General features: G+C 52.8%; 9 protein-coding genes and 1 long non-coding RNA gene across 30 annotated transcripts; 6 read left to right on the plus strand and 4 right to left on the minus strand.

The window, feature by feature from the left end:
- The first annotated feature begins 1,365 nt into the window (after window positions 1–1,365).
- Dennd6b (DENN domain containing 6B) lies at window positions 1,366–10,545 on the plus strand. 5 transcript variants are annotated; one of them, XR_005976180.1, is made up of 20 exons: window positions 1,366–1,752; window positions 4,473–4,511; window positions 4,585–4,627; window positions 5,051–5,163; window positions 6,050–6,130; window positions 6,667–6,772; window positions 6,855–6,934; window positions 7,015–7,077; window positions 7,325–7,380; window positions 7,981–8,103; window positions 8,184–8,279; window positions 8,362–8,456; window positions 8,588–8,653; window positions 8,970–9,034; window positions 9,138–9,227; window positions 9,345–9,398; window positions 9,723–9,832; window positions 9,914–10,008; window positions 10,103–10,177; window positions 10,258–10,321. XR_005976180.1 is itself a non-coding variant. In XM_041672508.1 (20 exons), exons 1-20 carry the CDS (start codon window positions 1,576–1,578, stop codon window positions 10,378–10,380), a joined length of 1,761 nt encoding a protein of 586 aa, XP_041528442.1. In that variant the 5' UTR covers window positions 1,370–1,575; the 3' UTR covers window positions 10,381–10,545. The 5 variants fall into 5 exon arrangements, 4 of the variants coding, with proteins under 4 accessions (XP_041528444.1, XP_041528445.1, XP_041528442.1 ...); XM_041672508.1 differs by having other exon boundaries at window positions 1,370–1,752; window positions 9,914–10,016; window positions 10,100–10,177; window positions 10,258–10,545; XM_041672509.1 differs by having other exon boundaries at window positions 1,374–1,752; window positions 9,914–10,016; window positions 10,258–10,545.
- A 3,673-nt stretch (window positions 10,546–14,218) lies between these two features.
- Plxnb2 (plexin B2) lies at window positions 14,219–39,815 on the plus strand. Of its 5 annotated transcripts, XM_041671911.1 has the most exons (39): window positions 14,219–14,302; window positions 24,065–24,114; window positions 24,614–24,660; window positions 27,499–28,576; window positions 28,729–28,911; window positions 28,997–29,125; window positions 29,663–29,763; window positions 29,840–29,966; window positions 30,138–30,291; window positions 31,018–31,132; window positions 31,224–31,332; window positions 31,416–31,517; window positions 31,771–31,863; window positions 32,134–32,215; window positions 32,351–32,511; window positions 32,598–32,746; window positions 32,838–32,946; window positions 33,070–33,206; window positions 33,317–33,487; window positions 33,810–33,942; window positions 34,057–34,284; window positions 34,370–34,546; window positions 34,644–34,783; window positions 34,884–34,984; window positions 35,147–35,376; window positions 35,478–35,659; window positions 35,896–35,962; window positions 36,105–36,251; window positions 36,424–36,580; window positions 36,681–36,781; window positions 36,865–36,949; window positions 37,105–37,259; window positions 37,350–37,510; window positions 37,582–37,729; window positions 38,102–38,166; window positions 38,289–38,364; window positions 38,794–38,868; window positions 38,985–39,115; window positions 39,194–39,815. In XM_041671911.1, exons 4-38 carry the CDS (start codon window positions 27,512–27,514, stop codon window positions 39,087–39,089), a joined length of 5,520 nt encoding a protein of 1,839 aa, XP_041527845.1. In that variant the 5' UTR covers window positions 14,219–14,302; window positions 24,065–24,114; window positions 24,614–24,660; window positions 27,499–27,511; the 3' UTR covers window positions 39,090–39,115; window positions 39,194–39,815. The 5 variants fall into 5 exon arrangements, with proteins under 5 accessions (XP_041527845.1, XP_041527841.1, XP_041527842.1 ...); XM_041671907.1 differs by having other exon boundaries at window positions 38,985–39,815; XM_041671908.1 differs by lacking the exon at window positions 14,219–14,302 and adding an exon at window positions 21,006–21,148 and having other exon boundaries at window positions 38,985–39,815.
- A 5,534-nt stretch (window positions 39,816–45,349) lies between these two features.
- Window positions 45,350–52,621, plus strand: Mapk11 (mitogen-activated protein kinase 11). Of its 5 annotated transcripts, none has more exons than XM_041672412.1 (12): window positions 45,350–45,574; window positions 48,229–48,358; window positions 48,529–48,587; window positions 48,680–48,791; window positions 48,865–48,915; window positions 48,999–49,046; window positions 49,127–49,241; window positions 49,581–49,652; window positions 49,842–49,921; window positions 50,576–50,654; window positions 50,729–50,902; window positions 51,344–52,621. In XM_041672412.1, the coding sequence occupies exons 1-12, from the start codon at window positions 45,459–45,461 to the stop codon at window positions 51,421–51,423; spliced, it is 1,116 nt and encodes a 371-aa protein (XP_041528346.1). In that variant the 5' UTR covers window positions 45,350–45,458; the 3' UTR covers window positions 51,424–52,621. The 5 variants fall into 5 exon arrangements, with proteins under 5 accessions (XP_041528346.1, XP_041528350.1, XP_041528349.1 ...); XM_041672416.1 differs by having other exon boundaries at window positions 50,814–50,902; XM_041672415.1 differs by having other exon boundaries at window positions 48,886–48,915.
- Window positions 52,622–54,136: 1,515 nt separating this feature from the next.
- Mapk12 (mitogen-activated protein kinase 12) lies at window positions 54,137–64,381 on the plus strand. Of its 3 annotated transcripts, XM_041672150.1 has the most exons (13): window positions 54,137–54,239; window positions 54,506–54,741; window positions 54,832–54,961; window positions 57,656–57,714; window positions 59,483–59,594; window positions 59,703–59,732; window positions 60,009–60,056; window positions 60,483–60,597; window positions 61,371–61,442; window positions 61,543–61,622; window positions 61,698–61,776; window positions 61,856–62,029; window positions 63,766–64,381. In XM_041672150.1, the coding sequence occupies exons 2-13, from the start codon at window positions 54,617–54,619 to the stop codon at window positions 63,843–63,845; spliced, it is 1,104 nt and encodes a 367-aa protein (XP_041528084.1). In that variant the 5' UTR covers window positions 54,137–54,239; window positions 54,506–54,616; the 3' UTR covers window positions 63,846–64,381. The 3 variants fall into 3 exon arrangements, with proteins under 3 accessions (XP_041528084.1, XP_041528083.1, XP_041528085.1); XM_041672149.1 differs by lacking the exon at window positions 54,137–54,239 and having other exon boundaries at window positions 54,427–54,741; XM_041672151.1 differs by lacking the exons at window positions 54,137–54,239; window positions 59,703–59,732 and having other exon boundaries at window positions 54,427–54,741.
- LOC121461214 lies at window positions 59,027–70,958 on the minus strand. Of its 2 annotated transcripts, none has more exons than XR_005976170.1 (3): window positions 70,828–70,958; window positions 65,822–65,938; window positions 59,027–59,778 (listed from the first exon to the last, which is right to left on the minus strand). It is a non-coding gene; the product is annotated as an uncharacterized LOC121461214 (long non-coding RNA). The 2 variants fall into 2 exon arrangements; XR_005976171.1 differs by lacking the exon at window positions 59,027–59,778 and adding an exon at window positions 63,788–63,917.
- Window positions 67,729–72,870, plus strand: Hdac10 (histone deacetylase 10). Of its 4 annotated transcripts, none has more exons than XM_041672145.1 (20): window positions 67,729–68,032; window positions 68,103–68,237; window positions 68,397–68,493; window positions 68,712–68,809; window positions 68,909–69,013; window positions 69,152–69,220; window positions 69,359–69,485; window positions 69,667–69,732; window positions 69,958–70,017; window positions 70,097–70,186; window positions 70,313–70,419; window positions 70,494–70,558; window positions 70,636–70,888; window positions 70,987–71,071; window positions 71,398–71,489; window positions 71,609–71,665; window positions 71,942–72,020; window positions 72,180–72,362; window positions 72,463–72,622; window positions 72,705–72,870. In XM_041672145.1, the coding sequence occupies exons 1-20, from the start codon at window positions 67,974–67,976 to the stop codon at window positions 72,737–72,739; spliced, it is 2,022 nt and encodes a 673-aa protein (XP_041528079.1). In that variant the 5' UTR covers window positions 67,729–67,973; the 3' UTR covers window positions 72,740–72,870. The 4 variants fall into 4 exon arrangements, with proteins under 4 accessions (XP_041528079.1, XP_041528080.1, XP_041528082.1 ...); XM_041672146.1 differs by having other exon boundaries at window positions 71,945–72,020; XM_041672148.1 differs by lacking the exon at window positions 72,180–72,362.
- Window positions 72,871–73,007: 137 nt separating this feature from the next.
- On the plus strand, window positions 73,008–95,747 carry Tubgcp6 (tubulin gamma complex associated protein 6). Of its 3 annotated transcripts, none has more exons than XM_041671882.1 (25): window positions 73,008–74,060; window positions 75,479–75,642; window positions 80,982–81,192; window positions 83,458–83,631; window positions 84,648–84,769; window positions 85,400–85,475; window positions 85,629–85,738; window positions 86,043–86,134; window positions 86,227–86,366; window positions 86,743–86,892; window positions 87,670–87,751; window positions 87,841–87,929; window positions 88,007–88,122; window positions 89,719–89,857; window positions 90,103–90,174; window positions 90,339–91,989; window positions 92,189–92,244; window positions 92,375–92,528; window positions 92,623–92,791; window positions 92,871–93,012; window positions 93,205–93,399; window positions 93,478–93,610; window positions 93,681–93,894; window positions 93,967–94,166; window positions 94,246–95,747. In XM_041671882.1, exons 1-25 carry the CDS (start codon window positions 73,320–73,322, stop codon window positions 94,335–94,337), a joined length of 5,484 nt encoding a protein of 1,827 aa, XP_041527816.1. In that variant the 5' UTR covers window positions 73,008–73,319; the 3' UTR covers window positions 94,338–95,747. The 3 variants fall into 3 exon arrangements, with proteins under 3 accessions (XP_041527816.1, XP_041527817.1, XP_041527818.1); XM_041671883.1 differs by having other exon boundaries at window positions 94,015–94,166; XM_041671884.1 differs by lacking the exon at window positions 94,246–95,747 and having other exon boundaries at window positions 93,981–94,157.
- On the minus strand, window positions 94,408–106,023 carry Selenoo (selenoprotein O). Its single transcript, XM_041671885.1, has 9 exons — window positions 105,428–106,023; window positions 101,924–102,127; window positions 100,607–100,793; window positions 99,121–99,251; window positions 98,251–98,531; window positions 96,062–96,206; window positions 95,304–95,489; window positions 95,011–95,167; window positions 94,408–94,924 (listed from the first exon to the last, which is right to left on the minus strand). The coding sequence occupies exons 1-9, from the start codon at window positions 105,982–105,984 to the stop codon at window positions 94,760–94,762; spliced, it is 2,013 nt and encodes a 670-aa protein (XP_041527819.1). The 5' UTR covers window positions 105,985–106,023; the 3' UTR covers window positions 94,408–94,759.
- A 1,824-nt stretch (window positions 106,024–107,847) lies between these two features.
- Trabd (TraB domain containing) lies at window positions 107,848–118,388 on the minus strand. The gene is made up of 10 exons (XM_041672695.1): window positions 118,305–118,388; window positions 113,625–113,689; window positions 113,263–113,341; window positions 112,583–112,749; window positions 112,110–112,250; window positions 109,988–110,098; window positions 109,750–109,889; window positions 109,451–109,623; window positions 109,261–109,372; window positions 107,848–109,160 (listed from the first exon to the last, which is right to left on the minus strand). Exons 2-10 carry the CDS (start codon window positions 113,652–113,654, stop codon window positions 108,983–108,985), a joined length of 1,131 nt encoding a protein of 376 aa, XP_041528629.1. The 5' UTR covers window positions 113,655–113,689; window positions 118,305–118,388; the 3' UTR covers window positions 107,848–108,982.
- Window positions 118,389–123,252: 4,864 nt separating this feature from the next.
- Window positions 123,253–134,027, minus strand: Panx2 (pannexin 2). The gene is made up of 3 exons (XM_041672403.1): window positions 133,439–134,027; window positions 125,070–126,533; window positions 123,253–124,613 (listed from the first exon to the last, which is right to left on the minus strand). The coding sequence occupies exons 1-3, from the start codon at window positions 133,662–133,664 to the stop codon at window positions 124,270–124,272; spliced, it is 2,034 nt and encodes a 677-aa protein (XP_041528337.1). The 5' UTR covers window positions 133,665–134,027; the 3' UTR covers window positions 123,253–124,269.
- Window positions 134,028–134,069: the final 42 nt, after the last annotated feature.

The raw sequence follows: 134,069 nt of genomic DNA on the forward strand, positions 1-134,069 counted from the left end.
TCTCAAAAGATTACTAATGTGCCCTCCCCATAAGTAGGATGGATGAGGGAGCTCTGGGAATGCCTTGGATGGCAATCTGGCAAAGGAAAACCAGAAATTACTAAGGTTACACAAGAGATTTAGTTTATTGTCCTTTCCCTGTAAACCAGGTTTCTCATGAGATTTCTGGAAAATTGCAGGTTATAGCTGGGAAGAGGAAGACCTTAAGCAGTTGTTAATTGTGCTAGATTTCTTGCTTCTCTACTGGCAAAAGGCTAGGAGTGGGGAGGAGGAAGGCTCTCCATTTCTCTTCTCATGCCCCCTCCCCAATTTCCCTGCCTTTCTCGCCTGCTTCATTGTCTCTTCGTTCTAAATTCACCCTTCTATATACCTGGCCTCCGAGTTAGCGATTACAAACTTCTTTACTCCTAGAGGCAGCAGCATTAGGTCGCCAGGCTGCCTCTTTGCTAGCGGAAGTGGGCACACCAGCCTGGAGTGGGAGTGAGTCTAGGGCAGACATGCCAATTTGGCTAGAGTTGTAAAGAGTGGGTGGGTGGAGACGTGGTCTATCAATGGTGCCAACCTTGGACAGGGAACCCCAAGGAAGTACAAAAGGGCTACACATTCAGACACAAAATTGTGAACTTAAAACATTGAGGTGCTTTTTAAAATATTTGTTTTTAGAGTGTTTGTCTGTGCACCACGTGCGTTCATGGAGCCCATGGTGGTCAGAAGAGGGCATCGGATCCGCAGGTGTGAGCTGCCATGTGGGTGCTGAGACTCAAGTCCAACTTTTCAGGAAAAGCAGCCTGCATTCTTATTCGCTGAGCCATCTCTTCAGGCCCAAACATTTTTTTTTTCACACTTGTTTTATTTCATTTTGCAGAGACAGTGTTTCTCTGTGCAGCCCTGGCTGTCCTGGAACTTATTCTGCAGACCATGCAGGTAGAAACTCAGAGATCCTCCTGCCTCTACCTTCTGAGTGCAGGGATTAACGGCCTGTGCCACCACTGCCCAGAAGTGGTTTTCACACTTTTAAAGGATTGAGCTCATTTTGAGGTTTGTCTATAACTAGCTTGGTCAATTGTCCGGTGTGAATGCTATAGATGACGAAGTCCTGTAGCGATGACACGCAAAATGAACATTAAGCTCACAACCCTTGGCCGGGGTGGATACCCCTAGGTGGTCCAATACAAAACGTCTGACGCCCCCTGGTAGACATCACTACAAGACCAAAGTCCCATAGAATCAGATGCGGGCCAGGGATATCAGAACCAGCATTGCTCGCCGGCCAGACTGACAACAGCACTATCCCCCGCCCCCCCCCCCCCCCCACACCCTCCACGGGCGGACCCGGGTCACGCATCCTCCACTGTCGGGAAGTGCCACCAGCTCTAGACCCCTCTAACTGGCTGGGGCCTTTCTCGCTGGTACATTAGCCGACGCCCCAGGGCGGGCGCTCCTCTGGCGCCAGGGGGCGCGCGGCTGCTCAGGGGACCTTCTGGCCTGCGGCGGCGGCAGCTCGACTGCTCCGAGGCGGGCCAGGTGAACCCCTGCGTTTCCTCGCAACGTGCGGGTGTCGCTTGAGCTACTATCATGGAGGTGCCGGTGGATACCGGGCCTCGGCAAGCTGGCGGAGGACTAGGCGTGGCCAGGTCCACATCCTCCGGCCGTGCAGCGCGGGCCTCGGCGATACCCTGGGCGCGCTTCTCTGCCTGGCTGGAGTGCGTGTGCGTGGTCACCTTCGATCTGGAGCTGGGCCAGGCGCTGGAGGTAAGCTATGGGCTGGTCAACCCTCCAGAACTGTCCCCGTGCCTCTTCTTCGGAGACCTGAACCTCTCCCGTCGCCCCTCCTCTCCGTTCGTCCCTCCTCTCCCGATGCCCCTCCCCCCATGCTCCTCCCTTCCCTCGCCTGCACCCCAGCTGCTTTTTCCTCCCAGTCATTTCTCAATGCCTCGCGTCCACCCTCCAGGAAGCACATCCTATGGCCTCCTGGCCTGTAGTCTTCCTGCTTGGTCTAGGGTCCTCTTAGGCGCCTCTCTGAATACTTTGTATCCTCAGGCTGACCTTTCCCCCACTTCTTTGGTCTAGTGACTAGCTTAGCGACCTCCTCTTTCTTAACCCTCTTTCTCATTGACTGCCACCTCTCCAAGAGGAGCCTCTTTAGAGTTCTAAGAGCGCTCCCCTGACCAAGAAAGAGACGGTCTCCAAGCCCTGACTGCTTACCCATCAATATATCTTCCGCAACATTTTTCATGACCCTTTCCCCAAAGAGGCAAAAATATCTCCTGCCCTCAGTTGCTCAAGCCAGAGTCTTAGGGTACATCTCCCCCCAGATTTCACATCGTGTTTGCCACAGTCTCCAATGTCCTCCATAGTTTATGTCTGAATTTCCGGCTAAGAAGTCCTGTGGCATTCATCTTTCACTTAGAATCAGATCCAGACCCTGTGAGGTCCTGCTTGGCCCCTCTGTTTTGAGCTCTTCACAACCTTTGGCATCTGGTCACCAGCTGTGTGCAGCTGGGCAGGGCCTTGGGCTTTTGATGTAGTCTTCCGGCATGAGGGCCTCCATCCCACCTACACATAAAGGCAGTCTCTCTTCTAGATAAAATGAAAATATCAGCCAGACATAGTGGTGTATGCAAACCCAGGGTTCAGGAGGCTGAGGCAGGATCGTGAGTTTGAAGCCAGTATGGATTATATAGTGAGCTACAGAATCGGACTTGTATCTGAAGAAAGAGAAAAAGATAGCACAGTGGCACATGTCTTGAATCCCACCCAGTACTCTGGAGGCAGAGGCAGGCTGATCTCTATGAGTTCAAGATCAGCCTAGTCAACTTAATGAGTTATAGCCAGGGCTGCACAGTGAGACCTTGTCTCAACAAAAAAAAAAAAACAAAAAAAAAAAAAAAAAAACAAACCACCAGAAAGATAGGAGAAGAGGAGGAAGAAGAAAATGTTTCCGGCTCAGTGACTCAGGCTCAGTCAGTGAGCCCTTTGCAGGGCAGGTCCGGCCAAGATAATGTCTGTGTTCTAAAGGCAACTGACCGTCACAGCAGGTCTGCTGTAGGTGGAGGTGTCTCAGAGGCAGATCCTGATGTCAAAGGGACCTGTGAGAGCCTGAGAGGTGGTGAAGGTGGTTGAGGTAGGGCTGAAAAGTGACCCTTGAGACAGCTGCTGCAAGGGACCTTTGTGGTTGGGAAATGCTATGGCCCAGATGATCTGAGAGGCTCGAGGTCTAAAATCTTCTAAACAGAAAAGTATAATTCGTTTCTGTTGCGGGAGAGTGTGTGTTTTAAGACAGGGGTTCTTCTGTGTAGCTTTGGCTGTCCTGGAACTCACTCTGTAGACCAGGCTGGCTGCAAACTGAGAGATCCACCTACCTCTGCCTCCTGAGTGGGTGCTGGGATTAAAGGTGTACACCACCCCAAACTGGCCACACATATCTTTTTTTTTTTTTCGAGACAGGGTTTCTCTGTAGCTTTTGGAGCCTGTCCTGCAACTAGCTCTTGTAGACCAGGCTGGCCTTGAATTCACAAAGATCCACCTGCCTCTGCTTCCTGAGTGCTGGGATTAAAGGCATGCGCCACCACCGCCTGGCTTCACACATACTTTTTTGTTTTTTTGAGAGTCTTTGTAGCCAGGGCTGTCCTAAAACTCACTATATAGACCAGGCTGGCTTTGCATTCACTTATATTGGCTTTTTGAGGGATGAGTCCCCTGAAACAGACCTTCTTCAGGCTCACTGTCTCGGCCTCTGAATACTGGGATCAAAGGCATGCACCATCATGCTTGGCTGTCAGTTAGGTTTCTTGTATCACCCAGGACCACCAGTCAAGGGGTGGCAGCACCACTACAGGCTGGGCTTTCCTACATCATTCGCCAATTAAGAAAATGTACTTCAGAGCCGGGCGATGGTGGCGCACGCCTTTAATCCCAGCACTCGGGAGGCAGAGGCAGGCGGATCTCTGTGAGTTCGAGACCAGCCTGGTCTACAGAGCTAGTTCCAGGACAGGCTCCAAAGCCACAGAGAAACCCTGTCTCGAAAAACCAAAAAAAAAAAAAAAAAAAAAAGAAAGAAAAAAAAGAAAATGTACTTCAGCCAGGCGGATCTCTGTAAGTTCCAGACCAGCCTGGTCTACAGAGCGAGTTCCAGAACAGGCTCCAAAGCTACCCAGAAGAAACCCCACAGGCCAGTCTTACAGAGGAATTTTCTCAATTGACTCTAGCTAGTGTCAAGTTGACAGAAAACTAGCCAGCACACACCCGGTATACACTAGGGCTGAAGGTTATAGAGAGGGGGATCGTACTCAAGGAGAAGGCTCTGATGTGAGACAGCGTGTATGGAAGGAGGTCACAGAAGGCCAGAAAGTGGGCCAGATAGACAGCCTGCCCTTGCAAACACATGCTTATGGCATCTGCTGAGCTGTTCTAGTGGACGGTGTTACCGCAGGGAGATACAGATTCACCAAGTGCTCTGTCTTCCCCTACAGCTTGTCTATCCGAGTGACTTCCGGCTCACAGATAAGGAGGTAGGTTCTGGACTTCTTGGGAATGGGTGTCCCCAGGAGTGAGCCAACCCTCACTGGGCTCTGTTTGTTTCAGAAAAGCAGCATCTGCTACCTGTCCTTTCCAGACTCCCACTCAGGTAGATAATCCCACACTCTCGGAACACTGGCTCTGGGGCTGGAGGGTCATGGATGAAAGGTGGAGTGATGGGACCAGTGGTATGTAGGCTGCTAACAGTAGATGAGGCACTGTAAGGATGGACCCTCACCAGACCTCAGCTGCAGCAAGATAGCCAGGTTCTCTAAAACCCATAGACAGCCATAGATCTGGGTAATTGTGTAGCTGACTGAGCCAGGCTCCTGCAGGGAAACTGAAGATGGTTCTCTGTGTGGATTCATCCCAAGACCCTATGTGGTGTATAAGATCAGGATAGGAGTCTGTTGGGAAACAGATTGTCAGTTTTCCCTTGAGTGGGCATTTACCCTTGTGCAACAGCCCTCACCCCGACAATGGGAGGAGAGTCTCCCATTCACGAATGTGTGGTGGGGCTGCCTCTTTTCAGGATGCCTTGGAGACACTCAGTTCAGTTTCCGCATGCGTCAGTGTGGAGGTCAGAAGAGCCTCTGGCATGGTGACGACAGGCCTTATAACAGCAAGGCCCCCTTGGCACTGCAGGTGAGTAATGGGATGTCTCATCTGTCTTCTTTCCTTTTACTAGGGGCTCCTGGCTCCTGGCTCTGAATATCTTCTTTAAAGCCCCTGGGCTTGTGGAGTAGAAGTGCTCCGGCCCCACCCTGGGAGCCCTGCTCTGATCATATGCTGGGGTCTCCACCTGGGCCAGCTCTTGTGCGGTTCACTAGGATCAGCAAAGTTGGTCTGGTTGATGATGTCGCCCTTGCTGGGCACCTGTGTGATTAAATAAGCCGTGGCTCCGTGAGCAGAGGCCTGCAGAGCCTCCTGAGACCTTGAGGCACTCTTGTGTTGGCTAAGTCCTTTCTGTGTCAGCAGATGTCCCCTAGACCTTCTGAACCAGAGAACACTAGGTCCCGCTGTGGTAGGGAAAGTGCTGGAGCTAGTCTCGGACAGCTGCCTCCTAAATTTCCTGGATTCTTAGGTTTGCTTTCTTTTTTTTTTTTTTTTTTTGCAGGAGGGGGCATTCAAGACAGGGTTTCTTTGTATAGCCCTAGCTGTCTTGGAACTAGTTCTGTAGACCAGGCTGGCCTTGAACTCATAGAGATCCACCTGCCTCTACCTCCCAAGTGTTAAGCCCAAGTGTTAAGGAATAAAGGCATTGAGCCACCACCGGCATTTTTTTTTTAAAAGACAGGGTCTCTCCACGTATCCCTGCCTGTCCTGTAATTCACTACTTAAACCAGGCTGGCCTTGAACTCATAGAGATCTACCTGCCTCTGCCTCCCGACCCTAACCCTGAGTGCCTGGACTAAAGGCATGTACCACCATGCCCAGCCTTCGGTTTCCTCCTTAACAGCCCCTGTGTATGTCACCCTGGATCTTGTTAATGGCCTGTGTAGGGCATGGCTTAACATTGCATTCCTTACAGAGAGAGCCCGCACACTACCTGGGCTATGTGTACTTCAGACAGGTGAAGGACAGCTCTATGAAGAGGGGCTATTTCCAGAAGGTGAGCTGCCTGCCGCTGGAAGGTAGCAAATGGTGGACAGTTGGGGGACAGCTAGTGAGGAGCTCTGAGCCTCCGGGGTGCCTACCCATCTGCAGCCCGCCTGGGTAGCAAAACCAAGGAGGAGCCACCACGGGGCCCAGTTCTTTCCTGAAGCCTTTCTTGGCCTAGTATGGCACTTGAGGCCTTTCTGTCCTTGGGCCCCGAATATTCCAGCTCCTCAAGTCCAGCTGATGTCTTCATACTGCCAGGGTGAGGATAATTTAGCCAGCTCACATTTGCCTCTATAGGCCCCAGGCCCAGTCCTAACCCTGCTTGTCACCAGGGGTTATCTACCCTATGGCTACCTATACTAACTTAGGGTGTAGACATCAGGCTTTCTCTTGTCCAATCCTGATACATGAGTTAGGCTATTCTGTGGGGATGTGCTGCCCTGACCAGCTCTGGGTAAGCATGGCTTCAGGGCTGCCATGAGCTACTGAATTAGAGGAGCGATGCCTGTAGCTGAATGCCCTCTGATTGGCCCTGCATCATCACAGTCTTTAGTGCTGGTGTCCCGCCTGCCATTTGTCCGGCTGTTTCAGTCACTCCTAAGCCTGATCGCCCCTGAATACTTTGAGAAGCTGGCACCCTGCCTGGAAGCAGGTAAGTGGCATCAGACATGGCCGACATTGTCTCATCTCAGTCCCTTGGAAGGGCTTCTGACATCGGCCACCTGTGTCCACAGTTTGTAATGAGATTGACCAATGGCCAGCCCCCGTGCCTGGGCAGACCCTGAACCTACCTGTCATGGGAGTCGTCATTCAGGTGAGGACCAGGTGAAGAGTAAGCCATGCTGGTGGTGGTGACACTCCTCCCTTTCTAGAAGCTGCTTCCTTCCTCCCTAGGTGCGCATCCCATCCAGGGTGGACAAGCTGGAACCCAATCTGCCAAAGCAGTGTGACCAAGAGGTGGGGGATGGGGTAGAAGGAGCTGGGCCTTAGCTTGAGCCTTGTCCCTGGGCTTGGGTGATTATTGCCTCTGCCTCACCAGCCTACTTTGTGGGTGGCCAAACCTAGGCAAAGCCATGGTGGTGACCAGCATTTTCTGTATGGAGCCTGTGCTGGGGGGAGGGGAATGGCATGGGGCAGGGGCTGTGGGATTGTCATCAGATAGAACATTCACCTTGGCCTGACCTACACTCCCTTCACTTCTCAGAACCTGCTGCCAGCCCCAGTCGTCCTCACTAGTGTTCATGAACTGGATCTGTTTAGGTGAGCCCTGTAGGGTACCGTAGGCTACTCTGAGGGAGCCTTCCCACAGTCATACACATACAAGTGTGTAAGTCATGCAGGGCACAACTTGCCAGGAAAGGCTGCTCATCCAAGTGATTCTTGAGGAGCCCTCTTACCCAAGTGTCTGACTTAGGGAAAATGAACACAGTGGACAGGAAGGTTCTGTGCCCGGAGAGCTTGTTAGGGAGACGTTTGCTCCCTAAGGCTGCCCTTTGTGCCTTTCTAGGGATCTTCAAGGGATCCTGGACTTTGAGATTATCTTGTTCCATTCTGGGCCCAATAGGAACCAGGACTTTAGTCTAGAGGCATAAGAGGAAATAGGAATAACAGAGCCCTTGATTGGTAGACTCCCTGAGGCTCTGAATCTGCAGCCCCTCACAGGCAGGGTCCAGGTCAAGCCCCCTAAGCCAGCACTAGCTCAGGTGGTTTGTCAGAGCATGGGATAACTTTGATGACTTGAGACATCCCTTGCTCTTGGACCATCCTTACTACTGTCTTTGGGAGAGGTAGTGCCCTGTACACACCACAGCTCCTTTGTAACAGAGCTACCTGACTGACCCAATTGCTCTCCTGAACCAGGTGCTTCCGGCCAGTGCTAACTCATGTGCAAACCCTGTGGGAGCTCATGCTCCTTGGGGAGCCCCTCGTGGTCCTGGCACCCTCGCCTGATGTGTCTTCAGAACTGGTGCTAGCCCTGACCAGGTACAAACTTTACCTACTAGATTGTCGTGGCTGTGCTTGGTTACCCAGCCGTATACATTCTTTGTTGCTGTACCCCACAGCTGCCTACAGCCCCTGAAGTTCTGCTGTGACTTCCGCCCCTACTTCACCATTCACGACAGTGAGTTCAAGGAGCTCACAACACGAACACAGGCTCCGTAAGTACATGTCCTCCCTTCCCAGCCTCACACACTACCTCCCCTAGGCCTCTCTCTGCCTCTTCTCTCTTTCTCTCTCTAGACCAAACGTGGTCCTAGGAGTCACAAACCCTTTCTTTATCAAAACACTCCAGCACTGGCCTCATGTCCTCCGAATTGGGGAGCCCAAGATGTCAGGTGAGAAGACCAGGGGCTATAAGCCTCACTGGCTTGGGACCTAAGGTGAGGTTCTATATCCAGTACCGCTGAGGCCATAGGCATCGGCAGAGTTGTAGGTCCAAACCTTGGCTACTCTGTGTATTTCACAGAGGACCTTCCTAAGCAAGTCAAGCTTAAAAAACCCTCGCGGCTGAAGACCCTTGACACCAAGCCAGGTCTGTGCTTCCCCCTTGGGCTGCAGCCCCATCTACTGTGGTAAAGCCTGTCCTGGACGTGGTAGATTCCTCCAGTGGGGATGGCCAGGCCTTCTGACTCTTTTTCTTTCTACTCAGGCCCCGTGGTGGCAGGTGGGGGGACATTGTCTTCTTTAGCAGGTCTCTTGAGTCTCAGGACGGATGGGTGAGAGATGTGCAGGTTCTGTCGAGGGAATGGGGCTGTAGGCAGATCAGACAACCATCTTCATCATCAGTAGAGCTGTGGGAATGTGGAAGGGAGGCTGAATGGACAGCCACAGCTCTGACCTCCTGTCAGGCCTCTACACCTCATATACTGCCCATCTCCACCGGGACAAAGCACTGCTTAAACGGCTGCTCAAGGTATAGGCTATTGGGTAGGGCCTGGACATGGGTCCTCGGTGTGGTGTGAAGGATGCCGGATACCAGCCAACACTGAGGCTCAGTTCCCTGCTTCGTGTTGCAGGGAGTACAGAAGAAGAGGCCATGGGACGCACAGAGTGCCCTGCTGAGGCGGCACCTCCTAGAACTCACACAGAGTTTCATCATTCCCCTGGTGAGATGGGCAGGGTGTGCCAGCTGTAGGCGTGAGGGGAAATAGGAGGGGTGGTGAGAGCAGAGGCTGTGACAGCAGGGCTCGTGGCTCACATTTTCCTTGTCCCTTACCCTCCAGGAGCACTACATGGCGAGCCTCATGCCACTGCAGAAGAGCATCACACCCTGGAAGGTAGAGTCATTTCAGTCCCCATACCAAGAAGGGAAGGCCCAAGACGAATGTCCGCATGGAACAGAGAAGGTGGCTGTGATGCAGAAAGCCACCAGGGCATGAAGTTGACCTTGTGCCTGCCAGGCATCCCGCACAGGGCAGAGAAATGAGGACTGCAAGGAGGGATACTGACAGAACTCCTGAAGGGTGGTCCAGGGATCTGCCCCAAGCAGGATAGGGTGAAGATCTTCAGATACATCCTGGAGGGAGGGTTCCATCCCGCTGAAAGGTAGGACCTGTCTGCCTGTGCTCTTTAACACCCAGCTCATGTTAACTTTGTCTCAGAGCCCCCCCCAGATCTGCCCCTTCCGCCAGGATGATTTCCTGCGTAGCCTGGAACACGCGGGACCCCAGCTCACCTGCATCCTCAAGGGCGACTGGCTGGGCCTCTACAGGTGGGAAAACATCGGGCACAGGCTGCTGTGGGTGTCCCAAACATACAGGCCAGCTCCTCAACTGCCCCTTGCCCATCACAGGCGTTTTTTCAAGTCCCCCCATTTTGATGGCTGGTATCGGCAGCGGCATAAAGAGATGGCCCAGAAGCTGGAGGCTCTACACCTGGAAGCTATTTGTGAGGCGGTGAGGGAAGGCAAAGGGAGGGAGATAGGGACAGGCCCAGGGGAGGTGGGAAGCCTGGTGAGAAGAACCTGAAATGTCCCTAGCAGAACATTGAGGCCTGGATGAAGGACAAGTCAGAGGTGGAAGTGGTGGACCTAGTCCTGAAACTTCGAGAAAAGCTGGTGAGAAACCTCCTTTCCTACCCAGCCTCCACCTTCCAGGCCAGAAGTATGCCCACCTCTTACTACCACTGTCCCTCCAGGTGCGGGCACAGGGCCACCAGCTCCCTGTGAAGGAGGTGACACTGCAGCGGGCTCAGCTGTACATCGATACAGTTATTGGCTCCCTGCCCAAGGACCTACAAGCAGTCCTGTGCCCTCCCTAGGACAGAGCCAACTTGTGTGGTCCTGGAGGCCTAAGTCTGCCAAGTTCCCTCTCCTGTGAAGGCAGGCCTCCACCAAGCTGGGGGCTCCCAGCCTTGGGCTCCTACCTCAGCTTCAGCCCCCTCCCGGAACCACCTCTGTTCCAGCAGTAAAAATGACATTTGGAATGACAGTCTGGTCCCTGACTATGGGGGGGATTCTGTGCTGGCACTGCCTTGTTCTTTCCTGGACCCCACCTGTCCTCTGCAGCTGGAGGTGGGAGTGGGCTAGTAACCCTCACTGATGTAGGTGCCTTCACCACCTGCCCCCTCTTGGCACCCATCTGCCCACACTTCAGGATGCCTTGTATTGTGGGTCCTTTAGCCCAGCAGGCTTCCCAGCTCAGAGCAGAGGGAGGCAGCTGCCAGGGTCAGCCCCTCTTCTTTACACTCCACTCATTCTGTCTTCTGGGGAGTGATGGGTACTTTGCCTAGGCTATTCCTCTTTGTCCTGTGAGGACCTAAATCTCCTTCCTGCTGTGACTGGTCAGCATGAGGGAGTGAGGAATGGCTATAGGACTGGGCGCCCACTCAGAAAGCAAGCTCAGGCTGGTTTTTTTAGGTCCTCACCACAGTCCTTGTTCCCTTTCTTGGAACATCCCCCTGGACACCTGCTCCATGCATTTCACCCAGGCTGCCAAGGGAGACTCCAGCTTTCCCCTCATGTCTGCCCCTCCCCTTGAAGCTTGAAAGCTTTGGGCTATAGCCTAATGTTGCATTCTCTGCTGTCTTGTCCTTAGGGTACAGTTGGTCTCGTAGGCTGCGATGTTTCTTGGAGGTACTGTTCTGTGGTCTTCGTAGGAAAGGGCTAACCTGTGTGATCCCAGGGACCTAAGGCTGCCAAGGGCCTCCCTCCCCCTTCTAGAGCTACTGCTAGAGCACCCCTTCTAGAACTACTTTGGTCCCAGCAGTAAAAATGGCATTTGGAACCACAGCCTGGTCCCTTAATGTTGGAGGAGTGTTTGCTGGCCCTGTCTCGCCCCTTCCTGGATTGGATACTGTTGTGCAATGACCCCTCAAGCCCGAGCTTGGTACAGTGAGCTACAATGTTGCAACCCAGCACAAAATTAGGGCTCTTGGGATGGTGCAGACTAAAATGAGGAACCAGAGTTGCAGCCAAACCCTGTGGAGTATCAGAAACCTGTAGGAGGGTCTCCTGACCACTCAGACTAAATCTGCGAGATGAGGCCACGTCCCTGGGCAGTGTTAGGCAGTAGCAGGGAAAGAGGGGCATTAAAAAGAGCAGACTGTATACCCTGTAATGCTTTAAGGGGTGTTGGCAAAGTAAGCTGATGCGGAGCTGTACGATGAGCTTTTGCTTTTTTCCAGAGCTCCCATGTAGCATGACTACAACCCGTTCTGGGTTCTTTGGACTACTTTGATCAAACCCTCAAGTATGTATTGCCTTGCCCTTCTGCACTGATCCTGGCTAAGTCCAGGCCTAACAAAGGCAGTCAGTCCATTGTAAACAGTGCCAACCCTGTTTCTAGATCTTTGTACCGGTTCTCTCATTTACCCCCCTCACCTCAGCCTATAGCCTGTCACATTGTATCCATTTTACAGATGAGGAAACAGTCAAGATAGATATGATGGTGTACAGTGGGCTAGATCAATCTAACTTGGTGTCCTGTTAGAAAACTGAGCAGAGGCAGGTGGAGGTGGAGACCTTAGCATTAGGAAGAGTGACCCTGAGTACCCGCTGGAACAGGGGTGCCAGCCTCACCACCAAAAACCTGGTCTCTAAGGGATCTTCAGAAATGTGGCATCTTCCACTGTGACAGATGGAGCTCCCAGGCTATGGGGACAGCAGAGTGCTAGCCATTTGGAGTCTGCGAAACTGTGCCTTTAGTATACCCAGCCTCCTACCCAAGTATACAGTGGCCAGTTCTGAGGCCCTCAGGTCTTAGTGGTCCCACCCTAAAGAGCATATCTCAAATGCCACTGCAATGTGTATTTCTCATGTTTTCCTTTCACTTTCTGAGGGCTGTTATACAGTAAGCTTCAGAATGGCTCCCATGGACCTCAGTCACCATCCACCTAGGACTGTAACTAGCTTCTGCCCTGGCAGTCGGTGATGCCCAGAACTCAGGAAACAGATTAGGGGAGGTGGGAGGGTGTGGACACAACAGCACTGCCTAGGGCATAGACCCAAGGCTGACACGTGTAGGACAAGGAAAGTTCCAGTCCTTTTCAGGGGCTTGTCCTGGCTACTGGGTAGTTTACAGCCTGGGGCCTCCTACCAGCTATGTCCTCTTCTACTCTTGCTCCCCCAGGATGGGATCAGCTCTGAGTTAGAGGGGCTTCTGTCCAGAGTAGGCTTAGTCCCTGCCAAGGACAGGGCCTGGAGGGAAGAAGACAGATGGCTACAAGGAGGCGCTCCCCTCCCCCCAAGCCCAAGGTCCCTCATGGTTAAGATGCCTGGATGCCTAGATAGTGAAAAACTAATCCAAGAGGCTGTGGTCCCCAGGGCTCCCTTTTGTGGCAAATAGGAGAGATCTGTGAGTGAGCATTCAGGGGATCTAGGAGGACTGGGTGGAGGTCATGAGGCATCCAGCCCCAGGGACAGACCGGAAGGACAGGAGGGTTCTTTTACCCTCCTGCTTCCTGCCTTCTATTTTAAGCCCTACTCAGTTTGGAATACTGACTGGCCTTCCCACAACTTTGGTATTAAAATATCTTTTTGTCATACAATACTTGTCTTAATTTTTGATACAGAGTTTGCAGCCCTGTGAATCACTGGGTGTTTCGGAGTCCCTTAGTATGCATGGGGGGGGGGGTTGGTGTAGAAAAGATAACGTGAATAAAGCCTGGCTGCTTGGCAATGGAGCCAACCCATCTTGCTCAGAGAGAACCCGTGAAGACCTCAGATTTGTAAAGTCTTTTGGTTGCGGAAGGCTTAAGAATTAGGGCAGATCCCCCAAGTTTGGGGAGGAGATGTCTGAGAAAATAGGAGGAAGTAGGCAGTCTTCAGGGAAGGCTAGTTTTGGTGGAGGGGATAGATATCCCAGAGTAGACACGAGCTGAGATTTGGGGACTAGTCCCAAACCCTGTTGTGAGAGAGTGGGATCATTGCCATGTTACAAATCCATAGGACCTCAGCATGGGTGACTTGGAGACCAGAAGTAGGAACCCTACGGAGTGGTCCGGTCCCACCTTATAGATGAAGGCTTGGGGGTCGGTAAGGCCCAGATATGCCAGGCCGGGGGACTAGGAAGGGGAGCAGTAAGGGCAGAGATCCAGCTATTCTGTAGGAGACTTGAGCGGCTAGGATTCTGAAGAAAGAATCAAGGTCCAGCAGCCCTCACCATCGGGAACGGCACGAACGTGGTCCGCCTGTTGCCAATCTGGTGGTGAAGTTCCTTGCGCCCCGCCCATCTCAAAAGAGGAACACTTGAGGCCTCGGTCTGGCCCAGCCGAAGCCACCCACTAATGCCGGGCCGCGAGCGCCAGTCAGTTCGGCCTGAGGCACTCCCGGGGTGGTGCCCAGCCTCAGCAAACTCCTCTGATGACGGGGCGGTGGGGGTGGGGAGGGGGACGCAAACAACTGCAGCAGGCGAAGTGCGCGGATTACTACAGGGCGCGAATCACCAAGCAAAGCATTGCGCTTTAGTGGCTCTGAGCCGGGGAAAACGCGGGGTACACTAGAGACGCCAGCCGCCCCTCCTAACCTTCGGCTATCCTCTATTCCTTAGTCTCGTCCCTCCCTCCCGCCCGCCCCCGTCCTCCCCGCCCTCCTTCTCCCCTGGCGGGGGCGGGGCCGGCAGCTCCCGCGCGCTCCGGCCCCTCCTCGGCCACACAAAGGCCCGTCTCCATGGCAGCCGCGCGGGCCGGAGCGCAACGCAGAGCGCGGCCCCGGCGCCATCGAGCGACGGCTGCGGAGGAGCAGGTACCGCACTTGGGGACGGGAACTGCGGGGGGCGTCGCACAGGCCCAGGCTTCGCCGTCCACGCCGCTCGGCCTCGGTTTGCGCACCCGGACGCGGGGGTGCTAGGGCAGTGCCGCTGCGCGGAGGGCGACGGGGGCCTGCGTCTTTGCCCTGTGTCTGTCTGTCCAACCGGCTGGGCCTGGCTGCTCCTGCCCCACCGGTTGGCGACGAGGCCCTCCGTGCCAGGATGTTGGGAGACTGACCTGGCAGGCCAGGTCCCATCGACCCAGTGGGACTGCGCTCTATCCGGTGTAGTTTCAAACCCTCCCTCGCGGCCGGCGTCCCTACCTCTTCGCCGCCGAATCGATGGAACAGAGCGAGTCATCCCTGTTGTGCCGGACCTCCAGGCCCCAGTTCTCAAGCTAAGCCTGCGCGGACGCCGGTCTCTGTTGGGACTTTTTTCCAGAGGCGCACAACCACAGCAGTCCTCACACCTTCTGGGACAGGGAACAAGGGACGGAGAGAACCAACACCCAGTAGTACCTGGTGAGGCCCCACGCCTCCCGGCAAGATCTTCGCAGCTTCTAAGTGTAGTTCCTTGGTGTGGTGTTTGGAGGGACACCTAGGGCAGAGAGAGGTCTTAGAACTTGGAAGGTGCTTTCACAGTTCCATGTACCTTCTGCAGGGAGCTCTCATGCATGTGCTTTTACTGTATTCCTCTGGTCAGGCTGTGTGACAGCTTTGTGTGTGTGGGGGGGGTCCTTTCTCCCTATGTGGGGGTTTCTGAGCCTAAGAATCCTACTAGAGTTTCTGGCCACGTCACTTGACTCCTTTTTCTAACTCTTTGGAGATAGGCAGGAAGGGAGGTCTGCCAGTGGCCACCATGGTGGTGGTGGTCAGAACTGGAGCTGAAGTCAGGCCCCAAAGCCAGTGTAATGTTCTGAGGAACGGAGGCTCTCAGGGCCCTCATTTGCCCTGGGGAGTGCCCCATCTAATGTCTATTCTTCCGTCTGTATTAATGGCTTTAAAGCTGAACTCCTCAAACTGCCCACATACACCTTGAGGGTGGGAACTGTCAGCCTGATTCCACACCCAGATACTTCCCTGGTTTATAGAGAATGCCATCAGAAAGTTGGACTGCCAGTGGGAAGAGTTCTTGCTCTTTGGTCAGGAGGTGACGTTCCTACGAAAGTAGGACGAGCATGTGAGGTGTTTTGTGGAATGTGCCAAGCCTTATTGTGTTGTATCGAAATTTCCAGAGAAGACCGAAATAAGCAGGTAGACTCCGGAGCCCTGGGCACCTAGTCTCACAGCCTGCCTTGGAGTTGGGGAAGGACCGAGGACTGGCCAGAGGTTCCTAGCCCCAAGAACTCAGGGAAGTTACTTAGAAAAACAAGAGTTTGGAATGTGCGTTCCCCCCTCCCCCACGGGCTGCCTGCCAAGGAGGAATTATTTTGGATTATCCAGCGATTCCAGCTACCCTAAGAGGAGGCTGAAGCTGAGGGGAGGCTGAAGGGACCCACTTCCGGGCCGTGAGTTGAGAACCCCAGGAGGGCGGGGTTGAGAACCCCGGGAGGGCGGGACTGGCAAGTCCGGGCAGCTCCTTCACCTCCCTCCCAGGGCTGCTCCCACCAGTCAGGCGCGGGCATGTGTCACCTTGGGTTGGAAAAGGTACTCAAGGTCGGCTCCTTTGTAGGCCCTGCCTAGCCTGGAATACGCAGAGGCTCCTCTGAGAGAGCCCATGGGGCAGGAAGTACTTCAGATCCATGTGGAAGACCAGGTTCACTCCTCAAAACCATGCACACTGATTAAGGACACTTTGGACGGGTCCCACTCCTGACAATGGCTTAGATCAGGAAACAAATCCCTGGGGTCTTCCTGGAGCTAAACCTCAAGGCTACCTTCCTGTCTTCTCACTGGCCAGCTGCTTGCTCCCTGAAAGGCTGCCCCCCCCCCCCCCCACACACACACACATTGGGATGTGATACTGGTCAGGACATCCCACAGGTGAGCAGATAAAGATCCCTACAAGAAGTCGTTGGGACATTCCTGAGTTGGCTCCTAGGACTCATGACTGCCCAGGAGCCTACATGGAGACCAACCACTTTGGGAGGTAGAGCCAGCAGCTGATGCCCAAGGGCAGGAAGCCCAGGGACTTGGCCCTAGCCCCTGCTAGTCGAGCAGAAGGAATTGGATTGGAAGGGATTGGGCTGGGCTGGGCTGACAGCCTACAGAGGCGCCCATATGGCTCATGTCCCCCCTACCTGATCTCTAGCTATTGTAGAACATCTCCATGTCCTGTCCTCTGCCTGGTACTTCTCCTGACGGTTAGTGCTAATAGTTCCTCAGGGATGTTGGATGGACACATAGGCAAGAGTCACTGGTGGAAGGACCTCCTAGCACTATCCCTTGATTGTCACCTAGGCAAGACTATTTGCATACCTGCCTGCCACAGAGGACTGTCACCCTGCAATCCGCCACTCCTTGCTTAGGTCCTCTTCTGTCCCTCTTGCTGTCTCCTGCTCCCTGCTTTGCTCTTGATCTTCAGGGAGTAAGCTTTTTGTCCCTGTTGTGTGCCTCTTGTTAAAGGACTGGCTTGGTGAGGGAAAGGAGGTAAGTTGGTTAAAACTCTAACCAAGGCCTGCGGTAGTCCAGGCTCTGGAGAGCCCGTGGAGGAAGCTGAGGCTGCCCCTACAAGCCTCACCACCCTTCTGTGCCAAGCCATTGGGTGATTAGATAGGGGTAGGGGCTGGGTAGAGCCCCTCCCCTAGGGCTAATGGCTGTTTGTGTTTAGGGTGGGGTTGTGGGTGGGGTGGGGCTGGGTTCTGACTAATTATAGTCTGGGAAGGGCTGTAGTGTGTGTGTGTGTGTGTGTGTTGTGGAGGGGTAGGGTTTGAAATAGGGTATTAGGGGCAGCTGCCCCAGCTCATCTCATCCCAGACCGCATGTGGCTCCTTTCTTCCTTTGCACAGTTTCACATCCCCAGACAGCTCCTGCTCCCCACAGTTAACATAGCAAGGACTCTGCCCTGTCCTGCGCTCTCTGACTGCGGGTGCTGCCTCTGGAACACCCTACTGACCCTTCCACCCCATTAGAGCATCTAAAAGGATAGGAAAGTCCCCTGCTGTCTTTCCTGTGTCCCCACCCTAGAGGGCCCTTCCTTACTCTGAAGCTCATAACCTGTGTCAGTGACTGGACTCAGCTCCCCAGTGGTCGAGGATGGTGAACTCCTCTTGGAGGGGATCTGAAGCACTTCACAGTGACAATCTTGTCACTGGGAAGACCTCAAGCTGTTCCAGACTTGGAGGTGGTAGCACTATTTCCTGTCTTTTGTCACTCTCTGGTCCCACCTCTGCAGCTCAGTGTCCCCTCCCCCAGTCTGGCTCCTTGCCTCCCTTATGCCTGGCAGCCTTCCCTGGGGTGTCCCCACGGACTGCTGAGTTCACACCTGAGCTGCCTAGGGTCCCAGTGGACTACACACAGAAGGGGATCAACCCGGATTGGGACACTGCCTGGGGCCAGGGCTGGGCTTGGTGCCCACACCCTCTTTCTTCCTCAGATCCCTGAGGTCTCCAGACTTGAGAAACCCAGCAGTTCCCCATTCTGGTGTCAGCTGGGTCCTGGCTCCAGGCCTTAAGGAGAGGAAGGGGGGAGGGGGAGGTCCTACAGGTGTAGCCTTAGTTCTAACTCCAGCTCTGTCAGCAGCCCAGCAGCCTGGCCTGGGGGCGTGTCCCCCTGGCATAGCTGTTCAGTAGTTCCCATGGGGTCCCTGGGTGAAAAAGGAAGGAAAACGCATTAATGTTGGTCTTTCAGATGGTTACCTGTGTCAAGACAGCTCTTGGGAGCCCATCAGAGGCAGTGTAAGAGGGTCAGCTATGTACAGGGCTAGAGCTTTTTCCACCAGCTGCTCTGATCTGTGGCCTCTGAACCAGCATACTCTGTGTCTTGCATTGGTCCACCTGTAGAACTGTTGATGGGCTTGTTCCAAATGTCAGGATATACTTGGGGATGCACTAGGAACCCATTGTCTCTGCGGAGGAATAACACTTCCTATTTGTGTGCGGAAGGCACGGCCGGCTTGATCTTGGAGTTCCTCAATCAACAGTCGGACATGTAGTAGGCAGCATTGGTGACTGTGGTTAAGAGAGTGTTCTGTGATTGACACATAGCCTCTGAATGCCACTCCATTCTCTTTTCTTTTTTTCTTTTCTTTCTTTATTTATTTAAAAATACTTTTATGGTTTATTTAACTTTATTTTATGTGCATTGATGTGAATGTGTCAGATCCCCTGCAACTGGATCTTCAGACAGCTGTGAGCTGCCATGTGGGTGCTGGGAATTGAACCCGGGTCCTCTGGAAGAGCAGTCAGTGCTCTTAACCACTGAGCCATCTCTCCAGCCCCCTGCCACTCCATTCTCAAGAGCCCTCACCCTTTTGTAAGCTAGGCAATTGCTGGGTCTTAGGATAGCTCCACAAGAGTGTGGGTCTGTCTTGGGAGGAACCAGGTGGCTTTTGTGTGGTTCAGAGGCTGAGGGCTTTCTGCCCTCTTTGTGGAAGATAGCAGATACCCTGGGACACAGAAGAACCCTGCTGTGGGTCATACTGCCCCATCATCATGTGTTTGATACTTGGGGCACCTCTTCCCTGCCCAGCAAGAATGAAAAGCTATTTTTAATTGATCTGGGTAAGACGCCAGGGATGAGGGGTGCATGACAGAGGGAAAGGAAGGGCTCTAGAATGACCCACTCACTACTCCAGCCTCAGAAGTATTTCCCTATACTCACCTTAGGAGCAGAAGGTTCAGCCTCCCCACCTCCTTACCATCAGGCCTGATTTGGAATCACCCTGGGATGCCTCTGCCACAAAACCTCTGTCTGTCAGGAGGAGGAGGGATCTAGGCAGCCCCTCCCTCGTCCAGGAGTACTCCCTGGAACACATCTCTTACCTCTTTCAGGCGTGCCATGTAGACTTAAACAGAGGGGCCTGGTGTGTCATGCTTCTCACCAGAGGAAAGAACTGGAACTAGGGGCTTCACGTTCCCAACCCCATGTACACACCAGTATCACCTCCCATTCCAAGCTGGGCATTTCCTCATTGGAAAATCCCAGGCCCTCTTCCCCTAAGCCTGGAGTGCTTGCCCCATTGTGTCACTGGTACATGGAGCCCTGCTCACCGTCTGACCCTCAGACTCTTTCAGCACTCCTTAAAGTATCATGTGCCTACCAGCCCCACCCCCCCTCTTAGTGCAGGTGAGAGAATCCAATGAGCAGCTCCCTCCCTTAAGGCCAGCCCCTGGGGCCTCCCAGCTCCAGCAAATCTCTAGGGCATCCTGGGATGGACCCAGTATGGGGACCTAAGGATATCTCACATTTGCAAAGCCCCTTCAGGTCATGCCTGGGAATTGATTCTAGGTGTTGGGGCAAGACCTTCCTGCTGGCAAGACTCTGGCAACATCATGGACATGTGTGTGCCTGCACATGTGTGGTCATGAGTGGTGGCTGGCACCCAGGCTTGGCGAGGTGCCCTAAGCTAATTGTAGGGTTCAACAGTGATGGGGGAGGAGGGGCTAGGGTGACCGATGAGACACTGACAGGCTGACAAGGAGATTACAGGCCTGGTTGGCTCCTCGCTCACTCAGGCCCTCACCCATCCGCCCCCATGCCACTGAATTGTACCCCCCAACCCCCACCCCTGCTGAATCCCAGGAGGTACTGTGGAACTGGTTCTGAGCAAACTGCAGCCTCTGTGGGCTTCAGGCTGCCCTGATGAGCAGCATCTAGCCAGTACTTGGCCAAGCTGGGAAAGGAGGTGGGGAGAAGAGGCGTAGGTAGGGCAGGAGTGGAGGGAAGTGGAATAGGAAGGTAAACATTTTAACCAGCAGTGCAGGGTCCTCAAGTCCCCATCCCCGCCTTCCTGTGACTGGCATCTGTCTGGACTTTCCCAGTCCCGATGACTTGACTGAAGGTGGTGGTGGCAACAGGAACCATTTGTGACCTCCCTCAGTTTGCCGAGTTTGGGGGGTGGGTTCTCTAGGAGCACAGTATGTCCACAGAGGGTGACTCGCTGCAGCGTGATGAGTCTGGAGGCTGGTGTGTAGATAGGTAAAGAGGGGAATGCTGGAGCCGGGAGATCCTAGGGTGGATCTCCTGTGCCCAGGCAAGACACTGTGGTGGCTGGGGTTTTAAACCGAGAGATGGGGGGAAAGATGGTCATGGGGGCCAGCCAGTTCAATGGTTGGCAGTGTGGGGAACCCAATCTAAGTTCCCCATAATATACAGAGACTGCAACTGGCTCTAAGGGAGGGAAGGGGAGGCCTGAGGAAGCCGTTGGGTTTTGACAGGTTAGCCAGGCCCAGTAATGGAGATCCTGGGAGATGAAGCCTCAGACAGAAGGATGCCTTGGTTGGATTCACTCCGGGAGAGGGAAAGCAAGTGAACAATATGGGCTGTGCTGGCCTAGAGCCTGTAATGGGGGGGACATAGGTGGGCCTAAACCTGGAACCTAATCCAGGGGCTCGGACTTATGGGGAAAGGCCGAAGACACCCTCTGCTTGGGAGGCGTTCTTACTCTGATCCCTGAGAGGTTCTGAGCCCTGACTCAGGTTAGCATATCTGCCTTTCCCTGGAGCCCCACCCCTGCTCCAGGTCAGGTGGCATAGTTTCCTTAGGGCTGGCTTTTCCCCTAAGGAGTCTGGGCGGATATCCCCGTGGTCTGGCCTGAGGCTGCTGGAAGGCAAGGTCGTGCTTGGTTAGCTGACCCCCAGTAAGGGGGCCGAGCCCGGGGAACTGACCCTGGGAAGGGGCGGAGCTACAGACAGTGGGGCGGAGCCGCGCATTGCTTTCCTTCCAAGGCTCGGGAGGGCTTAGGTAGGTAATGGCCGGTTCTGCTTTCGGCTGTTTCTGACACCAGATTAGCACTGCAAGGATGTGGCTCTTGACTTTTGACGATTGCCTCTGCTGCCATTGTCACCCGAGGTTTGGCTCCCACCTGCCCATCGCCTTGTGAGTTTCCCCGACCTGGTGAGGCTGGCGCCAAAAGCGCAGTCCACGTGTTCCCTCTAGATGTGCGCTGGGGTGCGGGGCCAAAATTTGGAAACGATCCTGATTAGAACGTGGGGGTCTGATCCCTGGGTTCTAGGACCGTGGGCGTGGCCAGGTCCCTGGGGGAGCTTTGGCCGCGCGTCCTCGCCCACATCTGGGGTCCGCCTCCAGTGCAGTTCCCAGGTAACCGTCTTGTGATCCCCGAGGAGTCTGGCGGAAACGGCACTGGGGGAGGGGCCCTGACACCTCGGCCTGCCTATGAGGAGTGAGGCCAGGGCTGGCTCCGGGGTGCAGGGATCGACTCAACCTCTCGGACTGTACTCTGACCAGGTTGTCAGGTGGGTGGAGCCGGGTACTCGGGCACAAACCGCGCCCCCCCCCCCCTTCCGGGGTCTTCGACGCGATCCTGTTGTCGGTTTCGTGTGCAATACCAAATCTGTGGCTGCGATGCTCCTAGAGGCGTCGAGCTCCGCGCAGACCCTTGTCGCAGCCCCTCCCTCAGGCTTGTTTTGAAAACAGCCGAGGCTTGGATTTGCGGGCGCCGCGGCCTGTTTTGTCTCTCCTGATTTGTTTAACGCTCGCAGCTAATTGCAGATTTTCGTAGCTTTCTGAGAGCGGACGCCCCGCCTCATGGCTGCCAGCTGCGGCGGGGGAAGGGCAGCTTCGGTTTCTCTGTGGCCCTGCGCCCCTAGAGTGTGGTCCGCTGTTTAGGCGTCCCTATCCTGTCCTGGGGGTGGGGCAGTTCCCACTCTCCTTGTTAGAATCCTGGCTTTAGCGGGATTGTTCCCGTCTCCCTACCAGTCCTTTATGTCCCTGGTTTGCTGTCTTGGTCTCTGGGGGAGATCCAAGCTCTGCTCTTCGGTTGGGCCACACTTCCACAACGTTGATTTGATCTGAGCCTCAAAAAGCCACTCATACTAAGAAACGAACCCCAACTCTATCTAACCCCCTACCCTGCGAGGCTGTTCTAGAGTAAGGGAACTCAACTGGTTGTGTCGTGCCCGCACCCCCCCCCCCCCCCCCCGCGCGCCATGGAATTGGCATCAAGAGAGGCCTTGAGAAGAGGAACCCAAAGCGGGAAGCCTCAGAGCATCCAGCTGACGAGGGGCTTTTGTTGCTTCCCAAACAGTCCAGGATGTGCTCGCCCTCAGAATTCTGGCTGAGGAGAGGCTGTTAAGTTCCAGACCTGGGAGCTGGCACTGGCTGCGTGTGCTCTTATCCCTCATCACTGTATTCCCACTGGTTCTCCCCGCCCCCCACCTCTTCCCTGTGTCAGACCTGGCCTACAGAGGGCTCCCTGGTAAGATCCTAGAGGATGACTGTTGTCAGGGTGCTGGAGGATAAATAGTTGGCCAGCTCTCTGAAGTGGATATTATTATTATACCCAACCTACATACGGCGAAACTGCACAGAGCAGCTTTGTAATGTCTATGTAACTATGCCAGAAGGAGGCAGCTAGATCTGAACCAGAGTGATCTTGAAGTCTCACAGTGCTGTGGCAGAGTTCTTTGTCTCTGCTGTTGGGGAGAGAGCAATCCTGGGAGACAGAGGTGACTGTTGGGAGCATCAGCCCAGGATTTGGTGACCTAGAGGGTATTAGCGATGTTAGTTTTATATCTAAGAAGTGTTAGCTCAGAGGGTCCTGATTCAGGAGGAGATAAGCTGGTTTGCCTTCAGTGGAGTCTGTGTGAGGGCCCTCATCGGTCAGTGTGTGGTTCATCAGACCCTTCTGAAGTATGTATGACAGAGTTGCTTAGAAGAGGTTATCTTCCCTTGGCCTTGCCTTTCGGAGACACCCCCCACACACACACACCCCAAATGGAAAGCTGGAACCTAGGTGGTCTGCTGTGAGAATTCTAAAGCTAGAGGAGGCCGGCAGGCAAGGGCCAGAGAAAACTAGAGCTGCCCCCAGGCGCAGAGAGGCTGCAGGTGGCATGTCTGCACGAAAGAGTGGCACAAGGGTTCTGCTAGCTGCAGTCAATGCCTGCTGGGTCCCAGAATTCTCCTGGGGCTGATGCTGTCCTGTGGTTTGGCTGCTGTGTTGAAGAGCAGCCTGTTGGTTCGTGTCACAAAGGCTGTGTTGAGTATTGGGGACAAAAAGTTGCCCTCTGCCCCTTGACCGGGTTATGGGCTGAGGACACTGCCATGTGGGGGACATGATGTCCTACTTGGACTCACTGTAGATCCAGGCCTGGGCCAACTGTCTGAGGGTATGGGCTAGGGGAATCCTGGAAAACTGCTACACAGGGCAAGTGAGAATCTTGGTGGGATTGGAGGTGGACATTGCCTACAAATGTAGCCAGCTGGGCCAGCAAGGCTAAGTACAGGCTTGTGGTGTCTGAACTATGGTTGGTTGTATCTTCCTCCTTGCCCCTAAAGGTCCCACAGTTTGCAGGTTGGGTTGAGGGCTTTGAGAACCCAAGAGGTAGCACACTGAAGAATATGGTTATTATGGGATCTTGGTAGGTTGATGTAGACCCTTTGCCATGCATTTTCTCTGGAGTATCCTCTGGCTGGCAGCTGGGTGAGCTGCCAAATTGTTCCCTCCAATAAACCTGCTAAGAGGTAAGTACCCTTGGTTTGTACTTCCCTTTGAGCCTACAGGGACTGTTTCCAGGGGAAGAATACAATAGAAGAGCCGTTGAGTGCTATAGTGTAACACTCTCAGGCTTTCCACGGATGAATTCATTTAATCTTTATAATGCCTAGGGTTAATTTACTATTATTGTGTACATTTTGCAGATGGGGAAATGAGGCACAGAGAAGTTAACTTGCCCAAGGTCACACAACTAGTAAGTAGATTTGCCCTGTTGTGGGTCTACACGTTTTTTCAGAAAGCAGCTATGCATATTGTGTTTTGGGTTTTTTTGTTTGTTTGTTTTTGTTTTTGTTTTTTTTGAGACAGGGTTTCTCTGTATAGCTGTGGCAGCCCTGGAACTCAATTTTGTAGACCAGGCTGGCCTCGAACTCAGAGATCCACCTGCCTCTGCCCTTAATCCCCGAATGCTGGGATTAAAGGCATTTACCACCACTACCTGGTTATGCATGTAGTTTTAAAGAACAGATAGAACCGCAGACTTACTGAAAAGAAGCTGCCTGCTTCTGAGCAGAAGACAAAGTAGCATGGCTTGCTTATGTTTTGCAAAGACCAGGTGAATGTGCTTGTTTTAGAAGCTGGGCTGGATGCCTGGGAGTGTCTCAAGGAGGGCCTTACCAGGAGTGAGAAGATAGAGGTGATAGGTGGCATCAGCCACCAGAGTGACTGCTAACTTCTCTCTTTGCCTCCTACAGAGTCCTGATGCCAGCCTACAACAGAGACTGAGACCACTGGAGCCTTGGTGAGTGAGTGCAGTAAGCCCAAAAGTGCTGAAAATCACACAGGGCCCCACAACGGGGGCCCTGGGCTGTACCTCTGAATATGTGGCTTCTTGGAAGTGTACCTCCAAACTTCAGGGGGAGGAAGGCTAACTGGTACCCCTGAGGAAATCCCCACTAGCCAGGCAAACAGGGGTCCTGGATCTAATCCAAAACAGGAAGTTCCTGCACTTGCCCTCCCATTCCAGGAACATCAGCTGTGGCAGGAAGCTTTAGCTGGCTGTGCCTGGCGCCTCTGCCAGAGTGCTGTCAAGGTCAGTTGCTCTTTGCTCCTGGGCCTGGCCAGGCAGGTCATTCATGGCCTTGTTTGTCCAGGAAGTAGCAGGGAGCTGCTACCTATAGAGTACAATCCAGGTCCCTTTAACCACCCAGAAGACACCGGGCCTGGCGCTTCCTTAGCCAGACTACCTTGGTGTCTGGGTGTGTAGGATTGCTGAAGGTGGAAGCTACAACCTTATATATGCTAGGCAAGTTTCAGCCCCAGCCTTCTGGTACAACTTCATATGTAATCAGGTTTCCCCTCTGGTGTGCAGGCCTGGGGCCCAATCTAGTTACTGGTGACCAGATGTCTGGGAACAGTTTTCCTCCAGTGACCCTACAGCCCTGTGTGTGTGCTTCCCAGAGTATGAGCTCCAAGCATAGGGAGGAGGTGGCCATTCTGCTACCTGAGATTAATGGAGAGAAGCCCACCTGGCAGGTCTCCTAGGGAGGCGCATGGAGGGCCGTTGGAGAAGGTGCTGTTATGGGTCCAGATAAGAGTAGAGGGTTTCCTAGCTAGTTAGCTCCAGGTCCAAGCCTTGAGTTTACCAGCAGAGGTCAGGGGCGGAGGCTGGCACGACCACATTTCAGAGAGTGTGGTTAGGTTTCAGCTGTGCTGAGACTGTGGCTCCTCCCACGCCCACGCCTCACCCCCCCCCCTCCACCCCCTCCTGGCTGGGAACATTCCATTCATTCTCTGCTCCTGGGAGCTGACAAGCTGCAGTGATTTGGTGAGTTAGAGAGCCGGGTGAGCTACGTCTATAAACCCGAAAAAGCAGGCCCTAGTGATCAGGCCTTGGTGTGGTGGCCTATGGGGAGTGGACTTGCATGGAGAAACCTGGACTCGAAATTGGTTAGTGAACCACAGGACTGTCCCTGTGGGTCTGAGTCTGGATGCTGCTCCAGGTTCTGAGCCAAGCCTTGGAATCTTAGACTGGGCTAAGTCGAGGTCTTGAAGGACTTGTGATATCTTCCTGTCTTTGACTGAAGCCACTGACACCTCCTTAACCTAGTCTGCCTTGCCTTGCACTTTGCTTCCGCGCCACACTTTCTACTGGACACGAGCTTATTCCTTCCTCCGTGGGTTATACCTCCCAGGTCTGAGGAGCTTTGTGGAGGTACAGAATAGAAACGGAGGGCAGCTGGCAGAGCTGCAACGCTCGTGACAAAAGCCACGACCTCATGACAAAACCGACATTTCAGAGATGTCTTTGGACACAGGCAGAGCAGGGGCCTCTCCGAGGAGAGGGATTCCAGCTAGGGGTTCTCTTGGAGGCAGGTCAGCCTCCTGGCCCACCCACCTCGTCCAGGCTGCCTTTAGGCAAGTTACTTCCTCTCTGTTCCCTCATCTGTAACTGGAAAGTTACAGAGCCTGGGTAGCGTGACCTAGAATTGTTTTATGTTTAAATTTTAATTTTTTTATGGGGAATAAGAATATGTAAGAGGTGATGTTTAAGGTACTTTTTAAATTTATTTTGTGGGTATTTTGTCTGCATGACTATCTGTGTATCGCCTGCGTGCCTGGTATCTGTTAGAGGCCAAAAGAAAAAAAGGATATTAGATTCACTGGGACTAGAGTTACAGATGGTTATGAGCTGCCATGTCGGAGCTGGGAATTGAACTTGGGTCTTCTGGAAGAGCAGCCAGTGCTCTTAATTCTATTCCAGCCCTAGAGCGGTCTCCCCCCCCCCCCCCGATTTTGCAAGACAGGGTTTCTCTGTGTAGCTTTGGAGCCTGTCCTGAAACTCTCTCTGTAGTCCAGGCTGGCCTCGAACTCATAGAGATCCTCCTGCCTCTGCCTCTCAAGTGCTGGGCTTAAAGGTGTGCACTACCACCACCAGACCCTAGAGTGGTCTTAAAAAAGGGGGGTATTAGATCCTCTGGAGGCATCCTTGCCATTGTGCCCCAGGGTAGTCATACTGTTTGAGGCACACTCAGTAAATCCTGAAGTTGAGAGTGTTTTCAGACTTCTAGGAGACAAAGCTGAGTTTGTCCACACGGTCTACCCGTGGGACCCTAGATTTTCCTCCAATTGGACTCTTAACCCAGGATCCTGAATGATGCATGCATCCATGTCACAACACACATACGCGCACACACACATTTACAGACACAGAGACAGACCCACACAGACCCTCCTCCATACACACACCTCTAACCTGGTGGATTTAATGCTGCTTACCCCTCCCCAGGAGGCAGCGAATGGAGGGCTATGAATGGAGTTGGGGCCATCCTGGGCCAGGGAGCTTTGGAAGTGGATATAAATAGACTGTGTTCGCAGGGGTCATGGGCATGGCCATGAGTTGCAGCCCTGGTCTCAAGCAGTATGGGTCTACACATCCACAAGTCTGGGGTTTGTACCCCCGAGACCACCTTTAGCTTCTTGAAAGGAACGTGTATAAATAGCTAGGGATCTTCCCAGAGCTCTCCCTTGGGTGCTCCTTGGGATTGTGTCCCTCTATGGCCTGTATTCTGGACATTCAGGGTAGGACCTGAATGAGGAGAGGCCTGGCTTGTCTGACCCTTACTGTCTCTCCCCACAGAGTTCTGGGGGCAATGGCTATGTCACTCTGGGCCCTGACCTTCCTGGGTCTGATGGGCCTAGGGTTGAGCCAACGGTCCCGCAAGCCGGAGAGTTTTCGCAGTGACACAGAGCTGAACCACCTGGTTGTGGATGAGGCCTCAGGTGTGGTATATGTTGGGGCGGTGAACGCACTCTACCAGCTGAGTGCTGACCTGCATCTCCAGCAGCATGTGGTCACAGGCCCCGCCATGGATAACAAGAAGTGCACACCACCCATTGAGGCTAGCCAGTGCCATGAAGCAGTGCTCACTGACAATGTCAACCAGTTGCTGCTGCTTGACCCGCCCGGGAAACGCTTGGTCGAGTGTGGCAGCCTTTTCAAGGGCATCTGTGCTCTGCGTGCCCTGAGCAATATCTCGGTGCGCCTCTTCTATGAGGATGGCAGCGGTGAGAAGTCCTTTGTAGCCAGCAATGATGAGAGAGTGGCCACAGTGGGACTGGTGAGCTCCACAAGCCCTGATGGTGATCGAGTGCTGTTTGTGGGCAAAGGCAATGGGCCCCATGACAATGGCATCATCGTGAGCACCCGCCTGCTGGACAGGGTTGAGGGCCGGGAGGCCTTTGAGGCCTACTCAGACCATACCACTTTCAAGGCTGGCTACCTGTCTACTAACACTCAGCAGTTTGTTACAGCGTTTGAGGATGGCGTCTATGTTTTCTTCATCTTCAACCAGCAAGACAAGCACCCTGCCAGGAACCGCACACTGCTGGCACGCATGTGTAAAGATGACCTCTCTTACTATTCCTACGTAGAGATGGACCTGCAGTGTCAGGATCCCAGTGACTCCGAAGGCTCTTTCTTTGGTACCTGCCTAGCAGCTTCTGTAGCTGGCAGAGTACTCTATGCTGTCTTCAGCAGAGATGGCCGGAGCAGTGGGGGGCCTGGTGCAGGCCTCTGTGTTTTTCCATTAGATAACATCAATGAGAAGATGGAAAACAACCGTGATGCCTGCTACACAGTTACCCGAGACACAAGCCGTGATGATGCCTTCTACAAACCCTTCCACGGAGACATCCAGTGTGGTGGCCATGCGGCAGTACGTGTCTTACCTGTTCATAGGTGTATGTTTCCCCCTGAGTGTCAGAGTATCTTTGTGTTGTGGATGATAGGGTCTGACTCCTAGAGCTTGGAGCCCTAGTAGGGAAAAGTCTGGGAGACAAGGACCCGTCCTAATGCTGTGATCCACAGGGTGCCAGCAAGAGCTTCCAGTGTGGCTCGGAGCATCTGCCCTATCCACTGGGCAGTCGTAATGGACTCGTCACCACAGCTCTGCTGTACCGTGGGGGCCTGAATCTGACAGCAGTGACGGTAACTGCCGAGAATGGCCATATTGTCGCCTTCCTGGGCACCTCAGATGGCCGGATCCTTAAGGTACTGCCCCAGGCAGCAAGGTTCCTGAGGGGCCAGTTGGGCACGGTACCCGCCCTGTTCTCATGGACCGCCTTGGTGTTTACAGGTGTACCTTGCCCCGGATGGCACTTCTGCCGAGTATGGCTCTATCCCGGTAGACATCAACAAGAAAATCAAGCAGGACCTGGCGCTGTCTGGAAACCTGTCCAGTCTGTATGCTATGACCCAGGACAAGGTCAGCCTAAAGATGGCCCCAGAGGGCCGTTTTGAAACAGGCTTGGAGGATGTGCTGGGCCTTGCCTTGAACAGCTGGGCAGAGTCTGGGCTCCTGTCTCCGAGTCTTCAGTAGCACCATTGTTCTCTGAAGTTTCCTTTTGAGCACTAGGAGTTAGAACTAGGGTCTTTTTTTGGCTTTTTGAGAGAAGGTTTCTCTGTAGCTTTGGAGCCTATCCTGGAACTAGCTCTTATAGACTAGACTGGCCTCAAACTCACACAGAGATCTGCCTGCCTCTGCCTCCCGCGTGCTGGGATTAAAGGCATGCGCCAGTTCAGTTTAGAACTGGGTCTTATGCTTGCTTGTGAGGCAAGTGCTTCATCACTAAGCTATAGCTCCAATCTTCCTTTTCTTAACAAGGTTTCCTTTTCTGATCCTGCCCTGAGCTTGTAGGTGGTTATAAATTGAGCTGGCCCAGGGGATTCCCTGTCAGTAGTCCCAGAAGAGCATGGTGTCTGTAAGTCACGTTTGCCCAAAGTCCTGCTCTTTCACCCCTAGGTGTTCAGGCTCCCAGTGCAAGAATGTCAGAGCTATCAAACCTGTGCTCAGTGTCGTGACTCCCAAGATCCCTACTGTGGCTGGTGTGTCGTCGAGGGACGGTGAGCAGTTTGTCCTTGCCCCAATGGCCTGGAGGCCAGAGAGTACTGGAGCTGAGATGATTCTCTGTCCTTGCAGATGCACCAGGAAGGCCGAGTGCTCGCGGGCAGAGGAAAATGGCCACTGGCTGTGGAGCCGGGACAAGTCCTGTGTGGCCATCACTGATGCTAACCCACAGAACATGAGCCGGCGGGCCCCAGGGAAGGTATATGACAGGTGGCAAGTGGTGTTGTGCAGGGCCAGGCGGGGTTCTCCTTACACAGCTGCTGGCTGGGAGCTATCAGAGAAACAAGGAAACCACAAGGTGCCTTGTACCCAGGACCACATGAACCTTAGACAGAGAGACACATTCTAGAGATTGTGTCTCCTCCTGCAGGTACAGCTGTCTGTCAACCCCCTACCCACCCTGACTGAGGAGGATGAGTTGCTCTGCCTCTTTGGTGAATCACCACCACGCCCTGCCAAGGTAGAGGGGGACGCCATCACCTGTGACCCCCCGAGCAGCATCCCTAGCACGCCACCCGGCCAAGGTGAGATCTCATAGCCTTTAGCCTCTGAACCTACACGGCTTCCTTTTTCCTGCACACAGCTTTTCCTTATACTCTGTCTTCTATCACATTTTAGTTCATTGAGCACCATGTACGAACCAATCCCGGGTGCAGGTCGCTGTTATTGGGGAGGGAGAAACATTTTCCAGTTTTGAAAGTACCTTGGTCTTGGCCTGAGGGCTGAGTGCTCTGTTCTGGGGAAACCAAGATCAGGATCCCCCACAAGTTATTGCACAGATGTCCATCCCCCCTCATTGCTGTGTCCAGCCCGATGCTGCTGGCGCTGTCTCCTGAGGCTGAAGGCCTCAGTCTGGGCTAAGACAGGTGCTGTAGCTGTCCAGTCCCTTGATTGTTGGGGGTAACAAGGCCATGAGGCCACAGAGTGATAGGGACAGGGACCTGGGAGGCCCTCCCGCCCAGACTCGGAGGAGCCACTGCCCTCAGCACTTGTAGGAACAGAGAGAGGGTACGAAAGCAGCCAAGCCCAGGGGAGAAAGATGAGCCTAGGCCTGGGAGCTGACACCAGAGCTCAGATTTGACAGCATCAGCAGGCCACTTAACATGCAGCAGACCAGCTGAGCCTACAGACTGGGGTATCCATATTGTATCCTATGAGCCCAGCACAGGCCTGCTTTCAGCTGGGCATTGGGGGAGGGCCAGCTCCACCCTTCTGCTACACCTGACCCTGTTCCCACCTACATTCTGCAGACCATGTGGCTGTGAGCATCCAGCTCCTCTTCAAACGTGACAATGTCTTCCTCACCTCCCACCAGTATCCTTTCTATGACTGCAGAGAGGCTATGAGCCTGGTGGAGAACCTGCCGTGAGTCCTGGCTGCCTTTTGAGGCCCTCACCCCAGCCCTAGGTTCCTCTCATACTCCGGGCCCCTCATACTTTTATGATCCTCTCTCCAGGTGCATCTCTTGTGCTAGCAACCGCTGGATGTGCCAGTGGGACCTCATGTATCATGAGTGTCGGGAGGCCTCACCCAACCCAGAAGACGGAATCATACGTGCCCACATGGTGAGCCAGCGGCTCAGATGTAACTGTGGTTAGGGCCACAGTGGTAAGAGACACTCCATCTAAGCAGCTTTGCTCTCTCGCAGGAGGAAAACTGCCCCCAGTTCCTGGCCCCTAGCCCTTCGGTCATCCCCATGAATTATGAGACAGAAGTGACCTTCCAGGGCAAGAACTTGGATCCTGAGAAGGTAGAGAGGCCTGGGGTGAAGTCTGAGAGTCATTCTCCCGAGGTTGGGATGCCTGGGTCACCACTCAGTACCGAGAGCACTCGGGAGACATTAGAGATAGGGAGGGAGGCAGAGGGTCTTCAGAGGTACCTGAGCATGGAGCAGACTCAGTGGTGGGCTTCTTTGGGAGCTTTTACAGGCACAGATTCTCTGCCTCTGGGGGGCAGGACAGTTGACCGACTTTCCTAGAGGATGCTGACTGGATTCTCTTTAGGTCTCTTCCCTCTGTGTGGGCAGTGACCTTCTGAAGTTCGAGACGACTGTGACTATACAGAAGTCAGGGGACTTCTCTTTTAAGACCCCAAAGGTACGACTGCTGGTCTTAGGCCTGGAGGGTGGGTATTACCTCTATGACTGGAGCCTACTCAGAGTCTTGTCTCTCCTGCTCTGTGCCTTGTGGTCTCTGAGCACCTCTGTCTATGTCCCTGAGCGTTCTCACGTTAGGGTATGTGTCTGAAGTGCACCGATTCCTGTCTACCTGTCAGACTTCACTGACCTTTGGCAGTAGCAAGATTCCTGTGGCTTCTGGGGTTTTAGAGGGGCAGGAAGTACATTTGTCCCTGTGTGTCCCATGCAGCTATCCCATGACGCTAATGAAACGCTGCCTCTTCACCTGTATGTTAAGTCCTTTGACAAGAAAATTGACAGCAAGCTACAAGGTAGGTGGAATCTGAGGAGGTGGGGGAGGGACTGGAATGACCACTAACTGTCCGTTCTCCTCCACAGTGAACGACCTCTAACTGTCCGTTCTCCTCCACAGTGAACGACCACTAACTGTCTGTTCTCCTCCACAGTGACTCTCTACAACTGCTCCTTTGGCCGCAGTGACTGTAGCCTGTGTCTGGCTGCCGATCCTGCCTACAGGTGTGTGTGGTGCGGTGGGCAGAACAGGTGTGTGTATGAGGCTCTGTGCAACAATGTTACTTCTGAATGCCCGCCACCAGTCATTACCAGGGTGAGTTTTGTCACGGCTTGGCACATATCCCATCCCCACGCCTTCATCTCCCAAGCCATTCCCTCACTGGGCTCTGCCAATTTCAGATCCAGCCTGAGACAGGCCCGCTGGGTGGGGGCATCCGCGTCACTATCCATGGGTCCAATTTGGGTATCACAGCAGATGATGTCAAGAAGATCACTGTGGCTGGCCAAAACTGTGCCTTCAAACCCAAGTGGTACTCTGTATCTACCCGGTGAGTGAACTGTCTTTGGCCTGAGCTCCCAGCAGCTGCGCTGATCGTACAGCGGTAAGTAAAGAGCTAACTGGGTTCTGTGTGTCGACAGGATCGTGTGTGCAATCGAGGCTGCGGAGATGCCTTTCACAGGAGGAATTGAGGTGGATGTTAATGGAAAGGTCGGCCATTCACCACCACATGTCCAGTTCACTTACCAAGTAAGCGCCTGACCAATCTGTGAGTCCAGTCTTTGCTACTGACCCTATAGCAGTTGGCTTCTAACAGTAACCACTATCCGGTGACCCCTGAGTCCTTGGCACTAACTATGTTGTTGTTCTCAGCAACCCCAACCTCTCAGTGTGGAGCCACGACAAGGGCCACAGGCAGGTGGTACCACATTGACCATCAATGGCACCGACCTGGACACAGGCTCCAAGGAGGATGTGCGGGTGACCCTCAATGATGTCCCTTGTGAAGTGTATGTGTTGCCCGTGGCTGCTGAGCCTTCCTGGCTCTGGGGGAAGGTTGGGAATGCCTGAGTCTGTCATGGAGAGGGCCTGACCTACTGACAAGCACCTCCTGCCCTAGGACGAAGTTTGGGGCTCAGCTGCAGTGCATCACGGGTCCACAGTTGGCTCCAGGCCCGGCAGTACTAGAAATTTCCTACGGGGGCTCCCAAGTGCTCAGCTCTGGCGTCTCTTTCACCTACTGTGAGAACCCCGTGTTACGAGCCTTTGAGCCACTGAGAAGCTTTGTCAGGTGTGGCCTCTCCCCTTCCTGGCTAGTGTCTTCCCACCCCCGCCTGCTGACCTGAGGAATGTGGCAGAACTGGGCTGGGCAGGGCAGGAGAAGGAATCCTCTAGAAAACCCCACTGCACCCTAATGGGCTTCCTCCTCAGAACCCAGATAGCAGGGTCAGAGCAGGGCAACTTCTCCCCTTCCCCTGCCTCTGACTGCTTGCATTTTTACTATGCCACTTCCAACCGGGGGTATGGATTGGTGGAGTGGGGCCTGGAAGCTGGCTGAGCGTCTCCATTGCCTAGCTGAACTCACTCAAGCACTGCTTCTCCCCAACCCCCAGTGGTGGCCGAAGCATCAGTGTTACTGGCCAGGGCTTTAGCCTCATCCAGAAGTTTGCCATGGTTGTCATTGCTGAGCCCTTGAGGTCCTGGAGGCGGCGGCGGCGGGAGGCTGGATCCCTGGAGCCCATGACGGTCAGTTCTGCTGTCCTGCCATGGGCTGAGTTCTAATGGGAACATGGGCAACTGGGGACCAGTAGGGGCAAGGTCTTCATCAAGTGGCCTGAAGTTTTTGGACCCATTCCACAGGTCATGGGCACTGAGTACGTGTTCTACAATGACACCAAGGTCGTTTTCTTGTCGCCTGCTGTCCCTGAAGAACCTGAGGCTTACAACCTCACCGCATTGATACAGATGGATGGTCATCGTGCCCTGCTTAGGACTGAAGCTGGTGCCTTCGAGTATGTGGCTGATCCTACCTTTGAGAACTTCACAGGTGGTGTCAAGAAGCAGGTCAACAAGCTCATCCACGCCCGGGTAAGGAGACCTGCAACATGGAGACCCAGTACAGCACAGGGAGTCTCGCTGATCATCCTGACCTCTGCCACCCGACCCTCTTTAGGGAACCAATCTGAACAAGGCCATGACGCTGGAGGAGGCTGAGGCATTTGTGGGTGCTGAGCGTTGCATTATGAAGACGCTGACTGAGACTGACCTATACTGTGAACCCCCAGAGGTGCAGCCCCCACCCAAGCGACGGCAGAAGCGAGACACAACACACAACCTACCTGAGTTCATTGTGCGTGAGAGCGGGAGGGCTGTGGAGGGCCTGGGGACCCTCAGGAGGAGCCGCCGCTGCCTGCACCTGCCTGCGCTGAGCCCTAGCTTCCACACAGGTGAAGTTTGGCTCTCGAGAGTGGGTGCTAGGCCGGGTGGAGTACGACACACGGGTGAGCGACGTGCCGCTCAGTCTCATCCTGCCTCTGGTCATGGTGCCCATGGTGTTTATCATTGCTGTATCCATCTACTGCTACTGGTGAGTCCTGCCCCAGGTGGCAGTCCCCTCATCCCTCCTACTCCAGCCCTTCCGACCCTAGCAGCTGACCGATAGCTGAGAGCTATTCTATGCTCAACAGGAGGAAGAGCCAGCAGGCTGAGCGTGAGTATGAGAAGATTAAATCCCAGCTGGAAGGCTTGGAGGAGAGCGTGCGTGACCGCTGCAAGAAGGAGTTCACAGGTAGGGGCTGCCTCCAGCAGTTCGGTCCTCAGGCTGCTCGTATCCGAATCCCTGGATCTCTTAGGCCACCTCTTAGGGCTCGAAACTGCAGGAGGGTAGGAGTAGCCGAAGCAGGAGTAGGTGGCCAGGGATGCCTCACTCTGGTTTCCCTTCCTTTCTCAGACCTGATGATTGAGATGGAGGACCAGACAAATGATGTGCATGAGGCGGGCATCCCCACGCTCGACTATAAGACCTACACCGACCGCGTCTTCTTCCTGCCCTCCAAGGACGGGGACAAGGATGTCATGATCACTGGCAAGCTAGACATCCCTGAGTCACGGCGGCCCATCGTGGAGCAGGCCCTCTACCAGTTCTCCAACCTGCTTAATAGCAAATCCTTCCTCATCAATGTGAGCAGAGGGGGGCCGGGCCGAGACGGTGCTCAGAGGATCAGAGAGGGGTGAGGCTGTAGCACAGGTGCTCAAGTGTCCCCTCTCCGGCTGCCCTGCAGTTCATCCACACCCTAGAGAACCAGCGTGAGTTCTCAGCTCGTGCCAAGGTCTACTTCGCATCGCTGCTGACGGTGGCCCTGCATGGGAAGCTGGAGTACTACACAGACATCATGCGCACGCTCTTCCTGGAACTCATGGAGCAGTATGTGGTGGCCAAGAACCCCAAGCTGATGCTGCGAAGGTTTGTGGGTGACAGAGCCTGTGTGAATGACAGATGGGATGGGGTGGGGCTCACGTGGACAGACACAAAACCAGTCCCCACTCGGTACTGCCCTTGGTCTGAGCTGCTACATAGCCCTTCTGGATGGTTACGCCCCCTCCACGGGGGCCACACTGCCTTTCTGCTCACATGTGCCTTGTGGTGGGGTCCTGGGGCCGGCTGGGCTTTGGTAATATGAAGCCTCTGTGTACCCTCAGATCTGAGACAGTGGTGGAGAGGATGCTGTCCAATTGGATGTCCATCTGTCTGTACCAGTACCTCAAGGTGAGCTCCAACCATAGGATCAAGGGTGGGTGAATGGGTACCTTCCCTCCCAACACCTGCCTCTCCGGTGCCTTGAAGGAGGACCTGCCCCACCGTGCGTATCAGTCCTATGCCTCCCACTCATACAGCCCCCTTGCTCCAGGATAGCGCAGGAGAGCCCCTGTACAAGCTCTTCAAGGCCATCAAACACCAGGTGGAAAAGGGGCCAGTGGACGCTGTGCAGAAGAAGGCCAAGTACACCCTAAATGACACAGGGCTGCTTGGGGATGATGTCGAATATGCCCCTCTGGTGAGTTCCCCAGAGCCATGAGCTGCAGAGGGGAAGCTGAGCCAGGAACTTGGACCCCATTTCTGAACTCAGCAGAATGAAGCCAGTTTTTCTTGGGTAGAATCTCTCTGATGCAGAGCTGTGGTTATGGGGTCCTCCCTTAGCTGGGTCTTAATCCTGTGTTTCCTGGCAGACGGTGAGTGTGATCGTTCAGGATGAAGGCATTGAGGCCATCCCAGTTAAGGTCCTCAACTGCGACACCATATCTCAGGTCAAAGAGAAGATCATTGATCAGGTGTACCGCACTCAGCCCTGCTCTTGCTGGCCCAAGCCTGACAGCGTGGTCCTCGGTGGGTACTGCCTGTTCTGAGGCCCACGTGCCCAACGCTTTCCGGGACTGGGCAGCCATACAGCCCTAGGTTCCAGAAACTTAGCTATGTCCTTCTGCAGAATGGCGTCCTGGGTCCACAGCCCAGATTCTGTCTGACTTGGACCTTACCTCTCAGCGGGAAGGCCGGTGGAAACGAATCAACACCCTTATGCACTACAACGTGAGTGTGGAGATACCCAGGCAAGGGAATAGTACTGAATCCCACAGTAGAAGCATAGCCTTCCCTCATGACTCTATCCCCAGGTCCGGGATGGAGCCACCCTCATCCTGTCTAAGGTGGGAGTCTCCCAACAGCCAGAGGACAGCCAACAGGATCTGCCTGGGGAGCGTGAGTCTATGCTGTCTTTCTTGTCCTAGTCCCTACCGTCTGTGAAAACCACATCCTCCCTTTGCTGCCACCTAGTGGACCCTAGGACCCTACCTACCAAGCTTCAGGCCATGTCTGAACTGGAGCTGGGTCACTCAGCTCCTTGCTCCCCACAGGCCATGCCCTTCTGGAAGAGGAAAACCGCGTGTGGCACTTGGTGCGGCCAACAGATGAGGTAGATGAAGGCAAGTCCAAGCGTGGCAGCATGAAGGAGAAAGAGCGAACCAAGGCCATCACAGAGATCTACCTGACACGGCTGCTATCAGTCAAGGTGATAACACTCGTGCACAGGTACACATCCCCATACACTGGTGCCTAGGGCTGCGTCCCAGGGGTCACACCCAGCTGCTCTCCTCCATAGGGCACACTGCAGCAGTTTGTGGACAACTTTTTCCAAAGTGTACTGGCACCCGGGAATGCCGTGCCGCCTGCGGTCAAGTACTTCTTTGATTTCTTGGATGAGCAGGCAGAGAAGCATGACATCCGGGATGAGGATACCATCCATATCTGGAAGACCAATAGGTGAGGCCCTGCCCTCTCTGCCCCCTGCCGTCGCCCAGCACAGCCCCTCACTCTCTGTCCGTCTGCTACAGTTTACCGCTCCGGTTCTGGGTGAACATCCTGAAGAACCCTCACTTCATCTTTGATGTTCACGTCCATGAAGTGGTAGACGCCTCCCTGTCGGTCATTGCACAGACCTTCATGGATGCCTGTACTCGCACGGAGCACAAGCTGAGCCGTGTGAGTAGGGCTTGTGGGTCAACCAAGCGGGTGGGGTGGCGGGCCTGGCCTGGACAGCATCCATGGCGAGAAAGCTGTGACTGAGATGGGGTGAGTTTGGATTATGCCAAAAGCTTGTCTTAATGTGGTTTTATATGTTTGGGGCTAAAGTTTGGGACAGAAGCAGGTGGAAGGTGACCAGGGCTTCAGGGCTACTGGGAAGATGACCACCTCCTTTCTTTTACCTCCCATGGGACTTCTGCTCCTTTCTACTCATCCCCACCCCAGCCTCCAGTGCTTTCTGACTCAGAGTCTGAGCAGGAGCCTCGCTCCCTCTTTGTGAGGATTGAGTAGCTGAGCCTAGCCCAGCATCAAGGCTTTTGTCTTCCACAGGACTCTCCCAGCAACAAGCTGCTGTACGCAAAGGAGATCTCTACCTACAAGAAGATGGTGGAGGAGTGAGTGATGTGGAGGAGGGCTGAGGAACAACTGGGAATCCCTGAGAGACCCCAGGGTCTATCACCCCCTTTTCCCTTCCACTCACTCCCTGCCCTCATCTATAACCCTTCTTCTCCCATAGCTACTATAAGAGCATCCGCCAGATGGTGCAGGTCAGCGACCAAGACATGAACACACACTTGGCAGAGATCTCCCGGGTAAGGGCCACTGAGCTCGGCGAGAGCAAGGGTTCTCTCTACTGCCCACTACTGAGCCAGACACTGAACTGCAGAGCAAGTTGAGACTGCTAGGATGAGAGCAGCAGAGGGTGGCCGAGTGGGCATGTTGGCCAGGCAAGCTGCCTTGAGTGTAGCTGAGTCCTGGGAGGGGTGAACAGATGTGTGTGTAGAAGCTGATGTGTAGGCAATGAGTCGCTCCGAGCCCTGACATACTATACTGGCTATGGCTGGGCAAGCTTCTCCCATGTTCATGGGCTTTGCATGTGGCCTTACCAGGGTGCGGCCCATTTACTGGTGTATCTATGATGTTGTCATGCAGCCAATGCGTTACAGCCTGCTGTTCTGTGGGACTGGTCTTGGGGTTCCCACAGCCCCATCTCATACTGGGTACAATACTGTCATCCTCAGGCACACACAGACTCCTTGAACACACTTGTGGCACTGCACCAGCTGTACCAGTACACACAAAAGTACTATGATGAGGTATGGTCTGGGTCTCTGTGGTGAAATGCAAGGACAGTCTGCCCCCGTCCACCCCCAGCCTGTGATCTGACAGGTCTCCTCTATGTCCATTTCCATCCCCACTCCTACCCCCCTAGATCATCAATGCTTTGGAGGAGGACCCTGCAGCCCAAAAAATGCAATTGGCCTTCCGCCTGCAGCAGATCGCTGCTGCACTTGAGAACAAGGTTACAGACCTCTGACCTATCAGTGCTGCCTCAGGATGCAGGTGTGTGGTACCATGGCACTGGGCAGCCCCTTGGCGTGAGATTGCACTGGCTGTAGCTGAGTTCTCTCTCTCCAGTAGAGGATGCACCCAAGGCGTCTGGAGTGGGCGTAGTGGGCCCACCTCCTGTAGACTATAGCGTCTTTCTCCTGAGCAATACTGCCCGGGCGCCCGAGTCAGCACCAGCTCCTTCCAATGGCACCAGCATCGGGTGTTCTCTGTATTGTCTCCTGAGTAATTCGCAAATGTGCCTTACAAAGCCACACTGGGCCACTGGGGGCAGTGGGGCCTTGGCCTCCACTTCCCATGCACCAGCAGCCTAGCCTCAGATAACCTGGGTTTGGCCTGTAGCTCCCACGGCCAGTTCCTGGACTGTATCTGTCTGTCAGATGGAAGGAGAAGAAAAAGCGGTACGATGCCTTCCTGACCTCACCTGAGCCTCCCCAAGGGCCGCAGGCACTCCAGGAGGACTTTGAGGGCCATCACTGGCTCCACCTCTAAGGTCAAGCTGGACGTCAGACGTCGGGGCCCAGGTGGCCAGACGGACCCAGAAAACTGAGGTCCTGGTCTCAGCTGTCAAACAGGCTGTCCTGGAGGCCCTGCCTGAATCTGGGGATGCTGGAACAGCATCTCCCCCAGGATTACCCACCCCCTTTTTGTAAATCTTTATTGTAAATCCAATACAGTTGTCTTTTTCACTCTGGTTGACTGGGTTTCTCTTTGGGCTGCCCATCTGTCCTTATGCACCTTGGGCCTGTGCTCCTCACAGCCCTTTTCAGGATGCAAAAATCAGCCCTTGTGTGGGCCAATCAGGGATCTCTCTGGCCACAGGGATTAGGCTAGCTCAACATCTTGAGCTTTAGCCGCCTTCAGCTCCCACACCCTCTACTGACTTTCCTCCACCTTTTCTCTACTGGGCTTTCCGCCTGGCAGGAGGGGGAGGAGTGTATGCCCTATCCTAACCTTGCGTTCCCCACACTTGTTTCTGCAGTTGTTTCTTTCCACTTTGTGGGTGCTGGGGATCAAACTCAGGCCTTTGGGCTTGGTGGCCAGGCAAGCTCCTTGAACCTCTGAGCTGGCTGGCTAGCCTTCCGTACCTGTTTGTAAGGTATGGTGGCACTTAGAGCACATGTTTTCTAGGCACATATGTATGAAGATTATGTGCGCACAGAGAAATCACCTATTTGGGAGCTTGCTTATAGTTTCAGATGGTTAGTACCTGACCATCATGGTGGGGCCATGGCGGCAGGCACACATCGCTACTGCACTGGAGCAGTAGCGGAGAGCTCACATCTGGTCTGAAAGTTGCAGACAGAGACAGATTGCAACTGACATTGGCCTTTGAAACCTCAAAGCCCACCTCCCAGTAACAAACCTCCTCCAACAAGGCCACCTCTCCTAATCCTAAACAGTCCACCGAATGGGACCAAGCATTCAGACATGAGCCTGTCTGTGGGTCTGTTCTCACTCAAACCACCGCATACAGAGCTGGACTAGCTCTCTGACTGGGCCAGCCTGGTCCACAGAGTGAGTTCCAGGGTAGGCCCCAAAGCTCCAGAGAAACCCTGTTTGGTTTGAAAAACCAAAAAGAATCGACGGGGCTGGTGAGATGGCTCAGTGGTTAAGAGCACTGACTGCTTCTCCAGAGGACCCGGGTTCAATTCCCAGCACCCACATAGCAGCTCACAGCAGCTATCTGTAACTCCAGTGTGCATAAAATAAAGTTTAAAAAAAAAGAAAAAGAAAGAAAGCCGGAGCCGGGCGATGGTGGCGCACGCCTTTAATCCCAGCACTCGGGAGGCAGAGGTAGGCGGATCTCTGTGAGTTCGAGACCAGCCTGGTCTACAGAGCTAGTTCCAGGACAGGCTCCAAAGCCACAGAGAAACCCTGTCTCGGAAAAACCCAAAAAAAAAAAAAAAAAAGAAAGAAAGAAAGAAAGAAAGAAAGCCGGGCGGTGGTGGCGCACGCCTTTAATCCCAGCACTCGGGAGGCAGAGGCAGGCGGATCTCTGAGTTTGAGACCAGCCTGGTCTACAGAGCTAGTTCCAGGACAGGCTCCAAAGCTACAGAGAAACCCTGTCTCGAAAAACCAAAAAAAAAAAAAAAAGAAAAAAGAAAAAAGTACTCCAGGGCTAGTATGAGTTAAACTGAGATGTGAGAACAGTGAGAGGGCCTCATTCCGTTCCACAAGGACAAGGTTATCAGTGCGCAACACTGGCTGACCTAGAACGGCTGACCTAGAAGGGGCTTGCTTTGTAGACCAGAAGTGGCCTTGAACTCAGATCTACGGACCTCAGTCTCTGAGATTAAAGGTGTATGCCACCACACCCTGCTCCACAAACACTTCTGGTACAGGCACCATACTAGACAGAGCCCAGGAGCAAGCTGGACCAGTGGGTGTGTTCTTGGGGAGCCTCCCATGTTCTCCAGAGACTACTCAAGTCACTGTTCTGCAATAGGAAGTGAAATGGCCATTTAGTTTTGGCTGGATCCAAATGCTGTCTGTGGATCCCATCCTTCTGAACTATTCCCACAATGCACTGGCACATTCTGTGTCTGGTTAGTCCTGATCTGAGGAGCTGCAAGGCCATCAGCCAACATCCCTCTGAAGTGATGCTTCTTTTGTGATCCAATAACAAGACTCTCCTGCAGAGATGGCTGGCCAGGAAATCTGAACTAAGTATCACTAAGCCAGAAGGAGTGAAGGGGTTTTGGAATGCAGAGTTGGGATAAAAGAACTGGGAATCATGGGGCCTGGCATCCAGAATGGACCCCTGAAAACTATCTTCTCATTTGGTAGAAGCATACACACTGCTAAGCTTGGGGGTGCCTGGCAGTCCCAGTAGGTTCCAGGTGGGGTGTCCATCCTTTCTCCTCACATTCCTTCAAGGGTAGACAAGTGTATGTAGAGATTCAGGGCTTGTCCTGCACTGGAAATCAGCAAGGGGTAGAAACTTGGCCTCTGTGTTGGAGTGCTTAGGGATGGGGAGGGGCATGAAACCAGCCTTGAGGTGTAGCAGCATCACCAACAATCCCAGGGAGGAGCTTGCCTATATGTCCTCATCTTCTTTCCATGGTACCAGAGACAACGGAGTAGGGTGAGAAGGGGCTATGGTCCTCAGCCTCTAGTTCCTAAACCAGCACCTTCCAGAGTTATCTTTTACAAAGTGCGTTCTGACCCACTGGCAGAATCTGGGCTCTGAGTGGACAAGCTGACCACGGGAAATTGACACAGCTGTCTAATTGAAAAGGGGGCTCGAGCATAGGGAGGCAATAGAAGACGGGGTGGGTTGATATTTAGGGGTGGCACTAAGTCATAGCAGAGGATGGAGATAGGGTCCTGGGATTTTTAGGTTGCAGCCCTTCTCCTCCCGACTCCCAACCTCCGCTATCTGCCCTCTATTGCTATGCTACCCTGTTCCTGCTTCACGGTTACCCTCACTACCAGCTCAAACTCAAGTGGTTCCTCCCTGTAGTGTTTGTTTTGATCCCACACAATCCGCAGAAGGCACCTGATACCTGTGGTTTGACACAGCAGGTGGCAAGGGGTGTCCAGAGAGAATCACCATTGTATGAGAGCTAAGCCTGGCTAGGCCTAACCCCTGGCTAACAGTAGTCAGCTCTGACCACCTGGACTTGTTGGGGGCAGAGGTCAGGAAAATTGATTGGAGGCTCTCCTGGGTAGGTGGCTGCTGTCCGCCTAAGCCTTCATCCTGTCCCCTTCCCCACTTTTCCAGTTGAGCCAAACTGGGCATCCTTGGGAATGCAGAGGCGAAGAGGCAGGTTACCCTGGTAACTGCCAGGCCCTGCCCTGCTGCTGTACAGACAAAGGCCACTACCCTCCCCCCTGGCCACTGTGTAGGCAAGTTTCCCAACCCCCCACCATCACCCAGGGCTCAGTACCCTCCTCCCCCGCCTTTAGCTGAAGCTCCATTAGTTTCGCACAAAACCTCAACCCACCCCTGGGAAAGGTACTTTCCGAGCTCTGCATTGTCCTGAGCAGTGGGGGCTGGGGCCACCCTCAGGTTCTCTGGCTAGGCTCCAGAATTGAGAATGGCTCCCAGAGGGAAAATTGGTGCCTGCGGCTTGGGCAAAGTCTTGGGAGAGGGACAAGGGACCTAGGCTTGGAGCTGTTTCCTTGGCCCCCTACTGTGCCCCGGGATTCATAGTAGATACTTCTAGTAGTTCATACTTCATTAATTTGTTTAGGTTAGCTGACAATTTTTGTTTTGTTGTTTCTTCACAGGGTTTCTCTTTTTAGCTCTGGCTGTCCTGGAACTCTGTAGATCAGGCTGGCCTCTAACTCAGAGATCCACCTGCCTCTTCTTCCTGAGTGCCGGAATTAAAGACATGTGCCACCACTGCCCATCTTATTTCGTTTGTTTTTTGGGGGGCTTTTTTTCAAGACAGGGTTTTTCTGTAGCTTTGGGGCCTGTCCTAGAACTAGCTCTTGTAGACCAGGCTGGCCTCAAACTCACAGATCTGTCTGCTTCTGCCTCATGAGTGCTGGGATTAAAGGCGTGTGCCACCACCGACTGTCCACAGACCATGGTTGAAAATTTTTAACTTAAATTTTACATGGTTATTTATTTATTTATTTATTTTTGAGACAGGTTTCTCTGTTGCCATATCAGTCCTGGAGCTCACTCTGTAGACCAGGGTGGCCTTGAACTCACAGAGAGCCACCTGCCTGCCTCTCTCTTTGTGATTAAAGGCATACACCACCATACCTGGCCTTTCTTTCTTTCTCTTTTTACCTTGAGACAGGATGTCACTCTGTGGCTTCAAATTCACTGTGCAGCCCTGAAAGGCCTTGAACTTGCTATGGTCCTCCAGGTTCAGCTTCGTGAGTATTTGAATTACAGATGGAAGCCACCATACTAGGGCCATGTTCAATTTCTTTATTGGCAAGGTTGTAGTGTGTGTGTGTGTGTGTGTGTGTGTGTGTGTGTGACAGGGTCTCTATTACATAGTTCTGGCTGTTTTGGAACTCACAATGTAAATGAAGATGGCCTCCAACTCACGGAGATCCACCTGCTTCCGCCTCTTGAGTGCTGGATTAAAGGCGTGCACCATGACGCCTGGCTCCATGTTCACTTCTAAATGTGACTAAAAGTAGGGCCTACAGCAGTGTTTCTCAACCTTCCTAATGCTGAGACTCAAGAGTTTCTCATGTTACGGTGAACCCCCCCCCCAACACAAAATTATTTTTGTTGCTACTTCATAACTAATTTTACTACTGTTATAAATCGTAATGTAAGTAAATATCTGTTTTCTGATGGTCTTAGGTGACCCCTAAGGGGTCGAGACCCACATATTGAGAACCGCTGTCCTTGAGTAACACATAATCGTGAGGCCTTACTGCACATGAGAGCATCCACCTTGGACACCAGGAAAAGGGAGTTTTCTGTGTTTGGTGACAAACTGAACTTGCACCTGGGTGGCAGATTTGCGGAGACATCTTGTACTAATGCCCTGAGGAAGTCAGGACTGGGTGCCTTTCGCGGGTGTCAAGTGATGTGGGTGCTTCATTCGAAGAAAAAAAAATACCCAGTATCAAAAAGTATCCTTTTGGGGACCAAACCTTGTGGCCACAACCATGGTGCTGCTGCTGTCCCTGGTCCTGACTGGCCGCCGGGAGCTCACCTCTTCCAGGAACTTCTAGACCCAGGTTAGGGTAAGATGCGGGGTAGATACGTCTCCTGAAGGCTGTCGCCAAGGTAAGTGTACTAGAAGGTGAAGCAGTAATGCTAAACGGAGGCGTCCTCCTCGTCCAGGCCACAACACGCCTCCCACAGTGGGGACCTGGGTTAACGCCACGGCGCTGTTCTTTAACCTAGAGCCTTTAGTTTTTACGTGGTTAGTGTTTTTTGTTCTGAAAGTATTCTTGCCATGTGCTGTAGCTCGCTTTTGACAATTTCACCTCATTTCTGAATAAGGAGTCTGAGCTGGGACCTGGAGAAGGGCGGGGAGAGCGTGTGGCAGAAGGTGAAGGTGAGAAATACAAGCAAGGGATCTGCTCGTCACCCCCACGGGAGGGAAGACGGCTTTCTCCTTTGTCGCCGTCTCCGAGGGGCAGGAAGCTGGCGTGTCTGTCTCTGGAAAAACCCCCCTCCACCTGCCCCTCCCATCCTTCCCCCCACCCCCATCCCGCTACCCCGCCTCCGGTCGCCTGGCTGGGGAAATCCGCTCGGCCCCGCCCCGCCGCCCCGCCCCGCCCTGCTGCGCCGCAGCCCCCCACCCCCCACCTGGCTTTGCTCAGCGGAGCTCACGCCTGCTGGGCGTGGGGCGCGGGCCGGGTGCTGCGCGGGGTTCCGGGGCAACTCGCTCCTGCCGCCGATGCGGATATGTCGGGTCCGCGCGCGGGATTCTACCGGCAAGAGCTGAACAAAACAGTATGGGAGGTGCCGCAGCGGCTGCAGAGCCTACGCCCGGTGGGCTCCGGCGCCTACGGCTCGGTCTGGTAGGGGCCGGCGAGGATCTGGTGGGAGCTGGGCGGGAAAATGTGCGCGACCCTCCAGCGCGACGTGGGGTTCCCGGCGTGGGGAGGGGCCTCGCCCTGCCTCCGCCCCCGGCCGGCACGCTTCCGAAGAATGAATGTGGGGGGAAGGGGACACGGTGGAAACTTTCCTACTAGATTCCACTCGTTGGCAGGGAGGGGGGTCCTCTAACGTGCCCCCATCTCTGATTCCTAGTTTCCCCCACTAAGGCCGAATCCCGCGGCGTCACAACTGGCGGGAGAGCAAGTCTCTGGGGGCCGCTAAATGGAGCAGCCATCAGGGTTATTTGGGGCAGAGTCTAAGTAGTTTCAGGATCTAACATGCCCCAAGACCCGAGTATTTGAAAAGGAGGCACCCAGTGCGGTGAGGAGACCTCTCCTCTTCGGAAGGCATCAAACTGTCCCGTAGATCCTACCCCCTTCTCCAGTATCCCAGGAGTCTCAGACGGAGGCTTGAGCAGAAATCAGACATCTTACCCTCCTGTCTACACCCTACCCCAGTTTACCCAACAAAGGATTTCGGTATGTAGCCCCACAGCTAGGGCTTGAGGACCAGGGGTTAGAGTCTTGATGGGGCAGAGTTCGGGTTGGCTGAAGCCAGCTAGCTCTCAGGCACCCGGGACTGAAGAATGGGTACAGATAGTCCGTGTTGATAGGCTGGTCAAAGGGTGTGGACACTGGGAATGGGGGCTGAGGCTCAAATCTTGGATCTTGTGCTGTCATTGGCCTGTCACCAGAAGCCTGTGTCAAATCTCTCCGGCAGGGCTGCTGATAACATCTTATAGACTCTTTAACATAAAGGAAACCAGTTACCGGGCCCAGCTGGGTCGTGGGATTGCACCTCATGTCCGCAGCCTGTAATCCCAGCACTCTGAGATGGATAAGCTTGTTCTCCATTAACACTTTATCTTCTTCTTGCTTCTTTCTCCCGGGTGTACCCCCCTCCACAGTGAGTAGAAACAGGATACCTCCCAAAATAACCAAGGAGCAGAACAGAGGAAAAGATAAGACAGGTTGTGTCTGGGATGCTATGGGCTCAGCAAATAGAGGATGAAGTTACACACAATCCCGTTAAAAAATAATACAATAAATTAGAGGGAGGGAGGGAGGGAGGGAGGGAGGGAGGGGAGGAGATAGAGGGAAGGAAGGGGAGAGAGGGAGAAGATTGGGTGGGTGGGGAGAGAGCTGGTGAAGACTGCTTGCAGAGAGCTTGGACACTGACTCAGATGGAGTCATCCGGGACTGGCTGTTTAGGAGTTACTGGGAGATAGCCAACTTTCCCAAGTGAGTCCCAGGTCGGGCTCTACTGATCTGTGACCTGGGTTTGTTCAAGTTGCACTATTGAGGTTGGTGGTAGGATGCCAGCTCCTTGTAACTCAATTGTTCAGATGCGGTGGAGCAAGAGGATCTGCTGCTCTGGTGGCCACTCCCTTCGCACCTCATCCCAGGAGTTATTTAGACATTTTGCTTATCGCAGGGAGCCAACTACCCTCTGCTACTTTTTAGTCCCATGAACATCCCAGACCCACCATGTCCTGTCCTTGCCTTCCCTCATCTTGTGGAATGGGTGGAATCCTGTCTCCACTCACCGCAGGGAAGGGTACACCCCGGGATGAAGAGACTCAAGAGCGAGAGACTAAAGCCAGCTGGGCTCCTTCAGTGAGTTCACAGCTGCTCTAGGCTTGAGGGCAGTGGGACCAGAACTTGGGGGAAAGCTCTATGACCACAGCTCCTGATCATGCTGGTCTAGGTCCCACCAATCTAGAGGACATGTCCTCATTTGCTCATTTGAAGCTCTCCAGTGAAGGACAAAAGGATGAAGAGGAGCCGGGTGGTGGTGCAGACTCCCGGCACTCAGGAGGCAGAGGCAGGCAGATCTCTGTGAGTTCAGAGTCAGCCTGGTTTACAGAGAGAGAGCCAGAGCAGCCAGGACTACATAGAGAAACCCTATCTCCAGAAACCAAAACCAAAACAAACTAACATAAAAGGGTACAGAGGTGGAGGGTTCTCCAGTCTCTGGGGAGTGGTAGTGGACCAGAGACCCCCCCCCAACCCACTCGAGATGAACATTCCCTTCCACCCAGTTATAAATTGTGGGAGGGGGCTTTTTTTTTTTTGTGAGACAGTATTTCACCAGCTAGTCTTGAACGCATCTCAAATCTCTTACTTCAGTCTCCCCAAGAGCTGGGATTACAGGCATGAACCACCGCGTCCAACTTCACTTATAAATTAGGATGCAATAAACATCTCTTCCTTCGCAATCTGATGTGCAGAGGCATGGGGGTGGGGAGTCATGGCTTGGAAGGTAAGCCTCCCTTGTTCATGGCGTCAGTGAGGAAGGAGAGCTGCTTGCTTAGGGAGTGTCCGTGGGCATAGTTGTAGCGTCTTTTCCAGGCAGCGGCCTCGTTCTGAGTGGGGGCTTAGGTTTGGGCTAGAATCACGAGAGAAAAGATTGAAAAAAAAGGGGGGGGTCTCCTAAGGGAGGTCCAAGAGGGGCGGCGGGGAGAGCAGGCAGGGACAAGCTTCCTAGGTCTTGGGACCAGAAGCGGAGGCTTGCTCTCCTGCACTCCGGCGCAGGGTGGACTCAGGCCAGGCGCTCGCACTCGCCCACCTTGCAGCTCGGCCTACGACGCGCGTCTGCGCCAGAAGGTGGCTGTGAAGAAGCTGTCTCGGCCTTTCCAATCGCTGATCCACGCGAGGAGGACTTACCGGGAGCTGCGCCTACTCAAACACCTGAAGCACGAGAACGTGAGAGGGCGGGCCAGTGGTGTAGGGATTGAACAACGGACACCGCCCGGTGGGGGCGGGAGCGAGTTGGGCGGGGCCTTTTGGGGTACGCCTCCATATGGGCGGGGCCCTGACCTGTCTGGCGTTGCCTACAGCTGTGTGGTGGTTTGTTCTCTTGGGTCCCTGACCAGGTCATAGGGCTCCTGGACGTCTTCACGCCGGCTACATCCATCGAGGATTTCAGCGAAGTGTGAGCGGCCTGGGCAGGCGTGGCGGTGGCCTTGGGAGCTTAGTCGGGAAGGGGGTAGCGAGACACTGTCCTAACTCCTGACCCTGGCACAGGTACCTGGTGACCACCCTGATGGGCGCTGACCTGAATAACATCGTCAAGTGTCAGGCACTGAGTGATGAGCATGTTCAATTCCTCGTCTATCAGCTGCTGCGTGGGCTGAAGGTGGGGCGCGTGGGCTCTAGGGTTCCCTCGAACGCCCTGGGTTGGGGCAGACCGGGTTGGAGCCTGGGCTCAGCCGGTCTGCCCTCCCCTGCAGTATATCCACTCGGCAGGCATCATCCACAGGGTAGGTGCAGCTGTGGGAGAGGGCGAGGGTCAGACACTACTCGGGCTCATAGCTACCACACTCACACCAGGTCCACCCTGCAGGACCTGAAGCCCAGCAATGTAGCGGTGAATGAGGACTGCGAGCTTCGGGTAAGGAGGATGGGGTGTGAACAGTGGGGATGCAGAGAGAAGTAGGTGTCGTGTGTTACATAACACCTGTGGTCCTCCAGATCCTGGACTTCGGGCTAGCGCGTCAGGCTGATGAGGAGATGACTGGATATGTGGCCACACGTTGGTACCGGGCGCCAGAGATCATGTTGAACTGGATGCACTACAACCAGACAGGTGCTGTCGACCGTCAACAGTCGCCTTGTCCTATAAGGGTGGGCAGACAGTACTCACACCAATGTTGACGGAAGGTGACAAACCTGTGGGCATAGGGGGAAGAGCATGCCTGGAGCTCTGAGTGAGGGGCAAGGGCTTGGTGGGACCAGCTTTTAGAAAGGCCTATAGATTGGTGGGTGTCCCCACACCTCTTCTCAGGGTAGGGTACAGAATAAGGGCACCACTGGCTTCTTTGGTCCTGGCTTTGATGAGGGATCACTACTGGGCAGGCTTCTCCCCAGCTCCACAGGAAGGCTTTGGGTGGCATACTGATAGAGTCTCCTTATTCTCCCCCAACAGTGGACATCTGGTCTGTGGGCTGCATCATGGCTGAGTTGCTCCAAGGGAAGGCCCTCTTTCCTGGAAATGACTGTATCCTTGGGGAGCAGGGTCAAGCTGGGGTCCCATTCTACAGGGTAGGGGTGGTCTCCAGCCCTTTTTCGAAGTCTTGCTTCTTATGCTATGACACGTGGGGCTCCCTGTCCGGAGCCACGGCGCCACAGTGTACTAGGGGCTGAGGATGTAAAGGCTTGGCCTCCAGGTGTTTCCTGAGCTAGGCAGACATCGACCAGCTGAAGCGAATCATGGAGGTGGTGGGCACACCCAGCCCTGAGGTTCTGGCAAAGATATCCTCAGAGCATGTAAGTTAGTGACCATCCACCCATCCATCCATTTGTTCTGCTGACCAAGTACCAGTCATGTTGGGGAGGTGGTGGTATGCAGATAAATAGGCAACATATCAGAGACATGGACAGAGCAGGATAGAGCTTGTACTAGAAACTCAACCCCTTCAGGGTGAAGCAGGAGAATCAGGAGGACATTCCAGGTAGGAGAGACAGTGGAGACCAACCGACCAACACTGACAAAACTCCTCTGGCTATAAACGGTAGAGGCAGGCGAGAGCAGAGAAAGCTTAGAACATTTGGCTTCTGCAGACATCATTAGAAGCCAAAAGGAGGTCTGGAGTCCCTAGACATTTTTGTTGTTTTGTTTTGGGAGACAGGGTTTCTCTGTGTAGCCCTGGGTGTTTTGAAACTTGCTCTGTAGACCAGACTGGCCTTGAACTCAGAGATCTGCCTGCCTCTGCCTCCAGAGTGCTGGAATTAAAGGCGTGCACCTCTACTACCCAGCTAGGGAGCCCCCAGACTTCGAGAGCAAGACTCTGGCTTGCTGGCGCACCTGCCAGGCCTGTTGGAATGAATGCATCAGGGCCGTCTCCTGAAGCCTTCTGTTCAGTTTGGGGCCATGGAAATCGAGGGTAGTTAGCCCTCCAAGCCCTTCTTATGTGTCCCCAGGCTCGGACATACATCCAGTCCCTGCCCCCTATGCCCCAGAAGGATCTCAGCAGTGTCTTCCATGGAGCCAACCCTCTGGGTGAGGACTGGTCCTGGGTCTCGGTTGGGCTTCAGATCCAGGACTGGATGTAGTGTTGACCCTCGCTCCTCTAGCTGTAGACCTCCTTGGAAGGATGCTGGTGCTGGACAGTGACCAAAGGGTCAGTGCAGCTGAAGCCTTGGCTCATGCGTACTTCAGCCAGTACCATGACCCTGACGACGAGCCGGAGGCTGAGCCCTATGATGAAAGTGTCGAGGCCAAGGAGCGCACCCTGGAGGAGTGGAAGGGTGAGCACGGGGCGAGGGGCATGGGAGAGGGCCGGGGGGGGGGGGGGGGCACGGGAGAGGGAGCGCAGCCCAAGAAGTCTGTGGGTTGCATTTTCTCAGAGCAAGAGTTTATGTTTCATGCAAGAAACTCCCCCAGAACTTTCTCCCAGTAACCTGGGAGGGGGAAACAACATGACTGCACTCCAGAGTGAAACATGTAAAGAGGCGTGTGTGTGTGTGTGTGTGTGTGTGTGTGTGTGGAGAGAGAGAGAGAGAGAGAGAGAGAGAGAGAGAGAGAGAGAGAGGCTTGGAGGACAGCGTGGGGTAAGACAGGCTCTGGTTCTCAGCTTAGGCAGTGGTAGATGTGGCTGGGAAGCAGATGCCACACATGCAGGTGGGGAACTGGGTTGTGTGTGTGGGCGGGGACAACAGCACAATCTCACCCTATTTTTATTCCCTCAGAGCTTACTTACCAGGAAGTCCTTAGCTTCAAGCCCCTGGAGCCATCACAGCTACCTGGCACCCATGAGATTGAGCAGTGAGGCCTGAGGGGAGGCCTGAGCCTGCCCCCCTTTCCTCAGCTTTCCAGTTTTCCTCAGGAGGTGCCTCTCAGGCAGCCCTGACCCTTAACCTGGGACCCCTTGCCTTGAGAGAACTCTACCTACATACACGCACGGATGCACGGATATGTACATATGCCTGCTGTCATGTGTTGGAGCCTGGGCAGTAGCGTTTCTGGGCCCACCTTGGCCCACCCAGGTTCTCCTTGGGACCTCAATGTGTGGGATCTTAATGGGTCCCTGTCTGGATTTCTTCTGCTCTTGAGAACTCTCTGGACTGGGAGGAAGGCAAATGGGCCACGGCACCTGGAGACTCTGAGGGGCTGGGAGTCCCAGTGGTTGGAGCAGCTCGACCTGGAAGTGAGTGGGTGAAAGCTGAGGCCCCCCTCCAAATGAGTGGCATTCCTTCTGGGGGTGGCAAGGCAGAGGCCATCACTAGATACTGAATCGGAAAAGCTGGCTGCAGCTTTGTGTTTACCTGTGATGTGTGGGCAAGTGGGCAAATGAGTGTACACTCCCGGTGCACACATCAGAGCATATGCAGGCGTGTGCTGGTGCGTATGAATCTGTGAGCACCCGAGGGACCAGCAGCCATTTCTGGGAGGGCACCTAAGCTGGAGACACTCTTGCCTCCCCTCCCCCAAGTTCCTGTTGCCTACTGGGTCTTGAGAGCCAGCTGTGAACTAGATTAAAACCCTGAGAGGTGCCAAGATCCATCCAAAAACCTGGAGTTTCGGCTAGAGTGTAGGAGCTGCTACAGGATCCGGAGGCAGAAGGACACACTGCCAGCTGGGAAACGGATGAAGTAGGGGGTGTAATCTCACGGATGCTGGGTGGAGAGCACCCATGGATATGAACTTGGACACTCTTGCCCCTGGACCTTGAGTCAAAGCTGACGAACGTTTTGTCTACATTCTACCTCCCCCTACCCTTGTAGCTCTACAGCTGGTCTGGGGTGCTGTGGTCTGTGAGTCATCCCTTATCTGCCCTCTCCCCAGAGAGGAGCTGCCCAAGTGATTTTTGAGATAGGACCCTGTTTGAAGACACACTGGGATGTGGCTCCTCCCTGAAGAGAGGATGATCTCTTGCTATCAGGGACCAGGGGTCTCTGGATGTCAAGTGCCTGCACTAAGAGTGCACAATAAAGGGGCTTCCCTCTTGCTCTTATTTGTGTGGAAGGCTCCAGACCCCATTGCTTCCACTACTCCCGTTGCCTGGAGGGGTGGTTGGATCTTGTGCTTGGCCCACTTGCAGCTAGCCCCACAGACTTGGCACATGTTGCACTCCCTTGACCACTCAGTGAGAGCAGTGGCCATTTCTGGTACTATCACAGCTCCGTAGAGAGGTCAAGAACCAGGAGACCAGTGCAGGATAAGACCCACAGGCTAAAGGGGGAAAATAATGTGATAGCCATCACACATTGGTCCCTGCTGTTTTATGTACATCGGGATTCAGTGGACAGGCTTGACTCCTTCTTGCTCAGTGATGGGACTGGCTCTGGGGTGGGATGGTGGGGTGGGATTGTCTGTGGAATAAAGGCCAGTTCTTCCTCAGGGATTGGACAGGATACGGGGAATAGCTGTCCTTTCCTTCCTGGCTAAGGCAAAAAGGTTACTTTACTTTAGCCCAGGATACAGCCAGCACATGTATCAGGCCTGTGTCCTGAATCTTGGACCTCCAGAAGTCTTAGCCTGGCAGCTGGTCCAGGAGAAAAGCTAGAAGACCAGAGCCAAGCTGGTGTTGGGGGATCAGGAGTAGGAGTGGGACCAGATACAAGGCCCTAGTTCCCAAGCCTGGTCTGAATTGGTCCCCTACAGAATAAAGAGGGAAACTGGGGAGTTTGTTGGAGGATGTGGGTGGGTGGTCAGAGGCCTCCCAGCGGGCACAGGATACAGGCAGATGTGGTCTGAGTTGCTCAGAGCTTCCCTGCCCGCTCTTGTCTGCTTGCGAATGTGCCACATCACCAGCGGCTGCCCAGGTGTAAAGCTGCCCTGGCTGGCCTTGAGCTGCTGATTCACGGCAGCAGGCAGGCAGGCATGGAGGGAGGGGAAGAGAATTCTGCGGGATCTTGTTACTACTCATCAACCCAGTGGGATCCTGGAATGGACTCTGGTCACCAGGCTGTGGGAAGGATGGTTGCTTTATCCTCCCGGTTCATCTGGTTCAGGACTTGGCCAAATCCCAGAGAAGAAGCTCACATGGAGGCATCAAGCTGAAAGTCCACATAGGATCCCCTCTTTTTTTTCTGGGGGCAGGCACACACTTTAGCTTATTCTGATTTGAAGGCCAAACTGGATAGCAGGTGAGGTAGATACAGGGGCCAGTCCTATTCAGTACTTAAAGCAGGCACTCCACATACCAGGTGAGGGCCAAGGCAGGGAACAGAGGGGCAAAGGGGCCCTAGAAGAGTCAATCCCTCTGGTTCCTAGATTAGGAAATGAAGAGCCAGTGCTCACAATGGGGTTGGGAATGCAACCTGAGATGTCTGGGAGACAAAACCAAATACCTCTTCCATAGAGAAGAATGAATCAGCCCCAGGGGCGGGGCATCCTTGGGAAAGAAGAGTTAAGCCAGGAACAGGAAAACAATTGGGTTGGGTGTGATTGGTAAGTGGGCAGGTGGACCTGACCTGGGGCTGGCATAGAAGTTGGTGAACTTAAGTAGCTAGAATGGGCCCAACGTTCTGAAAGATCAGGAAAGGTTGGAATTCTGAGAAGCACCTGCTAAGACCCCAGGGCCGAGACGTCTATTGAGGATAGAGCCTGGCCAGGGTGTTTCAGCAACACCTCCCGCCCCAGGTCCGGAGTGAGCTTTGGGGCAATTCCCCCCCCTCCCTTTCCCCTTTCCAAGCCTTCCGCCCAACCCCGGAGGCCTCCTCGGGTTTCCGCAGGGGCCGGAGGGCAGACGGGGGTGTCACGTGCTCAGGGCTCAAGGGCCCGGTTGGTCAGTGGGCCGGGAGGGACCACTTTGCCGGCCAGAGACAAGGGTCGGGTGGGAGCTGGCGGTTCCAGAGAGTTCAGGGTGGCGACCCCAAGAGAAGAGTCTGTAAGGGAAAGTCCCACAGGCAGGCGGGCCGGCGGCGCGGAGTCCTCCCGGTGCTACGCAGTGACCCGGGGCGCGCGGGCGGAGCCCCTGATCCTGGGTCCGGTCCTGGGGCGCAGTGCTCCGACCGGGGATGAGCTCCCCGCCACCCGCCCGCAAGGGCTTTTACCGCCAGGAGGTGACCAAAACGGCCTGGGAGGTGCGCGCCGTGTACCAGGACCTGCAGCCCGTGGGCTCTGGTGCCTATGGTGCAGTGTGGTGAGCGTTCGCCGGACGGGGTGGCAGGCAGGGCAGGCGGCTGCTGGTGATTACGGGGCGGGTTCTCTAGCCAAGCTGTCCACCCCGCAGCTCTGCAATAGACAGCCGCACTGGTAACAAGGTGGCCATCAAGAAGTTGTACCGGCCCTTCCAGTCGGAGCTGTTTGCCAAGCGCGCCTACAGAGAGCTGCGCCTCCTCAAACACATGCGCCACGAGAACGTGAGTCCAACGCCCGCCCCAGAAGCGGACACTGTGCACTGGCCACCTCTCATCCTGCCCTCCCCTGCAAATCCTGCCCACCGTCTCAGCTTCCTGGGGCCTGGTACCTCCTTCCTACTTAGCCTCCTGCTTGAGTAAGCTATCGGCAGCTTCCAGGAAGGAAGTGGAGGCATCCCAGACCTCCATCGGGGCGACACTACAAGTTTTCAGCCTCTGCTTCAGTGACTTGGTTTCACTTTTGGTCCACCTGTATGTACTTTCTCAGCCCAGGCAGTGGTCAGGGTATGTTCTAGGCCTAAGGGCTCCTCAGGGCTCACTCCAAACCCTGTCTCGTTTCAGGCTGGTAGGAAAGAGGGTTTTCCTGGAAAAGCATCTCTTCCCCACCCTAGGTCTTCTTTTGCCCACATCCTGAGTCTTCTATTCCAGGGGGGCAGGTCGCTAGAACTATTCACCCTGGCTCTGTCATCCGAAAGCCTCCAGTCTCTGTGGATACAGGGCTTAAAAGGAGCAGAGTGTTACTGCCACCATTGTGGGTGTGTATTTCTTCCCTCAGGCAAAGTATCTCAATTCCAGTCCTACCTGCCCGTACTGCACGTGGCTGCCCCGGTGCCTCTCATATCGGCATTGCTGGCTATCAGAATCCTTCTCTCAGCCAGAGAGCTTTTTCTTCTTATCTTCCTGAGGCTGTGAGTTCTATTCCCCATCTGGACTGTTGTGCTAGCCTTGTTTTAACCTCCTGGGTCATCAGTCAATAGCCCCATGGAACACTACCACTCTTGGCTGACATGGTGGGTCTTTATTTCTTTTCTTTGTGAAGCCCGCTTACACTGAACGCCAGCCCAGCTGTGTCTGCTTTCCCACTTCCCTGTAAACCCGTAAACAGTAAAACAAGCAAACAAAAAACAGTAAAAGGCTTTGTTCTCATGGATGCAGCCCCCACCCCCTGTCCTCAGAGCCCCCAACTCCCACCTATCCACTTACCTACCCTTCACCCTTCTCCAGCCAAGGGTTGTGGGCTTCTTCATTCTGCCTTGCCAAGGGTCTTCCACCCAGCTATGCTCCTGCCCTCACCTGGGTGCGCCAGCCTTCAGGATGACCCAACACCTTTTGGAAGGCTGCGGTTGTAGCTACCTCCTCATGGAAACTGAAGTTTGGACAGGCTGTATGCCCCACTCACCAGAGATGAGGCTGCCATAGATCTAGCCCTAACCTATCCCCTCCTTCTCAAGCTCTGGTCCTTGGCTGTGGGTCACATTCTACACCATTAAAGTGCAGAAGAAGTTTTATTCCTTTGATGGACTTCCCTTGACCTCTAGGACACTATTCCCTATCTGTTCTGCAGAATGGGCTAAGTTCTCAGGTCACATCTGTGGTTTGTCTGTCCCCAGGCCTTTCCTATCCTTGCTCTTCCTTCCAACTTTGGCCATGATCTAAGTGTTCACTCATCTGCCCTTTACTCTCTGCCTATTCTTGCCTCATTCTCTCTGTCCTTTCATTGAACTCAGAGGACATATTCAATATTATATCTATTTTTTTTCTTTATTTTTTTTTTAATATTTTTTTATTTATTATGTATACAATATTCTGTCTGTGTGTATGTCTACAGGACAGAAGAGGGCACCAGACGTCATTACAGATGGTTGTGAGCCACCATGTGGTTGCTGGGAATTGAACTCAGGACCTTTGGAAGAGCAGGCAATGCTCTTAACCACTGAGCCATCTCTCCAGCCCTATCTATTTTTTTTCACTTGGCTTTTTGAGACAGGGTTTCTTTGTGTATCCGCTCTGGCTGTCTTGGAACTTGCTTTGTAGACTAGACTGGCCTCAAATCCACAGAGATCCACCTGCCTCTGCCTTTGCCTCCCAAGTGCTGGGATTGCTGGTGTGCACGACCACCGCCTGGCCCCTCAGCGTCACATCTTTGTTTAAATCCTTCCTTCCACAGCAGCTCTGTGGATCAAATCCAAATCTTCCTCTGGGATGTGAGTTTGAGGCCTTCCTTCGGCTTCCTCTGTCCTCTCCTTGGTTCCTCTTCGGCCTGGGCTTCAGCCACTTGGACTCCCTCTCTGTCCTTACTCTGGAGGTGTTTTGCTCCCGCTTTGGCCATCAGGCATCCTGCCTCTCTTTGCTCTTTTACGCATCCCTCCTGATACATGGATATGCAGCCCTCCTCAGGGAAGCCTCCCTTGACCCTAAAGCTCCTGTCCCCCAACCAAGTCCTGGAAAACCAATGTCACACTGTCCATCTGTTGTCCAACTCCCTCAACCAGAAGCTGTGTTTAAACTGGTGCTTCTCCTTGGCCTAGACAGCCAGGGGATGGCCCCAGGAAGGACTTATCAGGTGTTCGTGCCTCTCAAGGGACTTTCCCCACTTTGGTCTTTGGGTCTGCTTCATTGGGGGAGAAAAGAAGCAGGGAGGGAAGACTAAGGGGTTGGATTGCTCAGAAGCCTGGAGTCAACCCAGACTTGAGACTGCCCCTCCCCCCAGAGTATCCCGGCTGTCAGCATCCAAAAATAGCCTGTGTCTGTGGGCAAATGAACCAGGGTGGGGGCTGAGCTGACAGTGGGCACAGTGGAGGCGACGAGGGTAGTTATAGGAGGGCTTTCTACCAGGGGTACAGTGTCACCCTGGCTGTGCACTGAGTCCTTGCGTCTGCCATGTGCTCTCCATCCTGTCTGACCCTTGTTCCCCAGGTGATTGGCCTACTGGATGTGTTCACTCCTGATGAGACTCTGGATGACTTCACAGACTTGTGAGTGCTGGCCTGGACTGGCTCAGGGTCGGAGGGACCTAGGTGGCTCCTAGGTGTCAGCTTAAGGTTCTGGGTCAGGTCAGGGGCCATCTCCCGTAGTCCAAGTGAGGGATAGGGTGCACACTGCCCACCCACTCCTCTTACCAGAGTCCACTTCACACTCCTGCATGTTCCTGGGAGCTATGAACCCTGCCATGCCCTGGTAGCGCCATGGCTCTTACTTCGTCCAAGCTTGGTACTTAGACCCTCACATTGCCTCAAGTTTGAACCTTGGATAGGATGTTTGTGTTCAAGACCCTGGCACCCAGTATGTGGCCCCAAATCTGAACTATTGCTGCCTTTTACTGGCAGATAGGGCCTGTCCTATCCTATGGTTGGTCATTCCTGGACTCATACTGTAATCAACTAGAGGGCTGGAGTGGGTGACAGGCTCTTCACTGCTGACTGGCAAAGGTCAAGATATACTATGGCCCCATTGTCCCCTGGGGTGGATGATGTCTTTCTCCTTTGTCTATCCCTCCAACCACATGATCATCCAACCTTGCAGCCCCAACTCCTGCCCCAGATTTCTGGTTACCCTGTGTGTGGCAGGAGGAACCTGAATAGCTTCTGGGTACTGGCTTCAGGTTCTAAGCAGGCTGGAGGCCTTCTTTCCATGGCCCAAGTGAAGGCTGAGATGCCTACTGCCCACTGGCTCCTCACCGCACTCCCATATACTATAGGTTCCCCTGGATACTGACATGCCCTAGTAGAACCAAACCTTTTCTTCCTTTTATGCCTGGCATTCGGGCCCTCACAGTGCCTGAGGTATCAATACAACTAAATGATCTGAAGTGCCAGCTCCAGGTGCAGCCCTAGCTGCTCACCTGGCATATGATGCTGTTCAGTCAGGAATTTTAAAACCCTGAGGCAGAGTGTGTTGGCACACACTTGTAATCTCAGGGAGATGGAGGTAGGAGGACCTGACGTTTGAGGCCATTTTAGGCTGCATGAGACCCTGTCTCAAACAAAACAAACAAACAAACAAAAACATAAAACCAAGAGCTAAGGGCTGGAGAGATGGCTCAGTGGTTAAAAGCATTGGCTGTTCTTCCAGAGGACCGGCATTTGATTCCCAGCACCTACATGGTAGCTCACAACTGTCTATAATTCAAGTCCCAGAAGAGATGACACCCTCTTTTGGCTTCCACGAGCACTGCACACACGTGGTGCACAAATATACACGGAGAGAAAACATCCAGACATGTAAAAAATAAACTGAAAACAAAACAAGACCTAATGTGGGGATGAAGGTCTTTAATTCCAGCTCTTAGGAGGCGGAGGTGGAGGCAGGGGCAGGGGCAGGGGCAGGGGCAGGGGCAGGGGCAGGGGCAGGGGCAGGGGCAGAGCTGTCTGTGTGTCTGAGGTCATCCTGGTCTGCACAGTGAGTTCTGGGCCAGAAAGGACTGCAAAGTGAGACCTTTCCTCAAAAACAAAGTCCCCCTAAACCCTGCCTTCCATTTTGGAAAGTGGGGATATGAGCATGCATCGAGATGGTGTAATTGCCCAAGATAGGTGTGGACAGAAAGTAGGAGCCTAGCAGGGCATGGTGGGATTGAAGCATCACAGTATGGTAGGACCCCGAAGATAGTGAGGAATGGGTGCTACAGAGTAATATTGTAGTGGCTCCTGCTGGGATGGGGTGTGGCAAGGTGTGAACTGGGCCCAGTGGGTGTTAGCTTAGGTCTAGGGACTAGCCCTGCATTGGCTGCATCCCTTGTTTCCACAGCTACCTGGTGATGCCGTTCATGGGCACTGATCTGGGCAAGCTGATGAAGCACGAGACTCTGAGTGAAGACAGAGTCCAGTTCCTTGTGTATCAGATGCTGAAGGGGCTGAAGGTAAGAGGTGGCCGTAGGGAGGTGGACAGGCTTCCTGGCTGGGCAGGGTAGAGCTGAGAGGCTTGGGGCGCCCGCTGAGCTGACGGCTGAACTCCCTCTCTCCCACAGTATATCCACGCTGCTGGTGTCATCCACAGAGTGAGTCTTGGTGGGGCTGGGAGATTACCCATCTGCTCCTCCCCACCTATGTAAACAGAAGTGCTCAAACTCAGCTTCCATTGCTAACCCATAAAAAGGCAAAATAGAAGTACGGTGGGAATGCATATAATTAGTCCCCAGTTGAAAGCCTGCTCTGGGGACCCCAGCCCTCTGCCCTCCCTCAAAAGGGCCAGGCCTGTTTTGGTGGCCCTAGGAAAGTGCTGCCTGGGCCTTGCTTTGGCAGGGTAGTCACAGTGGCTGTCTTTCTTTCCTCAGGATTTGAAGCCTGGCAACCTGGCTGTGAATGAAGACTGTGAGCTGAAGGTGTCACTGGGTGGGGAAAGTGACCAAGATGGGGGTGGGAGCCCCTTCTGTCACCCTACTGGCCTTCTTGACCTTTATCCCAGGAAAAGGGACAGACCTCAGGCATCTGGGGCTGAGCAGCGAATGGGTCCTGGGGTCAGGTACCTGCTTTAGGTAAAGAGTGGCTAACGTCCCTAGTCACCCAGGGCAGGAGTTTGGAGGCTCCTAAAAGTGATCAGGGGATGGCAAAGTAGAGAAAAATCCTTAGCACTTGCTCCTGAGGTGGGTAGGGCCAGGTGAACTGACCTCAGGGAGAAGCCTGGGAGACCCAAGACCAAAGCGGGCAAAAGCTCCAGTGTGGAGACTTCAAGCCCAGCTTCTTAGAGTCTTCTGGACCACATTTGGCCTGTCCTCAGTGTCTTAGTTCCACCTCCGATACTTCTTTAGATCCTAGACTTTGGCCTAGCCAGACAGGCAGACAGTGAGATGACGGGATATGTGGTGACCCGGTGGTACCGGGCACCAGAGGTCATCTTGAATTGGATGCGCTACACACAGACAGGTAAGAAAGAGGCTATCTGAAGATCCCAGCGCACACTCGCCACCTGCATTTACCCATTCACTTTTATTTGTTTCTGTAGTGTGTGGGATGGAACAGAGAGTCTTATTCATGCTAGGCAAGTGCTCTATCATTGCGATACACCTCGGTTCAGCCCTTCCTTCATCATCATCATCATCATTATTTTATACTTTTTGGATTTTTTTTTTTTTATTTTGAGATACAGTCTCACTGTATAGCTCTGGCTATTCCTGGAGCTCCCAATGTAGTTGGCCTTGAATCCACAGAGATCCACCTGTTTCTGCCCCTCAAGTGCTGGAATTAAAGACATGTTTCACCTTTCTCCATTTTTAAAAATTTTACTTTATGTGTATAAGTACTTATCTACGTGTGTACTTGGTGAGTGCAGAGGCCAGAAGATGGCATTGGATCCTCTAGAACTGGGGTCATGGAGTTGTGAGCTGCCATGGGGTTACTGGAACCAAACCAAGGATTTCTGGAGGAGCAGCCAGCGCTCTTAACTGATTAGCCTCTCTCCAGCTCCCTTCCTCATTTCTTGATAGGGAGCTTTTTGTAGGCACTACCTCCAGGAGGCTCCTGAGCTGGGGTGGAGCTCTGCTACTCTCCTTAGTGACTCCCTGTGCTCCGTGCCTGTGTACACCCCTCCTGGTCATGTATATTTGTCTTCCATATATGGTTTCTTGCATGTCCTCTTCTCTTGACTCTCGTGAATATGAATGCTATGCTTGTCTGTGGGGCACTGATGTGTATCTCAGTGGACATCTGGTCTGTCGGCTGCATCATGGCGGAGATGATTACAGGGAAGATTCTGTTCAAAGGCAGTGACCGTATCCTTCTATGCAGAGCATCATGGGACTTCAGCCCAGGTGTGGGTGCTGGGTGGGCCACCTTTTCTGCCCTTGCACTGTGTTCCTGACCTTGGTACAGACCTGGACCAGCTGAAGGAGATCATGAAGGTCACAGGGACACCCCCTCCTGAGTTTGTACAGAAGTTACAGAGTGCTGAGGTCAGTGGGAAGCTGGGTGGTGAGCTGGACTTGGGTTTGGGAGCTGGCCTATCACTCTTCCCCTGACCCCCATAGGCCAAGAACTACATGGAAGGCCTTCCTGAGCTGGAAAAAAAGGATTTTGCCTCTGTCCTGACCAACGCAAGCCCTCAGGGTAGGGCTGGGTGGGTGAAGATCTTAGGCTTTTAGGTATGTCCTATTCCGTGGCTTGGCCTCATTTGCTCTCCCCACAGCTGTGAACCTTCTAGAAAAGATGCTGGTGCTGGACTCAGAACAGCGGGTGACGGCAGCTGAGGCACTGGCCCATCCGTACTTTGAGTCCCTGCAGGATACCGAGGATGAGTCCAAGGCCCAGAAATACGATGACTCCTTTGATGACGTGGACCGCACCCTTGAGGAGTGGAAGCGTGAGTGCGGGCTCTGCACAATGCCTGGCTTTGGGCTCTGTGTGCCTGTGCGGATGAGTTAAAAGGTTGGGAGGTCAAAGGGCATTGTGGGACAGTACAGCTTGGCCAGGCTGACTTCTGGCTAGAGCAGAAGGCAATGGGAAAGAGTGTCCCTATGGCAGCGCCTTCAAAGGCTGGCACATGACAGGTCCCGAGAACGGTGGAGCATCTGTGTGCTCAGGACAGCAATACCCTCGGCCTCTACTGATTCCCTGTCCTCTCCCCTGCCCGTGGTGCCCAGCATCCTCATGTCTAGACCACAATGGAGTCCTCTCCACCACTTATCCTTATGACTTCCTTCTCACCCCTTTTGAATTTATCCTTACTCCTTGTCAGGACCCCTCCTGAAACAACTACATCTTTCTCATATTCTGGCCATGGGGGACAGTCTATTCCCATGCAGTCCCAAGGCCTAGGCTTTTCCTCACATCTTCAGCCCCAGATCCATCCATGGCCGTGTGTTGAACCTGCAGGTTCTGAACATTGAGGACTCTTACTATATCTTTGAGAACTGGCCTCAGGCTGCCCACTGGTCCATGAGCTGGAACTAGCCTCTGGTGTCTGCTCCAAATTGGCAGTCTGAAGACATGTCTACCGGGACATGCTAGCCCTTGTCCTGCCTGCTTTAGTTCCCAGGCCATGTTCTTTTTTGTTTTTTTGAGACAGGGTTTCTTTTTATAACAGCCGTGGCTGTGGCTGTCCTGAAACTCACTCCATAGACCAGGCTGGCCTCAAACTCACAGAGATCTACCTGCCTCTGCCTCCCAAGTGCTGGGGTTAAAGGTGTGTGCCACCATCACCTGGCTTCAGGCCATGTTCTTGCACCTTGATGTGGGAAAGACTGGATGGGTTAAGGTTCTCAAATCATGCCCTGCAAGGTTCTTCTGCAATCCTAGCAGGCATTCTTCCCTTCTGTGTTGTCATGTGTTTGTGAATTTGGTTCTTTGTGATGAAACCCTTCTGCTGCTAATCAAAACAACTCCCTTAACCACAGGCCACAGTTCTGATCTGTGGTCTCCACCTACACACTGTGCCTGGCGTTTTTGCTTTTACCATAGACCACAGAGGACATACAACTAAGTCTGTGGACAGGACACAAGCTTCCCTCCTTTTTTTTTTTTTTTTCTGAACATAAGCTCTCATCACCTGTTTTCCTGGAAATGTATCTTTATAGAAGTTTTCACACAAAGTAAGGCCCCGCCCTACCCCTCCCCTCCCTGTCCCTTCCCTCCGCACCTTACCCCTTTCCCCGCCCCCAGAGTTTCTCTGTAACAGCCCCAGATTGTTCTGGATCTCTCTCTGCAAACCAGGCTAACCTCACAGAGATCCACCTGCTTCTGCCTCCTGAATTCTTGGATTAAAGGCATGCGCTGCCACCCCTGCCCAGCTCACACTAAATGTTTTTAAGGGGATTGGCCCATTTCGGATTAAAAGCCCATGGGGTGCTAGCTTCTCCCCTTAGGTGAACTTTGGACTAACTTCTTGGCTTTTTTTTTTTTTTTTTTTGGTTTTTCGAGACAGGGTTTCTCTGGAGCTTTGGAGCTTGTTCTGGAACTAGCTCTTGTAGACCAGGCTGGCTTCAAACTCACAGAGATCTGCCCGCCTCTGCCTCCCGATTGCTAGGATTAAAGGCGTGCGCCACCACCGCCTGGCTTGGACTAACTTCTTTATCATCTACTTCTCCTCATTTTCTGCAGGTGTTACTTACAAGGAAGTGCTCAGCTTCAAGCCTCCCAGGCAGCTAGGAGCCAGAGTCCCAAAGGAGACAGCTCTATGAAGACCTTTGAATAGTTTAGGGCATCCTGAGGAGCCCAGCTGGGAGCCTCACAGGCACCTTGGCTCCCCTTCCCTGGAAGAAGAATCCTGGTTAGCACTCTGACAGTTGCTGGGGCTTGTATCCCAAGTCATCCACTTGGAGAGACTGAGTAGACCCTCGAATCCTGGACCCTCCATCTCCAAACCTGCTCCTCTGCTTCTGGGTGCCCCGGATGACCCTGGAAGAACGTCTAAGCTTTTTGTCCAAGACCCCCGCCCAACACGAAACTAGCCTTTGAATTCTGGAGTTGTGCTCCCTTCACCAGTGACAAGGTCTCAGGTCTGGCAGAGCTTAGTGCTATTCCCTGAGCTCTGCTTGCTCTGGACAGTGTCAAGGCCAACTCCCGAGAAGGAAGGAGATAGAGGTTTTGGGGACACTGACTCAGGGATATCATCTCTCCTGTGATGGGGGTGGATTCTCTTACGCCCTTAGCCTGGAATGTAAACCAGTCATTTTGTGTGCTTCAGTGGCTGGGTGCAAATAAACCCTTTTGTAGATCTCCCATTCTGACTGTGTGGCCCAATGTCTGAGCTCCGACCATTTCTCTGAGCTGCTAGTCTGTGCACAAAAAGAGGCAGCCTGAGCTCCCGCACTCCACCTAGTAGAGGTGCCATGCCCCTGACTCTTCCCAGGTCAAAGTGCCGTGCCGGTGCCACCTAGTCCTTGCCAGTGGTCCTCAAGCCATCACATTAGGGCTTGGTCCCCTCCCTTCATCAGTAACTATACTCTAATTAAGGCTTAGAGTCTGAGCAGGGTTCTATGGAGCCTGATACAAGGTGTAAGGGCAGATAATGGGGACGATGATGCTAGAACCAAGACAGATGGTCCTTTCTTTCTGACTTTTCTGAGAGTGCAACTTTTTTTTGTTTTGTTTTGTTTTGTTTTTTTTCAAGATAGAGTTTCTCTGTGTAATAGTCCTAGCTCTATAGAGCGGGCTGGCCTTGAACTCACAGAGATCTCTTATCTCTGCCTCCCAACTGCAAGTGCTGGGATTATAGGCCTGTGCCACCACCACCCCGCTGCATTTGTCTTCTTATGGTCAAAGCTTCTAGAGAGGAATGTTATCTCTGGTCTTAGCGGTTCTCTGAGATCCAGAGAGGTGGGTTCTATTCTCTGACCAACAACTTACCTCTACTGGCATCACCCTGTCAGCTTCCATGAATCTGCAGTGTCTGTCATCTGCAGGCCATTAGATCCTTGCTGCCTAGTTAGATGGTCCATGTTCTTCCCAAGGACAGGTACATTAGAGCAAGGCATAAGGGTGGAGCCTTGCATTCCCCTCATCTGCAAAGGAGTTCTGGGCAATACACTTTGCCCAGGCTAATCTGGTCAGAGGAGATGACATGACCATGCCTTCCTCTGCCTGAACCCCTTGAGATAACCATGGACCAGGACTTTGAATATTTTACTCTATTATGGAGGTGTGGCTCACACCTCTCAGCCCCACAAGGCACATAATCCAGGGCGAGAGCCGGGCGGTGGTGGTGGCGCACGCCTTTAATCCCAGCACTCGGGAGGCAGAGGCAGGCGGATCTCTGTGAGTTCGAGACCAGCCTGGTCTACAAGAGCTAGTTCCAGGACAGGCTCCAAAACCACAGAGAAACCCTGTCTCGAAAAACCAAAAAAAAAAAAAAAAAAATACAGGGCGAGTCAATGAGGAGTGGCTCTGCCTGATGCCTTTGGTCTCTAGTAGCTGGAGAGGCCTTGGGACTAACCAGAACCTGGGCCTGCACTCCAACACCCAAGTGTGCAATGGGCGCCTCCTAGCTGCTCCGGGCTCCTTGGTTCCCCCTGCACATGACAGTCCTGTGCATCCCTTTCATAAATATCAGTGGCAGCTTTGTCCCCCTTCCCCTTCATTGTCCTGGGGAGGGGGTTGTCTTAGAGGCTCTCTGAGATCCAGAGAGGTGGCTTCTACTCTCTGATCCACAACTTACCTCTACTGGCATCGCCCAGGCACCTCTCTCCATCTTGCTTTGGGAAGCACGGTGGGATACAACTGTAATCCCAGCACTCAAGAGGCCGAGGTAAGGACTTCAAAACTGGTGACAGGCCTGGATTACAAAAAAAAAAAAAAAGAAAGAAACAAAACAAAAACAACCAAACAAAAAACATACATGAACAACATTAGTTCAGACTTGAACTCATGTCTCCTTTGATCTGTAATGCTTTTGTAAGCACTGCGACTTGAATGGAAAGAGATCCTAGCACTCAGGAACCAGGGAATACTGAATGTTACAGCTCAGATGGAAAAGTATTCTGGCAGTCGGAGGCCAGGGAATACTGGGTATTACAGCTCTGGTGGAAGAGTATTCTAGTAGTCACTAGCCAGGGAATAATGAAGGTCACAGTAAGTGTAGCGGTTTACAGCCCAGCTCTACAGAAAGGTTTACCCAATGTAACATTGCTACCCCTGCAGGAGAGGACTTCCCCAGCCAAGTTGTTACAGTTTGGTTCTGGTGCCCCAGAATGCAACAACTCTAGGGGAAGGTTTCCCAATAAAAGTGTTACAGCCTTGCTCTACTTCTCCAGTGAAGTTGTAACAACTTGGCACTGCTAGGGGAAGGTTTCCCTAGTGAAAGTGTTACAACTCCAGCAAAAGAAGGTCTCACCGAAAGCTCACTCAATGAGATTTATCATGAGGGAAGAATTCAGGAGAGTGGCTGCCTCTGCCAGGGTAGAAAAGGGCAGCAGCAAACTGAACAGGTGCACAGGTTATATAGGGCTTCTTAGGTGGGGAGTTTTCCCGGGGAGAAGAGGGACTGATTAGTTTTCCCTGCTCAGGAATTGGTTAACTTAGTTGGTCCGGCGCAGAGGTAGATGGCTGATTTCAAGGCCAAACTGTGTTTTTTTTTTTTTTTTTTTTTTTGGTTTTTGGTTTTTTCGAGACAGGGTTTCTCTGTGGCTTTGGAGCCCGTCCTGGAACTAGCTCTGTAGACCAGGCTGGTCTCGAACTCACAGAGATCCGCCTGCCTCTGCCTCCCAAGTGCTGTGATTAAAGGTGTGCGCCACCATCGCCCGGCCTTCGCTGCTCTTTTAAAGCTTTTTGGCTCTATTTTCAGGATGAACGCTTATTTCTTTCACTGACTGATTCTAGGGCCAAAGTGTGTTTCTTTGGCACTGGTTTCAGAGTCAGGGTGTATTTCTTTAGTTCTGGGTTCGAGGCTAAAGTATTTCTTTCATTGGCTATGATTTCATGGCCAGGGTGGGTTTCTTTCATTGGTTCGGATTCCAGGTTCCTTTGGCTGGCCCTTTTACCTTCATTACAAGGTCCAAGGTCCCCTCCCTTCATCCCCTTCCTCTGCCCTTCCTGGCCCTACACTGTGCTGCAGCGTTCCTTCCCGACCTGGCCTCTGACACAATCCTTCCATTCTGGTGGCCTCTTTTTCACCTGTGGTCTTTTGTTAGTCCCATTTTGAAACTCTGTGCCATGACACATGTCAGGCCAGCTCCTGTGTGGGCATGCGTACACATCTTGCTCACCTCCCTTTCTTCCACCCTTTCACTTAGGGGAGCAGGTAAACTGGATGCGACGGACAGTTGGCATGTCTGACCCTGTGGCCTAAGCAGGGAGAATTTAGGCTCGAGAATGTTGGGGAAAGAAGGGAACATAGCAGCGCCTGCACATTGCCTGAGGACAAGCAGCCCCGTCTTCCCAACCATTTCAAGAGGGACACTGAGCGCAGGCTCCGTGCCACACGTTTTTGGCGGTGGTACCGCAGCTGAAGCACTAGGCCGAGATCACATCCAGAGATGCTGGCGGAACCCGACGGGAGTTCAGCTGGTCTACTCCACCCTAATCGCACATGAGGGCGGGACCAAGTCTGCGAAGGAGGAAGCCGGAAGTTAGATGTCGGGAGCCAAGCTGTGGACCGGCTTATCTCAGTTTCCAGCGGTTTGCTTCTGAGTACCAACCGGGTCTGACCCTTGGGTAGTGCGTTCTTACTCTGGTCCATCTCTGCTACCGGGCTCTGTCCCAAGCGAGGGGCTATTTACGTGCGCGCCGTTCGGTGGGACCAGACAGTGCAATCACCTGCCAGCAGAGGGCGTGTATACGCTAGAGTGGATCAAAGTGACCACGGTGTAGCCATGGGTACAGCACTTGTGTACCACGAGGATATGACAGCCACCCGGCTGCTCTGGGATGAGTAAGTGTGTCTTGACAGAAGTAGGGTGCCGGGAGGAAACTCTGAACACTGAGATCCTTGTTTGCTCTAGCCCCGAGTGCGAAATTGAGTGTCCAGAGCGCCTGACTGCAGCCCTGGATGGCCTGCGGCAGCGTGGCCTGCAACAAAGGTGCCTGTGTTTGACAGCTTGTGAGGCATCAGAGGAAGAGTTGGGCATGGTGCACAGGTCAGACAATGACTGGGCTGGGGATCCTATCAGTGTCCCCTCAGTTTCACCGTGGTGTGGGCTCAGAGGCATAAGGGGAGTGCTGGGTGGGTGTTACCACCAGGAATCCCAGCTTCCTTTTCTTTGTGTCCCACTGGTGGCCCACTTGTTGACCCGAAGCCCAGAATATGTAGCCCTGGTGCGGAGGACCCAGACCCTGGACAAGGAGGAGCTCCAGGCACTGTCTAAGCAGTTTGATGCTGTCTACTTCCACCCGGTGCGAGCCAGCGTACACACCCAGATTAATGTCCGCATGCCTATGTGTATCCATACCCATTTTGCCCATCTGCCCATGTCTTCTTGTTCATGCTTGTGACCATACCCTGGCATGCTTTGCTTGCCATTGTCCTAGCCCTGTCTTGTTCGGTAGTGGGAGGCCTGCAATTTGGGACAAGTAGGTCAGGCTGCAGGCTAAATTGTACTCTGGCCCCACAGAACACTTTTCACTGTGCCAGGCTAGCTGTGGGGGCTGCACTGCAGCTGGTGGATGCTGTGCTAACAGGAGCTGTGCACAATGGGCTTGCCCTGGTGAGGTGAGAACTGCCCTCCCCGTCAAATTGACTGTCTGTGTGTGACCCTGTGAGGGGACAGAAGGACCCCGACATGCCCTGTACCCCAATTTTACACCTCAGGCCTCCAGGGCACCACAGTCAGAAGGAGGCTGCCAATGGATTCTGTGTGTTCAACAATGTGGCTATAGCAGCCAAACATGCCAAGCAGAAATATGGGCTGCAGAGGTATGTACGTGTTGGGGATACAAGCTAAACTGGCAGAGGTGGAGCTGGTGGCTAAGATTCCTACCCTGCTCCCTCCACACCTGGATGGGCTTCTGGCGTGCTGGTGGCAAGGTGATCTCCAGTATGGTCTGAATTTAGGATTCTTATTGTCGACTGGGATATCCACCACGGCCAGGGCATCCAGTACATCTTCGATGATGACCCCAGGTAAGCTGGGGTGTGAACACGGCCCTTCTCTACAATGCACCACTTGGGGATAAAATTCAGGTTTTAGGAGTCAGGGTTATTTGAGAAGCTGTGGAGCTCCTGAAGGACCTCACTTCTGACCTGGCCAGTTGTTGACAGTGTCCTTTACTTCTCCTGGCACCGCTATGAGCATGGGCGCTTCTGGCCATTCCTTCAAGAGTCTGATGCACATGCGGTTGGGCAAGGGCAGGGCCAAGGCTTCACCGTCAATTTGCCCTGGAATCAGGTACCAAGTTCCCCTCCCCGCTCCATCCATCCTTCCTCTCCTGCTCCCCAGCTCTGGGTTTGCAAATGTCATCCAGGGCATCCTGCAACATTCTCCCCAGAGTTCTGTTGCCAGGGGTGAAGACCCTGGAGCCCTCGTTCATAGGGCTGGTCCTCTAATGTCCACTTCGATCTTGCTGCAGGTTGGGATGGGGAATGCTGACTATTTGGCTGCCTTCCTGCATGTGCTGCTCCCGTTGGCCTTTGAGGTGATTGGGTGATGGGTGTCCCCCAGGGCAGGAAACCCTAGGCTAACCTAAAGTTCCACTATGAAGGCAGGAGGAGCTTTGTAAGCCATTCCACCAGAGTGCGAATGAACCTTGGAGAGTGGGGAAGGTGCCTCTGAAAGTCAGATGTGAATGGGCAGCACTGGGGCCTCCCCTTCACCTGGCTATGGCTCTCTTTTGCTCCTTTCCACTGGACTCTGCCTGTAGTTTGACCCTGAGCTGGTGCTGGTCTCAGCAGGATTTGACTCTGCCATCGGGGACCCTGAGGTGAGAGCATGGCCTGGCTGGGGAGTAAGCTAGGGTCCTGGGTCTAGGCGCCTGTCAAACACGATTCACTGTGCTGCAGGGGCGGATGCGAGCCACACCCGAGTGCTTTGCCCACCTCACACAGCTGCTGCAGGTGCTGGCTGGTGGCCGGATTTGTGCTGTGCTAGAGGTAAGTGTGGGGCAGTGGGGAGGCTCGAAGGCCAGGGGAGGATCAGTCAAGGTGAGGTGCTCTGCCTGGTACAGCTGCTCACACTAGTGACACCCCTGCGCTGTCCTGTTTCAACACTCTCCCTAGGGTGGATACCACCTGGAATCCCTAGCACAGTCAGTGTGCAAGATGGTGCAGACACTGCTTGGTGACCCCACACCCCCCCTTCTTGGACTCATGGTGCCATGCCAGAGGTTTGAAGACTGGAGTAGGTGGGGGAGGGGGCTAAAGCATGAGTCAGCTTTACAATTCTATTTCTTCCCCATAGTGCCCTGGAGTCCATCCAGAGTGTCCAGACAGCCCAGGCCCCTCACTGGACAAGCCTCCAGCAAAGTCAGTATGACCTGGACCTGGGCTGGCAGCTCCTCTGCCTTAGGCTTAGGCAGTGACTGTGACTCTGAACCGTTTAGATGTGGCACCAATTCTGGGTCCCAGCACCCACTTTCCTGAAGGGAGGTCTCTGCCTCTGCTTGCTGAGAGCCCCACGTATGAAGCAGCAGAAGCTGCCCTGAGCCCTCTCCAGGGTGAACTCTGTCTCCGTCCTACACCCCCGATCTGCACAGCGGTCGCCTTGGCCGTGCCAGGTGCTGCTCTGGCCTTACCTCCTGGAGTGCTCCTTCAGGAAGAGTCAGCCTTGAGGGAGGAAACCGAAGCCTGGGCCAGGTGAGGCGAGCAGTCTGAGGCTGGGGCTGGCTATGCCTGCACCGGTGCGGCTGATACAGATTTGGTTTCCATGTGTCCCTCTGGCTTGCCCATCGTAGGCTACACAAGTCTCTGTTCCAGGATGAGAGTCTTGTCACCCTGGGGAAGATTCTGTGTCTCTTAGGTGGGATCCTGGATGGGCAGGTAGGTTGCCAGGGGAGCTGCTGGAGATAGCGTGGTGGCATGTACGGTGGGCTGACATGTTACCTTGTGCAGAGCCCAGGCAATGCTCTTTGGTAGAGAGGAAGTAGACAATTTGAAGTGTAGTTTTAAGCATCTTGCGTATAGAAAGTGGGGTGATTTGATATTGTAGTGTAGGGAAAGTCAGTCAGTAGCAGCCATTTGGACAGGACCAAAACAAAGCACAAAAGGTTTGTCTAACCGGGTTTGGGAGTTGGCCTTGCCTCCTGAAAGTGCTCCATAGGGAGTGTGTGTGTCAGCCTCTAGATTCTCTGTTATTTATTCCATAGGTAAGGAATGGCATAGCTGTCACAGCCGCCCTTGCCACAGCAGCAACTGTAGAAGTGATCATTCAGCGATGCCTGTCCCATGGAGCTCAGAGGTAAAGTCTGTTTGGTTGACTTGGGACTCAAAGGACCTGGGAATGCCCCACTAATGGTGTGGGAAAGGCGCTGGATACTGGACAGTGTGAGCACAGCCTATCTTGGGTCAACTTCTTAGGCTGCTCTGTGTGGCCCTGGGACAGCTGGATCGACCCCTGGACCTTGCAGATGATGGGTATGGTTCTCAGCTTATATATTTCCCCGATTGTGCATGTGTGTGAACAGGTAGCAGGCATTTAACTGTGTGGGGTCACTGCAGTACAGAATGGGGGGAGGCTTCCATAGCTGCAGTTTGAGAGTGGGTGCCCAGAAAGCAGAGGCATACCAGGTTGGCAGTCACACATGTCCTCCTCCCTGCTGGAGCCCCAAGCTCTCATCTCTCCCAGTTATAAAGTTCACGAAAGGGTCTCATGCACATGTATACATATTCATGCTGCTCACTCCTGGAAAGGAGAGTTCTATGGCTGAATATCCGGGGCAAGGAGGCAGCCGTGGAGTCCATGTTCCACATCTCTACACCACTGCCACAGGTGAGGGGTCGTGTTGCGGTTTGGAGAGGTTCTCACTGTCTCCTGGTCTTCCTGGGGGTGCCTGCTCACAATCCAGGGTCCCTGAGATTTGGAGGGTGGTTACAGGAGCCAGTAGCAGTATCTAGATCAGAGCCTGAGGCTCTGCCTCTGTCCCCACAGACGACCGGGGGGTTTCTGAGCTGCATCTTGGGTCTGGTTCTGCCCCTGGCTTATGGCTTCCAGCCTGACGTGGTGTTGATGGCACTAGGGCCTGCCCATGGCCTGCAGAACGCCCAAGCTGCTCTCTTGGCTTCAGTGCTTCGGGGCCCAGCAGGGGGCCGAATTCTAGCAGTAGTGGAAGAGGTAAACTGAGCAAGGTGGATATAAGCTGTATGGGTGGAAGGTGAAGAGAAACCATTGTCTCATTGCTCCCCTCCCCCGCTCCCCACTATCCCTGGGCCAGGAATCCATACTCCAGCTTGCAAGGACCCTGGCACAGGTACTGCTTGGAGAAGCACCTCCCAGTCTGGGCCCTTTCTTGATGGCCTCTCCAGAGGAGATCCGGGCCCTTAGGTTACTAAAAACTCAGCTGGAACCTCGGTGGAAGTTGCTGCAGGTGGCTGGTGAGGCACGTGGGGAGGCGCGGCCCTATTTTAGAGCTACGTGGAGCCAGCCTCACCGCGCGAGCTGATTATGCTTTTTCAGCTCCTCGACCAGGTCCGTGCTCTCCAATCGCTTGAAATCGGTCAAGGCGGACGATTCCTATTCGGAGAAGAGCACATTCAGGTCCTAGCGAACCGTGGCCGGAGACCTAGGTCCCATCTGCGGCCCGGGCATCCTACCTCTACCACAATAAATATCGGTTCTAAAAAGTGCACACCCCTGCTTGCCTTACTGAGTCTGTTTCACCAACGATAGTTTGTACTATCGAAAGCCGCGGCTACAGCCCCGCCCCTCCCGAGACCGTGTTGGTGACGTAGTTCCGGCGCGTCTCTTGGTGGTGCCTGTGGTCGCGTGGATATGGCGCCATAGCGGCGGGAGTCCCAGTTCAGCCGACTTCGGCTTACAGGCGGGCTATGGGACGCGCGCATTCGCTCGGCAAACTCGTCAGGGTCCGTGAGACCCGACGACGAGCGCCGGGTGGCGGCTGAAGGCTGGGAGGACGCGGCGTGTGGTCTCTCGCTTTGCAAAACCTGAGGCGCGGATGCCTGGTTCGCAGGTGTGAAGCGACGACCCACCGGCGGCCGCTCTGGTTTTTGGTAGCGTGAAGTGCCTCCCACGTGCAAAGTTTAGCACTCGGGGGTCCGTGGCTGAAGAGCTATGACCAGTATTACCCAGTTGTTCGATGACCTCTGCGAGGCTCTCTTACCGGCCGTCCAGGCTCACCCGGGTCAGCGCCCCGTGGACAGGAAGAGGGCAAAGCTCAGCCTGAAGAGGGTAGCCTACAATGCTCTTTTCGCCAATCTGTTTCAAGAGGAGACTCATCAGCGGCTGCCTGACTCGGCGAAGCGCCCCGTGAAGAACAAGGTCCTCATGCTGTCCTTCGATTTGAGGGTGGGTGGCTTGGGGCCAGAGGCCGACCGTTTGGAAGAGCTTGTGGAGAAGTTGGAAGCAACCCCTGGCTGTCCTCTGGTGGAGGTGGAGTCAGTGCTGGACCTCTTGGTCCAGTTGGCGGGGAGCGGCCCCCCTCAAGTGCTGCGGAGAAAACGGGATTTCTTCTTTAACAACAAGCACGCAGGCCGAAACGTACCCTACAGCGGCTACGATTGCTATGACCTGAGTGTGTTTGAAATGGACGTCAGGTCACTTATCTCTGGAGAGGAGTATTTGTGTCATAACATGTTCCAGGAAGCCCTTCAGGTGATGGAGGCTACCCCAGGTACTGGCCTGCCCACCGTTGGGCGCTTCTCTATTGGTGACTCTTGTGGTGACAGGTTTGAGAGAGACACCCGGGTCTCACTCTTTGGTGCCCTCGTGCACAGCCGCACATATGACATGGATGTGAGGTTGGATCTGCCCCCTGTGCCGGACAGCGCGGACTTTTCTGGACTGGCCATTAAGGTAGTGTTTCTTTCCCCTCAGTATCCCTAGAGGTTTGGGCAGTGCCATGGTAACGCTGGAAAGCTCGTGTCCAGAACATCAGGTGACTGGATTGTTATGAGGGAGAGGTGTTGGAGAGAACTTACTGGCCTGGTCTTGCACAGGGATACTGCATCAAAAATAATTACACACGACTGTTCACCTTTTACCTCAGGTTAAGCCACTTTTCTTCTCTACTACTGGCAATTTAAATTAAATTAATTAAAATGAAATAAATCCTGTTCTTCAGTTGCAGAAACCACATTTCAAAAATGCCTGGTGTGCATGCTTTTTGTTATACTTTCCCACTTGTAACATGGATTTTTCCTGCCAGTCATTGAGTAAATTGCCATTGTCTCTTGTATTTTATTACTTTGTAAATTCTGTTAAAGGACAATCTGTTCCTACTCGGTTATTTTTTTTTTATTATGAAATACGTAGGCTGTTTCCAAGTTTAAATGATGCTACAGCAAAATCTCAGTATACATACATTTTTCCAGGTTTAGTATAGTTTTGTTTTTCTCCTGAGTGCTGAGGGGGTGGGGTGGGTAAAGACAGGTTTCAGGGTATCTCAGGCTGGCCTCAAACTCATGGAGATCTTCTTGCCTCATCCTACAGAGTACTGGGACTTCCATATGACTTTTTGTTCTTTTCCCTAAAATGAGGCCATGTATTATGTGAAATTAAAAATTAACACCTTCTGGGCTGGAGAGATGGCTCAGTGGTTAAGAGCATTGCCTGCTCTTCCAAAGGTCCTGAGTTCAATTCCCAGCAACCACATAGTGGCTCACAACCATCTGTAATGAGGTCTGGTGCCCTCTTCTGGCCTGCAGACATACACACAGACAGAATATTGTATACATAATAAAAATAAAATAAATATTTTTTAAGAAATTAACACCTTCTGTTTTAGGTAAATCTTTCCATGCAGCCAGTCTGGTTACAGACCCGGGAGTGCAGGAATTACAGGCATGCACCACCACACCTGACAGAAATTGATAGTGGATTATTTTTTAAATATTTATTTGTTTATTTGTTATGTACTCTGTCTGCAATTATGCCTGCAGGCCAGAAGAGGGCGCCAGATCTCATTACAGATGGTTGTGAGCCACCATGTGGGTGCTGGGAACTGAACTCAGGACCTCTGGAAGAGCAGTCAGTGCTCTTAACCTCTGAGCCAACTCTCCAGTCAATCGTGGATTATTTTAATTCTGTGATGCCATTGTGGAGGGGTGCATTGTGTAGTACATAGAAACTTGAGAAAATATAAAATATTTTGCTAGGTGTGTCCCTCTAGGGAACAAATGGATGAGGATAAAGTTCCGGAATGTTATGTCACATTTAAATGAATGCATACACAAAGAGATAGATAATGAACTGCTTTTCCTTGTGCTCTCTAGGTCCCACAGATGATGGATCAGTGGGAAGATGAAGGGTTCCAGTCAGCTTCTAATTTAACTCCTGACTCCCAGTCTGAACCAAGCATGACCCCGGATTTGGACCTGTGGGAAGCTGTGCTCACATATGAAGCCAGCAAGCGGAGGTGCTGGGAGCGCATTGGATGGTATGTGACCCTTTCTTTGCCTTTAAATGCACTGTGCCTTTGTCCCATGTCAACAGCTTACTTTGAAACCCCAGGCAATTGTCTGTAGAAACATCAGTGTTGAGATGAAGAGGCTGACATTTCAGGTAAGCTAGTGTACAATGGTGTCTGAATCCTATGAGGTGGGAGAAGAGGAGGGGAAAGAGCTCCCTACCCCTCCTCAGTGGAGTTAACTCTGCAGACCATACTTACAGTCTGTCTTTCCAGCAGGACTGCTAGACAGATGTCCTAGGGCAGCTAGCAGGCTAAGTGGTCAGTGCCTGGGAGATGCTCCAAGAAACTTATTACATGAGTAGAAGCCATGGGTGTGGTGCCTTCTGCTGATAGAAGCATCAGCCATAACAGCCTTTCCTTGGGTGGCTAGCATTGGCTAATCTGGAGCCACATATTCTGTATATATCTGGGGCCATGGGTTTTTTCCTTCCGTTCCTTTCCTGGTCTGAGTTGGTACCCTTTGGAAACACTCAGAATGAGAATTGAGGACATGTACTTCACAGACATTTGTTCATGGAGCCCTGTTCACACCCCTTTTGCTACTCAGTCTGGGAAAACAGCAGGGGAGCCCTGAAGTAAAGAGTCAGGGCTGGAGGAGCCGTGTGTCATCTGATGTGGCCTCCGGTTCCCTTGGGGTCTCTGAGAGGAACACATGGGGGAGTGATAAGGCCTCTCTGTGTGTAGGGCACTGCTCCTATGTGAGGAACTTTCCTAGGTGTGATCATAATTGCGCTTTTGGATCCCTCAAGCTCCCTGCTATGGTGATGATAGTGTCTTGCCTTTTAGTGGCTTCTCTGTCCTGTAACTTCACACTAGGGTTTTGGTCCTGTCTTGTTTGTACAAAGCAATTCTACCAACCCCTTACATGTTGAGAAATTGACCTTATAGCCCATTGCTTTCTTTGTAAATATTCATTATTGTTATTTCATCTGTTAGCTGGGTTGTTGTTTGGGAGACATGGTCACTTAGCTCATTTGTTATCCATTGTGAACACACTTTATCCTTTTGGTGGTCTCGGAAGCACAGGATTAGCCAGAGAGCTCAGCACAAAGTAGCACTCAGGCAGTGTTTCCTGCATGGAGGACTATATCCCCAAAGTCATGATGTTCGAGACAGGGTCTTGCTGTATTGCTCAGGCTAGCCTTAGATGCCTGAGCTCAAGGATTCTTCTTATCTCAGCCTCTCAAGTAACTGGTACTATACATTTGCATCTCTGTCCCTGTCATCTAAGGAACTTTAACGTAGGGTCGTAAGATGAAGAGCTCTACCGGTGTCTAGGCGAGAGAATGGAAATACTGATTTGATCATTTATAGGCTCCAGGGTTATGCGGCATGCCCAGAGGTTATTCATATAGAAATCAAGAAATGGGGCTGGAGAAATGGCTCAATGGCTAAGAGTACAGGCTGTTCTTCCAATGGACCCAGATTTGATTTCCAGCACCCACATAACAGCTAACAACTGTCTGTAGCAATTGTCAGAAGGGGATCTGATGTCCTCTGCCGGCCTATGAGGGTATGAGGCATGCATGTGGTACACAGATATATTCAACCAAGCACTCATGCATATAAAATAAAAAGAAATCTTAAAAGAAATCAAGAAACTAGTGGATGTGGGAAATAATGAAACAAAGCTTTTGTTGGGTCCAAAACATTATTTAAAAAGGTTTCCCGGGCTGGAGAGATGGCTCAGCGGTTAAGAGCATTGCCTGCTCTTCCAAAGGTTCTGAGTTCAATTCCCAGCAACCACATGGTGGCTCACAATCATCTGAAATGAGATCTGATGCCCTCTTCTGGCTGCAGGCAGACAGACAGAATATTGTATAATAAATAAATAAATAAATAAATATTTAAAAAAAAAAAGGTTTCCCATGTGCACCCACACACTGAGACAATGGGGATGTTCTATTGGGAACTCACCAAGGCCAGCTGGCCCGGGTCTGAAAAAGCCTGGGATAAAACCGGACTCGCTGAACATAGCGGACAATGAGGACTACTGAGAACTCAAGAACAATGGCAATGGGTTTTTGATCCTACTGCACGTACTGGCTTTATGGGAGCCTAGGCACCTTACTAGACCTGGATGGGGGTGGGTGGTCCTTGGACTTCCCACAGGGCAGGGAACCCTGATTGCTCTTTGGGCTGACGAGGGAGGGGGACTTGATTGGGGGAGGGGGAGGGAAATGGGAGGTGGTGGCGGGGAGGAGACAGAAATCTTTAATAAATAAATAAATAAATAAATTAAAAAACAGGTTTCTTATGGGCAGTTTGTTCATGTGGGGCAAAGTTTCACTATATAGCTCAGGGTGGCCTTGAACACTCTCTCTCTCTCTCTCTCTCTCTTTCTCTCTCTCTCTCTCTCTCTCTCTCACACACACACACACACTGAAAGTAAAATACATCTTTTGAAAAACAAACAAGAAACCCCATGCAGAATGTGCACTGTGAAAGACATGTAGTGTACTAAAAGGGTATGCAGGATGCTGAGGGTCTATAGTGTTGAGGATGCTGAGGGTCTACAGTGTTGTAGGATGCTGAGGGTCTACAGTGTTGAGGATGCTGAGGGTCTATAGTGTTGAGGATGCTGAGGGTCTATAGTGTTGAGGATGCTGAGGGTCTATAGTGTTGAGGATGCTGAGGGTCTATAGTGTTGAGGATGCTGAGGGTCTACAGTGTTGAGGATGCTGAGGGTCTATAGTGTTGAGGATGCTGAGGGTCTACAGTGTTGAGGATGCTGAGGGTCTATAGTGTTGTAGGATGCTGAGGGTCTATAGTGTTGAGGATGCTGAGGGTCTACAGTGTTGAGGATGCTGAGGGTCTATAGTGTTGAGGATGCTGAGGGTCTATAGTGTTGTAGGATGCTGAGGGTCTATAGTGTTGTAGGATGCTGAGGGTCTACAGTGTTGAGGATGCTGAGGGTCTATAGTGTTGTAGGATGCTGAGGGTCTATAGTGTTGAGGATGCTGAGGGTCTATAGTGTTGTAGGATGCTGAGGGTCTACAGTGTTGAGGATGCTGAGGGTCTACAGTGTTGAGGATGCTGAGGGTCTATAGTGTTGAGGATGCTGAGGGTCTACAGTGTTGTAGGATGCTGAGGGTCTATAGTGTTGAGGATGCTGAGGGTCTACAGTGTTGTAGGATGCTGAGGGTCTATAGTGTTGAGGATGCTGAGGGTCTACAGTGTTGTAGGATGCTGAGAGTCTATAGTGTTGAGGATGCTGAGGGTCTATAGTGTTGAGGATGCTGAGGGTCTACAGTGTTGTAGGATGCTGAGGGTCTATAGTGTTGAGGATGCTGAGGGTCTATAGTGTTGTAGAATACTGAGAGGGTCTACAATGTTTCAGTATGCTGAGGGCATGCAGTATATGCAAGTTGCAGAGCCCAGCTAGTTAGCTTGTGTTGCTTGTTTGCATGTGCGTTCTCTCTCTCTCTTTCTCTCTCTTTTTCTTTCTCTTTGATAGGACCTTTTATGTAACCTAAGCTAGATATGAACTCAAATCTATCTACCTTAGTGTCTTGAGCAGTGCCCTTAATATTTTTATTTTAAAGTAGCATGTAAATTGTTTTTTGCAGTCACCTTGGTAAGAATTTATGGATGTAGTTTCTGAAATTCCTAAAGGACATAATCTTACAGCAAACATTTTTTTTTAAGATTTATTTATTTATTATGTATAAAGTATTCTGGCTGCTTGGATGCCTACAGTCAGGAAGAGGGCACCAAATCTTATTACAGATGGTTGTGAGCCACCATGTGGTTGCTGGGAATTGAACTCAGGACCTCTGGAAGAGCAGCCAGTGCTCTTAACCTCTGAGCCATCTCCCCAGCCCCAAACATTTTGTTTTTAATTAAGTTTTTTTTTTTTTTAAATTTTTCGAGACAGGGTTTCTCCGTAGCTTTTGGTTCTGGTCCTGGAACTAGCTCTTGTAGACCAGGCTGACCTCGAACTCACAGAGATCCGCCTGCAATCCGCCTGCCTCTGCCTCTGCTGGGATTAAAGGCGTGCGCCACCACCACCTGGCTTAATTAAGTTTTTACACGAGAGCTTTTTAAAATGTAGGGTCTTACATACTCAAGATTGGCATGGTCAAGAGACACCATGCTCCCCTCTCCCGGGTAGACGTGATAGCTCTGCTCTCTGAGGCACACGCGATGAAGCTCCGACCCAGGATGAACGTAGGCTAGAATCTTCCCGGTAAGCACACCTTGGGATGCTACACACCTTATTAGAAATGGGCTAGTCCAGGTGCAAGAGTTAGCCGAGAAGAGGCTAGATATAATGGGCCAAGCAGTGTTTAAAAGAATACAATTTGTGTGTTGTTATTTCGGGGCATAAGCTAGCCAGGCAGCCAGGGTGCTGGGGATGCAGCCCAGCCGCTCATATTACAGCAGAATGGCTGTACAATGTAGCTGAAATTGGCCCTGAACTCCTGATCTTCCTGTTTCAGTCTTCGAAATCCTGGAATTACAGGCATGAACCACGATGCCTGACATTGCTGCACTTAATTTTTATTTATGTTTTAAAAATTTGGAAGTGCGTGCTGGAGACATGGCTCAGCAGTTAAGGACAGCAGCTGTTCTTCCAGAAGACCTGAGTTCAATTCCTAGGACCAACCCACAACTGTCTGTAACTTTTCTTTAATTTAAATTTTCCTTACTTTTTTGAGACAAGGTTTCTCTGTGTAGCTATAGTTGTTCTGGAACTCATGCTCTTCCTGCCTCTGCCTCCTGAGTGCTGGGATTCAAGGCATGGGTCACCATGCCTGGCTGTCTGTAACTTTAATTCCAGGGGCTCTGCACCCTCTTCTGGCCTTTGCAGGTACTGCATGCATGTGGTATACAGACATGTAAGCAAAACACCCATAACATAAAATTAATAAAATAATGGGGCTGGAGAGTTGGCTCAGCAGTGAAGAGAATTTGTTCTTGTAGAGGACCTGGATTAAATTGCTAGCACCCACATGGTGGTTCACAAACATCTGTAATTCTGTCTCTGGGGGATCTGTCACCCTCCTCTGGCCTCAGTATGTACCAGACATGCATGTGGTAAACAGATGTAAGTGCAAAGCAAAACACCCATACACACACAAAATAAAATAATAAAACATACATATGCCATACATACACAACACACAAGAACAATACTCTATGTGAGTCATGGCCTGTCCTTGTTCATCCATGACTGGATGCTGCTTTTGGGACCTCAGGGCATTTGCCTGAGAAACTATTGTAGCCTGGGAAAAAAGCACATCTGGCATTAAGTTCCATGCTGCCCCATCTGTTCATCCCCTTCTCTTCTGTCTTCCTCACAGCCCTCCTGGTTACCGAGAGGAACCCTACCTCACCGAGGCAGGAAGGGATGCCTTTGACAGATTCTGCAGGCTCTGCCATGGGGAGCTACAGGCCCTCAGTGGGGGTCTACTACAGGCCCCCAAACCTGTGCTGGTGGAGGAAAGCGAGCTGGTGAAAGACTCACTGAATGTTCTGCTGGGCGTTGTTTCTGCTACATTTTCTCTGTGTCAGGTGAGACGGGCTCATGGCTACCAGGGCCAACCTTGTATCAAATAGCCTGTGCTCTCTCGGGCATGCTCAGCATGTTCAGGGTAGGGTGAGGTCCAGTGCCGTGAGTGACAGGAAGGCCAGCTCTGTGGGCTGACTAAAGATAGCCACAGGTTAGGCTGCTATATGAATCAGTGTTGGAATTCTTGCCTGACATGTGAGAGGCCCTGCGTTCAATCCCCAATACTGTAAAACAAAACAGGCATTCTGTTTGAATTTTTAAGAGTATTGACTTACAGTTAGGTGTGGTGGCACACGCCTTTAATCTCAGCATTCGGGAGACAGAGGCAGGCAGATCTCTGTGAGTTTGCAGTCAGCCTGGTCTACAGGGTTAGTTCCAGTACAGGCTCCAAAGCTACGCAGAGAAATCCTGTCTCAAAAAACAAACAAAACAAAAACAAAAAAAGGATTGCCCTGGAACTGGAGTTATGGGGGAAGGGGGGTTGTGAGCTGCCATGGGTGCTGGGAACCTAATCCAGGAGCTCTGTAAAACCATTAAGTGCTCTTAACTCTTAACAGGAGCCTCTCCAGCCCTATTATTTTTTTCTTGACCTATCTAAACACATATGACACAGAATTTACTGCCCTATTAGGAGGCTGTGTCTGCAGACTCATTGTTCAACTTCTTGTAGGTAGATTTCTATTTTCTAGAGTCAGTTTTGTAAACTTATATGTTTCTAAGCAATTTTGCATTTGATCTGGACTATCTAATTTGTTGACATACGATCATTTTTATTTAAGTGTGTGTGTGTTCCTAGGGATGGAACCGAGGGCCTGGCACATGCTAGGCAGGTGCTCTACCACTGAGCTGTATCCCAGCCCAGATTTTTTTCTTTTTTAATTACATTTATTTCCTTGGGCAGGGACATGTGTCATGTGTACATGTGGAGGCCAGAGGACAGCTTTTAGGAGTTGGATCTTTCCTTGTACCGTATGAGTACTGGTGATCAAACTTGGGTAGGTCAGGCTTGGTGGCAAGCACCTTACCTGCTGTTTTAATTAGGTTTCCTATTGCTGTGATGAAACACCATAACCAAAAGCAACTTGGAGAAGAAAGAGTTTATTTGGTTTCCAGGTAACATAGTCTATCATTGAGGGAAGTCAGGGCAGGAACCTGGAGGTAGGAATGGAAGCAGAAGCCATGGAGGATGCTGCTCACTAGCTTGTTCTTTTTTTTGGAGCCTGTCCTGGAACTAGCTCTTGTAGACCAGGCTGGTCTCGAACTCACAGAGATCCTCCTGCCTCTGCCTCCCAAGTGCTGGGATTAAAGGCGTGCGCCACCACTGCCCCGCCTCACTAGCTTGTTCTTATGGCCTCCTCAGCCTACTTTCTTATACCATCCTGGGCCACCTGCCCAGGGGTGTCACTGCCCTCAGTGACCCCCCCCCCCCCCCCCCCGATCAATCATCAATCAAGAAGATGCGCCACAGGCTTGCCAATAGGCCAATGAGATGGGGACATTTTCTCAGTTTAGGTTCCCTCTTCAAAAGTGACTTTAGCTTGTGCCAAGTTGACATAAAAACTAGCCAGTACGAGGGCTGGAGAGATGGCTCAGAGGTTAAGAGCATTGCCTCCTCTTCCAAAGATCCTGAGTTCAATTCCCAGCAACCACATGGTGGCTCACAACCATCTGTAATGGGGTCTGCTGCCCTCTTCTGGCCTGCAGGCATACACACAAACAGAGTATTGTATACATAATAAATAAAGAAATATTTAAAAAAAAAAAAACTAGCCAGTACAACTGCTAAGCCGTATCACTGGCCCAGATTCTTTCTTACAACGGTGTTGAAATTGGTTGTTGTTGTTGAAACCATGTTTCTCTGTATCCTGGAACTTACTGTGTAGACCATGCTGGCCTGAAGTTCACAGAGATCTAACTGGTTCCACTTCTCAAATGCTGGGATTAATGTATGTACCACCATGCCTGGGTTGTGTGTTTCAGTGTCAGTATGTACATGTGAGTACAGGTGCCTGTGGAGACCAGAAGAGAGTGCTGCATTTCCTTATGAGCTACCCAGCGTGAGTGCTGGGAACCAAACTCAGGTCCTCTGCAAGAGCGGTACATACAAGTTCTTTAACTCCTGCGCCATCTCTCCAGCTCCGTGGCTTGCATTTTGTTTTCAGAACTTTCTGTTTGTGTGTCTTGGATTTGGGGAACTCTGAGTGGAAAGAAATGGTATCACATAGGGTCCTGATGTCTGACTTCTGTAACTCCTTTCTGCCCTGTAGCAAACTCAAGCCTTTGTAGTGGAGCTGGGTGTCCATGTGTCAGGTGCATCTCCTGAGAGCATCAGAAGCATCCTTTCAGAGGTGGCGGAGTATGGAACCTACTACACACGCCTGAGCCATTTCTCTCTACAACCTGTAGTAGGCTCCATGTGCAGCAGGGGCCTTGTGTTCCAGGTATGCCTTTGTGAGAACCATGCTACCTTCACAAAAAAATTAAAAGTTCAGAATTATGGGTTGAGAACCCCTCAATCCAAACTTCTTAAGAAGCTGGGTGTCTTCAGATTGTTTTACTTCATCTGTTATTTCATTGGAACCCTGTGTCAGCTGTTTTTGGGCAAGGGCATAGAGGGAGGCAGGTGTGACCATTTAGGGACTGAGGGCAAGGACCAAGTGCTACGAGAGGTGTGTGAGCCAGATATAAGCCACCTGTTCCACATTAGGCCCCAGTGTTTTGTTTGGTGTGTGGCAAGGTGGAGCTCCTGTTCTAACGGACTGATTCTTGAGGCACCCAAGATTTTCTGTTTTTTGGGAGACTTGCAACCAACTTGCATGCTGGTAGAATCTTAGAGAATCCTGGTAGCCAGGGCAGGTGAGGACAGGTGTGCAGGTTAGCAGAATGTTTTGCAGAAAACATGGGCAGGTATCAGGGAGTGGTGGGGGCAGGGTGCAGCCTAGGAGGAGCTGGGCCACACGGGTAAGGTCAGCAGGCAAAGGAACTACCCCACATTAGTTTTCAGGGGTGTGTTAGGAGCTGCATGGGAAAGGCCTTCCAGGCAGAACAGTGAATGGAATCCCTAAGCAAGGACCAGAGGCTGCAGGTGCTGTAGAATTAGTCTGAAAGGGACTAATTCTAACCCATTGGAGGTGAGGCTGTGGTTCCCGTTTTCCTGGCATGTAGGCAAGACAGGCCAAGGTAGGTGGACAGGGTTTGTTCCAGGGTGACCCTATCTTAGTGCGATGCGAAGGGGCAAAACCGTATCTGCGGCAGAGCCTATTCCTAACCTATGTTCTAGTAACGTTCTTCCTCCTGGCCGGGCTTAAGCCATAAATGCCCACTGCTTGGAAAATGGGGCCACCAGGCTATGGCCTGAAAGCACTGCCTTGTTTCCAGCTTGGAGGTGTCCTTTCAAGTCCTGAGTGCATGACTGCCTCCGTGTCCCAGCTGCCCTCCTTCTACTCCTTGCCCACAGGCCTTCACCAGCGGCATTAGGAGGTACTTGCAGTATTACCGGGCCTGTGTGCTCTCCACTCCGCCTACCCTGAGTCTCCTCACCATTGGCTTTCTCTTCAAGAAACTGGGCCGGCAGCTCAGGTGAACCTCAGCACAGTGGCCTAGCATGGCCCTCAGGAGCAGATGTGGGGCTTTCAGGGTAGTGGAGAGCCAGCTCTGCTCCCTGGCAGGGGGGCCAGGAGATTAGTCCTTGGCTGCCTCAGCAGTCCGTGCACAGCTGGTCACTATGTGCATTAGAATGTGTCTGCTGGCAGATAATACGGGAGGTGGACATGTTCTAGGCAGCAAGAGTTGGGAAGGTAGAGCCTGGGATCTGGACGCTATGAAGGGTCCTGTTGTGAGTGGGGTCATGTGGAACACAGACTACAGTGGGGTAGAGAGGGTGAGTGTTCATGAGGGGGTTGGTGCTTGTCCTCGTCAGACAAGGTGGGAACCTATCATAAGAGGGAATTAGGGAGTCAAGGTAAGGATGAGGTGGGGACACCCAGTGTGGATGTGTTAGTGCCATTTGGGAGGATAGCACAGGAAACAGTGCTGGGCAGGGGTCCAACAGGGTGCTCCGATCTGGTTGTTGGGGGTACAAATAGTTTTTAAAGCCTGTGTAGACCAGTTGCTTAAGGGGAAATGAATAATATTTAGCTTACTTGATCTGATCTGGTCCTTGGGACCCTGTGCTCCTGTCATCTGGTCTGATCCAGTTTCTGTGTCTAGGTACTTGGCTGAGCTTTGTGGTGTTGGCACTGTATCCCTGGTGACCAGTGGAGAGCCCAGGGCTGTGTTCCCCACCGTGAGTCATCCTTCCTTTTCCTGAGTGTGAGCTTGCATGCTTCCCTTGAGTTGTGCCTTCTTGTCCAGTGTGGTCTGCTTGCCATATTGCCTAGACGGGCAGCGTGCCGTACATTGCAGTGGTGTACACCATCCTGCTTCTCACTGTTTGCAGGGCGTGAAGCTCCTGTCCTACCTCTACCAGGAGGCCCTGGATAACTGTAGTAATGAGCACTATCCTGTGCTGCTGTCTCTCCTGAAGACCAGCTGTGAGCCCTACACACGGTGGGTGCCCTGTACTGGCCAGGCCTGTCTCCTGCAGTGCATGGGGGAAGGCTACACTCAGACCAAGTGTGTATTTGAGTTTCCTGTTGTCGGTCCACTGAGTGTTGGGGTCCGTGTGCAAGTACTCTGGATAAATGGGCGGACTCGGCAGGAGACCATGCCCAAAACTGCAGTATCACTGACAGTGTCCCATTTTACTCTGGACTGGCCACACTCAGCTGATGATCCTGCCTATTTGTCACACCCACCCGCCACCCACGCCTGACTAGCTCCGCCCTCCCCGCCATGTCCCATTATCCCACAGGTTCATCCATGATTGGGTGTACAGTGGAGTCTTCAGAGATGTTTATAGGGAGTTCATGATCCAGGTTAACCATGAATACCTCAGCTTCAGAGGTAAGTAGCCACTGGCTGCTAGGCAGTGCCCTCTGCCTGGGGTCAGGGCTGTTGTAACTGCAGATCATCCTGTTCGTCCATGTTCTGCCCAGATAAGTTTTACTGGACCCATGGCTACGTGCTCATTTCCAAAGAGGTGGAGGACTGTGTTCCTGTGTTCCTGAAACACATTGCCCATGATGTGTACGTCTGTGGGAAGACCATCAACCTGCTGAAGCTCTGTTGTCCCCGGGTGAGAGGGTCCTGCTAGTTGGTGGGGGCCTTGTGTCCAGGCGGGCAGTCAGATCTGTCTAGGGACTGTGTCTGACTGGTGGGTGCTAGTGTGTTGGCTGCCACAGTCCTCTGTGTGCGAGATGAGATCCCACGGTGCTCCTCAGCTTCTGATTCCACTTCTGCTGATGCTGATGGCCCCATACATGGTGTCTCCATTGTTGGGGTATTTGCTCTGTGGAGTCATCAAGGGTTTTCAGCTGCCCCCAGATTTAGGAATGAATTTTTCAGGGAAATGGCTATCTACATTCGTTGCCGCAAACCCAGTTGTGAAGCAGTGCTGGACTCTTGTTCCCGGCCTTGGCCATGTACTCACTGAAGCCCTTCCTCTTTGGCAGCACTACCTCTGTTGGTCTGATGTCCCTGTCCCTCGCATCTCAGTGATTTTCTCTCTTGAGGAGTTGAAGGAGATTGAGAAGGACTGTGCTGTCTATGTTGGGCGAATGGAGAGTGTTGCCCGTCACAGCTCTATCAGCAAGGAGGAAAAGGTACTGGCTTTGGGAGTTTGGCTTTCTCTGCGCTTCCCTTCACTTCCTGGGATTCTGGGCTTATGGAGCTCCCATCCCAGTGGTGGGCCAGTGCCAGTCTCAACAACTTCTTGCCTGGTACTAATGGGCAGTAGGGGACAGCCAGGCAGATTCAGGGGCAAGAAGAAGTACTGGGCATGGGGCATGTAAGGCAGAGTGGCTCTTTCTGGTGTCTCTGTTCTGGTAGTATATTTAGGTGGGGACACCCAGGGTGCTTGGTGACAGGTATTCAGAACAGGGCCTTTGGCCTTTTTATTTTTGTTTCTAAGTCTGGGTGACCTTGTCTGCATTCCAGGTTTTACCCATGTTTGGAAAATCTAGGCAGCAAGGCCTAAAGTTCCTCCACTTCAGTAGTCTTTACAAATAATGGGTGTGTTCCTGGAAGCAGCACCATAATTCTCCAGTGTACTCTAGGACAAGACATTAGTGACTGGCCAGTGCCAATCAATGGCAGCAGGAGAAACCAGGCAAAGACAGACTCAGGAGCGGCACTGCCCGTGAGCCCTTCACTTATCTCTGGGTACATAGTCACTTCCTATTCGCTGCTGCAAGGGGGAGGCCTCCCTGTCTTCCCAGCCTTGGGTGAGGCATCATCTGCTAACATTCTGTGTAGGTTGGGAAGGGCATCTCATAACAGTGGCCAGCAGCAGGTTGTTTTGGAGAACTAGGATAGTGTTCTTTCCACTCTGTCCTAGGAGAAGGGAAGGGCATTAAGATGTTTTGCTTATTGTATTTTAGGAATTGCGTATGGAAATTGCAAAACAAGAATTAATTGTCCATGCCCGGGAAGCAGCATCTAGGATCCTAACTGAGCTGAGTGGTGAGTGCAGTTCCAGACCTTTCCTCCACTCTGCTGGGTTTCCTGCTGGGCTCTTCACAATTGCATATGCCTCTCACCTTCTCTCCAAGACCGACAGATGTCAGAACAGATGGCTGTCGACACCAGGAAGCGAGAGCAATTTCAGCGGCTGAAGGAACAGTTTCTAAAGGATCAGGAGGTGGGTGGTCTGGGTTCTGGGTGGTTCTGACTCCTGGAATCTTTGACTTAGTAAACGAGGCTGTCTGTGTTGTGTAGCGACGCCTGGCGGCTAGACAAGAGGAGCTAGATGATGATTTCAGCTATGCTCGTGAGCTCCGTGACCGGGAGAAGAGGCTAAAGGCCCTGGAAGAAGAGCTGGAGAGAAAGGCCAGGTAGGGCTGTGTGGCAGCAGGTTCCACAGTGCTGATTTAGTACAAATTAATGATGGTTATTTTACGTTGTCTTCGTTTTCTTTGATGTTAGGTATCAATTCCAAGGTCCCAATGTTGCTAGGCAAGTGCTCTACCATTGAGCAACATTTCTTTTATTTGGCTGTTTTTTTCTTTTTTCTTCTCTTTTCCTTCCTTTTCTTTTCTTTTTTTTTTTGAGATAGGGTTTTTCTGTAGCTTTGGAGCCTGTCCTGGAACTAGCTCTGTAGACCAGGCTGGCCTCGAACTCACAGAGATCTGCCCGCCTCTGATTAAAGGTGTGCACCACCACTGCCCTGCTGTGCCTATATCAAAACAGAAAGACTAGTAAGTCTGCTGGACCAGAATGTTCTCCTGGGATAAGGGGTTAGAGCTATGCTCTGGGGTCCAGCCCCAGTACACATATTATGTATTTGCTGACCTGATTGTTCATTAATATTATTTATTTTGTGGTGCTGTGGAGCCAACTTTGGGCCTCGTGCATCCAGGTAAGCACTACCTTTGAACCATGTCTACAGGATCTTGCTGTGTACCCAGCTGGCTGTAAATTTCTAGTCCTTCTGTTTCAGCCTTCCTAGTGCTGTGATTATAGGTGTATGCCACTACACCTGTGGCTGTTTGTTTTTGGACAGGGTTTCTCTGTGTAACAGCCCTGACTGTCCTGAAATTCACTTTGTAGACCATGCTGGCCTTGAATTCACAGAGATCCGCTTGCTGAGGCTGGATTAAAGGCATTAGCCACCATGCTGGCCTTTTTTTTTTTTCCAAACCTGTTTCTGGCCCAACAGAGCAATGGGCCATTAATCTAGCACAGTTCTTGAGTCTGTTTCCTCTTTGTGTCATTAGTCTGTCCTGGAAACTGGCTCATTGTTTCAGTGGAAGGTGTTTATAGAAGGGACTGGCTACATATTCTTTGGTGCCCTTAAGCTCAGCTGTTCCAGCTTAGATACTGTTTACAAGGCAAATGAAGGGTTTGCCTCTGGCTTGTGCTATGTGCATACACACACACACACACACACACACACACACACACACACACACACACACGTAGATACTCTGTTCACATAAGAGGAAAACAGACATAGAGACCATGTTCCTGACTTGTACCAGCCAAACTGGAGATGGTGCATTGTGCCTCAATGCCCAGTAGTAGGAGGCTTGGAATCCCCGGGTTTTCATTGATTTTGTTCTTTTTGCCAGTCTCCAGTTCTCTTGGATTTGAACATGCAGATGGAAGAGGTCTACTGTGCAGTAAAGAAATATGGCCTGGTTCCATCAGGCTGACCTCAGCCACCTGCTTATTCTCTTATCTCTGGCCATGTACATTTTTCTTCTGGCAATTTGTCCACCAGCAGTGCCAAGTCCCATGGGGCATCTGTCCATTGGAGCCTTTCAGTGTGGTGGGCAACAAGGCCACCCTGAGAGCCCAGTCTGTTGTGGGGAAGATGGAGAACAGAAGTCTTGGGAGGGAGCCTACCTGGAGAGCCATCTTAGCCTGAGCATGCCCACCAGCTGGTGCAGAGTGGTGGTGGTGACCATGTCCTCTGCCTGTGACTTCAGGCAGGCGCTGGTTGACCATTATAGCAAGTTGTCTGCAGAGGCAGCTCGTCGGGAGCAGAAGGCTCTGTGGAGAATCCAGAGGCATCGGCTGGAAAGCGCACGGCTTCGTTTTCTCCTCGAAGACCAGAAGCGCATTCAGGTATGGCAGTGGTGTCAGCTGCCAGCTCTTGCACACAGTTATGTCCTCACGCCATCCTGTTGTATAAGGGCACAGATGGTACTTGCTGAGGCTCAGGCTTCCAGCCAAACCTGGACAGTGAGTGGGCAGCAGGGCCAGTGGCATCTGTGATGGGTGAGGGGTACTGTGTGAAGGCTGTGGTGTGTGCCAGCTCTGTTGGTCACTATACAGAGCTACTGTGTCTTTTCTGTGGGCTTCAATTTCAGGAGATGCTGAGCGACATGGAGGCTCACCAGCCCCAGAAGCCGCCGAGTGTGTTCCCAAGCACGTGCTCTCAGGTAATAGGCTCTAGCAGGATCTTGGAAGCCCTGCTGGGACTCTGAGTTAGATGCTCTGGCCTGGTTGTCCTATGTCCCTCAGCACTAAGTAGGTGTTGGTCACTGAGCTCACCTGGGAGACAGGGTTAACTGACTGGAGGAATTCAATATGTCCTGTGTTTCAGGTCACATCTCCGGGTACTGAGCATGCAGATGAAGGCCGTAGCAGTGATCTGGGGTCCACAGAACAGTGTTGGGATTGTCTAAGTCTACCCGGTGCATCAACACCATCAACCCACAAATCTGCAGCAGAGGGAGCTGATAACTCTGGGGCTGGACAGGCAGAGGGAGCTGGGCTGTTCTCTACTGGTCTCAACATTACAGACTTTCTGCCTATGGGTCCTGGGATTGAACAGCCTATGGATAACATTGGTGCTCCCTTCTTAGAGGTGGCACTGCAGACCATCAGCTCAGACCTACCCCCTATAACTCCAGGGCCAGCACTCACAGCAGCTGGGCCCCAGCCTGCCCAGTCAGAGTATGATTTCAATACTGTCCTGAGGCCAACTTTGGCCACCTCCTCTTTACCAGGACCCTTCCAGGATGTCCAAAATAGTTTGGACAGTGAAAAGCAGCATCTACTGGGGGACATGCCCACAAAACTTGATTCATGTGTCCATGACATGCAGGAGACTTTGCCTTGCCCACATCTACTCAAGCAGGACACTCCTGAGGATGGGAACTCCCAGCCTGTGGGGCAGCTCCTTGAACATATGTCAGAGAGTGCTGTCCCCATAGAGAGCCTTGCTTCTGGAATGTCTCCTTGCCAGCAACTTAGGAGCACTTCCACATGTGTGTCAGATGCCAGCATCAAGCAGGAGGACTATATGTCAGACGTGGCTCTTCCTCGGCCACAGTGGAACATCCATGGACATGTGTCGGAGGCCAGCATCGGAGCTGGGGAGAATGTATCAGAAGTGGCTCCTCGTAGGCCACGGTGGAATATCCATGGACATGTATCAGATGCCAGCATCAAGGTAGGGGAGAATGTATCAGATGTGATTCTTTCTCGGCCACGATGGAACATTCATGGACATGTGTCAGATGCCAGCATCAGGGTTGGGGAGAATGTGTCAGATGTGACTCCTTCTCGGCCACGTTGGAACGTCCACGGACATGTGTCAAAGGCAAGCATTAAGGTTGGGGAGAATGTATCAGATGTGGCTCCTTCTCGGCCACGTTGGAACGTCCACGGACATGTGTCAGAGGCAAGCATTAAGGTTGGAGAGAATGTATCAGATGTGGCTCCTTCTCGGCCACGTTGGAACGTCCATGGACATGTGTCAGAGGCAAGCATTAAGGTTGGAGAGAATGTATCAGATGTGGCTCCTTCTCGGCCACGTTGGAACGTCCATGGACATGTGTCAGAGGCAAGCATTAAGGTTGGAGAGAACGTATCAGATGTGGCTCCTTCTCGGCCACGTTGGAATGTCCATGGTCATGTGTCAGAGGCAAGCATCAGGATTGGGGAGAATGTGTCAGAAGAGGCTCGTCAGCCACGTGACTGTACTCAGCCTCCCTTGATTCTGGAGGAGCCCTTGCCAGAAGCTGAGCCCGACCTACTCGAGCCCCATCAGTGCTCTCCTGCCCGTGTGTCCCAGTCAGGCCTTTGTGAGGAAGCACAGAGCCCTGTTCTGGAATGTGGGCCACAACTACCTAAAGAAATGAAGCCTACCACCTGTTGTAGCCCTGGCAGCACAGAAGAAGGCAGCCCAACCAAGCCCCCTGTTGTAGCTGAGGCTGGCACGCTAAGAAATGGTATCCCTGAGGAGACAGGTGAGAGTGGGCACTGATGGTGGGGTGGGACCATGGCACAGTAGAAAGCAGTGTCAGGCTGTCTTCTGAGATCCTTGTTTGTCAGCCAGGATTGAGTTGCTGCTGTGGGGTTCTGGAGGGGTTCTCTGGGCCAGCCTTATTGTCCCCTCATCAGGTACTGGGGACTGTTGGCCCTCCTACCCATTTTGTATCTTTCCAGGTCCAGGGAGGAACAGGGATGCTGAAGACCTCTCTCCATGGCCTCCAAGCTCACAGGTCAGGGGACCATGTAGGGAATGTCACCACATGTGGTTCCTATATGCCCATTTTCAGCACAGGCAAAGTGGGGGGACAGGGCAGAGTATACTGGGTGGGGATGCAGTTCTTGAGGTTGACCTCTTTTTAGGAAGACACAGCTGTCCCAAGCAGCCCAGGCCCTAGTGAGGAGTTATCGGACACAGAGACTGAGGCCAGACGCTGGGGCAAGGAGCAAGCCTATTTGGCAGACCTCACAAAGCTCTACCACCTGGAGCAGTACCCAGACAGCTATGAGTCTATGTGTGAGTGCATCAGCTACAGTGGGCAGGTGGGGGCTGGAGGTGCTCTAGGCCACTGCATGCCTAAGTTTCAGCAAGTCTATTTTATTTCCCACAGCAGAACCTCCTGTTGCACACCTGGTACACCACATGCTTCCCCAGGCCTTTGCTTTCCCTGTGGATCCCCAGGTTCAGTCAGCAGTAGATGAGAGCGCAGTGCAGCTAAGTGAGCTGCTGACCTTGCCTGTTCTTATGAAGCGCTCCCTTACCGCACCTCTGGCTGCCCAGTGAGTGCCGCTACCTGCCCAACTGCAACTACCTGCCCTTTCCTGCCTGCCACCCTAACTTCCAGCTTCCCCCCACCAGTGTCACCTTGGTGAACAAAGCTGCAGTTGACTATTTCTTTGTGGAGTTACACCTGGAGACACATTTTGAAGCGCTGCGGCATTTCCTGCTGATGGAAGATGGAGAGTTTGCTCAGTCTCTTAGTGACCTGCTCTTTGAGAAGGTTGGAGTTGGAATCAGGCTGGCCAATAGAGGTGCTGTAGGTAGGATGTGGGTGGCTGCAGGCCTCAGGCCCACCCAGTTCCTAGCAACATGGTGACAGTGCTGCTTGGGCAGAACTTGGGTTGCTAGGCAAGTAGGGAGGGAAGGACATAAACCTGGAACTCCTTGAAACATCTTCTCTTCACTTCCTTAGTTAGGGGCTGGACAGACACCTGGGGAGCTGCTCAACCCATTGGTCCTTAACAGCATCCTGAGCAAGGCACTGCAGTATAGCCTCCATGGGGACACCCCACATGCTACCAACCTGTCTCTTGCCCTCAAGTACCTGCCTGAGGTGTTTGCTCCTAATGCCCCTGATGTGCTGAGCTGCCTGGAGCTCAGGTACAAGGTCAGCAGTGTCCTGCCATGGGTGTGGAGGGGAGGCTTGTCCTGCAGCTGCAGGTGCTAAGTGGGGGTTCCTAAACAGGTTGACTGGCCCCTCAACATCGTTATCACCGAGAGCTGCCTGAACAAGTACAGTGGTATCTTCTCCTTCCTGTTGCAGTTGAAGCTCATGATGTGGACACTCAAAGACATCTGCTTCCACCTCAAGCGCACAGGTAGGGCCTGGCCTAAGTTCATCCCATGTGTGGCTTCAGGCTGACGCTCACCCTGTTTGTTTTCCAACAGCCCTAGTGAGCCACACAGCTGGCTCAGTGCAGTTCCGCCAGCTGCAGCTGTTTAAGCATGAGATGCAGCATTTCGTGAAGGTCATCCAGGGCTACATTGCAAACCAGATCTTGCATGTCAGCTGGTGTGAGTTCAGAGCCCGGCTAGCCGTAGTGGGTGACTTGGAGGAGATCCAGCGGGCCCATGCTGAGTACCTGCACAGGGCTGTTTTCAGGTGAGACAGGCACCTGCATTTGGGTGTGCCCAGGTCACTGAGCAGACCACCAGCAGCTCTACCCTCTACTAGGGGCCTACTGACAGAGAAGGCAGCACCAGTCATGAACATCATCCATAGTATCTTCAGCCTGGTGCTCAAGTTCCGAAGCCAGCTCATCTCTCAGACCTGGGGCCCGGCTACTGGCCCCCGTGGAGCCGAGCACCCCAACTTCCCACTCATGCAGCAGTCCTACAGCACCTTCAAGTACTACTCCCACTTCCTCTTCAAAGGTGAGCCCTCCTTTGGGCTGGGCTGCTGGGGTGGCAAGGCACAGGGTGGGCAGGGTCTGAGAGTTGAATGCTTCTCCAGTGGTGACCAACCTTGTGAACCGTGGGTACCAGCCTCACCTTGAGGACTTCCTGCTCCGCATCAACTTCAACAACTACTACCAGGACTCCTGAGGACAGACAAGATCATGGTGCTGCATCTCCATTTGACCTGTCTGGGGCTAGGGTAGTGAGCACACAGACAGACCTGAAAAAGCTGCTTTATTTAGCGGCCTGGGAGTTTTAACAGGTGTCAGGCCCAGCCCTTTGGGGCAAATGTGCAAACAGGCTACAAGGCTTATTTAGCCCTGTTTGTACCACTTATAAGCATGAAACAGCTCCTATACTGGCATGAAGCATAGTGTGCTGGGGGTATGTTGAGTGCTAGGTCAGAGCAATACTGCTAAGGTGGTATCAGACAGAGATGGGTCAGGTTTTGACTGGAAATCTCTGCCATCATGGAGAGACCATTAGGGTAGGGATCCCAGTGGTCTCAGCAACTCAGCAGCGCTGGGGAAGCCTCGGGAGACTCCAGACATGTGAGGACACCGAGGCCTTTATGAGGATCATGTTACGCAGAGTTCTGCCGCCCAGAGGGGTGGCCTGTTGCTATAGGAACACTGCTCATCAGTGGTCCTTGCCACTGCTTCAGGGCCTGTGGCCTCAGTGGCTGCCTCGTCACTGTAGTAAGGAGACTCTAGCAGCTTCAGGACACGTCGCACCTAGAGAACAGGTGAGAATTAGGTGAGGGCATATTTAATGGCAGCCCTTCCTCCCAGGGACGTAGTAGGCACAGGTGTGCACTTGCCTCAGAAAAGTCTCCGTTTTCAGCAGCTTCAATGGCATTCTGTGCAATATAGTTCCTTAGGACGTACTTGGGGTTGTTGGCATGCATGATGCGCATACGTTCGGCCTGCCAGGCAGCAGTGTCTCCGACGTCCTCCTTCTCCTTGTCCAGACGGGCTCTGGAATCATATCCCTAGCTGGGTTTTCCCAACAAGAAAAGCTCGCTCCATTCCCCCCAATTCAGAGCCATCTGCAGCCACCTCTTTGTGCCATTGTGCCAAGGAGCCCGGACAGGTGACCCTGGAAGTTGCCTACCTGTACTTCTGTAGCCAGGTTTCCCAGTGGTCTGTGTTTCTGCTCTGCAATTCAGCGGGGCTCAGCTGTTCCAGCCGTGACTGTTGTTCTACACGCTCTAGCTCCTTTGTGACATTTGCTTGAGTGCCAATGAGTGCAAAGAGCTGTGGGTTCGACTGTGCAAGCATCAGCATCATAGAGAGTTGCCTGCAGGGAGGGGCGGCATGGGAATACCTCAGCCAGGGGGCAGTATACAGACTTTGTCTTGCTGTGAGGTTGGCTGCTTTGTAGATAGCCATATGACTCAGGTCCTGGGGCAACTTTCAGATTGCCCTGGACCCAGGCATTGTAGTTAGCTGAGGAGGTCAGAGACCATCTGACCGTGGTGTTTCCACCAAATCTGAAGTGCCATTTCTTCTTAATGATTACTGCTCCAGTCTCCACTAAATTCCATCTGCATGACTAGCCTCTGTGTTGTTATTTGATAGCCATAAGCCACTACCAGCATTTCCCACATCTCTGGACAGTGTGCACACCATGTAGGAGATGGTATGGGAAGGCACAGTATGCTTGGCATCTCCATCCCAGTCCACGTGTGTTCTGCTTTCTTTGTGTTAGTGCCCTGGTCCTCAATGCTGCAGAAATGTGGCCTTACTGCATTTCATGCACAGGAATGGGGCAGCTGCAAGGCTCCCGGTGCACCTGTGAAGGATTCTTACTGGCAGTCTCCAACCTCCCTGCTGTTTCCCTTCTGAAAAGAAATCTAAGGGTCTGCTCACCGTGGATCCATCTGGGGTCGGAAGGCAAGCCTCAGCTCTTCCAGAGAGGCACACTGGGAGGTCAGCCTGGTTAGGAACTCTGCTGAGTCCGATGGTTCGGTCGGGAAGGAACTCAGCATATAGAAGGTGTTTGTGAAGTCAGCACCTGAAAAACGAGCTGCTCAGGTGCTGGGAGGCAGATGCCGGCTCCTTAACTCCTGCCCAGCCCATTTTCTTAGCCACCAGACATCTGTTACAAGTCCTTTGTAGGTTACCTGAAAAATGGATTGACACTGACAAAAACCAAGGCTAGCATGGGAGCCCCAGTCACAGTGCCTGCCTAGAGCACCTTGATATACCTGTTTACAAACATACTTGATACACTGTAGCTGTCAGCCTGACCTAGCAATCATCTTTACTTGGAACCGTGCAACTCCTAAGCAACATACACAAATAAAGGGGAAATGAGGGCTGGTAAGATTGCTCAGTGGACAATGGATATGGCTTACTGTCGTATGTACTGGCCCGAGTTTGATCCCCCAAGACCCAAATCATGGAACTATAATTGACTCTTAGAAATTGTTCTTCTACCTCTGCCATGTACAACACTGTAGTATGCATGCGGACACAATAATTTCTTAAAAACATAAAATAAAGCCAAGTGGTGGTGGCACAAGCCTTCAGGCGGATCTCTGCAAGTTCCAGGACAGTCAGGGCTACACAGAGAAACCCTGTCTTGAAAAACAAATTTATAAAATGAGAAATCAGGTGTAGCAGTACATACCTATAATCACACAGTACGTAGCAGGCCGTCAAGTTCTAGGCCAGATAGCAAAATCCAGTTTATCTTGTGCTTACAGCTGTGGCACATGTGTGGAAGTCAGAGGACATCTTTATAGAATAAGTTCTCCCCATCTTTCCGTGGTTCTGGGAGTCAAACACAGGTCCTCAGGGTTGGATACTGGAGAACAAGCTCTATGTGATGGGCCATCTCACCAACCTTCCCAGTCTCTATATGATGCATGCACAAGAAGGCCAGAGCAAGATCTCTGCTGCCTTCCTCTATTGCTCTAGGCCTTGCTTCATTCAAGACACTCAACTGGAAGCGCCCTCCCCCACCTGCAATGTTGAGGTTACCTGCCTTTTTATGTGGGTGCTATGGGTTAGGGCTTGGGTTCTCATCCTTGCAGAGCAAGCACTCTTATCCATCATCTCCCCAGCTCAGCACCCAGTTTTAAAACAATGTGGCTCAATGGATAGAGCCACTTGCCACTGTGATTGACAACCTGTGCTCATTACCCAGGACCAACATGGTAGGAGATGGATTCCTGCAAATGACTGCCATGCTTGTAGGGCCACAGGCACATCTGCCTCCACACACAGAATAATAATTTTTTAAAAGGCCAGGCACTGTGATGGCACACATCTTTAATCTTAGTGCTCCAGGGACAGAGGCAAGCAGATTTCTTGAGTTTGAGGCTAGCCTGGTCTACATTGTAAGTTCCAGGCCAACTAGGACCTACACAGTGAGACCCTGTCTCAAAAAGGTGAAAACATGGGCTGGAGAGATGGCTCAGAGGTTGAGAGCACTGCTCTTCCAGAGGACCAGGGTTCAATTCTTAGCACCCACATGGGAGCTCACAACTGTTTTAACTCCAGTTCCAGGGCTTTGACACCCTCACATAGACATACATGCAGGCAAACATCAATGAACATAATAAAAAATTAAAACCAAACCAAACAAAAAAACCAATGGGGTGGCCTGACAGTAGTGGTGCATGCCTTTAATCCCAGCACTTGGGAGGCAGAGGTAGGCAGATCTCAGTGAGTTTGAGGCAGCCCGGTCTACAAAGTGAGTTCCCGGACAGCCAGGACTGTTCCATAGAGAAACCTTGTCTCAAAACAAAAAAACCAAAAATGACTCAAGGGGATCATTACCATAGACGCTGGATATTCAGCATTAAAAATGGAATTAAATTCAGACATTTTACAACATGGAAGAACCTATGGATCTTCTGTGTAGTAGAATCCATCACAGATAAATCCTACTGAGGTTCCTAGAGTGGCCAGTCAAATTTACAGAAAACAGAATGGGATGTTTGGGAGGTAGATGGAGAACATTTAAAGGAGACAATTCCAGTCTGGGAAATGAGAATGTCCTCAGTGCCACTGACTGACTATTTGCCCATAATGATGGTTCTGTGACTCACCAGTCTGATGCATGGTCTCCAGAAGCTTGGCCACAAGTGTCCCATCTTCTTCCTGCTCCACTCGAATAAGGCCCAGCTTCTTACGCATCTTCTGTAGATAGTGCCTTTGGAATTCGCTGTCAAACTCCTCTGCTAGGATGGCCTCACCCAGAGCAAGTGGCAGCTCAGGCTCCAGGGCTTCAGCCAGTTTCTGCAGATTCCACTTGCACACCTGAGGCTGCTTGCTATATGTGTAGCGCCCAGCATTGTCAGAGGCATTGCACACATGGTCAGGGTCATATCTGCCACACAAAGAAGTGCTATCAGAGGAGACGCAGTGAGGGCAGGCTCCTGGGGAAGACTGATGACTAAGCCAATGCGACCCTACTCTTGCTCTGTCAGGTCCTGTGGGCCCAGGCCAAGAACTCTAGAATAGCTGTACTTTGTTATACCTGAACACAACCAGTTAAGCCTCAAGGCCAGGGGGAAGCTCCTTGGAGACCATATAGACTTAAGCTATTGGATATAGCACCTCATCCTTACCACCTGTCTCTGCTCTGCCCCCTCCCCCGCACTCCCATTCCTTTGACCCACTTACACCCTGTCAGTGAAGGGACTTGTTCTAACTCCTATAATCCTATCATTCAGGAGCCTAAAACAGGAGGATCATAAGTTCAGGACCAGCCTGGATTACACAGTGAGTTCCAAAAAACCCCTTGATTTCTGGCTTGTAGGAATGGCTGACCAGACACTGCTGGGAATGAAACATTGAAAAAAGGCACATGAGCAGCATGTAGGCCTCGCTGTTCCCTGCTACTTTCCCATACCCATGACCCCTATGCTGTGGCCAACAGGCAAAAGCTCCATCACCTGTTACCCTAAGGACATTACCTGTCCAGGAAGCCAAAGGGTCCATAGTCAATAGTGAGCCCCACGATGCTCATGTTGTCAGTGTTGAGTACACCGTGGCAAAAGCCAACACACTGCCACTCGGCCACCATCCGTGCTGTTCGTCGTGTCACCTAGAGCAGGACAGGCTCTGGTTGCTCCCTCCTGGTGGTCCCTTGAAGCACATCTGCCCTTCCTCATGCCAGAGCACCCAGCGTATCTCCTGGATGCCAGTGGGCTTTCTCTAAGCAGATCTCAGTCTAGGGCCCTCTATAAATACTCCCTTTACCACTCAATGTTTCAGAATTATGTTTGGGGTGAGTTGATTTATATGGACCTAAGTTCCATTTTTACCACCTCTTCTTTTATCTGCTACCAATTCTGGATAAAGCATAAAAATCAGCATCCCAGACTGAGGCCCAGGAAAACTCCACACTTGTCAGTTTCTTATTTCCTAGACATTCCTATCCCATCTCCACACTGGGTGCTATACAGCCAAGCCACCAACAGCCCACCAGTGACCCTGAACATAAGTCCAGTGTGGCCTGGAGAACAGGAGCCCAGGCACAGGACTACAGCACAGCCCCTACCACCCAAGCAAATGACCTTTTGTGCCTCATCTGTGTGAAAAGCCCAGGAGTTCCTGGGAACCAGGTAGTACTGGCCTTCCAGTTTCATGACAAAGACAGGAGCTTAAAGGGACAGTGTAAGTTCACCAGATCACCCGTTTCTGTGTGAGAGCAGAAAGCTGAGCTTCACAGCTCCTCCTGGTGCTTTGTGGCTATGTCACACCACATCCCCAGCAACTGTGCCAGAGGTGGGAAATAGGAGTGACATGGTGTGGGACAAAGCCCCACGGACTCATGCTTGGAGCATTCTGCTGACCAGCAGTAATAACTTGTAGTAGTCGTCTAGCCCAAGCCACACAGAAACAGAACTATGCCTGGTCTTTGCTTGGCGGGGGGGGGGGGGGGGGGTCCACATCTCTTCTCTCCAAGTTGAGATACCACGTGGGTATGCTGGGTTGAGGCCACCGACCCATGCAGTAGGTATCCAGCACTCAACAGTGCTTCTGTCCATGCGTCCTTCCTTCCAAGACTAGCTGGGCCTCTTACTTCTTATAGGTGTACTCAGCACCAGGTGCCTTGTCAAAGCATCAAAACGCCCTGGTGTATAGGGTGTGGCGACACATGCCTTTAACCCCAACACTCAGGAGGCAGAGGCAAGTGGATCTTTATGAGTCTGAGGCCAGCCTGGTTTACAGCAAGTTCCAGGCTAGCCAATGCTACTTGGTAAAACTGTCTCAAAATAACAAAGCCCTGGTTCATGAGGCTGAGGGAGATGACGGGACCAGAGAGCAGCAGCAAGGAGCAGAAAAGGACAGGGATACCAGATAAAGGCCTCTGTCTCTGGCCACAGTGACCATATTGGCCAACAAGTAGCACTCAACCCATGGTCATTGGGGAGGGCCAGTGGGAAACCTGCCTACCTCTCTGAAAAAGGCAGCGTTCCTCTGTATGTTGTCACTGTCACAGGTATGGGCAGCCTGGATTTCAGGGTAGAAAGAGCTGATCACATAGTCGAGCATCTGCACTCGGATATCATTTCGTCCCACGCTAGGGCCTGCACGCCCTGTGTATTCATCTGGGGGCTTAAAAATTTCAAAGGAGCCAAATCTGCAGAAAAAACCCCAGTGTTCAATATGTCAGACAGACCCCATCCCTTTGTGAGAAAAAGAAACACCAGCATGGCTACAAAGCCTTGTAGCCCTACAATGGAAAGAGCACATGGAATAGACAAAGCAACACCCAGCCAGAGCCTAGCCAGATCTCTGAGTAACAGACATGACAATTAAATTAATCTCTAGTTCCCAGATCCTGGGAGGCCCATCAGGCCCAGAAACCACCATGGCTGTCTACTTTGGCAATTCCAACTCCACACAGGGTTTTGTGCATACCCCAAATACTGTGAAGACCAGCAGGGCTGGCTCCACCAGAGAGAATGCATGGCAGGGTGGCTGTCCCACAGGGAAACTGGTCATGTACAGAGACTTTTGTTAACCAGAGACAGGGTTTCTCTGTATAGCCCTGGCTGTTCTGGAACTTGCTCTGTAGACCAAGCTGGCCTCAAAACTCAGAGATCTGCCTGCCTCTGCCTCCCGAGTGCTGGGATTAAAGGTGTGTGCCACCATGCCCGGCTAGTATTTTTTATCGTAACTGTGTTGCTACTGGTAATTGGTGGGCAGAGGCCAGTGATGCTATCAACATTGTGCACGGCACAGGAAGGCTTCTACTCAAATGTCAACCAAGTTAGGGTGAAGGACATCTAGGGTGAAGCGGTTATCATCTCTGGCCTCTTTCCATCTTCCCAGAGGTCAGAAAAAGCCAGAGACGAACAGTGTGTGGGGTGTGTGGTGAGTAACAGATTGCCAACTAGTCTGGGCATGACAGGATGGAAAGCTGTAAGAACACACTAGCCACCTCCTGGAAGTTCCTCATTCAGATGGCTCCAAGCTAAGGTACAAAAGAGCCTGCCAGATAGGACCAGGTTAATAAGTTACTGGATGACTAAGAAAAAACCTATAGGAGTCTGCTTATGGTGACACTAAATGAGGCCATTTTCTTGTGGAAATTCTATGTGGTTCTTGGTCAAAGGGCATCAAGAGGCATCTGGGGTTAAATCCTGACCATAGCAGGTACTGTTGCTTATTCACAAGCTGGGTTCAACATTCTGGCTGCAGAAGCATGGATCTTCTACGATCTATGAGCAAGTGCACGTAGACAGGCCTAATGGACCCCAGCATTACCTTATAAAAGTGGGAGCTATACGCAACACAACCGTGCACTTTTCATATTTTGGATTACCATCATAGAACACGTCGCGAATCACTGTGGACTCAGATGTGACGCAGGCCCCGGCCCTCGTGGTGGGGATCCCCAGGTGAAACATGGCTTCACTGCACAGGAACTCACGGATGCTTGACCGGAGGACTTTGCGACCATCAGCCTGTCTGAAATCAAACACAGGCCAGGGAGTCAGTCAGGCAAAGGTTACAAGAGCTTTGGTGTGGCAGCCATACGACTAAGGCTGGGTGAAGAGACACACTTCAAACCTGCAGTTTTGTCTTCAGGAGTGTTGTACACAAACCCCTCTTACAACAATTAGCGCATTGTACACATTAGCACCATCTGCAATGATGAAAAACAGAAAACGGGCCGCGCAGTGGTGGTGCACGCCTTTAATCCCAGCACTTGGGAGGCAGAGGCAGGCGGGTGAGTTTGAGGCCAGCCTGGTCTACAAGTGCTAGTTCCAGGACAGGCTCCAAAGCTACAGAGAAACCTTGTCTCGAAAAAACCAACCAACCAAATAAACAGAAAATCACCCTGTGGAGGTTTGAAAGAAAATGGCCCCCAAAGGTAGTGGCACTATTAGGAGGTGTGGCCTTGGAGGATGTGTGTCACTGTGGGGTGGGCTTTGAAGTCTCTTTTCTCAAGCTTCCCTCAGTGTTGACTTCCTGTTGCCTACAAGATGTAGCACACCCAGCTCTAGCACGTCTGCCTGCACACTGCCATGCTCCCTTTCATGATCATACTGGTCTGAACCCCTGAAACTGTAAACGAGCCCCTTCAATTAAACGTCTGATGTTATAAGAGTTGCCGTGGTCATGGTGTCTCTTCACAGCAATGGAAACACTAAGGCACACCCTGAGCGAGCAGGTACAGAAGCAGCTGTTACTTGGGTCTCAGAGGACACAGGCTCTGCTCCGAACGCAAAGGGCAGGCAGAAACTGCTGTGACTGCAGCATAGTAGGTAGTGCTGCAACAAGCAGTTGTTGGGACACGCAGCACATGTCATACCCCTAACGGAACAAAACTGCATGGCCACAAGTCTACGTGTGACAGACTCAGTAGGGGCTACAGGGGTTTAAAGAACAAGAAGGGGAACACAACTGCATTCTATGAGTAGTTTGTATACTTGAACTCTTCCCACACACTGGGCCTGTTTTGTTTTTATCAGAATACAATATTGGGAGCCCAGCACAGTGATGGTTCACCTACTTGGACAGGCCACATCCATAGTCCCTCCTTGCATGAGGGATGCCTTGGATGCCCAACCAACAGAGGCCCCTACCTGTAACCAACCAAACCAATACGCTGTGTACAGCCCTGTAACCTCAGTATGTGGAAGACAGGAGAATCAAAAGTTTAAGATCAAGTCTGGTGTGGAGACACATGCCTTTAATCCCATCACTTGGGAGGCAGAGGTAGATGAATCTGAGTTCAAGGCTAGCATAGTACATGTGGCAAGTTTCAAGAGAGCCAGAGTTATGTAGTGAGACCCTGTCTCAAGACAGAAAAGGATAACATAGACCATGCTAACCTAGTTGGAGTCTAGGAAATGTGATCTGCCCTGTGAGCTCTCTTCCAGCAGTGTTACCCTATCATCCTTGCTGTGTGACCACATGGCAATTCTGGCTTCTCTGTAACCTAACGCTGGCATGCAGGTAGGCTGCTGTGCACAGGGCTGAGGCTTGGCAGTAGAGTTTTTTTTTTTTTTTAAATTTCTTATTAATTACATATATACACACCAGTAGAGGGCACCAGATCTCATTTAGATGGTTGTGAACCATCACGTGGTTGTGGGGAATTGAACTCAGGACCTCTGGAACCTCTTAATCTCTGAGCCATTTCTCCAGCCCCCAGCAGGAGAGTTCTTGAGCTTACCACAAGGGCTTGTCCTGAAGCCCCTACATTCAAGGCAGGGAGGAGGCAGGGGAAGAGGCCACCTACCCATCTCAGGGCTCTAGAAGCCTTGACCCCACAACCACCTCCAATGTCAGCCTCAAGTCTTGGCAAAGCATTGAGGTCAGGGACCTGACACACCAATTATGAGACCTAAGTAAGGGTCAAAGGGATCTCTGGCTTAAAGGAAACATTTTAGCTGACTTAGGTATGAAAACACCAACTAAAAGTTCGTCCAAAAAGCATTTTTGTGGCTGGATACGTGACTCAGTAGTAGGCTAGAACTTGTGAGATTCTGGATCTGATTCTCAGCACCATGACAAGAAATAAACAACAAAACCTTCCAACATCAAGTTATCCTGACAACAGGCTTTTGTGTGTGTGTGTGACTTGTGAACAAGAATATCAAAACGAAGACGTTTGAGCCGCTCCCAGAACGAGTGGGCTCTGGAATGTGGAAGCTGCCCTTTTCTCCAGGAATGGACACCTCTGCTAAGCTTGCTCCACATGAGCAGCAGAGTGCCAGGTGAAACCATCAATTTGGCTTGGGGCACAGATCAAAGGCTTGGGGGGGTGGGAAGATGAGGAAGAACCCACTATTCTGAGAACTCGCCTGAGATGAAGACACTTGGTGGGGGATGGTTGGCACGTTGGTGGTTGGAAGAACAGAGGTAGATGTAGTGTCAAGCCATAAAACCCCAACTCACTATCTCTTAGTCACTTAACAAGCATCTTACAATCAGGTAATGAAATCCAGAAAAAAAGTCCCAAGTGCTGTCTGGACCTGGGTGGCAGGACTTGGGTAAGAGCTTCTTTGGGCCTGTATGGATTTGGACAGGCCTGTCTTGGACCACCGGGGTACTTCCCACAGAAATCCAAGAACTACCACCTGATGGTGTGTGTGTGTGTGAGCGATTAGAACTGACAGGCTTGGGAGAATGGCCACAGAGAAGGTGGGTATGAGAAGAGACTGTCCCTCCAGTCCCTAGACGGTGCAGAGAGAGGCCTGCTAGAGTCTGGGCAAGTTGGGGAAGCAGATTGCTTAAGCAACAGGGGAAAACAGATGCCAGGACACTAGTCCAACACTTCACCTCTGAAAACTGGGCAAACAGTATCATTCCTGGAACTGGCTCCAAAGTCCTCGGTGTGTTTCTGACAACATAACGGGCAGCCATTAGAGGCGCGCTCCTTCTGCTTCACCTGACAGAACAGCTGGGGACCGCTAGAGTGTCTGTCAGAAAGGGAACACAGCCCCTAACTCCCTGTTCTCAGTCTCGTCACCTGACAGAACAGCTGGGGACCGCTAGAGTGTCTGTCAGAAAGGGAACACAGCCCCTAACTCCCTGTTCTCAGTCTCGTCACCGGGCACCTCCCGGTCAGGCCTCTATGCCTTTCTCCACAAAACCTTTTGCAAAGACGCTCCACCTTCTATGTACTAAGCCCTCCATGGAGCTCTTCTGGCCGTCGGGCTGGCTAACCCAACCCGGGCCAAGAACGCCACTGAGCATCTTCCCGTTTCACCCAAGCGCGCAGGAGGAGGCCGCCTGGGTGCTCCCCGAGTTCCGCACCTGGAGAAGGGCGTGGGGCCGGCGCCCTTGAGCTGCAGCTCCCAGCGCTCGCCGGCCGCAGTGCACACCTCGCCCAGGTACATGGCGGCGCCGTCGCCCAGCTGCCCAGCGAACTGGCCGAACTGGTGTCCACAGTAGCAGTGCGCGGCGGGCTCGGCGCCCGGCAGCAGAGCATTGCCACTGAAGAAAAGCGCGGCTTCGGCCTCGACCTCGGCCTCCTCGCTGGACTCGAGCCCCAGCAGCGCCAGCGCGGGCCCCGACAGCGCCACGAGGTGCGGCCGCCGCAGCGGGGCGGGCCGTGCGCGACTGAAGCAGGCTCCGGGCACCGGCCGCGGGGTGGACAGGACGTCCTCGGGCCCGGGCGGCGGCGTCTCCACCGGCAGCGCGCGCAGGGCACGGTTGTCGAAGCGCAGCGCCGCTAGCCAGCGCGGCGTGGGCTCCATAGCAACAGCCCAGGCGGACCAGGGCGCGGGCGACGGAAGCGCGAGGCCCACAGACTGCGGCCGGGTCCTGGCAGCCGCGAGCGAAGCCCCGAACGCGGCTCTGAGGGAGGCCATTCGCCTCGCCGCCGGAAGCTCGCTCGCCACGACCGGAAGTTTTTCACCACCCAATTCTGGGTTGGCGAGGGGCACGCCCAGAAGCGTGACTCTGATTGGTTCTCTCTCTTTTGTCTACTTCCGGGCTTCGATAAGTTGCAGATGAGTGGGCCCGAGGCGCTCTCTACACTCTGACATCAGGGTACCTGACCAGTAGACCTCCGAAGCTCCCACCTGGGTGACATGTGAAGGCCTGGAATACTCCAAGTGGACTTACAGGCTGAGTGACGTCCCTGAAAGACCACCAGGGGCTCCTCTAACTGATGGGCAGCCAAGGTCATCCCCAGCACCACTGGGTGCTTTGGGTTTGGGTGGTTCTGTCCATCACACGCATAAAACCAGAAATTGAATCTTTGAGTTGCTTTATTCAGAGAGCCAACAATCTCGGACAGTAGTTTAACATCCTAAAGTCGTAGCTTTCATCTAATCTTTAGCCAGCAGATTATGTAGGTACATACAAAGGCAGTCTGTCATTCCAAACTTGAGTCTTGCCCCTCTGCTCAGGACGTCAATATTGTTTCAGATTTATGGTGTTGCTTCCCTCTCCACCATTCCCTCTCTGTGAGCAGGGGGAGGGTCTGCAAGCAAGGGCCGGAGTCTTTCGTTTGTCCTGAGTCAGATGTTTGGATAACATTCCTGCTCAATTCAGAGCACATATCAATGTGGATTCCTTTCTACAATAAATGTATTCTTATAATGTAGAATATACAGTGCCCTTCCATTACGACATTTTTTCCTCATTTGTTTTGACCGGAGAAGGGCCAGAAATCTTGTCGGTGTTCCTGTGGGATTTGTGGGAGAGTGGGGAGCTGGCCACCTAAGACTTACTATAGGGATAATTTGAGTCAACAATTACACTAGGGGGGCTGGAGAGATGGCTCAGAGGTTCTCCAAAGGTCCTGAGTTCAATTCCCAGCAACCACATGGTGGCTCACAGCCATCTGTAATGAGGTCTGATGTCCTCTTCTGGCCTTCAGACAGAATATTGTATACATAATAAATAAATAAATAAATATTTAAAAAAAAAAACACAATTACACTAGGGCAAGGCTGAAGCAGATTGGGTATTGGGTCAGGGCAGGAGTCTGAGCTTACCACATACAGAACCTCTCTCTGAAGTGATCACATCTCCTTTCCTCCCCATTTTGTGTCTGTCAACTGCAATTTAGGTGGTATGAACCTTGATGATGGGAGGTAGACAGCATCCAGTGTTCAGGGAAACCTATTAGCCTCACACAGAAGACTTTGAGCATGGACAAGCACACTCTTTCCTGGCTGTGTTACTTCATTTCAGCCACTGAGAATTCACATCTGGAACTTTTCCTGGGGCCACATTGGGCTTCTAAAACTGCAACGAACCTAGCTCTGCTCCTGGAGCTGTGATTACACTAGTGAATTTGCCCTCCCTCTACACAGGAGGCGGGATGCTGTGTATGTAGACTTTTTCTGTGAAAATAGGCTTTAGCACCTCAGCCCTGGCCAGAGGATCTGAGTTGTTGCTGCTGCCACTAACATGGACTTCACTGGCTACCTTCAGGGTCTACCTTGCATCCAAGAAATGATGTATCCCCTCTCCCGTTTGTGAGGCAGTCCTGAAGCATGAACCAGAGGGTATACAGGTGCTGAATACATGCACTTGGCTGGCACACAGATAACCTTGCTAGGCACTAGTGAGCACCAGTCTGTATACTTTGCTGAGGTGGATAGTATGTACTCTGGGATGCAGGAGTACCTCTAAGCATCCTGCAGACCTGGGGGCAGATGACAAAAGAGGAAGCCAGTCCCCATCACCTGAGTCCCATTTCCATACACTTCACAAAACGGGAACTTCCAAAATTAAAATTTATTTCTCTTTCTAGGGAATGAATCCACAAGTGTGAGACAGAAGTACACAGCCCAACCAGCCCTGTATCCCCTGCCCAGCTCAGTGTTTCATTATTTGGCAGTCAGCACAAGGATAATCAGAGTGGTCTTGGTCTTGCTAGGCTGTACAGTATGAATGGCTGGGTGTGGACAAGCCAACCATGGTCCTAGGTTTGTGGCCCATAGTGGGTCCACTACTGTCCACAGTGCAGTCTGGGCATCCCACCTAATGCACAGGAATCAGGTCAAGCCCCTCCTAGCACCAAGGGCAGCCAGAGAAGCAGGCTGATACCTGAGGCAGCCCCATGCCACACTGAGCTGTCTAGCAGAGGCTGACCTGGACACCCAAGCTGACTCTGACATACACTGCCCACTTGGGGCACACAAATACAAATAAAAAGACTTCTTTGTCCTTGCTGGATTTAAGGCTTGAATTTCCTGATATTTGCTTCAGTTTGTTTTTTTCTTTGACGTCAAAATTACCTGAGTAAAAACTTTGATGATATTAAAAAACAAAAACCAAACCACAGACTCTCTGCAGGCAGAGATGCAGCTGGCAATGCTGCATGCATGTCCAGGCCAGCCAAAGGCCTGACACACCCACAGGAAGGAGCTGCATGGACACCCAGCTCCCCATATTGGCCGGCCCCAAACCCACAGTGAGATGCACTCGGGGCCAGATGCTCCTGCCGGCCAGAGCACAAGGCACAGTGAGGTAGGTAGAGCAACAGCTTGCCAGGCCCACCCTGGGGTTAGGTGTGGGGCACCTCAGTGCCTCCCCTCAGCTTCTGGCCCTTTTGGAGTTAGGCCACTGGGTCCTGACACTGTGGATGGCCCTGACACCCATGGGTGGCCCCTACAATGTGTGTGTGGGGCTGCTGGGAAGCCTGAGCTCAGACAATTAAATATTCTTTATTTGGGAGGGCTAGGCATGGGGAAGGTAGGGTAAGCCTGGCCTAAGCCCCCATAGGGGGTGGCTTGGATGCATCTGCACCCAGGGACATCCCCGGACAGGTGGTGCCAGCTCCTTGGGAGCACCAGATGTGATGCAGAGGAGTAGAGCCCCGGGGTGTGGTCTCTTCTTTGTATGGTCCTCCTACCGGCCTGGCCGGGCCTCGCTCACCCTCTGGAGGCAGAACTGCGCAGCAGGCAGTGATAGGACCAGGTTCATGGTTCGACGGCCCATCCAGTAAAGACTGTAGCCCAGCAGGCCAAAGAAGGCAGCCTTCACAGCCACCCGGGACACTCTGCCAGAGATGGACGGAGGGGGAACTCTGTGGGAGGGAGAGGTGTGGTAGGCCTGGCTGGAACATGTATGGGTCACCACCACGTGCAGCTGCAAAGACTGCTGGGTGAGGTGGGGAGGGCACTCACGTCATGATCTCCTGGATGTTGAGGTCGGTACTCCAGTTCTTCTCAATGCCAGGCACATGACCCATGCCAACGACACCCACAACCACAGATGGGACACACTTCCTGGGCTCAGCTGTCGAGGGAGGGCAAAAGTCAGTGGAAGGCACAGAGCTATTATCTTGGGGAGTTCCCACCCTGGCCTGTCCATCACCATCAGAGGCGCGGGGAAGCTCAAGGCGCCGTGCAGCCTGCCTCAGCATATACGTCAAATAGATATCGCGCTCTGAGACAATGGTTCGGTGCAAGTCAGGAAACTCCCCGATCATCTCTGCCATCATCTGCTCCAACAGGTCCTTCTGCTTGCAGCGCTCTACATCGTCTTTGCTGAGGGCAGAGGGCATGAGCTTAGACTGTGGGGATGAAGGCATGGGACGTCTTGTGTTGCTGACTCAGGGCAGGGACCATAGCAGGTGTGGACTGTGCCAGGAACAGGCCAGGAGGCTGTCCTACCTGATGGGGTCTGACAGGAAGCACAGGCCCCAGGCCAGCTTGACCTTCTGCCAGAAGGAGAGTGCAGCAATGGCCCTCTTAAAGGTGACTGGGATGGGCCGGTCACCCAAGTGGAATTTGCAGAATGGTACCTTGCTTGCCTGAGGTAGATGCTGGATGTTAGGACTTGTAATGCCATGGGTAGCTGCCACCAGCCCCCACCGAGGCATTCACAAATCCCCTAAGCCTTAGCACCCACCTCCTTGAAGGCTTCCCTGAACTCGCCACCAGGAGCCATGCCTAACTGCTCAGTGATGTGGGCCGACACCTTCAGCAGCAGCATCTGCATGAGTCCAGACATGAGCCCATTCTGTAGGAAGAGGAACTGCGTCAGCTATGGTGCACACAGTGAGCAAGGCAAAGCAGTATGAAGACGGCAGCGTGTCTTCGAGCTAGGCCCCTTCCAGTAGCCAGGGACAGGTCATCCTGGCTCATGAGGAGGCTCAGAAACAGCAGGTCATCTTGGCTTCAAGAATCAATCAAATGTGTTTTCCCTGACAATTTTCTTTTATATGATGGTAGAAGATGTTAAGACTACCTGACCAGGTGTCTGAGGCACAGGTTGGTCCTGAGCAAACAGGCTGGAGTCCAGCACCTACAGGGAGCCTCAGTATTCACCATCTCCACCTGTGGAGGGCAACACGAATGCCTAGCATTCACAGTGACACTGGCTGCCTCTGGTCTGGCCAGGTTGGCTGGGCCCTGAGGTGGGTCAGTATGCTGAGATTCCCCACTGCATGGCCGAGACAGGTGGCCTTTCTTTAAAAAAGGTCACCCCGTGAGCTGCTGCATAGACTGTCTACTCTGTACCTTTCTTGATTCAGGAGAGTGCACTGTAACCTGGTGATAATTTATCCTACAGGAGTGTCCTTACCTATCTGACCTGGGGGACAGACTGCAAAGTCTAAGCTATGAGACTTAGGTGGAAGGATTTTTTTTTTTTTTTTTTTAAGTTTTTCATGACAGGGTTTCTCAATAGCTATGGATCCAGTCCTGGAACTCACTCTGTAGCCCAGGCTGGCCTCAAACTCACAGAGATCCCCTCTGCCTCCCAAGTGCTAGGAATAAAGGCATATGCCACCACCACCTGGCTTGTTTGTTTTTTAGAATGTAGCCCTGGCTGGCCTGGAACTTGCTTTGAAGACAGGCTAGTCTTGAACTCACAGAAATCCACCTGCCTCCCAAGTGCTGATATTAAAGCTGTTGCCACCATGCGCATCCTGGGGTTATGGGTCAGGCAGTACCAACTGACTACTGGAGGAACTAGAGCTGATGGGGTCAGAGTGCCCGTAAGGCCAGCCCACAATAGAAACTGGACACCAGGACAGTGGCCTCCTGGTGGCACCACCTGTGTATGCTATTACACATTGCTGGGAAGACTAAGTGCCACATGAGACTCCTTGAGGGGACAGCAGGTGCCAGCCTCCCCACTTTGTTGACTTTTACCTAGGCCCTCACCAGACAGTTGTATGGCTCTTCTTCTAGTGGAGTATGGAACCCTCTGTTGTAAGGAGGGTCCACGGGGGTTGGGAACAGGGACAACACACGACTGGTATTAAAACCACACCTGGTCAGACAGTAGTGGCGCACGCCTTTAATCCCAGCACTCAGGAGGCAGAGGCAGGCGGATCTCTGTGAATTCTAGGCCAGTCTGGTCTACAGAGCAAGTTCTAGAACAGGTTCCAAAAGCCATAGAGAAATTAACCTGTCTAAAAAAAAAAAAAACCAAACCAAAATAAAACAAAAACAAACAAACCAACAAACCCCCACACCTGACTGCATGGTGACTTCTTTAACAGGGTATCCAGTAAAGGTTTATGGTGACAGCCCTCATCTGGGAGACTCCAGGGTGAAAAGTGCTCAGGATGTCTGGGGACACTCACTTGAGACTTTAACACTTGTTTCCTTCAAAAGGAGGTGCGCTGCAGCTGGGGCAGGACATGCTGGTGACCTCTGAAAACCAAGCTCACAAGGATGTGCTACTAGGTGTTGCTTCTCTTACCCCTGCAGGGCTGGGGCAATGTGGAAGGGTCATACAGCAATGTGCTGGGCCAGACAATGCTCAGACCCACCACTGCAGCTTAGCGAAACAGGTCCCTGCCTTGTGAAGGAGCCTTATCCATCTCCTCTTCCAGCCTGTCCTTCTCCGGGTGAGTAGGCTTGTCACCAGGGTACGACTGCAATGACCAGGAGGCTGGCCCAGTCAGGAGTCTGCCTGTCATCGGCTCAAAGGAGACTCTGGGCTCTACAGGGAAGGGCAGCAGCTTCAGGTCTCTATGTAGACCTGGCACCCAGAGCTCACGGGATGCTCGTGTGCGCACCTGCCTGACAGCCTGTTGCAGCTTCTCCAGGCTGACCTCCTTGGCCTCTCGTAGCAGCGTTTTCTCGTCCATCTTCAGCATGGACACACGGTACTGACAGAGTTCCACAACTACCACGTCAGGCTGCACCTCCCGGATAGTCTGTAAAGCAAGGGCCACACTCTAATAGACCCATCCTCTTAGTAGTTCCACACTGGACAAGGAACCCCACACCAGGGAACAGCCAGTACTAACAGCCTGTGTGGCTTCAGTGACAAATTCTAGAGAAAAAGCAACCAAAGAAAGCTGTGAGACAGCTTTACTTGTTAAAAATGAAGAAGCATAAGGCTTGAGCTGTGCAGCAGGAAACACTACTTATTACTCCTGGGGACTCCGGAGCTAGAAACGCCTGCTGCAGTTCTTGTCTGGTTGCCCTGGCCTGAGTCCCTGGGGTGCAGACTGGCAGATGCAGTGCTAAAATGGCAAGCGCTCACCTTCACTACATCCCGCTTGCTGTCATCACTGAAGTGAGCAGTGCCCACCACATATACCCTGCTCCCATCCTCGGCCACCAGCTGGGTCACAGTACGTGGAAGGTTGGGCCGCTCACGCCGCCGCTTCAGTTTCATCTCCAGGAGCAAGTTGAAGGCATCCACGTCAGCTGCAAAAACAGCAAAGGCCATTGGGCTACGGCCTGAAGCCAGGGCAGTCGCCTATACACCGGCTACAGACCCTTTCCAGGCCCTCAGTGAGGACTGACTCCCATGGGGCAAATAATCTCTGGCAGGCAGTGCCCTCCACACACCCGGCTTACCCAGATGAGCAGACAAGCCACCTGTGAGCAGAGTGTTATCTGAGGGGCCTGGGCAGGAGTTCTCTACTCACCCTCAAGTAGACCCAAACTGTCATAGGAGAGTGCTGTGGATGGGCAAGAGGAGGTGACCATGTGCCCTGGAAGTGTCTCAGTTACGAATATGGCTGGACTAAGGGGAAGCAGAGGCTCTGTGTGCAGGCATAAGTTGGCAGCCAATTTCAGGATATTTCAGGGCACCTGAGTGCAGTGAGGGGTTCCTGCTGCTGACTCCCTCCCCACAGCTGGGCAGGCCATTGATAGTCCCATTCCCTCCCTGGGACCCAGCACTGTGTCTATACCAAGTCCTGAAGGGAAACATACAGATGTTTTGAGGATCTCCGGAAAGCACCCTTGGCACTGATTCCGAGGCCCCTGATGTTACCACTGGTTCCATATCAGCCTGCAGAGGGAGAGTTCAAGTAAGTGTTCAAATACCTGGGCCCCACCGCACAGGTCAGCACACTTCAGACCACTGCCTCAGGTCTAACCCATGGAGGTACTGCTGGTTGGACCCCCAAAACACTAGTTATATCAAGTTAGGTTTCTGCAGAGAAACAGCTAAAGGGACTCAAGATAGCCGCACCAGGACCCTCACCCTGCTGTGAACAGCACCAAAAGATGTTGCTGGACTTGGGGAAAGGGCTGTTTAGGAAGATGCTCCATCAGCCCCCAGCTTCCCTTACCTCTTGAGCTGGTTTCTCCTCTCCCTCCATGACAGGACAGCAGCTTCCTGATTGATGCAGGATGCCTGAAGAATACAGACATAGTTCTTACCCGGGACCCCAAAGGCAGGATCAGGGATCACTGTGGCAAAAGGACTAGGTCCATGCTATTTGAGGTCTAGGGTTCTTTTGGGATGTGCCAGACTGATGAGTGGCCAGCAGCCTCTTTGAGCAACGTATGGATGGTTCCGTGTAGGGAAGTCCCTGGTACACGGGCTTCAACTCACAAAGGTGCAAACATAGTGAAGCTAACCTGCATCTCTCTAAGGAGTTGTGCTAACTCCTCTGGGGTTATTGTAGGACACAGTGCTGTGGCTGCTATCCCCATGCTGGGAACCCCAGAGCCTTTTGGGAAAGCCACTTCAAGGAAACCCTCCATTCTTTTTATAACGATGGCCACAACCATTTGGCTATGAGCCAGATGGAAGACTAAGCAAGAAGACAGCATCCTGAGGAGCCAAGATAACTTTTCCAGTTTAAAAGACAAAGAAACCTAACATGGAAGAAACTGCATTAGAAACTTGACAAGGGGTAGTACCCTGGTAACCAGTCCATGGCACTGTGGTTCCTTACTGTGTCACTGGGAGCCCCAGGGTTGGGGGCCCAGAGTGCCAGATGGCACAGAGAGAAGAGTAACACATTGTCCAAAGGGGACAAAGGCAGCTCCAAACTATGGCCCAGCAAGGTCAACAGACTTCATGTATGTGCCAGTGGTCAGATGCCGCTGACCAGGCAGATATATGTATGTATGTATGTATGTATGTATATATATATATATATATATATATATATATATATATATATATATATAGTGTCTTTGTATGTGTGCCTGTATGTGCACATGGGTCTGGGTGCCAGGGGGGACAGAAGGGACAGATTAATCTGGAGCTGGAGTTACAGGTGGTTGTGAGGTACTGATGTAAGAGTTGAGAACTGGATTCAGGTCCTCTGCAAGAACAGTATGGTACTCTTTGTATGCTGAGCCATCTCTCCAGTCACCCCTCCCAACTATATAAGTCTTAGTAAAAACATGTAAAGGTATTTCAATTCCAAGCTGGTGGGTTTCATGAATTATAGATGCTATTTCCTCAAACAAAATAAAATCATCAATCATAATGTACATGTTACTTATAAACATTATATTTGTTTTATATATGCTAGTTTAACAAAGTGTGTGTGTGAATCCAAATATGTAAACATCCACAGGATCTGAGCACTCAGGACAGAAACACTTAGCGGACACAATGGTCCTGGCTGGAGAAAGCCTTTAAAAACGACAAACCTATTGGAAAAACCTGACCCTGGGCACAGTAATGTTTTCAAGAATTTTTATTATTACCAAATATGTATATTTGTGTGCCTATGTGTTTTGTGCACATGGGTACAGTACCCACCCGATACCAAAACAACAGCTCTTCTAAGAGCAGTACTTATGGGGAACAGTGGTGCACACCTTTAACCCCGGCACTCAGGAGGCAGAGGCAGATGGATCTCTGAATTCAAGGCCAGTCTGGTCTACAAGGCGAGTTCCAGGACAGCTAGAGCTACACAGAGAAACACTGACCCCCCCCTTAAAAAAAAAGCAGTACATGTTCTTACCTCCTGGGTTTTGTAATGTTTTTAATGTTTAGAATTCTAGTTTTCCTTCAGCTACGGCAAGAAAGGGTGATTCTGCTTTGGTGTGTTTGAGGGCTGAGGGCAATGTGCCCTGGAAGAAGCTGGGTCAGAATGGGGGGATGGTAAGATGACAACGGTCCCCACAGACCCTGGGGACTTTCTGGGCTCACTTTGACCTACCACTTTTATCTGCACACTTCTTGGAACTTTCAGCCCCCTCCTACAGTCTCCTCTAGTCCTGCTGATAAATGTGATTCAGGGGTCTCTCTGGGTGTAATCAAACCTCTAATGCTGTGGTCAATATTAAAATGAGGGCAGGAAAGAGGAACTGGAGCAGGACCAGCAAGGGTTACAAGGTAGAGGGCAGCAGAGACCCTGAGACAGCCTCTGAAACCATGTGCTCCTGGTCTTATGGAGCTTCCCGCTGTTCTAGGGGCAAGCAGAGCTTATCATACTGCTCTGCCCTGGGGTCCCCCTTCTCCCTAGTCTGGAGCTTATCCTAAAATGCACCCTGGACATTTTATATAAAGGTTGGCTCATCTGGGAAGAGTCATTGCTGGCACAGGGCCTGGGCATAGCCAGGACTACACTAGACCCCATAGCATCTGCTCATAGTTTCACCATAGGGCTCTCTTTTCATTAACAGAATAAAAAGCTTCAAAGAAACAGGAACAGGGAGATGTGCTGGGCCAGCTTGGGAGAATTTGCCTTCCAGGACAGTGTAGGGACTGTCCCTCTCACTCCATGGAACCCCAGGCGGAAGTGGGGAGTGTAGCCCAAACAGCGACCAACAGTGAAGGAGATGATCACCCGTGGTCTGGCTGAACATATGGAAGCAAACCAGCAGTACTAACAGCAGACCAGGCTGCTGAAGCAAGAAATGAAAACTTAAAACATCTTGCATAAGTGGGAGGGCCAGCCAGAGCAGCAGCGAATGGGAAAGGACCACATCATCTCTGCCTGCCCTGCCCTTTAAGAGGTGGGGCGGTTGCAGGTTTGCAGTTAGCTTGGTAGATCTACCCTTCAAGGCTTGTCTAGGGTGCCTCTGAGCCTTTGAGGAGTATGGAGGCCACCAAAGCTGGAATACTGGCTCAAGATAGCTGTGCAGAGTCTCTGGCTGGTCCACATCAGGGCTGATTTCACCTCCAGTCACCCCAATCGTGTGGTAGGTGGAGGAGCCCACAGGCTGGTCAAGAGCCAAGCTCTGACACTCAAACACAGCACCAGGCAGAGTAGTGCAGCAGGGAGGGCACGTCAGGCAAGAAGGCCACTGACAGCTTCCCCCAACCCCCGGCCAGAAGTCTGTGATTCTGAGTCCCTGGCACTATCAAATCCACACATTTTCCAATCCTTCGGCTTCCTGTCTCTCAGATGCAATATTATTAGGATATGAATACCTCCTCTCTCTGCTAACTATTTCTGACTGAGCAACCGAGACAGACCCCCACTTTCACATTCACCAAACATCCAGTCACCGAACCTGCACTATGCTTGCCATGTGTGCTTTCCAGACATACTCAAGCCAGAAGTGACCTCCCACTGTCCAACCTCCCCAGGGAACAAATCTCTTCATAAACCCCCAGTAGTTAGCAGTTTCTACACCTATTCCTGGCCAAGACCACATTGTAAACTTTCACAGGGTAAAGTCAGAGAGCTGGTCAAGCGGGCCTCCAACCAACTCTCTTTGCTGAGCAGGACTGGGAGATGCTGTTCCAGGCCTGCTACCAACCAGGCAAGATGTCAAACACCCGAACTTTTAGCATCTGCTACATTTCGAGGGGAGCTAGGCTTAGAGTTTTGAAAATTCACAGCTGTCTATGGCTTTAAGAGCAAAAAAGGCCGATTCATGTCAGGGCTCACAGGGAGACAGTGCGCTGGCATACCAGCTCAAAGTAACCAGAGGTTCTGCATTGAATGCAGACCCATTTCAGACAGGCTCCCCACCTGCCCAGCCTGGGTCCTATTAATACGAACTAAATGTATTCTCTTACCGAAACCATACACTGAAAACCTGCGCCTCAAAGTAATGACATCAATAGGCAGAGGTTTTAAGGGGTGACTGGATTCAGATAAGGCCATAAGGAAGATCCCATGATAGGATTGGTGTCCTTATAAGAGACACTAAGCAGCCGCGAGAACACAATGAGAAGGGGCCTCTAGGAGCCGGGCAGCTGTCAATCAGCAACCCAAAAAGATTAGCATTCGTCCTTGGATTCACAGTCTCTAAAAGTCCGAGAAACAGACGTTTGTTAAATTTCCCGATCCACAAAACCCCATCACCACCCTGAGCTGACACACCCACCCTACTCTTCAATCTCTGAAAACCTGCTTCTCAGACGACCACGACCAGGTGGACTACTAGACAAGCCTTCATTGCCTACTCAGAGAACCAAGAAAGAAAGAAGTAAGAGGATGCCTAAAAGCCCTGGTCGCTTCTTGTTCGTTTCTGAAGCCTGGGCACTACCGGACCCAAGAAAACCTGCTGCCCAAGTGTGGCCGAGCTGAGGGCCGGAAGAGGAAACACACCGGAGGTGAAGAAGCCTTAGCCAGTCCTCCCGGGACCTAGTTTCTGTTCACCTGGAGACAGATGCCCTGTAGGGGCCTGCAGGCTCCTGGAGCCGTCCACTCTGCCAGAGCCTGGCATCCTGCCCACAGTACCACGGCCACCGCAAGACGAGCCTTTTTAGAGAGGCAAGAGAGGGAGGCCCGGGGACCGCTGAGTCTTGTCAGACTAGCGAACCTGCAGCCTCTCCGCTGGAGGAGCACGGAAGCTTGGAGACGAGCTCACTTCTAAAGAAGCTCTTGACGTCCCAAAGCCAGCAGTGCGCTTCTGAGCGTCCGGGTTGTTTCTGGGACTCGCGATCCCAAGAAAATCTACACCGTCCTGCGTCACCCTGACCCGGTGGGATGCGTGCCCCTGGTCGGTCTCCGTAGTCCCCACCTGCAGCTCGCGCCCTCCCGCACGCGCCGTCCAGGCGCGACGAGTCCCCGCCCGCCCGCCCTCCCGGCCAGGCCACGGCGTACCGAGCGAGGCGGCGGCGCTCCTCAGCCGGCCTCCATGCGCGCGCCGCCGGGCTGACGGGGTGGGCCGGGGCGGGGCGGCCGGACGGGCCGGACAGGCCGAGGGTGCGGGCCGCACGGCATGCCGGGAAATGCCTCCCAGGGCCGCGCGCGCGCGAGACCCCGCCCCCGCCGGGTCTAAGCGCAGGGTCCCGCCTACCCGCCCGACGCCCCCAGGTCCTAGAGAGCAACCGGGGACACTCTGTGGGGTGCTGGCCCCACAGCCAAGTCTGTGCAATGGGGCTGCGTTCTTTAGGTGTCCACAGGATGGCCTAGCGTTCAGGGAACAGTCCGCAGAGCTGGAAAGGGACAGAAACTAGGGATCGTATGATGCGCCCTTATGGCTTCCTTGGAGGATGGCACGCTGCGAGGTGGAGAGGCTCAAGGACAGGACTAAGGAGCAAGAAGCTGGCCAAATCAGTCATCAAGGCCTTCAGGACCTCGCGAGTTCCGCTGCATATGACCGAGAGTCTGGAAACTGCGGGGTCTCTGGGTGGGCGGGGCCCCAGTGATAGCCTGGCCAGTGCCCAGTATCAGGATAGCCAGTTTCCAACTGCACTTTGGAACAGGACAGAGGGTGGGGCCAGCTGGCCCACTCAGGTCGGCTGCAGAGGGCTGCTGGTCCTCCCGCCCAAGGTTGGTGAGTGGATGGGAGAAGCCAGGTGGAGTCAGAGTGGACATTTCTCCGTTTGAGTGCCCCAAAACAAGCTATTGTAGGGGCAAGACTGCGACAACCCAGAGCAGGCCCTGACAGACCTTCCAAACGGGGAGTACGCTCCGCTCATTTCTCAACTGCCCCATACAACCCTTTCAGACTCCAAGAGGGGAAAGGTTGCAGCCCTGGCCCTGGGTTTTGGAGACCCTGCCTTTGATATTGGTCCTCTGAATGGCCCTTCTAGAACCTCGCTATTGCAATGGAGTTAATCCTTTCTGCACCAGGCAGGGTACCCTCCAGCAGGCTGTTACGCAAGAGGTCCACATGGAGATGAGTGGCAGGTATTTGCTGTGCTACTTGTCACCATCTCCCCCATACAGCTTCTTGATCCCCCAAGGGGCCTGGCTTCCAGGTGACCTCTGCCTTCCTTGCTCCTTAGCGACACACATCTTTGTTCTGGGGGTCTCGGATCTGTCCCTGTTGATCACGACTTTCATGCCTGTGCTTTGTGGTCACCTCTCCTTTTCTGATTCATGCAGCTCAACAGAAGGCAGGGATGGGCTTAGGGCTGAGAGACTGCCAGCCCTTCTCTACTTGGTCGCAAGGAACAGTGAGTTTACTGTCCCAGTACCTGTACTGTCTGGTTGAAAAGCTCAGTGCTAGGCTAGTGCCAGGAGGGGCCTGGATTCCAGTTCTCGTTTGGATGGTTCCCCCTGAGCCTGTCCTTTTCTGCGGGCAGACTATGGTGCCACCTCCTGTTTGCCCTGCCTAGGGAAAGGGGGAAGAAGGCAGAGGACATTAGATGGGGTGACATTTAAAATTAGATGCTGACCCTGAAGTACTAGAATTCTATTTCGGCTAAGTGGCTGTTGGGGAAGGAAGGTGATGAAAACCAGAAATGCCCTCTAACCTGCTGGTGTCTACAGGGGCCAGAAATAGGAAATGGTGTCGGGGGGGGGGGGGGGGGGGGCATTTCGAGCCATAACCGGCAGAGAAACTGGCAGACCCCCAGCTGGGAGAGCCCAGGTCTCCCCTATATCTTATAGACTTTGCTTGGGAGAACAGCATGCTAGCTTGGATTCCAACAGCTGCTCCCATGTGCTTTTTGTTCGAGCGGGTTCTGGTCTGCCATGAGGCAAGTGGGTTACTTGTCACAGAGTTAGCCAGATGGGAGGAGGCTGCGTTGTTTGGCAGAGCAGCCACTGGATGGGCTTTCTGAGGTGAGTCATACAGGGAGCCGGTGCAGGCGAGGCTTGCCCTGAAAGGGTTCAACGTGGCCAGAGCCACACAAGAGAAAGGAGCTTTCTGAAGCCACTGTGAGTGCAGAGTATGGAAGACTTTCCCGGGTTCCCAGTTAGCTTTAAGGGGTGCCAATAGAACAGCAGAGACAAGCTGAGCCAGACAGGCCCCATAGAAGCAGAGCTGGGGTAGAGGCCAGAAAGGGAGCCCGAATTGGCAAGGGGCTCAGCTCAGTGTGACCCCAGGGATCACAATTCTGTCTTCAGATCCTTGGCCATCTGCTTCCAGAAAGGTAGACTAGCTAATGGGAACATGGCGCCAGAGGACACTGCTGAGGAGTGAGGGGGTAGTATGCCCAGGACCACCACGTTGTCAGCTGCTGCAGGACACTGACTTGAGCCCCTTCTCCAGAAGCAGCCCCTTGAAGGTCAGCTCCACACAGAAAGACAACATTGTTTACTCATCTCACCAACCTCTTCCAGACAGGACTCTCCTCTAGGCTTAATCCAAGAATAGAGGAGAGAAGTGGTTACTTTATTGGCCTTGGTTCTCCCAAAGAGCAGCTGTGGCTCCAATTGGTCCAGCCTCTCCCATGTCTACTTCCGCCCTGTATAAGCTCTGGGACAGCAGTCCCGGCCACTGTCTGTACATTCTATGGCCTTCATGAACAGGGAAACAGGGCCTCTGAGGAAAGTAAAACAGCTGGACTTGGTACCACACAGACCAGCAGCTCTCTAGAGTCTCCCCCTCTGAGCCAACCAAGCCCCTGGGTGTTCAGGCTGAGCTGCAGTTGTGGGGAATGGGTAGAAGACATGCAGGGTGCACTAGGTACCATGTGCAGGAAGCAGATGTGAGTGGAGAGGGCCAGGGAGCAGGGAAGAGGCCAGCACCCTGCTTTTTTTGTTTTTGTTACTTTAGCTGCCATGCCAATTTGTGGGTGTGGGGCTTCTCCAGGGAAGCAAGCAGCCTAGAGGCAGCCTGCTGTTCTCCCAGGGTTCCTTTGGGTCTCAGAAGCCCCTTCCTAGGATGTGTGGAAACGTTGAGCGCTACCTGAGACGCCAGGGACGGTGTCCAGCATGAGCTTAGGGTGGGCTTTCCGAGGACAGGGTGCATTTTCTGTATTATACTGTATGCACTGTTTGTGGTTTTGGTTTGACTCTGAGACAGGGTCACACTATGTAGCCCTGGCTGGCCTGGAACTAGTTATGTAGATGAGGCTGGCCTCAAACTCAGAGAGATCTGCCTGTCTCTGCCTCCCGAGTGCTGGAATGAAATGCTGTGGTACCACACCTGGCTGTCTTCTATACTCTGATCTGCTGACCTGGGAGCTTTGCCGGCTCTGGACAGGTGCCCAGCTTCAAAGGCAGGCCACTCCCCAGAGCTGGCAGGTAATACTATGTGTGGTGCCCATCACTACCCCCTCCCCAGTCTGGGCCACTATCCACCTGCTCTCCCAGTCACTCCAAGGCAGGAATTAGGCACAGCTGTGAGCTCAGCGCCCATGGAAGCTATCCATACTGGATGATCCTGTCTTTCACTTGACCATAGTGCCTCACCCTGGTGCTCTCTTTTGTGTGGCCCTGTGAGATGTGGGGTGTCCCCTCTATAGTCTGTGAGCAACAAACGCCCTTTCTATGGCAGGCATCTGAGCTGGAGGTGTAACTCAGCGATAGAACACTTGCTTAGCATATGCAAGCCCCAGGACTGGCGCCTAGCATCCCCCCAACTAAATCAATGGGGGCAGGGGTCCTGTGATCTGTTTTAGCCTTAACTGGATAATAAGAAACCATCTTAAAACAAATAATCTAACCAGAATGTGGTCTCTGCATGGTCAGCATGCTTAGGCTTTGATGGTGGCAGTGGCTGCCGCAGCAGAGGACATGGGAACATTTTGTCCTGCCCACCTTGGTATTGCCCCATGGCTAGTTAAGGAGCTTCCAGGAGGCAGAAGCCAGACAGAGGTGGCTGTCCTGACCTCAGCTGACCTCTCCCCTTTGATATACAGCCTATAACCCCGATGTCTTATGAATTCCTGGCCTTGCTTTCTCAGTCTTCAAGGAGTCTCTTGTTCAGACCCACAGGGTCGCCTACCCTGGCCTGCAGGGCATGTGGCTCTGGAGGGTCAGCTTTGTCACACTGAACCCTGGACCCTCTAATGAACAGGATAAGTGCATCCTGACCACAGTCAGGACCTACCATCCAAGAACTCTTTCTGGATCCTGCCACCTTTGTGGTCACTGGTCAATGGCCTGGGGCCAAGCTGTATGTGGTGTTTTTTTTTGTTTGTTTGTTTTGGTTTTTTCGAGACAGGGTTTCTCTGTGGTTTTGGAGCCTGTCCTGGAACTAGCTCTTGTAGACCAGGCTGGTCTCGAACTCACAGAGATCCGCCTGCCTCTGCCTCCTGAGTGCTGGGATTAAAGGCATGCGCCACCACCACCCGGCTTGTATGTGGTGGTTTGAAGAGGAATGGCCCCTGTGTGCTCATGTATCTCAATGTTTGATTCCCGGCTGGTGGATTGTTGTGGAAGAACTTGGAAATGCGGCCTTGTTGGAGAAGGTATGTCACTGGGGTGGGCTTTGAGGTTTCAAAAGCCAGACCCACTCTCTCCCTGCTTCCTGCCTGCAGATCAGGATGCCGCTCTCAGCTACTGCTCCTGTGCCATGCCTGCCTGCTGCTAAGCTCCCCACCATGCTGTTCTGAAGCTGTAACCGACCCCCCCCCCCGAATAAATGCTTTCTTCTTTAAGTTGCCTTGGTCATGGTGTCTCTTCACAGCCACAGAACAGTGACTAAGACACTATATTTTTCCCCAGAGAGCTCTCTTCATCTCTGTCCTCCCACAACCCCACAGTCCAGCAATGGTCCCCCCTCCTCACACTTCTGGGAGGAGGCCTGAAGTTCTTGCATCTTGGGCTGCCTGGCCCTGCCCACCATTTCCCAGTGGCTCCAAGAGATGCCACGGTACGGATGGGTGTTGCAGGCTGGGCAAGCAGCACTAGTAGAGGGAGGCAGGGCCTCAAAGCACAGGGAGTTATCAGAATAGTATTTATTGATATGCTCAGTGCTACCTTGTTAATACTTCGTCACGTGGCGTGTGGCTGAGGTAATAGGGGTGGGGCCAGTGGGGCCTGGACTCCCATGGAAGCAGCCCAGCCGGCAGCTGGGGACCCGGGAGGGGGATGTGGTTATTGCGTTGTATTTCCTCCCTCACTCGCACCCTGGTGCCTATGCCTGCTCTCACCCACCGCTCACATGGGTGCCATTCTCACACTCACACACACTCAGGCTCACTCACACCACGCTTGCCCCCTAACTTGCTCATGAGCTTGCTTGCGTGTGGGCACTGTGCCCTCTGGCAAACTCAGGCACTCAGGCAGGTGCTCATACCCACACCTGCTGACCCGCACGCTTGACCCACCGCTGCGTGTGCTACTCACACACACCATCCTTTGCTTGAAATGCACCCTAATTCTCCTGATGATAAATAAGCTCGTCAGTTACAGTAATCATAGTAAAATAAAGTGTGTGTCAGGCTATGAGGAGAAAGTGCATGTTGATTTGGACCTGGGGCAGCCCTCGGTTCCCCAACCTGAAGGCATCAGGTCCCTCTGCAGGGGCCAGGCCCTTAAATGAGTGACCCCTGGGGGGGTCTGTCCTGAGGCCAGTGCCACATTTCTTAGCATCTCCCTTACACTAGGTCTGTTGAGGCCTCACTAGGTCTGCTGAGCTGTCTCAGCACACAACAAAACCCACGAGAAAAATAAACTCTCCTGTTTGCGGCCCAGTACGCAGCACGGGGGCCTGATGCTGGGGGGGGCATCCTACCCCCTACCTGGCGCTCTTGCCCCAGCCTGCACCTGTGGATGCCATGGTGAGCCAGGTGGAAGGAGTGCTGGGCCCCGTGGCATGCAGACAGGAGGCTGGGGGTGTGGGCAGTACTGGGTGAGCCGAGTTCAGGTCTACTCAAGGCTAGGCTCAGCTGGGCCATCCCTGGCTCATGCAGAGAGTTTTTGGCGGCCTGGGAGGCCCTGCCCCTCAAAACTCCACAGTACTCACAACTGTCCTTGGCTCCTCGAAGGTGGCGATGAGGATCTGCTGGGGTGGGGGAATGGTGAGGAGGTCGCCCATGTCTGAGGGTGCACAGGGACCTCCATCTTCCTCTTCCCGGGCCTCGTACAGCGTGCTGATGTGGAGCAGGGGGTGAGTGGCATTTCGGCTCAGGATGGTGAGGGGGTCAGCCTTGCCCAGACTGCCTGGTGATAGGGGGGCGGCAGCAGGAGCCGCGGGGGGTGAACAGACGTGAAATGGGCCCCCAGATGGAAGCCCTGGCAGGGCAGGCTCTGTGGGGTATGGGAGTTCCTTCTCGGGGGGCGGAGCATCTGCAAACAGACAGGAACACAGGCATTTTACCATCTAGCTCATTCCTATAGCCCTCCCAGTGCTACCCACGGGACCTGCTGGGCCCCTAGCATCCACGGATGGCAGGCACCCTTGCACTTTAGCAGCCTGCCTGGCTAAGTCTCACTGTCTAGAAATAGCAGGGCAGTTGGCAGAACATCCCCCACCCCCTGAAGTGGCTCACATCTGCCTGAAGCCCGTATTGACCAAAGAAGATATGTTCCCTGGTGACTGCGGTCCTGCCTTCCTCCTCATCCTCTGCCTTATGGGAGGCCTGCCCCTCACCTTAGGAACAATGTACCAGCTGGTTAGCCTGGTTGCCACTTCATCTACATTGTTCTTTGGTGCTTTCTGCCCTGTGCCATAGACACAGGGACTGCTCAGGGCTCCCTGGGAATCTCCGTCCTGCCCCATTCCCCACCTGCTTGGCTTCCTACCTTTGGTGGGTGCTGCAGCCAGGCCCAGCCCACATTCTTCGGTCTGGGACAGAAAGCCACCTTCTTGGCTCCGGGAGGCTGGTAGGGCAGGGGGAACTGCTTCAGTCTTGGCCTTCTTGGTACCTAGAATGTAGGGATGTACATCCAAGGAGAAGTGACGAGTATGTTTCTTGTCAGAGGCAGCAGGTGGGGCAGGGGAGGGACCTGGATCACCTCCACTACCCTTGTAGTGGTGGGCAGCCCGGGCACCGGCATCCAGCAGCGGGGCAATAAGGGTATCTGTGGCTGTCTTCCTGCGTACGGGCTTGGGCTTCTCGGCCTTGCTGTTTTCCACCCGCATAATGGCCAGCTGCTCCTTAAAGGGCTGTGGCAGCGGGTTGCTGGTGGGGATCCACTTCATTTTCTTACGGGGCCGCTTGACCACAGGTGGCTCAGCCGAGCCATCAGGCTCCGCAGGGTTGATACTGGGGTCCACAGTCTGGATGCCTGAATCCCGCACAGTGGGTGTGGTGTCGTGGTTAGACTGAGCCAAGGCTGCCAACAGCTGCCGCACCACGTTGTCGTACATGAGGTCACTCTCGTTGGTGATGAAGTCCAGCCGATTGAGCGACTTGATGTGGTCACGGTTCTCGTTGCAGAACATGGCCAGGATGTTGATGTCGCAGAACTGTGAGCGCCGCCACTGCCGGCGCGTCTTGATGCCCACCTTGTGGAGTTTGTCAAAGATGAAGTTGCTCTTGCGGAAGATGAAGAGGTGGATGAGGTTGACTAGGATGATGAGGTTCATGAAACAGAGCAGGACAATGTCCACACCTGCAATGATCCGCTGCAGTTGCACCGATGGCAGCTTGCAGCTGACACGCACCGTGGGCCCAGGGCTACCCACTGGCCCGTCAGGTGAGGCACCCAGGGCACAAGTGAACTCATTCTGCTTTTGGGTGGCATAGTAGGTGCATAGGTAGGAGATGGGCACTACACTGAGCAGCAGGATCAGTACATGCCGTGCCAAGTACAGCTTGGCCAAGAAATTGCTGCGGCCCCGGCGCTCCAGGTACTTCTCAAACAGATTCTGTTCAGGGCTCTTCTCCTTCTCGGCATTTTCAATGATCTCTCGCTTCTCCCGCTCCGTAATGCCCGGCCCCTTGGACTGGATCTGCTTTTCAATCTTGGGGGCCCGGCCCTCAGCCGCTCGGTGGTAGCAGTTGTCGATCTCCTGAAGCAGGAAGTTGAGCTCGGAGGTGAGGCGCGTGGAGGCCAGGAACTCCCAGCCTAGTGCGGGTACATACATGATGGCGGCAAAGGCCAGCAGCGCGTAGGGCAGGAACTTGTGCTCAAACAGCGATGGCCACAGGCTGGCATCCACACCGGGCAGCGCGTCCCGCAGCTCTGTCCAGCAGTAGCCACGGGCGTACAGCGCCTGGTCACGGGTGAAGTTGTGCGGAGTGTAACAGTAAATTGGTTCCTCTGAGGGTAGAGAGGAGACATGGGCTAGGGCAAGAGGTGGGAGTAGCCTGAGGAAGACCAGGTCTTGGGAGGAAGGGCATGAGATAGACCCGATCCCATTTCTGCTCAGACTTATCCCCTGTGCCGGTGGCTGGGCTCTCTCATGTCCATGGACTCTATAGCCCCACCGATAGAGCTGCTTGCCTTATGCCAGGGCTGTTGTTTCCTAACAGACTCACCCTTTAGGCCAGTTTTCCCTCACTGTGTCCCAAGTGCTGTGTTGTGTGTGTAGTTCCTGTTCTTACAAAGTAGTTAGCCAGTGCTTGTATGCACTGAAGAACTGACCAGAGCTGGTCTAGAAAGGCCACAAAGACTGTATGTACAGGACAAACCAAGGTATAGAGAGGATCATGACAGGCCATGCTGGCAGCCAGGGTTTCCCTTTCAGCATCCCATAAGGATCAAAAACCAATCCCAGCCACTGGCTTTGCACTGTCAGGACTGGTGGCCTGGATGCTCCTCTCTAGCCAGAGGCAGTCACATTAAGTCCAAATTCCATGAAAAAAAGATTGTCTAAGACCGGTGAAAAGGGTCTCACAAGTCCCCTGTCCTGGAGGAAGGGCAATGTGGGAACTCTGGATGCTGGTGGACACGGACAGGGGACGCTCAGTGGCTGCATGCATCTGCTACTGAAAACGAACCGGGCCTGTTTGCATTTAAGCAGGTACACATGCTCGCACCAGGCCAGGATCAGCCTTGTGCTGCAATCTTACGCTTGTAATTCACTTCCAGAAAACTTGGAGGCTCAAAGTCCACGAGATTGGGTCATGATCCCTAAGTACAGACCATGGCCGCCTGTGGCATAAACCCAAGCCAATTCCTCCTTAGCCAGCTCTTACCATCAAGCCTGACCCAGGGCAGGTCAGTTAGAAGCCTCTCCTGCTCCGGCTTAAAGCCCTTCATCAGTGTTGAGATCAGGAAGTAACACAATCTAATTGACTAGTCTGTCTGTACCTAGTCTTGAGCTAATGCAGATAGGGAGATGGCAGAGACCCAGCCCAGCTGGAAGACCAATTTAAGAGTTTGAATATGGCTGAGTGGTGTCAGTGCACACCTTTAACCCCAGCACTTAGGAGCTAGAGGCAGGAGGATCTCTGTGAGTTGGAGGTCAGCCTGGTCTACAAAGAGAGTTCCAGGACAGCCAGAGCTGTTGCACAGAGAAACCCTGTCTTGAGCCCCCCATGGCCCAAGTTTGAATATGAAATTTTCTGTATAGGCTCATGCCTTTGAACATTTGTGCCCATCGGGTAGCACTGTTTTGGTAGGTTTGTGGCATCTTTGGGAGGTGGGGTCTAGCTAGAAGCATGAAACTGGGGGAAGACCACAGGGGTTTTATGCACCTCGATGTGAATGAGCTACACCAGGAGTCACCCTAGCCATATGCCTTTTCCCCCATGTTGGAATGTATTCCCTGAGATTGTGAACCAGACCAGATCCTTCCTCTGTTAGGCCATTTCTGCCACAGCAACTAGAAAAATAACCAACACGGACATTAATCACAGGTAATGCTTTCAGGGGCCCAAGAGGTGGGGGACAGAGACCCCACTGGCTGCATGTTCTTCTTGTAGTACCAACATTTAGGGGCCCTGGCCCCATTCTAGTTTAGCCTATGACCTTGGTCAGCATTTGGGAGTATATCCATCTACCTACACTGCCACACATCATGAAGACTCAAAGCAGCTTAGGGCTCAAGGACTATCAGAACATAAGAACCCAGTCAAGGAGAGCCCCAGAGGCAGGGCCAATGTGGCCACTGGTCTTCCTCATACGGTCCTGAGAGGTATGGAGGGCCCCAGTAGAGGTGTGGGTGAGTTAGACAGAGTGAACCTTGCTTAGATGGTCAGGCAGTGGGGTTGCTTGAAGCTGAGGTCATGTCCACATGAGAGCTGGGCACCTAGTCATGGTCAGGGGCTGAAGAGGAGGCTATGGATAGTCAGGGAAAGTTGATCCCTTTAACCTGAGGTCCTGGAGGACAGGTGTCCAGGGCAGGGTGAGCTGGGCTCTGAGAAGAGCAAACAGGGAAAGCAAAGGAATCAGCTCTCTTGGTTGGAAAAACGGAATTTTATTCACACACACACATATATATATATATATATTTTGTCCTTACAGCTGATCCCTAAAGCCACAGAAAGTTGCGTGGTTTTCTCTCTGCAAATTTGTCTCCCATCCTGTATCAAGCCAATCCCTACAGCCAGCCGAGCTGCAAGCTGGACAAGCAAGTGGAAAAACCCCCTGACTCCCACGGGCACATCCAGTAGGGCCAAACTCCTCCTTTGCTGGCCTGTGTCTACAGAGGCACGTGGTGCTTCTGATGGCACAGCTGATACCAAAGGACCTAGAGGAGTGCAGGTGTCTAAGCATGGCTGGGTACCACAGGGTGGTGATGCTGTGGACTGTGCTGGGCCTGAACTGGGCAGGATGGCAGGTACCCAGACACTACAGTGGCTGCACGGAGCTCTCTGACTGAGGCCCCTCTCGTGGGATTTCCCAGGGGTGATGAGCCTTGCCTGGGTAAGTACAGGCACTCACCGAGGAGACACACAAAAGCTGGTTCATTTTAAGGCAGACAGGGATGTCTCTGGAGAGTGCTGTTGAAGGATTCTTTCCCCAGAGCATGGTAATGTGTATACTTGGGCTCCTGGGCACCCTGCTATTCACGAGAGTGCACTGGGGCTCCTAGCCAAGGAAACTGCTTGCCAGTCCAGCACTGATACTGCCTACCCCGTCCTTAATGGCATGGAGTCACAGTAACTACAGAGCACTGAGTGCACGTTGGAGCCTCCAGAAAAGCAGGTCTAAATAGTATGAGCACAGACATGGTTGGGCTGCACTTGAGCCCTAGACACAGCTCCAGCCCACTCCTGGGGTCCAGCCTACTTACAACCCAGCTCACTTATGCCTCTGTCACTTATGGAAGGAAGAAAATCTTTCAGGGGACCCCTGGTTCTGCTGAGGCTGCTGCCTCTGGCCAGCTCATAGCTACCACTGTCCTCTCAGCTCCCCCAACCCCAGGACAGGTACAAAGCCTTTCCAAACTCCTTCATGGTGGAACGACAGCTCCCAAGATGACCGTATCGTGATTTCGGGGCCTTGTGACTGTGTCGCTTTGTGTAGCAAGAATGGCTCTACAGCAGGGATTAAGGACTTTATGGGAGATGATCCTGGATGACCTGAGTGGGACAATGGAATCGCAAGAGTCCTTTCAAAGGCAGGCAGGGGTGGGTAGAGAAGGCCTGAGCCAAATGACATGATGTAGTTAGGTCCTGAAGGTGGGAATGAGCTTGCCGCTGGAATCTCCAGAAAGACTGGCCCTGCCTGCAGTAATGCTCACTGCTGCAGAAATGTAAGACAACCGTTTTCCTTAATTTTTAAACGTGTGTGTGTTTATGAGTATGTATGTGGGCGTTTTGTGTGCCATGGCATATGTGCAGAGGTCAGGGGACAACTGATGGAATTGGTTCTCTCCTCCTACCCCGTGGGTTCTAGGGATCAAACTCAAGCTGCTAGGTTTGGGGCAAGCATCTTGTCTCACCAGAGTCGTTTGTTTGCCTTTTGGTGTGTGTGAGGTGCCGGGGGTCAACCTACGAACTCCAGCACGTGAAGCAAGTGCTCTGATGTGGGCAGATAACAGGTGGCCCTGGCTTCTGGCAGGCTGACTGCCTCATCTGTGTGTGTAGGTGGGGTAGTACTCTATCCTAGCACTCCCTGCAGTGCTATGGGCGGATACTTCTGAGTGCTGCAGACCTTCCCATACCTGGGACAGAAAGGGTTGACTTTCGGGGGCCAGTGTCTGAGTGCCTCCACCCCACAGGCCCCCTATGAGATCCATCTTGCTGGGTGCCCAGGGAAAGTCCAGAGGCCAGGTCAGGACTCACCTGTGTTTGTGGGTATAGGGTATTTTCAGTTGTCCTATTTTAAAGAAGAATACTAAGAATGAGACACATACAGGGTGACATCCCACTTGTGTGAGCTGGATGGTCACACCTAGGCGATATCCAAAAGTCCCCCCAAGTCCCTGGGACCTGATTATTTGACCTCTCAGTCTGGGTCTGAGCAGTCTGGTGACTCTTTGCCTCCTTCCTCCCCCACCCCCACTTCTGGACTTTGTGTATGGGCCCCCCACTCCTGCCTGAGCTCCTGCCTGAGCGGCAGCGGAGCTACTTCACAGCAGTTCTGGTCCCTTCACCAGCTGCTCTCCAGACAGGAGTCCTCTGAGATTTTCCAGGGCTGCCCCTCCACTGTGAGCTCTACCTCCAGGTCTGTTGGGTGAGGACCAGCAGCACTGAGCTCAAGGAAATTCATTTTAGCACAGTGGAACCCACGACAAGGAGAACGGACTCCTCCCAAGAGGGTATCCACATGGCACCCTCCGCTGATGTTCAGGATTGAATGCCCCCATAGGCAGAATCCGGGTGTATGCATAAAAAAAAATGGAGGGACCGTTGGTCATACTGGTCACAGTACTAGCAGTGGGGGGTGGTGGCTTAAAACAGCAGACATGTACCTCACAGATCTGGAGGCCGGAAGTCCAAAATCCTTCAGGAAAGCCCCAGTCAGAGCCCTGGCACAGGGTCCTGAGTATGCCCCTGTCCTACGTTCTCCAATGTTCTCACCGAGAGGTTCCCACACTCTGATGGGCCTTGGGAGAAGGAACCATTAAGTCACCCTTCCCCCAGACTCGGTTCTCTTGTGTCTGAGGTCCCTGGATGCTTCTAGACTCTGTGGGGCAAAAGGATGGTGAAGAGCCACAAGAAGCTACTGTACTGTTCTGAATATCAATCAAAGGCAAGAGAAGCAGTCAATGCTTCAAAATTGTGCAGGAGGTCAGAGAGAGCAAAGGGCAGGATGAAGGCTGGTTGTTCAGTTTCTCTATCCTAGGAAAAGAGCAGGATTACTGGTCAAGTATAGCTGCTTGTCTATGCTGCAGCGGGCCAGGACCCCTCCTCATACTTGTGGTAGAACTAGTTTAGCATGGGTAGATAGGCTTAGACATGTGGGCCTCAGAAGGGCACATGCATTTCTGAGAGAAAGCACAGGAGGTTTGAAGGAACAGGTCCAGGGTCAGAGCTGGCTCTGGGGACATCCTGATGGTTCCAGACCCAACTAGATGCAGGGTGTTCAGTGTCCTCACAGGTGACAAGCCGGGTTGGCAATGTCGGAGGGTAGGGCTCATATCAAGGGATTCACCAAAAATGGCCCAGTCCAAGTATATCTGCACATCTGAAGTTACCCTACTGTGTGTGTTATAAGGAGAGCTGTGGTCCCAAGTATCTGATGAACTCCTAGCCTGTACCTGTGGACTGACAGAGAGTCTGTGCAGATGTAGTTGAGAGTGAAGTAGAGTAACCCCAACAGTACGGTATCCTGGTAACTCAAGGGAGGGAAGCAGACATGGGGAAATCCCCAATAGCGGGCAGACATGAAGCTCAGGTGATACAGCGACAGGCCAAGGAATACCAGGGATGGTCTGCAGCTACCAGCTAATCAGGAAGAAAGGGTCCTTGTCATCTCTAGGGCATCCAGAGAGAACTCAGCCCTGCCCACACCTGGATTTTGGGCTTCTGGCCCCCAGAACTGCGAGGCACATGTCTGTTGTTGTAAGCCAGCCACCCAAGGCCGGCATTGTGACCAGCTCGGCCAAAGGCCCCTTTATGCACACACCTGGGTGTGATGGGAGGCCCCACTGTGCCCTCATTCTTCTGTCTTGCTTATGGGGACATCTAATCCTGAGTGTCAGAGCCTTTGGTGTACAAGGATGGAGATCAGGAGAACTTCCTCCACCCTTGAGGCAGTGTTAAGCAGTCTGAAGGACGCCTCCTCTCAGGTTGGACATCTCTAGGTCCTGGAGTTTCCTGAAAGGTAAGGCACCTGTGGAGGACGGTGGAGAAATGGGTATCAAAATACCTGCTCTGGTTGCCCAGGAGCTGCAGAGGGCAGAGCGACTTGCCCCTCCAGAGGAACTCTAGAGCCCTGGCTGCCTTCCTCCTGCTATGAAACTGGCACCTCTGGGCCACACATTAGCCCCGTGTATGTGGATACCTAGGCTTGAGTCCTTGCCTCAGCTCAGCCCCAGGTGGGAGCTGCTATTTCCGGTCTATGTGTGAAACCAGAAGGCAGCTCCCTTAGTGCCTCCCGTTGGCTCACTGGTTCTGTTCTGGTCTTGTCACCTTAGGCAGGGCCCACCATGCACGGGCACTTTCCTGGGTATGACCACAGTTGCACCCACATGCTCCCTCTTACACCAGGCCCCCCTGACCTAACACTTCAGCCTCTTTCCTGACCTGCCCCAGCTTCCACCTACATCGCCTTTGCCAGCCAAGGGTGGACCTCTTGGGCCATCATTGCTTGATGTCCTCCAGGGTCAGCCATGTCTGGCCTCTTCTGCAGAAAACCTTTGGAGGGGGGTACTTCAGAGCTCCTCAGGAGTACCCTCACTTTCCTATACTATCCGCCCGGTGAATCCCGTGAAGCATCATGAGATTTTCACTATCCCTGGGCAGTGGCTCTCAAGGCTCTCAACACTTACAACATCCTTCTCTTCATTGGCTACTCCTCCAAGTCTCAGTCCACACTGTGACATTCTACAATTCAGACCCCAGGTCCCAATGACTCATGGCTTGAGGCTGAAGGAATGCAAAGCCAAAACAACAATAAAACAGAGGAGGGCTCTCCAGGAGGCCCTGTCTCCCTTCAACCCCTCATGCCAGACTGAGGTGCTGCCCAAGGTCTGGGATGAGACCCGAGGGCAATGCCTCACCGCCTGGCTAGGTGGGTGCGGTCCAGCTGGAGCTAGCAGCCTGGCGCTGAGCGCGAGCGCGCTAGGAGCGCTGGGCGCTAAACACCTGCGGTCGCGCGCCCTGCCTCACCTGCGAAGTTCTTGGTGAAGACCAGGGTGACCAGCAGGATGGGTACCAGCACGGTGCCGATGGTGACCACGCGGTCGAACGGCAGTTCCAGCTTGAGCTGCAGCAGCAGTGCGGCCAGCGCGCCCGCCTTGTCGTCCTGCGAGCCAGGCAGGATCAGCTCCCTCAGCTTCTCGCCCGCCAGCAGCGCGGTCGCCATGTCCGCCGACTGCTCCAGGAGGTGGTGCATGGGGGGCGGGGGCGCGGCCCGGCGGGGTACGGGCGGGGGGCGCGGGCGGGGCCGCGCGCCGGAGGGGGCGGCGGCGGGGGGCGACGGGGACTGAGACCGTGGGGGCGCAGGGCGCGGGGCGCCGGAAGGGGGATGTCAGCGGGGATGCCGCGGGGCTCGGGGGTCTGCCGCCCCGCGAGGAGGGGTCGGGCTGCCAGGGCACCGGGCCGCCGCCGCCCCCTCTGTGCGCTGTAGCCGGCCCGCGCCCTGCGTGCCTCCCGGGGGCGGCGGCGGCTCTCCTGCCTGGGCCGCGGGGCCCGCTCCCGCCGGGGAGGGGGGCTGTTTACCTGCGGCAACTCCGCGGCGTGGCTCCGCCCCCAGTGGCCCCCCCCCCCAACACGTAGCTGCGGCGTTGGCGATGACTTT

This window comes from Microtus oregoni, unplaced genomic scaffold (genome assembly GCF_018167655.1).
Source record: "Microtus oregoni isolate MIOR12 unplaced genomic scaffold, Mior012 000022F_ref0000154, whole genome shotgun sequence".
NCBI classification, from domain to species: domain Eukaryota; kingdom Metazoa; phylum Chordata; class Mammalia; order Rodentia; family Cricetidae; genus Microtus; species Microtus oregoni.

Excerpts from the sequence above, each read along its gene's own strand:
- Mapk11 (XM_041672412.1), top strand. The coding sequence starts at position 45,459 with ATGTCGGGTCCGCGCGCGGGATTCTACCGGCAAGAGCTGAACAAAACA. Across the intron at positions 48,916-48,998 it reads CGGCAGGCATCATCCACAGG|GACCTGAAGCCCAGCAATGT; the intron begins GTAGGTGCAGCT and ends TCCACCCTGCAG. Across the intron at positions 50,655-50,728 it reads CCATGGAGCCAACCCTCTGG|CTGTAGACCTCCTTGGAAGG; the intron begins GTGAGGACTGGT and ends TCGCTCCTCTAG.
- Mapk12 (XM_041672150.1), top strand. The coding sequence starts at position 54,617 with ATGAGCTCCCCGCCACCCGCCCGCAAGGGCTTTTACCGCCAGGAGGTG. Across the intron at positions 60,598-61,370 it reads GATGCGCTACACACAGACAG|TGGACATCTGGTCTGTCGGC; the intron begins GTAAGAAAGAGG and ends TGTGTATCTCAG. Across the intron at positions 61,777-61,855 it reads GACCAACGCAAGCCCTCAGG|CTGTGAACCTTCTAGAAAAG; the intron begins GTAGGGCTGGGT and ends CTCTCCCCACAG.
- Dennd6b (XM_041672508.1), top strand. The coding sequence starts at position 1,576 with ATGGAGGTGCCGGTGGATACCGGGCCTCGGCAAGCTGGCGGAGGACTA. Across the intron at positions 4,512-4,584 it reads TCCGGCTCACAGATAAGGAG|AAAAGCAGCATCTGCTACCT; the intron begins GTAGGTTCTGGA and ends TGTTTGTTTCAG. Across the intron at positions 7,381-7,980 it reads CATGAACTGGATCTGTTTAG|GTGCTTCCGGCCAGTGCTAA; the intron begins GTGAGCCCTGTA and ends CTCCTGAACCAG.
- Plxnb2 (XM_041671907.1), top strand. The coding sequence starts at position 27,512 with ATGGCTATGTCACTCTGGGCCCTGACCTTCCTGGGTCTGATGGGCCTA. Across the intron at positions 37,511-37,581 it reads CATATCTGGAAGACCAATAG|TTTACCGCTCCGGTTCTGGG; the intron begins GTGAGGCCCTGC and ends CGTCTGCTACAG. Across the intron at positions 38,869-38,984 it reads CACAAAAGTACTATGATGAG|ATCATCAATGCTTTGGAGGA; the intron begins GTATGGTCTGGG and ends CTACCCCCCTAG.
- Tubgcp6 (XM_041671882.1), top strand. The coding sequence starts at position 73,320 with ATGACCAGTATTACCCAGTTGTTCGATGACCTCTGCGAGGCTCTCTTA. Across the intron at positions 74,061-75,478 it reads TTTCTGGACTGGCCATTAAG|GTCCCACAGATGATGGATCA; the intron begins GTAGTGTTTCTT and ends TGTGCTCTCTAG. Across the intron at positions 92,792-92,870 it reads ACCGCACCTCTGGCTGCCCA|TGTCACCTTGGTGAACAAAG; the intron begins GTGAGTGCCGCT and ends TCCCCCCACCAG.
- Hdac10 (XM_041672145.1), top strand. The coding sequence starts at position 67,974 with ATGGGTACAGCACTTGTGTACCACGAGGATATGACAGCCACCCGGCTG. Across the intron at positions 68,238-68,396 it reads GAGTTGGGCATGGTGCACAG|CCCAGAATATGTAGCCCTGG; the intron begins GTCAGACAATGA and ends GTTGACCCGAAG. Across the intron at positions 70,018-70,096 it reads CTGCCATCGGGGACCCTGAG|GGGCGGATGCGAGCCACACC; the intron begins GTGAGAGCATGG and ends ACTGTGCTGCAG.
- Trabd (XM_041672695.1), bottom strand. The coding sequence starts at position 113,654 with ATGGAGGGAGAGGAGAAACCAGCTCAAGAG. Across the intron at positions 109,624-109,749 it reads TTCCTGTCAGACCCCATCAG|CAAAGACGATGTAGAGCGCT; the intron begins GTAGGACAGCCT and ends CTCTGCCCTCAG. Across the intron at positions 109,161-109,260 it reads AACATCCAGGAGATCATGAC|AGTTCCCCCTCCGTCCATCT; the intron begins GTGAGTGCCCTC and ends TCCCTCCCACAG.
- Panx2 (XM_041672403.1), bottom strand. The coding sequence starts at position 133,664 with ATGCACCACCTCCTGGAGCAGTCGGCGGACATGGCGACCGCGCTGCTG. Across the intron at positions 126,534-133,438 it reads CTTCACCAAGAACTTCGCAG|AGGAACCAATTTACTGTTAC; the intron begins GTGAGGCAGGGC and ends CTCTACCCTCAG. Across the intron at positions 124,614-125,069 it reads GGCTGCAGCACCCACCAAAG|ATGCTCCGCCCCCCGAGAAG; the intron begins GTAGGAAGCCAA and ends GTCTGTTTGCAG.